This window comes from Oncorhynchus gorbuscha, linkage group LG08 (genome assembly GCF_021184085.1).
Source record: "Oncorhynchus gorbuscha isolate QuinsamMale2020 ecotype Even-year linkage group LG08, OgorEven_v1.0, whole genome shotgun sequence".
Classification (NCBI taxonomy): domain Eukaryota; kingdom Metazoa; phylum Chordata; class Actinopteri; order Salmoniformes; family Salmonidae; genus Oncorhynchus; species Oncorhynchus gorbuscha.
The window spans coordinates 11,374,254-11,499,856 of record NC_060180.1 but is presented as its reverse complement, the minus strand read 5'-3'; the positions used below and the strand labels follow the sequence as shown (position 1 = coordinate 11,499,856).

The 125,603-nt window shown below is 41.3% G+C and overlaps 4 protein-coding genes across 4 annotated transcripts in view; 2 read left to right on the top strand and 2 right to left on the bottom strand.

The window, feature by feature from the left end:
* Window positions 1-1,540, bottom strand: part of tmem26a (transmembrane protein 26a) — a 4,960-nt gene extending 3,420 nt beyond the window's left edge. Inside the window, exons 1-3 of the mRNA XM_046357832.1 lie at window positions 1,299-1,540; window positions 481-577; window positions 290-379 (exon numbers count right to left, since the gene is read on the bottom strand). Coding sequence (XP_046213788.1) covers window positions 290-379; window positions 481-577; window positions 1,299-1,492 — 381 coding nt within the window. The 5' untranslated portion in view covers window positions 1,493-1,540. The remainder of the gene's footprint in view (window positions 1-289; window positions 380-480; window positions 578-1,298) is intronic.
* A 33,123-nt stretch (window positions 1,541-34,663) lies between these two features.
* On the top strand, window positions 34,664-99,338 carry LOC124041194 (AT-rich interactive domain-containing protein 5B-like). The gene is made up of 10 exons (XM_046358467.1): window positions 34,664-34,718; window positions 35,030-35,284; window positions 41,828-42,062; window positions 53,635-53,865; window positions 77,264-77,394; window positions 77,694-78,054; window positions 80,447-80,499; window positions 81,335-81,432; window positions 94,426-94,639; window positions 95,063-99,338. The coding sequence occupies exons 1-10, from the start codon at window positions 34,698-34,700 to the stop codon at window positions 96,998-97,000; spliced, it is 3,537 nt and encodes a 1,178-aa protein (XP_046214423.1). The 5' UTR covers window positions 34,664-34,697; the 3' UTR covers window positions 97,001-99,338.
* Window positions 99,339-101,077: 1,739 nt separating this feature from the next.
* On the bottom strand, window positions 101,078-108,391 carry rtkn2 (rhotekin 2). The gene is made up of 12 exons (XM_046358465.1): window positions 107,961-108,391; window positions 105,604-105,797; window positions 105,446-105,504; window positions 105,218-105,271; window positions 104,897-105,014; window positions 104,373-104,573; window positions 104,061-104,155; window positions 103,833-103,939; window positions 103,500-103,631; window positions 103,228-103,393; window positions 103,003-103,110; window positions 101,078-102,665 (listed from the first exon to the last, which is right to left on the bottom strand). Exons 1-12 carry the CDS (start codon window positions 108,093-108,095, stop codon window positions 102,097-102,099), a joined length of 1,938 nt encoding a protein of 645 aa, XP_046214421.1. The 5' UTR covers window positions 108,096-108,391; the 3' UTR covers window positions 101,078-102,096.
* A 136-nt stretch (window positions 108,392-108,527) lies between these two features.
* On the top strand, window positions 108,528-115,411 carry LOC124041193 (protein ZNF365-like). The gene is made up of 5 exons (XM_046358466.1): window positions 108,528-108,789; window positions 112,869-113,647; window positions 113,901-114,072; window positions 114,560-114,603; window positions 114,935-115,411. The coding sequence occupies exons 2-5, from the start codon at window positions 113,583-113,585 to the stop codon at window positions 115,089-115,091; spliced, it is 438 nt and encodes a 145-aa protein (XP_046214422.1). The 5' UTR covers window positions 108,528-108,789; window positions 112,869-113,582; the 3' UTR covers window positions 115,092-115,411.
* The last annotated feature ends 10,192 nt before the right edge of the window (window positions 115,412-125,603 follow it).

The window sequence follows — 125,603 nt, the reverse complement described above, 5'->3', positions numbered from 1 at the left end:
ATATATATATAAACTTTTTTTTTAAATGTATTGAACTAGGCAAGTCAGTTAAGAACAAATTCTTATTTTCAATGATGGCCTAGGAACAGTGGGTTAACTGCCTGTTCAGAGGCAGAACAACAGATTTGTACCTTGTCAGCTCAGGGGTTTGAATTTGCAACTTTCCGGTTACTAGTCCAATACTCTAACCACTAGGCTACCCTGCCGGCCCATGTTTGGTCATGTAGCGTATATACAAAAGGGTAAAAGGAAAAATAGTCAAGAAATTAAAACCAGTTCCAGTATTTACCTTTAGATAGGTTTGAACCGTTAAATTCCCCACCGTTTCATTCCGAGAAATCATGCTTCTCACATTTTCCCATGAGTCCAGTTTCTTGCACTGAAATTAGATAAATGAAGTTGTAAGTAAATGTTTGATAACTGTCATGCATACATTGAACATGGAGTTGTGGGATTTCTCTCCTTCTCTGTTTTCTGTACCTGGAAGTCACTAGAGTTGTGATGCTGATGATGTAGTTCCAGAATCCAGATGGATGGAATGATACTGACAAGGAACAACATAATGGCTGGCGAGAACCTCGGGTTGGAGGAGAAAGGGAACTTTATTTATGAACTCTTTATTCCATTCACATGCATTTTAGAGATTCACGCACCTATCCAAAGTGATCCACAAATCATGGTCAATATTCTGTGGATATATATTTTTTATATCTTATACCCACAGAATAGCATAAAAATGATAACGCAGTGAGAGAGAAAAATGCATGTAGAATTACAACAAAAAATGTGAAGTGCAAACAAAAAAACACAGTGGTAAAACAATGAACACCAAATAGAACCAACACATGCCAGAATGAAAATATTCCTAACCACTTTATCCTCTTTATGACTTTATCATAATGTTTGACAAAACAATCAAATATTATTTTGGGAGCACAGGAAGTGTTCTCTCAGAGGGAGATGTGGCAGACAGACATGTCATTCTTCAATCTAGGGGTACCACCCTATCCTAATTTGTCCCAGGACATTTTATTAGCACAATGGGATAAGCAGCTGGATAAGGACTCTCTAGGGAGGGGGAAGGGGGATGTAGTTAGTTGTACAGTAAAAAAAATAATGAATTGGATTCTTCCCCAGAAAAAAGTAATTTATCACTTTATCTTGTTAATTTGTCTGTTATGTCTTTAGGATTAAAATATCTGGATAGCCTGCACATGACAAATTACGCACAGTATGATGATGTGCAAAATAGTGTACGAAGCCTACTCAGAAGATTAAATAAATGAACAACATCTTACCATTTATAATCTTTTCCCTTTCTTCTTTTCAAAGTTACTATCATTTCGACAACGAGAGGTAGAAAGAGGAATGTCATAAACCAGTAGATATTGTCATCTTTAACCAATGTCACTCTCCAAACTCCGATGAGTGAAATAAGAATGAAAAGCAACCTAGTAACTACCGCACACGAAAATTTGACCACAAACGCCATAATACTTAAGAATAAAGATTCGACAGCTCGTGTCCCGTTATTCCTGAAACTCCCACACACAGCCACTTGTACTCCAGCAGCAGCACAAACATTGACGTCATTTTAGCATGGGAATATAAAAACTTCAAAATAAAAGCCTGCATACCAAAACATTGCAATGTGGATAACGCATTCAAATGATATTGAATTTTAATCAATGGCCACTTTAATTGTGCCAAGAAAATGCTATAGGTAATTTATGAAAGCAAATAAAAAAATATGGCTTTCAAATTAGACCAATAATGAAAAAATACAATGTTGACATGTTGAGGATATTGGTCTGTAGATTGAAAACTTTTCTACCTGTATCAGTTAAAGTGGGGTGTAAAATACTCAGGAGGGTCTCTACTAACCAATATGTGTCGTTTTGGAGAGGGATTGTGTTGCACGGCCTGCTGCTGGCTTTTCACTCTGCCCCCTCTGAAGCGCAAAAAGCCATACGTAAAGTGGAAGTGACAGCGTTTTAACTACACTGAACAAAAATATAAACGCAACAGGATAAGTGTTGGTCCCATATTTCATAAGTTGAAATAAAATATCCTAGACATTTTCCATATGCACAAAAAGCTTATTTCTCTCCAATTTTATGAACAACTTTGTTTACATCCCCATTAGTGAGCATTTTGTCATGTTTTGTCATTGGTTATCATGTCTTGTCTCTGTGCTTCCCTTCTATTCGTTTCCCTCTGCTGGTCTTATTAGGTTCTTTCCCTCTTTCTATCCCTCTCTCCCCCTCCCTCTCTCCCTCTCTCGCTCTCTCTCTCTATCGTTCCGTTCCTGCTCCCAGCTGTTCCTCATTCTCCTAACTACCTCATTTACTCTTTTCACACCTGTCCCCTATTTTGCCCTCTGATTAGAGTCCCTATTTCTCCCTCTGTTTTCCGCTTCTGTCCTTGTCGGATCCTTGCTTGATGTTCGCTGTTCTGTGTCCTTGTTCCGCCCTGTCGTGTTTTACCTTCTTCAGATGCTGCGTGTGAGCAGGTGTCAATGTCAGCTACGGCCGGTGCCTTCCCGAAGCGACCTGCAGTCTGTGGTCGCGTCTCCAGTCATTCCTCTCTACTGACGAGTGGATTTCAGTTTTTCTGTTTTTGCATTAGGATTATCGCTTTTGTTTAAGACGTGAATAAAGACTCTGTTTCCGTTTAGTCGCTTTTGGGTCCTCATTCACCAGCATAACACATTTATCCTTTGCCAAGACAATCCATCCACTTGACAGGTGTGGCATATCAAGAAGCTGATTAAACAGCATGATCATTACACAGGTGCACCATGTGTTGGGGACAATTAAAGGCCACTCTAAAATGCGCAGTTTTGGAACACAACACAATGTCACAGATGTCTCAAGTTTTGAGGGAGCGTTCAATGGGCCTGCTGACTGCAGGTATTTCCATCAGAGCTGTTGCCAGAGAATTGAATGTTAATTTCTCTACCATAAGCCACCTCCAACATTGTTTTAGAGAATTTGGCAGTACGTCCAACCGGCCTCACATCCACAGACCACGTGTAACCCAGCCAGCCCAGGACCTCCACATCCGGCTTCATCACCTGCGTGATCATCTATGACCAACCACCTGGACAACTGAAGAATTTCTGCACAGAAACCGTCTCAGGGAAGCTCATCTGAGTGCTCGTCGTCCTCACCAAGGTCTTGACCCGACTGCAGTTTTGCATCGTAACCGACTTCAGTGGGCAAATTCTTACTTTCAATGGCCACATGCTCTTCATGGATGAATCTGTACCGGGCAGATGGCATTGTGTGGGGGAGCGGTTTGCTGATGTCAACATTGTGAACAGAATGCCCCATGGTGGCAGTGGTGTTATGTATGGGCAGGCATAATGGCAATTTGAATGAACAGAGATACCGTCATGAGATCCTGAGGCCCATTGTCCTGCCATTCATCCGCTGCCATCACCTCATGTTTCAGCATGATAACACACGCCCCTATGTTGTAAGGATCTGTAGACAATTCCTGAAAGCTGAACACTTCCCAGTTCTTCCATGACCTGAATACACACCAGACATGTCACCCATTGAGCATGTTGGGATGCTCTGGGCCGAGTGGCGCAGTGGTCTAAGGCACTGCATCTCAGTGCTAGAGGTGTCACTACAGACCCTGGTTTGATTCCAGGCTGTATCACAACTGGCTGGGATTAGGAGTCCCGTAGGGTGGTACACAATTGGCCCATTCTTAACTGACTTGCCTAGTTAAATTTTTAAAAAGTCGACTTAAAAATAAAAATAAATGTACGACAGCGTGTTCCAGTTCCCGCCAATATCCAGCAACTTAACACAGCCATTGAGAAGAGTGGGGCAACATTCCACAGGCCACATTCAACACCCTGATCAACTCTATGCGAAGGAGATTAGGCAAATGGTGGTCACATCAGGCACTGACAGGTTTTCTGATCCACTCCCCTAACTATATTTTTAAGGTATCTGTGACCAACAGATTCATATCTATACGAGATGTGAAATCCATAGATTGGGGTCTAATGAATGTATTCAATTTGTTGATATTCTTATATGAACTGACTTTCAAATTGTTGCATGTTGCATTTATATTTGTTTTTCAGTGTACTTACATATATGAAACAGACAATCATAATATCAGTAAAAAAATATCAATATCACAGTTTATGCTACAAAACAAACTTTGCAAGAGGTTCTAAAAATAGGTTCTATTTTACTCAAAAGTCCATGATGTATAGTAAGGCATTGTTGCCAGAATAGATGGATGCAGTTCAATGCATGATTAATATAATTCACCAATACATTTCTTGGTAGTCTAACAAATATTGCTATCAGGTTGTAAATCACAGCTGGCATGGTAAGTTTTTTTGCGTCCTCCAGCCATTCAGTATGCACTTTCAGTTTCACTCAATATTATGGACAAAACTGATTAATGTAACTTTAGCTAACTAAGGCTGCGAATGTCAATACAAATCAAACTATTTATTTATGCAGCTATTTATTTAGCAAGCTAAAAACTGCCTAACATTAGCTGCTGGGACAGCCTGGTCTTATAGCAACCGTAAATCCGAGACAATCAAATTAGTATGATAATATTTTACGTTTGGGATGGTTACTTAAGACATTAAGACAGATAGTTACTTATAACTTCTTATGGCTGGGGGCAGTATTGAGGAGCTTGGATTAATAAGGTGCCCAGAGTAAACTCCCTGCTACTCAGGCCCAGTTGCTAATTATATACATATTACTGGAAGATTTGGATAGAAATGTAAATGTAAATGTAAAACACTCTGAAGTTTCTAAAACGGTTTGAATGAAGTCTGTGAGTATAACAGAACTCATATGGCAGGCAAAAGCCTGAGAAGAAATCCAACCAAGAGGTGGGAAATTTGAGGTTTGTAGTTTTTCCAACTCATTGCCTATCGGATATACAGTGTCTATGGGGTCATATTGCACTTCCTAAACCTTCCACTAGATGTCAACCGTCTTCAGAACCTTGTTTGATGCTTCTAGTATGAAGGAGGGGGGAATGGGAGCTCAATGAGTCAGAGGTCTGCCAGAGAGGCATGAGCTGATCACGCGCCTTCACGTGAGAGTTGCATTCCATTGCATTTCTGAAGACAAAGGAATTCTCCGGTTGGAACATTATTGAAGATTTATGTTAAAAACATCCTAAAGATTGATTCTATACATCGTTTGACATGTTTCTACGGCCTGTAATGGAAATTTTTGACTTATCGTCTGGACCTAGTGATCGTGCCTCATGAATTTGCATTACTGCGCTAAACGCGCGATCAAAAAGGAGGTATTTGGACATAAATTATGGACTTTATCGAACAAATCAAACTTTTATTGTTGAACTGGGAATCCTGGGAGTGCATTCTGATGAAGATCATCAAAGGTAAGTGAATATTTATAATGCTATTTCTGACTTTGTTTACTCCACAACATGGCGGATATCTGTATGGTTCGTTTTGTTGTCTGAGCGCTGTACTCAGATTATTGCATGGTGTGCTTTTTCGGTAAAGCTTTTTTTAAATCTGACATAGCGGTTGCATTAAGGAGAAGTTTATCTAAAGTTCCATGTGTAACTCTTGTATCTTTTATCAATGTTTATTATGAGTATTTCTGTAAATTGATGTGGCTCTCTGCAAAATCACCAGATGTTTTGGAAGCAAAACATTACTGAACGTAACACGCCAATGTAAACTGAGATTTTTATATATAAATATGAACTTTATCGAACCAAACATACATGTATTGTGTAACATGAAGTCATATGAGTGTCATCTGATGAAGAAGATCATCAAAGGTTAGTGATTCATTTTATCTCTATTTCTGCTTTTTGTGACTCCTCTCTTTGGCTGGAAAAATTGCTGTGTTTTTCTGTGACTAGGTGCAGACCTAACATAATCGTTTGGTGTGCTTTCGTCATAAAGCTTTTTTGAAATCGGACACTGTGGTGGGATTAACAACAAATGTATCTTTAAAATGGTGTAAAATACTTCTGTTTGAGGAATTTTAATTATGAGATTTCTGTTGTTTTGAATTTGGCGCCCTGCACTTTCACTGGCTCATATCGATCCAGTTAGCGGGATCTAAACCATAAGAAGTTTTTTAAGGCAAAAACGAATGTAGAGTGGGCAGTAGAGGTGAATGGGTTGAGTATTACGCAAATGTTGATCAACCTAAATTCGCGAGTTCGAATCTAATTACTTTCGCATTTTAGCAACTTTTCAACTAGTCACTACTTTTTAGCTACTTTGCAACGACTTAGCATGTTAGCTAACCCTTTTAGTGAACCCTTCCCCTAACCCTAACCTTAAACCCTTTAGCCTATCTGCTAAAGTTAACCCTAACCGGTAGTCTAGCTAACGTTAGCAAGCTAGCTAATGTTTGCCCCCTAACTAAAATTCATAACATATCATATGTTTAGCAAATTCATAACAAATTGTATGTTTAGCTTAACATATCGTAAGTTTAGCAAATTCCTAACATTTTGTATGTTTTGAGAATTCGTAAGCATTCGTACAAATTACAATTCTTAGCATATCATAAGGAATGATTGACATCCGCAAAGGAATACATAACATATGAAACGCAACTTACAGTGCATTCGGAAAGTATTCAGACCCATTGACTTTTTCCACATGTTGTTATGTTATAGCCTTATTCTAAAATAGATTTTTTTAAATCCTCATTAATCTACTGTCATGACTTCCGCTGAAGTCGGTCCCTCTCCTTGTTCGGGCGGTGTTCGGCGGTCGACGTCACCGACCTTCTAGCCATCACTGATCCATTTTTCATTTTCGATTGGTTTTGTCTTGTCTTCCTTTACACCTGGTTCCAATCCCATCAATTACATGTTGTGTATTTAACCCTCTGTTTCCCCTCATGTCCTTGTTGGAGATTGTTTGATTGAATGTTTGTGTAGTATGTGTGGGTTTTGTACCCACTTTTTATTATTTTTGTATTTAAGTTTTGGAGTTTTGTGAAACACTGATTAAACAACTCCGTTTATACCAAGTTCGATTCTTCTGCGCCTGACTTCCCTGCCACCAAAACGCACCCATTACATCTACACACAATACCCCATAATGACAAAGCAAAAACGTTTTTTTAGAAAGTTCAGCAAATTTATTAAAGTTTTAAAAAAGAAATACCTTTTTTATATAAGTATTTCAGACCATTTGCTGAGTTCAATTGATTGGACATGATTTGGAAAGGCACACACCTGTCTATATAAGGTCCCACAGTTGACAGTGCATGTCAGAGCAAAAACCAAGCCATATATTAGACCTCAGGATAAGACAGACCCAGATGCAGACAGTTCGAAATAACACATGTTTATAATGATACAGGGGGCAGGCAAATGACAAGTCAAGGGCATGCAGAGGTCAGTAATCCAGGGCAGAGTCCAGACCTCCTCTCCTTCCTACGTTCCCATAGCCGCCCATCGATCCGGATGATCGAGATCCGTTGGTAGTTCCCAGGATGCTAGCTCGTCCTTAACTTCCTCCGACAATCCGTGCAGGAACATGTCGAACAGAGATTCCGGGTTCCAGGCTTAGCAGCCAATGTGTGGAAATCCACAGCATATTCTGCCACACTGTGGGAGTCTTGCTGGAGTAACTCCCGGAAGTCACCGTGATGAGGTATGCTATCTTCAAGCAGTCCGAGGGGAAGGAGGAGGGCTGCAGCTCGAAGATGAGGGAACACTGAGTGAGAAACGCCCGACAGGTTCCCGACTCTCCAACGAAGTGTTCCGGAGGAGGTAAGCCGGGTTGCCAGGGTGGCCAGGAGAGACGTGCTGATGACAGCTGGGTTACTGAGATCAATGGCAGGTAAAGGTTAGTAATCCATGGCAGAGTGAAGAGGTACTGAACGGCAGGCAGGCTCATGGTCAGGGCAGGCAGAATGGTCAAAAACCGTGACAACTAGAGAACAGAAACTAACAAGAAACAGGAGTACGGGGGAAAAATGCGGGTCGGCTTGACGAGACAAGATGAACTGGCAATACATTTACATTTACATTTAAGTCATTTAGCAGACGCTCTTATCCAGAGCGACTTACAAATTGGTGCATTCACCTTATGACATCCAATGGAACAGTCACTTTACAATAGTGCTCTAAATCTTAAAGGGGGGGGGGGGGGGGGGTGAGAGGGATTACTTATTCTATCCTAGGTATTCCTTAAAGAGGTGGGGTTTCAGGTGTCTCCGGAAGGTGGTGATTGACTCCGCTGTCCTGGCGTCGTGAGGGAGTTTGTTCCACCATTGGGGGGGCCAGCGCAACGAACAGTTTTGACTGGGCTGAGCGGGAGCTGTACTTCCTCAGTGGTAGGGAGGCGAGCAGGCCAGAGGTGGATGAACGCAGTGCCCTTGTTTGGGTGTAGGGCCTGATCAGAGCCTGGAGGTACTGAGGTGCCGTTCCCCTCACAGCTCCGTAGGCAAGCACCATGGTCTTGTAGTGGATGCGAGCTTCAACTGGAAGCCAGTGGAGAGAACGGAGGAGCGGGGTGACGTGAGAGAACTTGGGAAGGTTGAACACCAGACGGGCTGCGGCGTTCTGGATGAGTTGAAGGGGTTTAATGGCACAGGCAGGGAGCCCAGCCAACAGCGAGTTGCAGTAATCCAGACGGGAGATGACAAGTGCCTGGATTAGGACCTGCGCCGCTTCCTGTGTGAGGCAGGGTCGTACTCTGCGGATGTTGTAGAGCATGAACCTACAGGAACGGGCCACCGCCTTGATGTTGGTTGAGAACGACAGGGTGTTGTCCAGGATCACGCCAAGGTTCTTGGCGCTCTGGGAGGAGGACACAATGGAGTTGTCAACCGTGATGGCGAGATCATGGAACGGGCAGTCCTTCCCCGGGAGGAAGAGCAGCTCCGTCTTGCCGAGGTTCAGCTTGAGGTGGTGATCCGTCATCCACACTGATATGTCTGCCAGACATGCAGAGATGCGATTCGCCACCTGGTCGTCAGAAGGGGGAAAGGAGAAGATTAATTGTGTGTCGTCTGCATAGCAATGATAGGAGAGACCATGTGAGGTTATGACAGAGCCAAGTGACTTGGTGTATAGCGAGAATAGGAGAGGGCCAAGAACAGAGCCCTGGGGGACACCAGTGGTGAGAGCGCGTGGTGAGGAGACAGATTCTCGCCACGCCACCTGGTAGGAGCGGCCTGTCAGGTAGGACGCAATCCAAGCGTGGGCCGCGCCGGAGATGCCCAACTCGGAGAGGGTGGAGAGGAGGATCTGATGGTTCACAGTATCGAAGGCAGCCGATAGATCTAGAAGGATGAGAGCAGAGGAGAGAGAGTTAGCTTTAGCAGTGCGGAGCGCCTCCGTGATACAGAGGAGAGCAGTCTCAGTTGAATGACTAGTCTTGAAACCTGACTGATTTGGATCAAGAAGGTCATTCAGAGAGAGATAGCGGGAGAGCTGGCCAAGGACGGCACGTTCAAGAGTTTTGGAGAGAAAAGAAAGAAGGGATACTGGTCTGTAATTGTTGACATCGGAGGGATCGAGTGTAGGTTTTTTCAGAAGGGGTGCGACTCTCGCTCTCTTGAAGACGGAAGGGACGTAGCCAGCGGTCAGGGATGAGTTGATGAGCGAGGTGAGGTAAGGGAGAAGGTCTCCGGAAATGGTCTGGAGAAGAGAGGAGGGGATAGGGTCAAGCGGGCAGGTTGTTAGGCGGCCGGCCGTCACAAGACGCGAGATTTCATCTGGAGAGAGAGGGGAGAAAGAGGTCAGAGCACAGGGTAGGGCAGTGTGAGCAGAACCAGCGGTGTCGTTTGACTTAGCAAACGAGGATCGGATGTCGTCGACCTTCTTTTCAAAATGGTTGACGAAGTCATCTGCAGAGAGGGAGGAGGGGGGGAGGAGGATTCAGGAGGGAGGAGAAGGTGGCAAAGAGCTTCCTAGGGTTAGAGGCAGATGCTTGGAATTTAGCGTGGTAGAAAGTGGCTTTAGCAGCAGAGACAGAGGAGGAAAATGTAGAGAGGAGGGAGTGAAAGGATGCCAGGTCCGCAGGGAGGCGAGTTTTCCTCAATTTCCGCTCGGCTGCCCGGAGCCCTGTTCTGTGAGCTCGCAATGAGTCATCGAGCCACGGAGCGGGAGGGGAGGACCGAGCTGGCCTGGAGGATAGGGGACATAGAGAGTCAAAGGATGCAGAGAGGGAGGAGAGGAGGGTTGAGGAGGCAGAATCAGGATCAGGATCAGAATCAGGTTTGAGCGGAGGGAAGAGATGATAGGATGGAAGAGGAGAGAGTAGCAGGGGAGAGAGAGCGAAGGTTGGGACGGCGCGATACCATCCGAGTAGGGGCAGTGTGGGAGGTGTTGGATGAGAGCGAGAGGGAAAAGGATACAAGGTAGTGGTCGGAGACTTGGAGGGGAGTTGCAATGAGGTTAGTGGAAGAACAGCATCTAGTAAAGATGAGGTCGAGCGTATTGCCTGCCTTGTGAGTAGGGGGGGAAGGTGAGAGGGTGAGGTCAAAAGAGGAGAGGAGTGGAAAGAAGGAGGCAGAGAGGAAAGAGTCAAAGGTAGACGTGGGGAGGTTAAAGTCGCCCAGAACTGTGAGAGGTGAAAGGAAGCTTATCAAGGCATCAAGCTCATTGATGAACTCTCCGAGGGAACCTGGAGGGCGATAAATGATAAGGATGTTAAGCTTGAAAGGGCTGGTAACTGTGACAGCATGGAATTCAAAGGAGGCGATAGACAGATGGGTAAGGGGAGAAAGAGAGAATGACCACTTGGGAGAGATGAGGATCCCGGTGCCACCACCCTGCTGACCAGAAGCTCTCGGGGTGTGCGAGAACACGTGGGCGGACGAAGAGAGAGCAGTAGGAGTAGCAGTGTTGTCTGTGGTGATCCATGTTTCCGTCAGTGCCAAGAAGTCGAGGGACTGGAGGGAGGCATAGGCTGAGATGAACTCTGCCTTGTTGACCGCAGATTGGCAGTTCCAGAGGCTACCGGAGACCTGGAACTCCACGTGGGTCGTGCGCGCTGGGACCACCAGAGTAGGGTGGCCGCGGCCACGCGGTGTGGAGCGTTTGTATGGTCTGTGCAGAGAGGAGAGAACAGGGATAAACAGACACATAGTTGACAGGCTACAGAAGAGGCTACGCTAATGCAAAGGAGATTGGAATGACAAGTGGACTACACGTCTCGAATGTTCAGAAAGTTAAGCTACGTAGCAAGAATCTTATTGACTAAAATGATTAAAATGATACAGTACTGCTGAAGTAGGCTAGCTGGCAGTGGGTGCGTTGTTGACACTACACTAATCAAGTCGTTCCGTTGAGTGTAATAGTTTCTGCAGTGTTGCTATTCGGGGGCTAGCTGGCTAGCTAGCAGTGTTGTTTACGTTACGTTGCGTTAAAAGAACGACAATAGCTGGCTAGCTAACCTAGAAAATCGCAAGGCAAACAGACAACACAGGTATAAATGCACCAGGGTTAATGGGGAAGATGGGCAACACCTGGGTGGAGACAAGCACAAAGACGGGTGAAACAGATCAGGGTGTGACACCATGAGGTCGAAGGTACTGTCCTTAGAGCTCTGAGACAGGATTGTGTCGAGGCACAGATCTGAAGGAGGGTACCAAAAACTTTATGCAACATTGAAGGTCTCCAAGAACATAGTGGCCTCCATAATTCTTAAATGGAAGAAGTTTGGAAACACCAAGACTCTTCCTAGAGCTGGCCATCCAGTCAAACTGAGCGATCGGGGGAGAAGGGCCTTGGTCAGGGAGGTGACCAAGAACCCGATGGTCACTCTGACAGATCTCCAGAGTTATGTGGAGATGGGAGAACTCTGGAGAGATGGCATGGGCTCTGTGGAGAGATGGGCTCTGTGGAGATGGGAGAACCTTCCAGAAGGACTACCATCTCTGCAGCACTCCACCAATCATGCCTTTATGGTAGAGTGGCCAGATGGAAGCATTTTGATATGTTTTATTGTACAGTGAGTGCTATGGATGTATTGTTACAGGGAAACTGTGTTATTTTGTTAGCTGGACGGTGGATAGTTCAAAGAGGAGCAATACAGGGGTACGCACCTAACATTTAAATTTAGTTGATTAGATTAGTATCTGGGTGTGTTTTCCTGTCTTTAGTTTCTATTAGCAAAGTGCAAAGAAATGCTAATTCAGGTTGGGGGTGAGTTTCTGCTTGAATTTTGTTAAATGGGCAGTGAATTTGCTCATATTTTAAGAACTTGCTTCAAAACTCCTGCATCTTAGATAACATGAGTATTTTTATCTTCCTATGACACTCCCACAATCTAATCCATTCTTTGTGCTGCAAAACTGAGCAGTAAACACACTCCTCAAGCCTCGTGAATATTTGATGAGGGGCTGTGTACTTACAGTTATGAACAAAACAAAACACAAAAATCCAAAAATGTAATAGATTTTGTTGCTGTTTATTACATGTCCAATTTTGACACAATAAATGAGAAAAAAGGTTGATTTCAGATTTTCATTGTTAAAATTCAGAAAAGTCGCATTTTGAATCAAATTGGCAGTAGTCCCACTAAGTGCAAACTAGATGGGATGGCGTATCGCTGCAGAATGCTATGGTAGCCTTGCTGGTTAAGTGTGCCTTGAATTCTAAATAATAAATAAGTCACCAGCAAAGAATCCCCACATCATCATACCGCCTCCTCCATGCTTCACGGTGGGAACCACACATGCAGCGATCATCCATTCACCTACTCTGCGTCTCACAAAGACACAGTGGTTGGTTACAAAAAAATCAAACCAAAGGACAGATTACCACCGGTCTAATGTCCATTGCTCATTTTTCTTGGCCCAAGCAAGTCTCTTCTTATTATTGATGTCCTTTAGTAGTGGTTACTTTGCAGCAATTCGACCATGAAGGTCTGATTTACGCAATCTCAACTGAACAGTTGATGTTGAGATTTGTCTGTTGTTATTTGAACTCTGTGAAGCATTTATTGGGCTGCAATTTCTGAGGCTGGTTACTCTAATGAACTTATCTTCTGCAGCAGAAGTAACTCGGGGTCTTCCTTTCCTGTGGCGGTCCTCAATAGAGACAGTTTCATCATAGAGCTGGATGGTTCTTGCGACTGCACTTGAAGAAACTTTCAAAGTCCTTGAAATGTTCCATATTGACTGACCTTCATGTCTTAAAGTAATGATGGACTGGCGTTTCTCTTTGCTTATTTGAGCAGTTCTTGACATTATGGAATTCGTCTTTCACCAAACAGGGCTATCTTCTGTATACAACCCCTAACTTGTCACAACACAACCGATGGGCTCAAACTCATTAAGAAATTCCACAAATTAACTTTTTACAAGGCATACCTGTTAATTGAAATGCATTCCAGGTGACTACCTCATGAAGCTGGTTGAGAGAATACCAAGAGTTTGCAAAGCTGTCATCAAGGCAAAAGGTGGCTACTTTGAAGAATCTCAAATATAAAACATATTTTGATTTGTTTAACACTTTTTTGGTTGCTACATGGTTCCATGTGTTATTTCACAGTTTTAACATCTTCACTACTATTCTACAATGTAGAAAATAGTAAAAAGAAAGAAAAACCCTTGAATGAGTAGTTGTGTCCAAACTTTTGACTGGTACTGTATGTAAATAAGGTATTTCTGTCTTGCATTTTTTATACATTTGCAAACATTTCTAAAAACCTGTTTCTGCTTTGTCATCATGGGGTATTGTGTGTAGATTGATGAGGAACTTTTTTTATTTAATCAATTTTAGAATGAGGCCATAACGTAATAAAATGTGGAAAAAGTCAACGGGTCTGAATACTTTCCGAATGCATGACATAAATATCTTAATCTGACTCACGGGACTGTACTTGCTCACTGATTTCAGAGGTTCTGTGAAAGCCATCATTACATTATTCATAAAAACTCCTGCTGTGTCCTCAATGTTTGTAGATTCTATAGAGATTTGATAGTCATTAGCCTTTGATATGTACTACACAGTCCTGTTCCAAAACTAACAATATTTGGTTAGTAGAGATCCTTCTGAGTATTTCCCACCCCACTTTAAGTGAGACAGGTATTTTTACTATTTTCTACAAGTTCCTAATGTTTGGTATACTCTGTGTATTAAAGTGTATTGCATTGGGGTCTGTATGGAGGGGTTGGAGAACAAAGTGCTGCTGTGGATGTGCAACACAGCCCCATTAAAAAAATGAACCATATTTGGTTAGTAGAGACCCTACTGAGTATGTCATACCCCGCTTTAGTTGCGACCTGTAGAAAAGGTCTCTCTATACAAGCCAATAAGCATTGACAGGTGTGGGTGGAAGTAAGGAGTCACCAGAGACTCATTTAAGTTTTGCAGACTCTATTGAGTAATTCTAATAACATATATTTTTATTTTATTAGAAGTGTATTTCTTTAAATATAGCCTACACAATAGCTTTCAACTTACAAAAGAAATGCTGATACAATATATACAAATAATTGGGTCAAATTATCCATTCATTTTTTTAAAGACAGTTGCAGTGCTCTGAAAAACTAGAGTGCAAAAAATATCGATATTTCCTACGTTTACCATGGCTTTGCTGTGGGTCTCTTATTTTGAGAAAAAAAATCCACGATCGTGCTGCCAGCATAATATCCTGCTGCTAGGAGTACGGTAATCACACAGCGACCAAAGTTTACACTCCTCCCCAAAATGGGGTCTCGTTTTTGATTTACGTGTTGCATGACAATAGTGACATCCAATGCAGCCAAACACAATTAGGCTACATGTTGTGTACACAACCAAAAGGCTATTTATTTATTTGATCGAATTGTCAGGGATTTAAATGTGCAACTTTGTACTGAAGAGGGCAGCATTGCAGGGCTTAAAATGTAAAATGCCTACTGTTATATATCTTTTTTATATTAGGCAATAAATTATTTGATTATGATAGATGTATTTCAATTAGGCTATACACAAGCTCAAAGGAAAATACGATAACACAGAAGATATTCACTGGAATGGCTTATCAAATGATTTTGAACATTAACATGCAATTAAAAGTAAATAAATAAACATCTATAGTGACTTGTATACCACTTTACAGACACACTACTGAACGTAAATTAAACTTTGGCATCTACGAGTTTAATTAAAGATGGCCATGATCTCTGCTCCTGTGAGATAGCCTAGGCCCCCTCAAGGTGACCATGTCTGTGTATTTTGAAATATATCTATGGACAGAGGGAAGAGAGGACATTGAGAAAGACCTAACATAATAACCAAATGTACGTTTTTATCTGATTACATCTGCAGTATGGCGTTCTTAAGAAATTATTAGGCCTATATTCCATATCTTAGTCACTGATACATCCAACTATGAAATAGAGATGTGCTCATTTCCTGTGACTTAGAATGTTATATACAGGAAAAAGCATAGGACTATATTAAAGGACAAGCTGTTCTGTGAGACATATTGCAATAATTTGAGGCCTGAATATTTCAGGACCTTTGGGAGATTGAGGCAGACACATGCTATATACTGCACAGACAATTCAACCCACAAGTAATTGATTCTAGCAGTGAACGTTGGAAGTATTTGGATATGACCATATAAACATATATTATTGTGCTTTAATAAAAATCGAATCAAATCTAATTTTATTAGTCACATGTGCTGAATATAACAGTGAAATGCTTACCTACGAACCCCTAACCAACAGCGCAGTTTAAAAAAAATATGGATAAGAATAAAAACTAAAAGTAACAAGTAATTAAAGAGCAGCAGTAAAATAACAATAGCGAGACTATATACAGGGGGTACCAGTACAGAGTCAATGTGCGGGGCCACCGGTTAGTTGAGGTATAGTCTGAGTAGCCATTTGGTTAGGTGTTCAGGATTTCGAAGTTGGTTAGACGCCTCTTGGACCTAGACTTGGCGCTGCAGTACTGCTTGCCGTGCGGTAGCAGAGAGAACAGTCTATGACTAGGGTGGCTGGAGCCTTTGACCATTTTTAGGGGCTTCCTCTGCCACCGTCTGGTATAGAGGTCCTGGATAGCAGGAAGCTTGGCCCCGGTGATGTACTGGGCCGTTCGCCTCTGTAGTGCCTTGCGGTCGGAGGCCGAGCATTTGCCATACCAGGAACAGGTCAGGATGCTCTCGATGGTGCAGCTGTAGAACCTTTTGAAGATCTGAGGACCCATGCTAATTATTTTCAGTCTCCTGAGAGGGAATAGGCCATGTTAGTTTGTTGGTGATGAAGACACCAAGGAACTTGAAGCTCTCAACCTGCTCCACTGCATCCCCGTCGATGAGAATGGGGGGTGTTCGGTCCTCCTTTTCCTATAGTCCACAATCATCTCCTTTGTCTTGATCACGTTGAGGGAGAGGTTGTAGTCCTGGCCTCTGACCTCTTCCCTATAGGCTGTCTCGTCGTTGTCGGTGATCAGGCCTACAAATGTTGTGTCATCGGCAAACTTAATGATGGTGTTGGAGTCGTGCCTGGCCATGCAGTCATGAGTGAACAGGGAGTACAGGAGGGGACTAAGCACGCACCCCTGAGAGGCCCCTATGTTGAGGATCAGCGTGGCGGATGTGTTGTTACCTATCCTTACCACCTAGGGGGCGGCCCGTCAGGAAGTCCAGGATCCAGTTGCAGAGGGAGGTGTTTAGTCCCAGGGTCCTTAGTTTATTGATGAGTTTTGAGGGCATTATGGTGTTGAACTCTAAGCTGTAGTCAATGAATAGCATTGTCACATAGGTGTTCCTTTTGTCCAGGTAGGAAAGGGAAGTGTGTTGGGGTGATATGCAAATTGGAGTGGGTCTAGGGTTTCTGGGGTTTCTGGGATAATGGTGTGAGCCATGCCTTTCGAAGCACTTCATGGCAACAGACTTGAGTGCTACGGTTCAGTCGTCGTTTAGGCAGGTTACGTTAGTGTTCTTGGGCACAGGAACTATGGTGGTCTACTTAAAACATGTTGGTATTACAGACTTATTAAAATAATCTAATGAAGATGTTTGCACAGTATGCCTTTTTAGTGTGTGTGATTAAGCTTGCCTTTTCCAGTCAATGCCTTTATAAATGAAGAAAATAACTGGCCTATTTACTGTTCAATTATGAAATGAACGACTTAAACAACTGGATCTCGTTGTGACCATCGGGCTGTATTTGCTATCTGAGCATACTATGTGAAAATAGGGCCCTAAGCGACTGCTGATGTTGCTTACACCTGCAGCCGGCCCAGCTCATGATGTGCATGCCACGTCCTGACCTTTGTTCCTTTTTATTATGACTCTATTTTAGTTTGGTCAGGGCGTGAGTTGGGGTGGGCATTCTATGTTTTGTGTTTCTGCACCTAACAGGACTGTTTCGTTTTCGTTCATTCTCTTTGTTATTTTGTTTTGTGTTCAGTTTAAATAAAAATAACATGAACACTTACCACGCTGCGCTTTGGTCCACACCTTCTTCATACGACGACCGTTACAGTGCAAGAATATCCAGCCTTGAGGGCCTGAAATACAATCATTCATCAAAATACAACATGCAAGACTGAGACATCCATAAATATATGCAGCAGACACAGACTTTTGATTCAAATCAACAGCTTGCAATCATTATTTTAAAGTGATGAAGTCCCTTTGGTCCATTGCATTAATTCGATTTTTTTATGCATGAACATTCTGTATACGTCCTACATATTTAAACCACTTATAACACAACAAATATACCCTTGGTTAGATGGGTTTTCCTCCAATAACAAAATATGTCTCTATCTGAACCTTTAATATTTGAAGCCAAATTTGAATAATATATACAAATGGATATTTCTGACTGTGATTACAATTTTATATATTCAAACACAAATTCAATATCGGTAGAGCTCCCAAGGAAATTATTCACCACTTTCAATTCAGCGAGGGATGGTAAGACACACAGGATGCAATGTTCTCTTTGCCTATTTGGCTGCAGAGCTGATTCTAATTCAAATCAATTCCCTGCCAGTGAAAGAGGAAACAGTAGGAAGGGTAGTGACCTTGGAAACGGGACAGACTTTTCCTGTCTTTGTTCCAAATTGTCTGTCTACTTGAACTTCCATAATATGACATTACAATGATAATTGCAACACCACAAGGATGGGAGCATTCAAACTACCCATCTGCTAATATTCACAACAGGCTTGAGAATAAATGTAAAATGCTTTGTAAATGAAAATAAATATTAAAGCTCCAATTTGTTTTGCATAGAGGATCTCAGCAAGATTATTTTTGGATTGTGAAATGTACTGTATGTTACAGTTTAGTGAACAAAATGCCCATCTAGCTTTAGTCTAAAGTGATATCCCATTCCCTGTCTGGTAGCTACTTAGCACTGGTATGTACTTTCCATTGGAATGGTCCAGATAATTCCTTGGGAGAGATCGTGAGCGGAGCAAAGAAACAAAACCACTGATATGTAAACAGAGATAGGTTTCCCAGCTGCCACATTCCCGCCTGCAATAACAAGGCTTCTGTGCTTCATTTAGTAATAATAATGACACTAATGAAGATTGTCATTTGCTGTGTCAGGGAAAAAACTGAATGATCTTGCATAAAGGAGCATAGGGCATCCACCTAACTTGTTTTGTGTGCAAGGGCTTCTGCCTCAAGGAAAAAATACTAGGAGATTCCACCTTATTGAGGTCTTGTGGGATACTGTGTGGTTTTAGAACTCTGGGGAATTGGCCAGGGTAGTTCAGAAAAATATACTTGTTGAGGTTTGAATTACAGTAGAATGTATCAATCTGCACAGATGTTTTTGTATTGATGTTATAACTGTGTAACTGTTAAATGATTATATTTTGGTGTATTACAGGGAGAGTTCTGATGACAAATTATCAATAGCATATCCGATTATGATTGGAGAATGTAACTACATAATTATTAATAGAAAAAATGCATACAATTCTCTTCACTTTTATTTTATGTACTCTTTTTCTCTCCAATTGGTAGTTATAGTCTTGTCCCATCGCTGCAACTCCCCTACGGACTCAGGTGAGGCGAAGGTCGAGAGCCATGAGTCCTCCAAAACATGGCCTTGCCAAGCCGCACTGCTTCTTGACACACTGCTCTCTTAACCCGGAAGCCAGCCGCACCAGTGTGTCAGAGGAAACACCATACAACTGGCGACTGAAGTTAGCGAGCATGCGCCCGGCCCACCACAGGAGTCGCTAGTGCGCGATGGGACAAGGAAATCCCGTCTGGCCAAACCCTACCCTAAAGCGGACAACATTGGGCCAATTGTACACCGCCTTATGGGTCTCCCGGTCAGCTGGGATCAAACCCAGGTCTGTAGTGACGCCTCAAGCGCTGCGATGCAGTGCCTTAGACTGCTGCGCCACTTGGTAGGCATACAATTCTGTTCTGTGATCAAACAGCTGGCAGTGATTTCCTTGACTTTTAGGAAAGGGGCCTGCAAGGTCAAATCAAGAAACATTTTATGCTTACTTACGGGCCCTTCCCAACAATGTTATGCTGGTGAATGAGGACCCAAAAGCGACTTAACGAAAACAGAGTCTTTATTCCAGTATATGACAAAAGTAATAATCCTGGAAAATCAAGAAGAAAACAAAACAGGAAAAAAATTAAATCCACTCGTAGTAACGAGGACAGACTGGAGACTCGACCATTGACTGCAGGTTGCTTCGGGAAGGCACCGACCGTAGCAGACTAAGACACCTGCTCACACGCAGCATCTGAAGGAGACAAAACACGACAGGGCGAGACAAGGACACAGAACTGCGAACATCGTACAAGGATCCGACAAGGACAGAAGCGGAAAACAAGGGGAGAAATAGGGACTCTAATCAGAGGGCAAAATAGGGGACAGGTGTGAAAAGAGCAAATGAGTGAGTTAGGAGAATGAGGAACAGCTGGGAGCAGGAACGGAACGACAGAGAGAAGAGAGAGAGGGAGGGGGAGAGAGAGGGACAGAAAAAGGGAACGAACCCAACAAGACCAGCAGGGGGAAACGAACAGAAGGGAAAGCACAAGGACAAGACAATATATGACAAAACATGACAAACAATGCAGAGAGACAGAAAATAGAGATGTACAGAGGTAATTGAGGTAGATATGTACAACACTAGTCAAAAGTTTGGATACACTCATTCAAGGAGTTTTCTTTATTTTTACTATTTTCTACATTGTAGAATAATAGTGAAGACAGCAAAACTATGAAATAACACACATGGAATCATATAGTAACCAAAAAAGTGTTAAACAAATCTAAATATATTTAATATTTGAGATTCTTTAAAGTAGCCACCCTTTGCCTTGATGAAAACTTTGCACACTCTTGGCATTCTCTCAACCAGCTTCATGAGGTCACCTGTAATGCATTAGCAGGTGTGCCTTGTTAAAAGTTCATTTGTGGAATTTCTTTCCTTCTTAATGCGTTTGAGCCCACCAGTTGTGTTGTGACAAGGTATACAGAAGGTAGGGGTGGAAAACATTTCAGGTGACGCTGGTTGAGAGAATGCCAAGAGTGTCCAAATCTGTCATCAAGGCAAAAGGTATTATTTGATAGTTTTGATGTCTTCACTATTATTCCACAATATCGAAAATATTAAAAATAAAAAATAAAAAACCTTGAATGAGTAGGTGTTCCCAAACTTTTGACTGGTACTGTTCATATAACTAGGAATAAAGTGACTTGGCAACAGGATCGATCAAAAACAGTAGCAGCTGCGTATGTGATGAGTTAAGACGTTTTTACAAAAACAGAAAGTCTGGGTAGCTATTTTATTAACTATTTAACAGACTATTTAACAGTCTTATGACTTGAGGGTAGAAGTTGTTAAGGGTTCTGTTGGTTCCAGACTTGGTGCATCAATACTGCTTGCCATGCTGTTGAAGAGCGAACAGTCTATGACTTGGGTGCTGGAGTCTTTGATAATTTTTAGAGAAATCCTCTGACATGTCCTGGTATAGAGGTCCTAGATGGCAGGGAGCTCGGCCCCAGTGATGTACTGGGCTGTACTCACTACCCTCTGTAGCGCTTTGCGGTCAGATGCCAAACAGTTGCCATACCAAGTGGTGATGCAGCCAGTCAAGATGCTCTCAATGGTGCAGCTGTGGAACTTTTCAAAGATCATGCCAAATCTTTTTAGCCTCCTGAAGGGGAAGAGGCATGGTGGTGCCTTCTTCACGACTGTGTTGATGAGGGTGGATCATGATAGATCCTTATTGATGTGGACACCGAGAAACTTGATGCTCTTGACACATTCTACTACCGCTCCTTCGATGTGAATGGGCCGTCCTCGGCCTTCCATTTCCTGTAATCCACGATCAGCTCCTTGGTCTTGCTGACGTTGAGGGAGAGGTTGTTGTCCTGGCACCACGCTGGTGGATGTGTTATTGCCTACCCTCACCACCTGGGGGCGCCCCCTTAGGAAGTCCAGTATCCAATTGCAGAGGGAGGTGTTCAGTCCCAGGGACCTTAGCTTAGTGATGAGCTTGGTGGGTTCTATGGTGTTGACCGCTGAGCTGTAGTCAATGAACAGTATTCTCACATAGGTGTTCCTCTTGTCCAGGTGATAAAGGGCAGTGTGGAGTGCAATAGTGATTGCGTCATTGTGGATCTGTTGGGACGGTATGCAAATTGGAATGGGTCAAGGGTGTCTGAGATGATGTTGTTGATGTGAGCCATGACCAGCCTTTCAAAGCATTTCATGGCTACAGATGTGAGTGCTACAGGGTGAGAGTCATTTAGGCAGTTTACCTTGGTGTTCTTGGGCACAGGGACTATGACGGTCTGTCTGCTTTAAACATGTAGATATTGCGTGGTTGTTAAATGGGAGGTATTTCATTTAAATTCTATTGATTGTCATGTAATAGTCAGCAAAGCACTCCACAACACATTTGCCAGTTGGTTTGATGCGAATTTGTTGTGCCAGCAATAAGCTCTCTGAGGACATATTTATGAACAACATCTGTTTCTCAGGGAAGGACATCTAGATTAGAGCACACGTTTGAAAATTATAACAACACATAATAATAATAATAAATGCCATTTAGCAGACACTTTTATCCAAAGCAAATTATAGTCATGCATACATACATTTTATGTATGGGTGGTCCTGGAAATTGAACCCCACTACCCTGGCATTACAAATGCCATGCTCTACCAACTGAGCTACAAAGGATCACATGACCCTGTCATAATGATGATCCCTACAGTGAACCATCTATCCGTTTGTCTAGCTCTATATGAACTAGGTTCATGATAGATGTCCCGAAATGAACATCGTAAAGATAATAGGCTGCTTCTATATTACCTTTCTTTAAACAGCAGGTTCAAGGGTGAGCAGGTGGCATTAATGGTTTGATTGCACTGGCCTTGATCTTCTGCCTAGTCACAGGGCTCTGTTTAAACTGTATAAAGTAACACATGTCAAGCATTTGCATGGGAGAAGTTGGACATAAATGGTTAACACATGACTCATTCGTCGAGCCCTACAGCTGCATTGGCTCCAGAGTTATTGGACAAATATAATTTGCCTCAAAGCTATTCCTCAAAGCTTTTCAAATGTGGGATCTGAAATAAAGAGACAGAGAGGGGATTTGCTGTAAAGAATAGTGTTCCATGTATTTTGTTCCATGTACATTTTTCCTTTACTCCTTGTTGAATCATTATGAATTTGACAACTCTTATACTGTCAGCATTAGAAATCAAAACAAGGCTCAGGGTTGCTACTTGGCTCATGTTCCCTCACAGTAAACAGCTCACAGATGTTTAACATTGATATTAACGATCTAAATTTGCCCTCTGTTGAAAAACCGAAGCTTAGCAGGGATTATGTTCTTCTCAACCAATTAGACAGCAGTACTACCATCTAATTTAGCTTGAGTGAAGTTTACAGTGAATGGTTTTTGCATAGGTCATTAGCTGTCTCAAAATACCCTGTCACCATAGCAACTTCAAGTGAGTTCTAAATTGCCATATAAAATGGATAAATTATTAATGCTGAGTGGTTTGCTTATGTGCTTTGTTCTGAACACTGTTTTCACATTTCCTCTGCATTTGGACTATAGCTATAATTCATAATTTGTTTCCTCATCACTGTCACTCCCTATGAAATGTACCACCTTGATTAAACATATTACAAAAACCTTAATTGATTCTGCATAAAGACTTTCTACAGAGGTGTGACATGACTATTGAAGTTGAGGAGGCCACTCATTTTTATCACTTGTACTTTATTGAATATACTGTATAAGTCGCTCTGGATAAGAGCGTCTGCTAAATGACTTAAATGTAAATGTAATAATATACACTGAGTGTACAAAACATTAAGAACACCCTCCTAATATTTTTGTCCATAGAACAGCATTAATTTGTCAGGGCATGGACTCCTCTACAAGGCCCATGTTGACTCCAATGCTACCCACAGTATAGCTTCCGTCCCTCTCCTCACCCCAACCTGGGCAAGAACCAGGGACCCTCTGCACACATCAACCACAGTCACTCACAAAGCATCGTTACCCATCGCGCCACAAAAGCCACGGCCCTTGCAGAGCAAGGGGAACAACTACTTCTAGGTCTCAGAGCGAGTGATGTCACCGACTGAAACACTATTAGCGCGCACCACCGCTAACTAAATGTAACTAGCTAGCCATTTCACATCACCCACATATAGTTTGCTGGTTGTCCTTTGGTTGTTGGACCATTCTTGATACACATGGGAAATTGTTAAGCCTGAAAAACCCAACAGCATTGCAGTTCTTGACACAAACCAGTGTGCCTGGCACCTACTACCATACCCCATTCAAAGGCACTCAAATATTTTGTCTTGCACATTCACCCTCTGAATGGCACATATACACAATCCATGTCTCAATTGTCTCAAGGATTAAAAAATCCTCCTTTAACATGTCTCCTCCCCTTCATCTACACTGATTGAAGTGAATTTAACAAGTGACATCAATAAGGGATCATATAGTTCACCTAGATTCACCTGGCCAGTCTATGTCATGGAAAGAGCATGTGTTCTTAATGTTTTGTACACTCAGTGTAGAAATGAAAATACATTGAATCTCGCCACCAGTGTCCCCATTTAAAGTCCAATTCAAATCCCACAACCTCCCAGTTCACCAGGACTTTGGTCCTACTACTACTGACGATCTATACACAGTATACTGTATTATATTAGCTGCCAGAGAGTAATAAAAATGCTAAATATATACAACTAAGGCAGCATTCAGAAGTCAACTTTGATGGTTCCTTTTAATTATGTTTTCACAGTAGAAGTCTTTGAGTCATCAGGGTCTTGTAAATTATCAATTTACCAGCAGCTGTAAATCAAGGCAACAACCTTCTTCAATCATTCTCCTCTTCTAGAGTTAAACACCAGATATTTGCATAATACATTATTCATTATTCCGCTAATCCCAATTTCAGATGGAGAGATAGTGTGTATGGTTGGGTAGTATTCTGTAGGTAGTTAGCAAATTCAGATTTACGCAGTGCTTTCATTCCTGATGTAATTTGCATATTATATCGCTGCAATACATCTGCAGTGATGTTAACACTTATATTCACTAGAATATGTGTTTTGTGATGCATGATTACATTCCTGTGACGCTTAATAAAATGACTCACTTGACATTATCAAACAATTCAGCTGTAATAAGGGCTGTGAATATTAAATTGCATTTTGCAATCAATTAATTCATTATAATGGCAGCCATTCAGACCACATTTGAGAATAATCATTTATGTTATAAATGATGATAAGTAAGATGCATTTAGACATACAACATTGACTACGGATCCTAATGGGGATGCAATGACCTGTTTGAGATGTTAGGACTATAAGGTTCTATCTGATATTTGTGTCGAAAGAGTTAGTCACATATAATAGATATTCGTATGTCTGTGAAGTTAGATTTTTTTTTAAGGTACATTTTAAGTTAAAAAAATGAAAAAAAGTTATATCTGCAATCCAATTACAATCCTGAACAAATACAGACCAATCAGAACACATGTCTTTGCCATCTGTCACGTTCTGACCTTAGTTCTTTTGTTATATCTTTGTTTTAGTATGGTCAGGGCGTGAGTTGGGTGGGTTGTCTATTTCTGTGTTTGGCCTGGTATGGTTCTCAATCAGAGGCAGCTGTCAATCGTTGTCCCTGATTGAGAACCATACTTAGGTAGCCTGGTTTCACTTTTGAGTTGTGGGTGATTATTTTCCGTGTCAGTGTTTGTTTCCACACGGGACTGTTTCATTTGTTTCGGTTATTCACATTGTTATTTTGTAGTTTAGTGTTCATGTAAATAAAGTATCGTTATGGACACTTACCACGCTGAACATTGGTCCGATCTCTCTGTCAGAAGAAGAGGACGAGCGTTACACCATCTCCCTCTTACATATGGTCTAGGCTAACCTAGCCAGCAATAATGACATGCAAGCAAAAAACAACACCGGCAGAAATCTTAAAGTAAATGATGTTGTCACATCGTTGTTCAGTGATGACAGTAATTCATCTGATGATCATTATACATAGAACCTTTTGGTTGAACCCAGATAGAACCTTATGGCTCTGAAATGTCAATCTGCTACTGCACCCTCTAAAAAAACGGATTTACAAATGTCTCAGGATTTGGATACTCTGTACTTTAGGTACCATTAAAAAGTGAGTACCTTAATAGGTTATGAAAAAAATAATTCACTACAAAACAGTTCTGAGATGTGAGAACTTGGATTCTCAATATCTCAGGACTATGCTTTGCACAGATAGAACATTATAGACCCAAGGTCACATGTTGGTGAAAATGTGGCTGGAGCGTGTCCATGTTGACTTCCAAGGGTGGATTTAACAGAGAAATATAGTGAGATGGATTTATATGATTAAGAAAAGGAAATGCAAGCAGAAGTAATGTATAATCGTATTATTTAGGGTAGGAAATGGTAGATTAAGTTGTTTGAATCTGTGTACTGATGTAATGTCAACCAAGGTTAAACACCTGTACAAGGAGCACAACCTAAACACAATCTAAAATGGCAAAACATAATTCAACTTGTTTGTGAGTGGGTTTGTGTTTGTATGTTGAAGGACTTGGTAAAAATGGATAACACACAGATGTAGCAATGTACTTTGGTGGTGGATGAGACCATAGAAATATAACTAATTCTATTTCTATAGATGAGACCACCCCCCTTACCCCAATGCAAAACATGTTTAGCACTTGGAAAATGCTAGCTATATCAATCCAATTCATCATGCTGCCCCCAAAGCAAAGGATGGGGAATGTGAGACTGTATGCACAGTTCTTATATGATCAAGTAAGAAATGCTAGACCACCTCATAATGAAGCTCTTATGTGCTAAACTTAGCCTGCAACGCTATTCAGGTCTCCTGTTACCTGTGCTGAATGCATCTTACTGACCCATGCCATTGTCATTTAATTATGCAAGCACAAAGCCAAGTCTATGGTTACAGCTGGAACGTGTGTGGAGGAACAAATTTGCCTGATGGATTTTTAATGATAGTCCTAAACTAAAACAGGCGCCCATTGTAAAGGGATATCTAATCAGCAGTGCATTTATAAATGAGGCTGTGTGGAGAGGGAGATACTTATAAACCAAACTCCAATATAAACCTATTCTCACAGAGGAGACCTGTCAAATGCTATAATTTGACATTCATCACAATGCATGTAAACACAGTACTATCACTATCGAGATTGATGTAAATGTACTGTATGTGATTTATGTGATGCTTATTATTGGTATAATAACAGCTACTAGCTGTCAATGACAAACAATTTAGTGTCATGGGCATGGCCCTAAACTACCTCGCACATTCATAATTCATGAATGCAAATGTCAGCTTATTCCAACACCCAGCACAGATACAGATGCAGTAGCAGTAGCATATTCGCCGTTATTGACATAAGTGATTTAAAGTTATGTTCCGATTCTGTAGGGTCCTTGAATGAAAGAGTTGTTGAATCTAAAATACATAGGCACTACAAAGACCATACAATAACTTCCCAAATGTGTTATAAAGTAGGCTATCAAATCATGCGTCTTTATAAACCACTCTGTAAACCATGTATGTACGGTGCCATCTTATTGTAGTGAAACATGCTGAAGAAGGTACTGTGAGGTTCGGTAGCTCCCATACTCTATTCTAGAAAATACAGTGCATTCAGAAAGTATTCAGACCCCTTGACTTTTTCCACATTTTGTTACTTTACAGCCATATTCTAAAATTCATTTAAAAAATCCTAATCAATCTACACACAATACCCCATAATGACAAAGCAAAAACAGAGTTTTAGAAATGTTGCACAAAAAAATGGAAATATCACATTTACATAAGTATTCAGACCCTTTACTCAGTACTGTGGATGCGATTACAGCTTCGAAGCCTTCTTGGGTATGACGCTAAAAGCATGGAAATACAATGGAGGCCACTGTGTTATTGGGGACCTTCAATGCTACAGTTTGTTTTTGGTACCCTTTCCCAAATCTGTGCCTCGACACAATCCTGTCTCTACGGACAATTCTTTCGACCTCATGACTTGGATTTTGCTCTGACATTCACTGTCAACTGTGGGACCTTATATAGACAGGTGTGTGCCTTTCCAGATCATCTCCAATCAATTGAATTTACCACAGGTGGACTTCAATAAAGTTGTAGAAACATCTCAAGGATGATCAATTGAAACAGGATGCACCTGAGCTCAATTTCGAGTCTCATAGCAAAGGGTCTGAATACTCATGTTTAGCATTTAATACATTTGCAAAAATGTCTAAGAACCTGTTTTCGCTTTGTCATTATGGGGTATTGTGTGTTGATTGATGAGGATTTTTTTTTTTAAATCCATTTTAAAATAAGGCTGTATTGTAACAAAATGTGGAAAAGGTCAAGGGACCTGAATACTTTCTGAATGCACTGTGTATACAGTATGATTGCTATCATATGTTCTGCCAGCATGGTAGAAATGTCCAAAAGTCAATGTCTCTAATGGTGATTCCACAATTCAATTAGTCTCTATAACCATTAGTGTTATGTTACAATTTAAAAAAACATTTACATTATAGTCATTTAGCAGATGTTCTTATCCAGGGCGACTTACAGGAGCAATTAGGGTTATGTGCCTTGCTCAAGGGCACATCGAAAGATTTTACACCTAGTCGGCTCGGGGATTGTCTTAAACGCTATGCCACCCCTGGGCAGTGTGAATACAATAGGATTGGAATGTATCCTATTTGTCATGTTTTGTCTTATATCATCTTGTCATTTTGCTTTTCCTTCTGTTCGTTTCCCCCTGCTGGTCTTATTAGGTTCGTTCCCTTTTTCTATCCCTCTCTCTCCCCCTCCCTCTCTCTCCTCTCTCTATCGTTCCGTTCCTGCTCCCAGCTGTTCCTATTCCCCTAATCATCATTTAGTCTTCCCACACCTGTTCCCGATCCTTTCCCCTGATTAGAGTCCCTATTTATTCCTTTGTGTTCCGTTCCTGTCCCGTCGGTTCCTTGTTTAGGATTCACCATGCTGTGATTGCGTTTCGCCCTGTCCTGTCGTGTTTTTGCTGTGATTGTGTATCGCCCTGTCCTGTCGTGTTTTTTGCCTTCATCAGATGCTGCGTGTGAGCAGGTGTCTCTGTCTACTACGGCCTGCGCCTACCCGAAGCGACCTGCAGTCTGTGGCCGCTTCTCCAGTTATTCCCCTCTACAGACTAGAGGATTTCTGTTATTCCCTGTTTGGACTTAAATAAACTCTGTTTCTGTTAAGTCGCTTTTGGGTCCTCTTTCACCTGCATGACAGAAGGAACCGACCAAGTAATGGACCCAGCGACTTCAGACGCTCGTTACACTGCCGTCGAGATCCAAGGAGCCATGCTCGGCAGACACGAGCAGGAATTGTCTGCTGCTCGCCATGCCGTGGAGAACCTGGCCGCTCAGGTGGCCGACCTCTCTGGACAGTTCCAGAGTCTACGTCTCGTGCCACCTGTTACTTCCTGGCCTGCCGAGCCTCCAGAACCTAGGGTTAATAACCCACCTTGCTACTCCGGGCAGCCCACTGAGTGCCGCTCCTTTCTCACGCAGTGTGAGATTGTGTTCTCTCTCCAACCCAACACATACTCTAGAGAGAGAGCTCGGGTTGCTTACGTCATTTCACTCCTTACTGGCCGGGCTCGAGAATGGGGCACAGCTATCTGGGAGGCAAGGGCTGATTGCTCTAACAAGTTCCAGAACTTTAAAGAGGAGATGATTCGGGTTTTTGACCGTTCAGTTTTTGGTAGGGAGGCTTCTAGGGCCCTGGCTTCCTTATGCCAAGGTGAACGGTCCATAACGGATTATTCTATTGAGTTTCGCACTCTTGCTGCCTCTAGTGAGTGGAACGAGCCGGCGCTGCTCGCTCGTTTTCTGGAGGGACTCCACGCAGTGGTTAAGGATGAGATTCTCTCCCGGGAGGTTCCTTCAGATGTGGACTCTTTGATTGCTCTCGCCATCCGCATAGAACGACGGGTAGATCTTCGTCACCGGGCTCGTGGAAGAGAGCTCGCATCAACGGTGTTTCCCTGCTCCGCATCGCAACCATCTCCCTCCTCTGGCTTTGAGACTGAGCCCATGCAGCTGGGAGGGATTCGCATCTCGACTAAGGAGAGGGAACGGAGGATCACCAACCGCCTGTGCCTCTATTGCGGAGTTGCTGGACATTTTGTTAATTCATGTCCAGTAAGAGGCCAGAGCCCATCAGTAAGCGGAGGGCTACTGGTGAGCGCTACTACTCTGGTCTCTTCATCTAGATCTTGTACTACTATGTCGGTCCATCTACGCTGGACCGGTTCGGGTGCTACATGCAGTGCCTTGATTGACTCTGGGGCTGAGGGTTGTTTCATGGACGAAGCATGGGTTCGGAAACATAACATTCCTTTCAGACCGTTAGACAAGCCTACGCCCATGTTTGCCTTAGATGGTAGTCATCTTCCCAGTATCAGATTTGAGACACTACCTTTAACCCTCACAGTATCTGGTAACCACAGTGAGACTATTTCTTTTTTGATTTTCCGTTCACCGTTTACACCTGTTGTTTTGGGTCATCCCTGGCTAGTATGTCATAATCCTTCTATTAATTGGTCTAGTAATTCTATCCTATCCTGGAACGTTTCTTGTCATGTGAAGTGTTTAACGTCTGCCATCCCTCCCGTTTCTTCTGTCCCTACTTCCCAGGAGGAACCTGGCGATTTGACAGGAGTGCCGGAGGAATATCATGATCTGCGCACGGTCTTCAGTCGGTCCCGAGCCAACTCCCTTCCTCCTCACCGGTCGTATGATTGTAGTATTGATCTCCTTCCGGGGACCACTCCTCCTCGAGGTAGACTATACTCTCTGTCGGCTCCCGAACGTAAGGCTCTCGAGGATTATTTGTCTGTGTCTCTTGACGCCGGTACCATAGTGCCTTCTTCTTCTCCGGCCGGGGCGGGGTTCTTTTTGTTAAGAAGAAGGACGGTACTCTGCGCCCCTGCGTGGATTATCGAGGGCTGAATGACATAACGGTTAAGAATCGTTATCCGCTTCCCCTTATGTCATCAGCCTTCGAGATTCTGCAGGGAGCCAGGTGCTTTACTAAGTTGGACCTTCGTAACGCTTACCATCTCGTGCGCATCAGAGAGGGGGACGAGTGGAAAACGGCGTTTAACACTCCGTTAGGGCATTTTGAGTACCGGGTTCTGCCGTTCGGTCTCGCCAATGCGCCAGCTGTTTTTCAGGCATTAGTTAATGATGTTCTGAGAGACATGCTGAACATTTTTGTTTTTGTCTATCTTGACGATATCCTGATTTTTTCTCCGTCACTCGAGATTCATGTTCAGCACGTTCGACGTGTTCTACAGCGCCTTTTAGAGAATTGTCTCTACGTAAAGGCTGAGAAGTGCTCTTTTCATGTCTCCTCCGTTACTTTTCTCGGTTCCGTTATTTCCGCTGATGGATTCCGCTAAGGTCCAAGCTGTCAGTGATTGGCCCGTTCCAAGGTCACGTGTCGAGTTGCAGCGCTTTTTAGGTTTCGCTAATTTCTATCGGCGTTTCATTCGTAATTTCGGTCAAGTTGCTGCCCCTCTCACAGCTCTTACTTCTGTCAAGACGTGTTTTAAGTGGTCCGGTTCCGCCCAGGGAGCTTTTGATCTTCTAAAAGAACGTTTTACGTCCGCTCCTATCCTCGTTACTCCTGACGTCACTAGACAATTCATTGTCGAGGTTGACGCTTCAGAGGTAGGCGTGGGAGCCATTCTATCCCAGCGCTTCCAGTCTGACGATAAGGTTCATCCTTGCGCTTATTTTTCTCATCGCCTGTCGCCATCTGAGCGCAACTATGATGTGGGTAACCGTGAACTGCTCGCCATCCGCTTAGCCCTAGGCGAATGGCGACAGTGGTTGGAGGGGGCGACCGTTCCTTTTGTCGTTTGGACAGACCATAAGAACCTTGAGTACATCCGTTCTGCCAAACGACTTAATGCCCGTCAAGCTCGTTGGGCGTTGTTTTTCGCTCGTTTCGAGTTTGTGATTTCTTACCGTCCGGGTAGCAAGAACACCAAGCCTGATGCCTTATCCCGTCTGTTTAGTTCTTCTGTGGCTTCTACTGATCTCGAGGGGATTCTTCCTTATGGGCGTGTTGTCGGGTTGACAGTCTGGGGAATTGAAAGACAGGTTAAGCAAGCACTCACGCACACTGCGTCGCCGCGCGCTTGTCCTAGTAACCTCCTTTTCGTTCCTGTTTCCACTCGTCTGGCTGTTCTTCAGTGGGCTCACTCTGCCAAGTTAGCTGGTCATCCCGGTGTTCGAGGCACTCTTGCGTCTATTCGCCAGCGCTTTTGGTGGCCGACTCAGGAGCGTGACACGCGCCGTTTCGTGGCTGCGTGTTCAGACTGCGCGCAGAAGAAGTCTGGTAATTTTTTTCTGCTTCTGCTCCTGGTCTTGCTGGGTCTCAGTCTGTTCCCTGCCATCGCATCTCTCCTGTTCTTGTTCCTGCCCTTGCTGTGTCTCAGTCTGTCCCTAGTTCTCATTTTTTTTTTTAGAGTAGTACCCTAGTTTCCCTTTTTATCGTTTTTCGTTACGGTCCTGAGGAGAGGAGTTGGGTTCTTTCTCGGGACGTGCTGGACCGTTTGATCTATGATTTCCTCCGTTGCCGCCAGTGTTCCTCCTCGAGAGCGCCAGGAGGCGCTCGGTGAGTGGGGGGGTACTGTCATGTTTTGTCTTATATCATCTTGTCATTTTGCTTTTCCTTCTGTTCGTTTCCCCCTGCTGGTCTTATTAGGTTCGTTCCCTTTTTCTATCCCTCTCTCTCCCCCTCCCTCTCTCTCCTCTCTCTATCGTTCCGTTCCTGCTCCCAGCTGTTCCTATTCCCCTAATCATCATTTAGTCTTCCCACACCTGTTCCCGATCCTTTCCCCTGATTAGAGTCCCTATTTATTCCTTTGTGTTCCGTTCCTGTCCCGTCGGTTCCTTGTTTAGGATTCACCATGCTGTGATTGCGTTTCGCCCTGTCCTGTCGTGTTTTTGCTGTGATTGTGTATCGCCCTGTCCTGTCGTGTTTTTTGCCTTCATCAGATGCTGCGTGTGAGCAGGTGTCTCTGTCTACTACGGCCTGCGCCTACCCGAAGCGACCTGCAGTCTGTGGCCGCTTCTCCAGTTATTCCCCTCTACAGACTAGAGGATTTCTGTTATTCCCTGTTTGGACTTAAATAAACTCTGTTTCTGTTAAGTCGCTTTTGGGTCCTCTTTCACCTGCATGACACTATTAGTAAAAGTGTTATAAGGCAGCATTGTACCCTTCAATGTATCTTGCCTCTCAAGTCATTATTCATAACTACTGTGATTAAAGATTTACATTTATGACTAATTTCATTACAAAGCAAATCAAACTGGGAATTTGTCTTACACTGTGGTGATCACTGTTGAGTCATCTCTATTGACAACAGGCACATTCAATTACTAGATAAGGGGCAAAGTAGTCTCATTGATTGACCAGGAACTTCATTATGTCCTCTGTCGTTAATAAAGGTCCATTGATTTTGTCATTTAAATGGTTTGGAGATTCAGGAAAGATAATAGTGAATAGTGAGACTGAGGGCATGATTCAATCTAAACCTACACTGTAGTAAAAACATACTGCAAGAAACTCACATTATGTCTTCCCAGAGAAGTTGCAAACTTTCATTGAAATCAAAAGTAGTCATAAACACGTTTATTATTGTCTAATTAACAGCAACACTTTAAAAAAATGAATTTTGTGTCACGGGAACAATGTAATTGTGAGTCAACAACAGTACAAGTAGGACTGCATACTGTATAATGTCAGTCATTTTATCTGTTGGTGTCTTTTTTATCCACTCACTGACTAAAAGCTTTATGTCACTTTCCCCAAATCAGTCCATTTCTGAGAAGGACAAAAGTAATGCTGATAACTGGAATGGGATCAATACGCCCTGCCTCCATAATTTCAAAGAATTTACTGCATAAAACTGCGCTTAAAAATAGCCGTTGTCATATGTCGCTGTTGCTCTGATCTTATTCCCGGCGAGGGGGGAGGGGGGGGGCGCGGCAAGGGTGGATAACGAATGAAAAAACAGTTGGCAGCTGGAGTCGATGAATGAATGACCCATTCAATCAGCAATAACCACTTCTCATGATCTTAAGTCAAATCACCATTGACAATCGTGTTAATTAACAAACGGTTCTAGTATGAGTGCCTTTAGCTACATTTGTTTGAAACTTGCACAAATCGTAGGAAATATCTACCTCAGTGTAAGACATGAATCCCAAAATTGTTACCCCCGGTCTCTCCCCTACACAGTTCTCGGTTTAAAGGTTCAACTGATTTTAAAACCGTAGAAAAATATCAGGCATGTTTTACAAGTCTCACATTTCAAATAATAATAGTCCTCCTAATCGATTGCATATCGGTCCTCAGCACAATTGAGATTAGCCTATAGTCTATGCACAACCTGTAACCTAATAAGAGAGGCTATGCTTGTTATTTCAGTATAATGGCATGCTTCATAAATGTCCGTAGGCACTCGTGACGCTAGGATTTACCAACTCGGCCAAATTTGTCTTTGAACACTTGTCACTTATTATTTATAGGCTACTTCGTTCGAGAGCACAACCGAACGACTTTGTTCCCACATTAGACTACCTTAGAGAAAACGTTTGATAGCTTTTTTAACTAGTTCAGAGTGTTTCTTTGAGGAATCCAGAGCGAGCGCCCTTGTATCATTACTGTGAGAAATGTTCTTTCATACAAACGATCTTTACACAGGTCCTGGAAGAGATAGACATTCAAATAGATTTCTTAAAAATTATAAGGTAACACAATCTTTTTCCATTGCACATAACTTAAATACACTATTGAGAAATTATCAGACTGATGCAGTGTTAATATCGTAGTTATTTTTGTCGAATTCAAATGATATTAATGGACATAGGTGGTTTTCCTGATTGAAAAGGGACGATTTATGGGCACAATAATATCTAATGTTGATTCTTATTAGCTTAATGTATGCACAGCAACAAAAGCCATGCATTTGGTAATTGCGGAGCAACTAAATATTTTTGTAAGTGTTTTAATATTATCCACAAAGAGCTTTTAAACTTAAAATAAATACAGGGTTCTTACAGGACCTTCGGCAATCCATTCAAGCCAACAAGTTTGGAGAGCGTGTTGAGTTTAATCAATTCAGAACGTCGAGATGGAGCCTAACTCACTCAAGGTAACATTATAATCATACACCAACATATTCTATTTTCGCATGATATTATCAATTTGAGGACAAACCTTTGTGTTTGCAGCTCATTTACAATTCTTTGGTGTTTTTGCTGTTTTTACATCATATTAGAATAAGTAAATATATAGTTACATGGTTCTAAATCAGTCCTAAAATCAGATGCAGGTGGTATTTTGTGCGTAATTTAATGATTTGTCAAGCCATAGTCATTGCGCATGTCGTCCCATTCAATGTTTCCACATTTTTGAATATGAATAACTCATTCATTAAGTTGCTTATTGCTATTTTCTCCACAGTGGGTAGGCTCGTCTTGCGGTTTACACGGACCATATATATTCTACAAGGCTTTTAAATTTCACCGGGACGGTAAACCAAGGATTCTGTCCCTCGGAGACTTTTTCTTCGTAAGATGTAAACCCGGGGATCCAATTTGCATAGCGGAGCTACAGCTGTTGTGGGAGGAAAGAACTACTAAGCAACTTTTATCAAGCTCAAAACTTTATTTCTTACCCGAAGATACTCTCTTGGGAAGGACAGTTAGTCATGGAGAGGTAATAACCTTCAAACATTCTGTTGATACATCGATGTGGCATTTTCTGCATTCTTTGGTCATTCGTTGTATAACGTGCATGCATTATGTGATACCCACATTGATCCATCGCAAACTGCATAATGTGTCTGTCTATTACAGTGTTATTGACTGCTTAGCCTATTTGTTCCTCATTGTGGTAACTGCTGAATGTGCAGTTCAATCGTATCCAGCTGTGCGTAATAACGCTCGTGTGCTGTATAACGTTAATTGTATTAGGGGAAGAAAAATCTCCTACAAGTCCAGCGCCTAGGCTGTGTCATTTTATTTCTTCATGATGCGTGTCAAACGGTGATATTGACTGAAATTGCGAAATGGTAAAGCATATGAGATCAAAACGCCTCGATTCAACAACACCATAAATATAATCTTTCATCATATCATATGAATGGCTGCTGAATAAGCGCACACAACCTATTGACAACGAGTGCTAGCACGTCTGACTTGTTCTCAATTTGCATAATTTCCATGAAATCATTCGCATTCCTAACAATATGATATTGTTGTCAGCTCAAACGTTCTGCCATTTTATCCAGAGATTAGGACAGGTCGAAATGACAAAGCGTTATAAAACAACATTTACTGTAGTCTGATATGTTGCCATTGGCAATATGATTAACTGAAGTATTTTGTTAAGTGGCTAAATATGACGCCTGTATCACATTTCATAACCGCATAGAGCGACACATCTTGGTTTTGTACATTCATTTATTGTGGGGTATATAAAACAATCAAACATTTGCTATATGCTACTGTAGCCTACCCAAATAGGCAATTCTACCGAAACACATTTCACGATGCTCTTACTTGATTTTGAGGTCATATGAAATATGCCAGCGGTTGCATTTGTCATTTAGGAAGGACAAAGCCTAGTTTGTATTTGATTAGCAATGCAAACATAGAAACGGACTTTTCCCCTGCTGATGGTCCTGTTGTGTAATACAGTAGCTATCATATTTCCTTATAGTGGACACTGCTAGGAATACATGTAATTGAAACCTTTTATTTTCTTCACTCAACTAGAATCATCCAAATCCTTACTTTGCATTAGCCTTTAACACAATGTAATGACTTTGTAAATACTTTGAGTGCATGCACAGTCCATCATTAAGAAACACACTTGTGCAATAAGGGACAAGTCAGCCCCACCCCTTGAGAAGCCTGATTTGCATTGCAAAGTGGTAACATCACACACGATTGGATATCTGGACAATATTATTTGACTCCTTCCAAGATCAAAGGACAGAGTGACTCTAGAGTGTTGGCAGTTGGAAATGGATAGTTATAGCAATAGCCTAGAGCAGAGCTGAAGTAGAGTATGACACAACATACGATGACATCTAAAAGTGTGATGTTGATGCCAATGAGCCCCTTAAATGTGATTTTAAACTTGATGTTCTCAGCAAATTGCCCTATAAAGATTACATTGGAATTTCACTCAAACAAGTAACTGTCTACAGTTATTACCAGTCAGTTAATGATCTTTATTTTATGACTGCCCTAATATGCAAATCTGCTTAGCCCGAGGCAGCTTTCAGTTTGTAAGATATACGTGGTAGTTATAGCCTCTGACTAATGGGTACGTGTAAGACTACTTATCTACTGCACAAATGTGTTCATGTCATGAATACAATAACAAGTCATTTTCTCAGTGGGATAAAAGGAGGTTATAAATCTCTCTGGATATCCCTTCTTGAGTTCAATGCTCACCATATTATGTCATTTCCCCTCAGGCCTGGGTATTTGTATGCTCTTTGCCCCTCCCAGTGTAGGCAGGGACAAGAGAAACCCATGTCCTACTGTGCTCATTTTGCTTTCGCTGACAACCCTTCTACTCCACCATAAAGACTGACCGCATGCTATGTATAAAGGCATTGTGTTATGTGGCGCACCCATTATGATACAACCTCTATTTGCGTCTCTGCATTCTGTGGTCTGAGAACCGCTTCTTGCAAAGCAGTGACACAGTATTAAGTCTTACCCTCAACGCCCCCCTCCGGTACATGTTGGCTCAATACGCTGTCTTTTTTTGGCTCATGTTTCAAGAGAGCTTTTTTAGATAACACTTACTGCTACAACCATTTCAATGCTGCTACAGCTAATTGCTTGGGCCTGATTGGTGTCCTGCTTAAGATACCCATCGTGGCAATAGACAATTGGCAAGTAGTCTGGTATTTTCTGTTCATACACTAATAATTTGTTATTATCTGTGATGTCACTTCTTGTTTGCCACTCTATTCCTGTAAATGACAAAGCAGTGAGGTATGAGAGCAGTGACTGCAGCAGTTGTATTGATTTCAGTAGAAATAAATGGTGGCATCTGTCCAGAATCAGCTTTGGTTTATGGCAAAAATCCATGCTTGTGGTGTTTGAGTGCTGGGGACCTGTAAATAGGGAAATCAGATTATATGTTGTTTATTTTCTACTCTGATTTTCCTGGAGGGTGTATGTTTGCAAAAGTAATTCTAGCCATAGGAATGTTTTTGTTCAGTTATGTTATCTGGTAGACCATATATACAACCAATAGCTCAATAGTCAGTGAGCACGATACCAAATCACCCTATTCACCCAACAATGTCAGTAATTTAGGCTTGGGTGGGTGAAAACTATACCCCCCCACTGCAGAACAAGCCATTAAGTCAGAAACGTTGCCCTCAAGTGAATTCCTTTTGCGTTTTGAAAATACATGTAAATTATTGTCAAGTTTTTAGGGCAATACTGGGGATAATTTAAAATGTAATTTAAACTGAATGTCATGCCCTTCAAAGTAAAATAAACACATAATTTTGGTTTATGTTATTTCCATACACATAAATGTGTTCTTATATGCCGCTATTCTGTGATATATGTAATGATATACAGTGTTTTTTCCCTCAACACATGAAGAATTGGTGCTCTTTGGGTTGGTTTACACCTTGTCATTGACAAACCACTTTAACATCAAACATATTTCCCATAATGCATGACTCTAAAGCCCCAAGCTATAGTGGATCATTATAACCTTAGAGGACTGAAACCACAGATGAGCTGTTTCCAGAGAATGTACTTAGCATATTTTTATTCTTTAGTGAATGCTCATAGCACTGCTTCAGCCTAATATGATTTAGTCTGTGGTTATACACCCCACAGTCAAAATAAGTCAAATAGTATTCAGTTCTGTGTGTGTTTAAAGTATTTTTGAAATTGCACACTGTACAAAACAACATAGTAGCTGCTTATAGTTTATGGCAGAAATCAGAACGCCAATATCTTGCAGGCATATATATTGTGACAACATATAACAACTATTTAACCAAGTTCTATTTTAAAATAGTTTCAGTAGAATACATCAGACCCTAGCCTCTCCTGTGCTCATTTTTACGTGGTTGAGTTTCGTTTTTGTCACTGTATCAAGGTCAGTGTTGAGGAGAAAAGATAATGAACTCATATTGCGTTTCACTCTCTCAGCCTAGTGCACCAAAGAGCATTGTTCATGTCACCATGTCCATTACTCAATTACTAATCTCCTTTTGGCCCAAGGAATTCCTGGGTTGACCCCCTGAGCCACCAGACTGAAACCTTCGCAGCATGACAGGGGCTGACTGTGAGACTCTGACTCTTAACTGAAAGGCCTGTCCAACAAATGCACCGCTTTGCCCTACAATGGTGACATTTAGGAATGTCCCTTACTGTTCAAGTACTGTGGTGCTCTTTTCACAGAATGATATGGAATAATATGGATTTTATGGACATTTAGAGATCATGAAATCATAGCACAATTGTTGAATCTTAAGTCATAAAAGCACACCTTTCTATCAATTACACAGTTGACATTCCATACATGTTATATAAGCCCTCATGCATTATTTGTTGTAAAAGTAAAAAAGGGGTCATATCTGCTGTACTATTTGCTGTACTATCATGAACCTGTAATAAATCACATTGTAATATTATTGCTCCATAAACCACTGAGATTGTTGTAAGCCAAGTCACAATATCAACCTTTATTTGCAGTCTGCAAAAATGATATAGCAACAATCTCTCTTGTGAATTGTTTTATTTGAAGTGTCACATCTTCCCATTGGTAGCCTACAGAGACCTCTGACCTATATGCAGCTTGGTGGTTTTATCTTCCACTTCCTTCCACTATCAGTACCTTAACTCTTTATGGTAACTCAGTGTGGGTGTTTCACTGCATTTAAATGGGTGTTGTGTTTTTGAACTCATAATATAATGTCATGACAGCTGTTGAATGACAATCACCTGTTGCATTCAAGTAAAACACATCACAAAACAGGATAGTTTGACACCCACACGTCACATACAATTGAATGATGTTTGGGAAACATGCAGTTTAAATGTTTCTTTCTGTGGGGAAACTATACAGCAGGGTTTCCTAAACTAGGGGTCGTCTGATTTGAAAGTGGGGTTTCGAGATACATTTTGCGCTTGGTTCATAGAACGGTAGCTGCTAGATGTGGTTGTAATAAACAGAGCGGTTTCTGTTTTCTTCCTACAAATGTGGCTCTATCTTTTGAGTTTATTAAACTACAAAATATTATGACCCCTTCACTGAAAGATAAGACTCTCACGTATGAACATACTTTTCCCCTCTAGTATGCCCACAAGCCGTTAGAACCGAGTGGACGAGACCAGGCACTAAATCAGACCATCAGACTTCTACACAGATCATACATTTTTGCCTGATGATCTTCTGAACTTCCCGATACCTTTCTGATCTATTTCAGTCACTTCAAACCATATCGTCTTCATGTTGAAATCCTGTCAAAAATACTGTCAGACTGATTTGTAATAGACTGTCATGGCCCAATTAAATATTGGCCGTTGATTACATAACTTATTTTTACATGGTTGGGTTGCAGACTTTTTAAAATATCAAAATGGGGTCGCGGGCCAGAAAGGTTTGGGAACCGTTGCTATACGGTATGTTATGAAGACACTCATTCAAGACCTAAGATGTTAACTTTCGAAAATCCATTGTGAAATCTTCTGAGTAACGTAGTATTAAATATAATGTATACTCCTATGAGTTACCAGTTTAGTATGTTTACTTAGTCAACTGTATCAAAGCACAAGAAGAATTCCAGAGGATGTTTTTGGCTGCAGGCATCACTGCTTAACAATTTCTACTGTCTGCTGTTGATTGGTACTTAAATGGAGTTCAATGTTATTTAAATGTCTTCCTTTTAATAAGAAGACAGTCATGATGCCAGCAAACAGTTTCAACCACCACTTGACAGCACATTATAGGACTTTATATAACCATGTTTATGTTTGCGTTTACTAAGAAGACACAGATATAAGAAGCTAACCATCGCAGATTTTCTTATTTACAGCTTTGGTTTTGATTAACTCAGTTTTGCTAGCGGTGTGGAACTGGCATTGTGCAAATTTACTCTGTATGAAACGTAATAAAGTCACTGTATGTGTGTGTGTGCGTGTGAATGCTTAAAGGGATAGTTCGGGATTTTGGCAATGAGGCCCTTTATCTGAGTCAGATTAACTTGTGGATACCATTGTTATGTCTCTGCGTGTAGTTTGAATGAAGTTGCTAACTAGCGTTAGCGCAATTGCTAACAATCATTAGTGCAATGGCAGAAAATCTTTGGGAAATACAGTAGACTTCCAGTCATTATGCTACCGCTAGTTATGATTGGCTCGCGAAACTGCTTCTAACTTCCTTCATACTGGACGCAGATACATAAAAATGGTATCCAAAAGATCATCTGACTCTGGATAAGTTGACAAAGGGCTTCCTTGCCAAAATCCTGAACTATCCCTTTAAAGGTTGCTTCAGGGGAGAGGTGTACAGACTGTTGCAAGGTAAACGTTAAAAAGCGTGTTTCTCCAGATGGACACATCTGTCCTCCAGATTCTGCAGCTTAATAACAATCTCCTACCACTCCGGCCGGATAACAAGCCCATTACTCCTAAAAATGGAACCACATTTCAACATTTCTATGCCACAATTTTTCCATTGGAGTTGCAATTCCTCAAAAGGGATAGATCAAAAAAAGTTATTTTAGTTTTCCTCAAAGGGTTGAAAGAACCAGGAACACAACTTGTTCAAGGGTTGTAGACTCTCTAGAGTATTACATTTGAACAAAAGGTTGCTTAGAAAAGTTCACCCTGGTTACCATGGCAAGCTGCAGATGTGGGATCTTAATTTGATCACAGGCGATGTACAACTTGTAGTGTATTAGAGGTTTCAAAAAGGCTTTGTAATTTCCACTTTTAAATTTCAGACTTGATTTTCCCTATTTAAAAATGTATCAACACCTACAAATAAGTCAATTATAATATAATGATAATTCACATTCCTGTTGCTGCAAGATTATCTTCCTGGCTCCTGGTTCCTGGCTCAAATTAAGATCCTGTATGACCCCATCTCTAATAGTAACTCGTATAATAGTCTTAAGATGGTGTTATGAATTGACATATCCCTGTAATTGGTTTCCCCCCTGACCTCACACTCCCTGCCCTCCTTCTCTTCTCTGTCTTATAGCACGAGGTCATTGCTGTGTCAGAGAAGGTGATCGTTCGGTTGGAAGACCTGGTGAAGTGGACAGTCCCAGAGTTTTCGGGATGGTCCCACGGACTGCGGGCAGCGCCTCTGAAGCCCTCTGTCCTGAGGGAGCTGGGTGCCAATGGGCGCAGAGATGCCCTCCACAGATACAGGGAGAGCACCTTCACCAGCGGCCTCAACTTCAGAGACATCCAAAGGGAGAGGGCTCAATTGGGTGAGGGCAACTGCTTTCCTGTCTCTCAAGCTATTTTGTTTGTCTGTCTATGAGTAGTCAGAATAAGTACTAGAATTCTGACCATAACGTTTCAGTTATACATGGAATTTTAACTATTTGTTAATACTTATAAGCTTCTTATAGATGAACGCTTTGTATAAAATAGTTACCAGTTTGGATTACACATCACTGTTAGAAGCACATGAATGCACTAACACATTTATGACCAATCAAACATTTTTCATTATGCATTTATTTTTGCTCATGTTACTGTTATAATTGCATGTACATTCCTGTATAATTGCCTCAAACCTCTGGCATCCTTAATTTGTACCATTAATGTCGTTGAGGTATTTGATAGCTGCATTGTGGTATTTCACTGCTGCAGTGAAAATAACACGAATCACAAGATATGAAGGAAGCTGATGAGTCATGCTAAGCCTTGCTGATATAAAAAAAAGGGTTTATTTAACAAAAGAAATGTGAAGGACTTAATATTCCCTTTGAATAACTATGTTCCCCCCCCTTCAGATGATAGTGAAGCAGCAACATTGTCATAGAATGTTAATGACACATACAGCCTTCTCTAACTCCAATTTCATATTTTTCTATTTGGGTTTCTCTTTTTATTCGTAGTTAACAGAATACTGACTACAGATAACTTCAACTTTTTTTGCAAAAATCTCCCATTGACATCAATACAAGATATAAGGTATAGTCACACATAGTTGTATCAATTTGGGATTGGGCCCAACATCATCACCATATTCTTGGCACTTTCTAGAGATACTGCTGTAATGTTTTGCAATAAATAATTTTTCCATTACCAAAAAAACATTTGACTAGAGAATGACTGAAACAAGCAACAAAATAGAGAAAAGGCCCCTTCAGAATGTGTTATTGATAGTTGTTATTGTTTGGGGGTTGTGGATGATTCATAAATCCTTTAGTAGCTGCAGAGCTTGCTTGGTTTTGCCTTTGAGTGTTATATTGCCCTTGAATACACTCTATATTGTTAGATTCTAAAGAGAAAGTGGATTGGAGAATCAATAATGGCCGCTTTGTCGTTCTACGACATGAGGAATCAATAGTGTGTGTGCGCAAGTGTGTGTCAGTGTGTGCGTGTGTATGCATGTGTGTCAGTGCTTCTCTATGTATATGTGTGTGTGTGTGTGTGTAGTGATTGTGTATTAGTCATAACAGGAAATAACGGAGGGATAAAAACAGCTGTATAGATTTATTTGATGTCAGTCAGTCTCGTCACCTTCTAATATTCTCTGTGGCTGTATGATGCTAATGAGTGATGTGGCCGTTAATGACTCCATCAGGCTGTGTGTAAATGCACTTGTCCCTCCAGTGGAGTATCTCCCTGGCTGCCTGCTGAATGTGCCTTGTCAGCAGAACTCCCCTGGCAGGGCACCAGCAGCCCTAGCCCTGTGGCATGTGTTCCCACCCCTGCCAGCTTGCCGTTGTCTCTCTAACGATAAGAGAGGGATCATTCAACAAGGACACGCTATTCCAATGAGCTTTGGTTTGGATAGCAATATAGCTGTGATGAACTGATGATTGAAATTAAATATGAATTAAAGAGATTTTGCAAGTGTTCATTGAGTGTCCTGCCGCTTTCCTTGTAGGTTTTGTTAGAGCTTCTGAATCATTATTCACATTTTTTGGGAAACGATCATTTATAACCCAATGAGTTTCTTATTGTCGGGAAGAGCTTTCCTGCCTTCTCAGTTCTACTCATAACATTAATGATCTGTTAGCTAATTGTTGTTATAAACACGAGGATGTCCTCTCTGGATCTTGGATATCTGAGCCATTTATTCATTAAAAAAACAGGATACTGCCAGAGGTTACATATAAATCAATTGTGCATTAAAGGGTAGTACAGTGTGCTATTGTTATTAAGGGAGGCATTTTTTTACGTGAGTGTTTCCTAATGTTTCCTGGCAGACAGCCAATGAGAAGTACAGTGCATGGAAAGCATAAAAAATGCTCTCTACAAATGTGTCATGAATAGCAGGATCACAGTGCTATTGTTCTTTATGTGAATTATATGATGTGATATTATAGTAACTAAGCTACATGCTCTGTTCACAGAGGATAGGGAAACAGAGGTCTCCACTGTCATTAATTAGAGAAAGAGTGCCCTTGCCTTGCCTGCTAGCTATAGCGCCGCATCGACCAGTGATTTTTAACAGTGTGAAGCGAGTTGAGATTGCTGTTATAATTCAAGTGCCATCTTGAGGAAGAATGAACTGTTTTCAAGGCTCTCCACATTCTAGAGTGCTGAGCAATATTACACTTATCTGGACCTGCAGCTGTAAATAAACCAATTCCACCATGCCACTTTAGCAGGGAAAGTTTACATTCATTTCATCCGTCCCTAATAGAACTGTCCCAATTTTTGGCCGGTCAAAATGTGTTGTTCTATTCCAGTGGACTGGACAGGAAACGGAGAGATGTTGTGTAATACAGTGAGGAATACAGAGATTGTAAGAATATAATCTGATGTTGAACGGACCACCTGTGTTCTATCTGATCAAGACCTATTTTCTATGGAAGATAGACATAGGAGCAACCTCATTGTGTTGTTACAAGAATAATGTGATATGGGCTCTCTACCGTAAAGGACATCTGGCAAAAGACATATGGCTTTAGATGTTGTCTTTTTACATTAGAGCTTTTTTACTTAGAGTATATAACTGTGACATCAATATCTGCATCAAGCCATCTATTGTATGTTCCTACCATTTCCTGGTTGAAAAAAATTTGAATAGTTCGCCTAATTTCAGTTTCTGTGACAAATAAAGCAAGTAAAGTGTAGGTGTAGAGCATCATAGTACCATCTCAACTGCTGTGAAATATATTTTCCATAAACAAAAATATAGCATTTTCAGCTGTTTGAAGCTGGTGTACAAAACTGAAAGTAAAAGACGCAAAAGCAAAACTTAAGAACGGGAAGCATAGAAATATAGCACATAGAACATCTCTACTGCTTTTTAGACTTGCTTTCGAGAGAGAGAGATAGAGAGCAAGAAGAAAGAGAGAACATGTGTGGATCATTAGTCATGATTCATCATTCACAACTGCCGCTCCTTTCCCCAGCAAGATTTGTGCTGTGACATGATGACAGGGATTGTGCAAGGTCACATTTTTGACTCTCTCTACCCCCCTCTCTTACTTCTCACCTAGCTGGAGGTCGATGATGAAATGATTTACAGGAAGCAAATTAAACCATGCTGCTTTCTAGTTAACAACACTGTGCCAACATATACATTCCTACTAGAATGAATATGGTATGTTTCACAGGTGCCCCATAGAAATATAATGAATCCAGTGCATAACGCAGTATACATTATTTATGTCTGTCCAGATGCAGCCACTGGCAATCTTCAGAAAATGTTTCAGTGGAATATTTTAAATTGACGCAGTCGATGGATTATAACCTTCGCAGCATCTTTCAGAGTTCACCAAATTATTTATGCTGACACAGACCCACAGAATGATAAAGAGAATAGAAAACAGATTTCTTTCACTGGGTTGAGTTATCCTGGCAATATACATATGATTGTAGTTGATGTTGCTTTTCTATTATACTATGGTCGAAAACCGACCATGAAAAATATTTTGTGATCCGATAGACAAAGGCATGGATTTGAAATGAAAGAATGTCTTGTTGTAAAGCATATTCTTCATTCAACTGTGTATTAATCCGATAGCTGCTGTACGCTCCCTTTGTCATATGCAATTTCCTCAAACTAATTCTTGGAACTATCCAAAGCTTTTGAAGTAATTCAATGGAGTGTTCTATTGATTGTGTGACTCTGATAGCAATGGGTTTTGGTTTATGGGCATGTTCTCTTCATTATTTTCAGACCTGTTGGAGAGAGAATCACAAGCTGTTTTTCCCTCACTGATCTGCTCATATCATTAATTCCCTTGACTGAAGTTTGGCCGGAAGCCAAAAAATTCTAAACGTGTAAGCAGTAAATTGTGTGGCGGGGTGGAAAAATCTATTAGATGTGGGGAGCGTTTGAGCATGCCTGGAATTTGAATGGGCCAGAAAAACACGTCCTAGCAGGCATGTGCTTTGTAATCAAATTTGGATTCCGATGGCAAAAACGGTTTAGTAATTTAGTCCTTTCAAAATGTCAGATAATATTTGTGTAATTTCCAGCTGTTTTTTTGCCTGTGTGCTCCAGGGGGTGAGAGGCTTTGCTGGTGGATTGTTAAACAATGAGTTTGGATCCCAGGGGTGACCTCACAGAGGAAGTGAAGGGTTTTGTCTGTCCATTAACTGGCTCTGAAACAACAGACTTGTTATTGATGTGACCTCTCCTAGAACATAAAAGGCATCCCAAACAGCTAGTATAACACTCACACGCTATGCTAGTGACATAGAGGGAGCATTATTCCATTAAAATATTCCCTAATCTGGTTGCCTTGATTGGATTAGTTTTGTTAAAGTTGAACAGAAAAAAAACTATAAAAATAGACATCAACATGGACGCACAGACAGACCCAAATACTCAGACACCCACCCACACACATACCCTTCTCTTAAAGCCATCATAGTGACATTATTAATTTCAACCTGGGGGCATTCATTTTGCTTGCGAATAAACAATGTGGCTTTTATTAGATAGGTTGCCAAGGCTTGTTGAGTCAGTATGCCTTACCCTTTAGTTTTTATTGCCAGCCAATCATCCCACCATAATGTCCTTGAATATTTCATGAGAACATATATTAGTCCATCTGTGTTATGAATGCATTTCAAGCTGCTCCAGTTGCAGTCTTTTTGTGCACATTACAGCTACAGCCTGGAATTCAATCAGATCTGCACTGCGGGCAACCCATACTGCAAAAACAGCTTTACCATTCATATTCACTGCATAGGAACAATGTAATTGTTGTCAGTGGGGGGTTATTAGGGCTGTCAAACTCAGGTTAAATGATTGCCTTTCCACTGACATTGTTTAAAAAAAAGTTTCAACATAAATCACAAGTTGCAGTATTCGCACATCGTCTTGAATAATGTGCATATTTTAAATTGCACGGTTAGTTTTCGCATACAAGACTTACATTGCATGAGGAAAATATCACCCAATTCGGGAAGTACTTTTGGACAGTTTGAGAATTTTTTTTTGGTTTCTTAAAAAGTATGATACTTCTCCCCGTAAGAACAAAGAAAGGCACAGGGCTAGTTCATAGACTGTTTTCCGTCCTGTTGTCCTGGCAGTTATTTCATTTCCGTCCTTTGTGTGTTGGCCACTTGGTAAATCCGTATTATTCAGCAGCTCTGTTACTCTCCACCATTTCCCCCAGTCATGTTTGTGAAAACTCATTAAAAAGTTAACAGTTTCTTTGAGGCAGAGATAGTGGATCTTTTGAGGAAGTTTGTCAGTTTTATTTGTGCGTTGTGTTACACATCAATTTGAACAGACGGGCTAATAGGATATTTTAAAATGTAACGCTTCAAGGTTTTTGGGGTACACAAAAACCTGTTTCGTCAATATGGCGCTAATGTCATTATTCCATTAGTAGAAATAAATGTTCCAGTAGTTGTTCTTACATTAATCCATGTAAATTGTTCATTGTACTGGATGTAATTATTTAAATAGGTCCAGTTGGCTTAGCCTATTTACTGTTTATTTTAAGCTTCCCTGTACAGATCTGCTGACATGAGAGGTTCTTACATAATGACAGGAATTCACAATGGGCTCTGTTGAGTGACAGCCCCACCCAGTCCTCTCTCATTATAGTCCTTAGAATGGGAAACATGCATGTCCTGAATAGCCTGTTGTTTTCTCCCCTTTCCTTTCTGTCCTTAACTGAAACATATTAAATCATGTTCCTTTCTATGTCTGTATCCCCTCAGTGGTCTGCCATGATTTACAATGGGGGGCTTTGAGGAAATATACACAGCAAGTTTCGTCAGGAATGACATGTAATTCCCTCTGACCCAATTCCCAATCTTCAGATGAATAGTTTTCTACCCTTCCCATGTAAACCTTGACTAAAGTGGGAACTCTGTGTCCCATTAAAGGTACATTTAAAGGAAACATCACATCCATTTTATTCCAGAATGCACAGAGAATGTACAGGCCAGGAACTCAGTCATAATCTTTATGATCCAAGATCACAGCTGCTCAATTGAGTTTGTGTCGAACAACGCCGCGTGACAAATGGAAAGGTCGGTCCATCAGAAGAGATTGTATATTATCTTATGGGAGAAAAGGCCTTTAGATTTAGACATAGAAATAGTGGAATTAAATGCCTCAGATTTCCCCTGACCTTCTTTTCATCCTCAGAACTAGTCATTTACACTGAAAATCTCCTTTGGGCAAGGTTTTCTATGTAACAGCCTGGCCACTGTTAATAATTTGTGAATGAGGAGTAGCGCAACAGTGCAGTATCTAGATTGGGAAAGGCAAACAGAGCCATTAATCTCTCTGGATGAATAAAACAAAGAACAAGGTGCAATGTTGAGGCCTGTTTACCACAGACAATAGCTATTGACTGTCAGTTCTGTAAAATCTCTGTTTCTGCTTGTCTAAGTCGACTTTCTTGTTCCTACCAGTAATACCTCGCTGGTATATACAATTATGGGTCTCATGTTTGGAGTATGATTGTGGTGATGCAGGGTTGAAGCTATAATTTGGTTCAGGCTTAAAAGACCTCTGGAACATTGGGATGCTGCCTTGTTTGTAACCGCCATAGTCTTTGATAGTCAAAGGAACCAATTTGGCACAAGGAGCTCTGAATAATTTTATCATGTATTACAGAGCCTATTAAATGCAAACTTTTCAATCTAGCAATCAATAACACAGACAGCTTACACTGGCCCCATGCCAATGACATTAGAGCTGCTAGCGCTTGTTGCTAGGGAGCAGAGCCCGCTTAGGGGAAGGAATGTTTAATGTAATAGAATCACATAAATCAACTCAGGGAAAGTGCTCTTGTTTTTTTCTAAACCATTTGAAATGGGGGTATGTTTTTGAAAATGTCGTTTATTGCAATGTTTCAGTGCAAACTGTGAGAACATCTGGAACCAAATTAAGAAGTGTTCAGAGCAATTGTGCTGCGTTTTTTTTCTGTACGCATATAGCTGGCCTAAATTCTTGCGCAGCACACTTGAATAAATTGAGGTGAAAATTATATAAACGTTTCTTTTTTGTTTCAGGACACCCTCCCCTCCCTCCCCTCCCCCCAATCCCCCCAAAAAATAGAACAGAAAGAGGCACTTTAGTGCCATTAGATAATTAAGAACAGGAACCAACTTGCAGAGAGAGCAGCCCTCTGCTGTCCTTCCTTCATACAGTTTTAATAGAACATTTCCTCTGGGCGTTTGTGCCCTTTTGTGAGAATACCATTCCCTTTGAAGGCTTTACAGATATGCCTTGTGAATATAACGGCGACTAATAGTTATCTTAAGGCTGATCTAAACCAGGAAATGTTTTGATGCAACTGATATTATGGGTTGTTGTGAAGAGGCGAGTCAATACTTGATTGGAGCCCATTGAATCATGGTGGCTACATTATGCGTCATGAATATGAAGGGATAAAAGAAAATCTCCCTAGGGAGGAGAAGCTAGTCGTTACTGAAATATGATTGTCTTTTTGCATTCCGTCCAATATTTATTACTGGCAGATGCCATGCTTTTTTGGTTCAATAAAGACAAACAGCTTGAGAGCCAGCCTGCATATAGCTCTCTGTGTCACGTCCTTTATATGAAAACCGTAGATGCTGCAGGAAAGAGAGGCGGATGAATCAGAGAGGTGTTATACATTATGAAAGGAGTCTTGGGTAAATGGAAACAGGGCAACCTCTGAAATCAATACAGAGCTGAACAGCAAAAAAAGGCAGTGGATGGGGAGAGAATACAAAATAGTCTCCTTGTCCAGTTTCCCTAGTTTATTCCCTGTACTTTGATAAGCTTTACATTTTGTTTTGATATCCGTGCGGTACCTACTGTAAGAACAGATATCAATGTGTCGCTATTGGCACATAAGACTAGGCTCCAGTAAATTCCTTGTCTGGTTAGATGATGTGGAAATGTTGACAACAGCAAATTTCAGCCGAGTGAGTGATTTAGGACTTAGTGACTGAAAGATAGTATGAGAATAATGTTTTTCAGCATTTTTGCCTCAGTGAACAGAACTTCACTCACGGTGTTTGAAATAGTTTTTCCCCCTGGTGTAAAGATTTTAAGCTTGTTTGAAATGTAAGCCATACAACACCAATTTCGTTAATACATTGGGCTGTTACCTAGAATAAAACATTTTCTTGGAGTCTGTGTTGGAAAATAGATGTTCCTTTATTCTTCATCATGTAATCTCTGTTGAAGGAAACCCAGAAGTAGGTTTGAAAGGGTTGCTAGCATTGACCGGAGAAGTGGAAAGCAAAAAAGCTCTCATTGCCTATGGTTGTTCAGAGTAATGGTGATGCAGGAAGCAGCAGTATTATAAATAGTAGGCCTATATCCCAGAATCACCGACCTTGACCTTGAGTTGTCTTGGAATTGGAGTTCTGTACTTGCTTATGCAGGCACTATAATCCATCTGCTGTATAATTACGGTTGAATAGCATATTTTGTAATACACTCTTATATGTCCTCGGTTATGAATAGTAATGAACCGTCTTGAATGGTTATGATGACATCCTGTCACATTGTGTTTATGCTGATGATACAGACCCTGTTGTGTATGTTAGCTTTGAGATTACTTGACGATGCATAAATAAATAAACAAATATATATATATATACATACATACATACATACATACATACATACATACATACATACATACATACATATATACACACACACGTTACATGGTAGTTTAATCATCACAGAAGGGCCTCTAGGTCCTACACTAAAGGCTGCTTGTCAAAACCAGCTGCTTTAGTAAAGAGAGAGAAAGAGAAACTGGCATAATGTTCTTTCTCTCCGTCTTTCAACTCTCTAGTGACAGAGCTAAGGCCCCAGCCAATTCAAATTTGTATGTAAAGATCCTTTATTTAAAAAGATCAGATTTGATGAACAAAGGGACATTAAGTGTGTACATACCATTCCATTCCATTATATACCATTCCATTATTTACCATTACATTATATACCATTATATTACATTATATACCATTACATTGCATTACACACACACTCTCTTGCACACACCACACGTTTTCTTCTTCTATCTTCGTCGGTACCTAAAATGAATTTCCTTTCAAAATCCTATTTTCCCCTAAACATAACCATTACCCTAACCTTAACCCAAACCATAAACATAACTCCTAACCCTAACCCTAAACCTAACCCCTAAGCTTACAATAGCCTCTGTCCTGGTGGGGACATGGGAAATGTCCCCACGAGGGAGAATTTCTCTTGTTTTACTATCTTTGTGGGGACTTTTGGGAATTTTAGGTCCCCACAATGTTAGAAGAACCAACACACACACACACTTAGTCCTACTATACAGTAAATCCCCCATGGCTTCTTCCCCAAATTGAATATAATCAAAAGAATGCTGGGAGGGCCCTCAGGAGATTGCCAGGTTCCATAGTTGGCTAGTTCAAATAGAATCCTTGACATTTGGAAACAAACCATGTGCCACCAAGCAGTAATTGCATACGACCACAGAAACACACATCTGTGCTGTGTGTGTTTGAGGATAGGGGCTTTCATTGCCTGCCTTTTGAAGTATTATTAATGTGTAGTTATCTGGCTCTGTTGTCTGTGAAAGGTACCTGTATTGGACTATGGTATCTAATAGGGCTGGGCTGTGGACACCAAATTGGAGCAAGGTGTGCCACCAATCCTTGTTCAATAGAAATGCAAATTTTATATTCAGATCATATTTCATATAAATGATTATCATCAACAGTCAATAATATTGATAACTATGATGAATTATTCTCCATATCGCCCAGAACCTAGTTCAGGTACTTCATTTTAAAAGTCTCATTATTATATTGTGGAATGTTTGAGTAGGTGCTACTATAGAATGCCTACATTCAAAACCTCATTATGGATTACACCTCTGGCTGGATATGTTCGAAGAAATGCCATCCAGGGATTATTCAACATATTCAGTCTATACTTATACTGTATGCAGAGTGAAAGAGAGGAGTAGGGAGAGAGAGGATGGTCAATTAGTGTTTAATTTCTATGTGTGTAAGGTTTCCATTGTACTGGTCTACCAATTTGACCAACTCAACCTTACTCTTCTGTACGAAGGTTGCATACATGGTGGATTTTTATGCTTAGATGGACAAAGGGGTATATATTTTTCTTTCAAGGCTAACAGTACTTGTTTGGGCTCAATACTAGTATATTTCACCACTATAAAATATATTGTTTTTCCTGTCACACAATTGCATGATATGCTTATAGATTGGGATGGCAGGTAGCCTAGCGGTTAGAGCATTGGACCTGTAACTTAAACGTTGCACGATCAAATCCCCGAGCTGACAAGGTAAAAATCTGTCATTCTGCCCCTGAACAAGGCAGTTAACCCACTGTTCCTAGGCCGTCATTGAAAATAAGAATTTGTTCTTAACTGACTTGCCTATTTAAATAAAGGTAAAATAAATATGAGGCTATAGGATCTGTGTACTGCAGTGTAGTGTAGTGACGAAAGCATATAAGAAGCTATTATCTGATGATAGCACCAGAAGTAAACAAAGGGGTTAGCTTATTTCTACCCTGCAGGCGCTACACAAAACGCTGAAATAAAATATAAAACATGCATTACCTTTGACGAGCTTCTTAAACATCACAATTGGTCCTTTTGTTCGATTAATTTTGTCCATATATATCCAAAATGTCCATTTATAAAGCATGTTTGTCCCAGAAAAAAAACAGCTTACAAAAAACGCAACGTCACTACAGAATATTTCAAAAGTTGCCTATAAACTTTGCCAAAATATTTCAAACTACATTTGTAATACAACTTAGGGTATTTTTAAACGTTAATAATCGATCAAATTGTAGACGGGGCAATCTGTGTTCAATACAGGAATGAAAACAAACCAGCGCCACTTTTCACATCTTGCGCAACTCACAAAAATGTACCCAGTTTCTAGTTGGCCTACTTCTTCATTGCACAAATGAATAACCTCAAACAAATTCCAAAGACTGGTGACATCCAGTGGAAGCGGTAGGAACTGAAAACAGGTTCCTAAGAAATATCCCTGGGCAAGGACATGTCAGGGAACAGAGAGAGGGAAGAAAATGAAATTAGGCATGCTATTTATCCAAAAGTGAAAATTCTGCCCCCTAGCCCCAAGAGGTGTTAAGGGGCATTTCTTACATGCTTGTTTTCCTAAAGTGAGAAATCCTGGGAAAACTACTGCTTGAATTTACTTATAAGTTGCTTATTAACACCTGTATATCTAGATGTGAAGATATTTTAGTTGTCTTGACATTTGCCTCTGCTATTATCAAGTCGTACTCATTCCCATATTCAAGTGAAATGTGTCATTATCAGGGGGTGGGGGTGGGTTTAAACTATATTTGTTTGGAACTAGGGCTGAATGTTTGTTTGAAATATTGTTTTGCTCCAGGCCAGGAAGATGACGGCAGGAAGGTTCTGGTGCTGAGCTATCCCCAGTACTGCCGTTACCGCTCTGTCCTGGCCCGGCTCAGAGAGCAGCCGTCGGCCCTGCTGACGAACCACACCGTGCTGGCTCTGGGCGGCATCGCCTCCCTACACAGCACAACACGCATCCTCTACTGCAGGGACACCTTCGAACACCCCACCCTGCTGCAGAACGAGAGTGTCTGCGACGAGTTCGGTAAGTCCCAAAATGCTAGGGTGCAGGAAGCACCTGTTCCGCTTTAAAAGGTTTTCTCCAATTTTGCGCCGACTGAACACCGCACAGGGTTGAGGTCACTTCCACTTTGATTCAAGTCACTTCGAGGGATGGATTGAATTCAAAGTCTCTATGTGACCTTGAATTGAAATTCCCTATGTGGACCTGAGATGATTCAGTTCACTTCCAAAACGGACTGAATTGAAATGGAACTGACCCCAACACTGCAAAACACACCATACTGATGAGTATCATCTGTCCTTAAGATAGTCTTTGTTTAAAGGCCCAGCGCAGCCCAGTGATTTTCCTATGTTATATATATATTTCCACAGTATGAGATTGGAATAAGCCTGTGAAATTGTGAAAATTATAATAATTACCTTTTAGTGTGAGAGCGGTTTGAAAAGACCTACTGAAATTTCAGCCTGTTTTTGTGGGATGGAGTTTTGGCCTCCCTAGTGACATCATCAGGCGGTAAATGATTTATAGGTCGTTATCAATAACACGTCACAATATGGCGCATAGCGTTTGATTTGCCTGCAAGGAGAACCCCAGTTTCACTAAAACCACTGACAACTGCGTGCCATTTTTAAGGATATAAAAAAGTGAACTATTTGGTTGTAATATCATCAGCTCTTGAAGAGAATAGTCGGAACTACACAGTTCTGATTATTCTAGGAAAAACAATTGCGCACATTTAGCTCTATCATCTCTCAATATTGGCCACCATTAATTTGATATTTGTGTAATATAAATTCAAAGTGAACTATACCTGTCAAGTGTGAGTGATTTAGGTTAATTTCCTATCCTTTGTGGGTTCTGCCTGTCAAGCAGCATAAGGGCGCATTTTCCGATGTACTGTTAGCTGGTAATGTTTACTTTGCAAGCTATGGGTAGAAACTTTGCACAGTTAGCTAAACATAGTGGTATGTCAGGGCCTCCCGGGTGGCGCAGTGGTCTAACGCACTGCATCGCAGTGCTAGCTGTGCCACCAGAGACTCTGGGTTCGAGCCTAGGCTCTGTCGCAGCCGGCCGTGACCGGGAGGTCCATGGGGTGACGCACAAGTGGCCTAGCGTCGTCCGGGTTAGGGAGGGTTTGGCTGGAAGGGATATCCTTGTCTCGTTGCACACTAGCGACTCCTGTGGTGGGCCGGGCACAGTGTGCGCTGTGCTTGAGAAATTGATCTTTGCTAAAAAGCTGCTTTTGTTTCTTTTTCACCATTTTGATTCAAAACAATCACAGTAAGGTACATAATTGATTTGATATTGAGATAAAAACGGCTTGCTTTAACCCATTTTTTTATAGCTTAACTCTTTGGACCTTTTGAATCATAACTTAACTCACCGTAATTGTGGAACAGGTAAAAAAATTTGGAGAGATTGTCTGTGTGGTAATTTAATTTTAAAAGAAAAATGAGGTGAGGGGAAACTGTTTTATGCGTAGGAAAATCTGGTATGAATGAATAGCAAGCTCACATTCTCCTGCTGCTCATACTGTTGGCTCATTGTGCCAGCACATGTAAGTGTCACACCGCATTCAGGCACAAGTCTTTTTCACTCTCTGACTGAAGTGTCATTACGTAAACACCACTTCTTTCAGTACGCCACATTAATATGTGTTTCATTCGTGTTAGGAAACATTAAATTCACCCATGTTTAATCCAGATTTGTATTAGGTCAAGTGCCAGGGGCAGTGAATAATGGGCCGTTGTTAAAGCTAGAAGTGACTGGAAACGATTGTATTTATGCTTTTCCAATGCTAATCCTGACCTTTAACATCGGCCAAGTCTTTTTCTAGCATTGCCCATTTAACAGACGTTCTTTTTTTATTCAAGTGAATTGACAGCCACCTCACGGTGTGTGGACAGAATGTCATTTGTGTCACTGCAGAACTACTGGAACACTGCTAATAATTTAAATGCTGCTATCTAGAGAGGACCAAGGAGTGCCACTGTCATTTAGAGAACGTTAAGGGTTTATTTTGGTTTGGTTACTCAAGGCCCGTGTAATAGCAGGGCAGCTTGACATGATGTCACTTAGTATCATGTACTTACTTCCTATTTCCATATTCATGTAGCCTCATTTCTACCAAACTGTGGAGAGGATGATGACAATGTGACTATTGCATATTATTATCATATTTTCTGTGAACATACTCTTCTGTACAACCACACAGATATGACAGAAGAAAAATGAGTCATTACATAACATAGCCTACAAAGAAAGGTTTGAAGAAATGTTTGCGTTCCAAGACATTTCCTCTGGGAGATAGTTAGAGGCAGTAAGATTAACTTTGCTCTGTGGTAATCATACTAAAATTGTAATTCTGTGGTTGGAATATGCTGTGAGAGAACATGTTGTCTTGAACATTGGTATAATTACATGCCTGGCAACAGTGGAACCATGCTTTGAGAATATTGTGAGACAAGTTCTTCTTATTTTCCTGCGACAAAGTAATAATGTTGCTTACCCTCCCCGCCCCCACCTCTGAGAAACATAATACCCATTGCTTAAATAAACAGTGTTTTGAAAGCTGATGAGGTACTTATGTTTGAGGTGAAACTACAGGCTCATTCGTTCGTTTACTCTTTTATTCAAACTGCTATGTCTGGAAAGGAGATAAAATCTATATGTTTTTGTGCAAAAACTGTTATTGTTTGCCTGTTTGAAATGTTTCCGCTCAGATTTTGGGGTTTTATGTTTATTAAAGTGGAACATTTTCTGGAATCCATCTGAATCCTTTTAGTAATCCTCGGGGGGGAAAGATTTATTGCTGGATATTAATGCTACCCAGATGCATAGATCCTAAAGAGATTCTATTTTTATCGTATTGTGAATTGAAGGGCACTCGCTCTGGAGTGTAAACTTTGTAAATGTTCCTGTAAAAGCACTGTAGCATGGCCAGGATGAGAGCAGAATATAAACACACTGATAAAGGAGTGATTTCCTTTGTGTGCCTGTGTCACTCCCCTCCACTGAATCCCAGTAGAGCTGGAGATTGCCTAAGACAGGCCCATTTTTATCCTGCTAAACTGTTAACATGTGCTCCCCTATAGATTGGAAGAATTCCTGCTCTGAAACCTTTCTTCCAAAGCTAAAATCAGGCTATATAGCTGCCACTGTTTTAATGTATTTGGGTAATCATAGAGATGTAATTTTCTTATCTTTCTGAACCTCCCATCAATTCGGAACTGTGTTAACCATGGTCATGCATTTTTTATCATCCATATGCCATATCATGAAACATTAAGGATTAAGGATTTAAGCATGTGAAAAAAATGTTTTCATGTTAAGAAGAACCTCACATTGGTACTGAATTAAAAGCATTTTCAGTCCACTGATAGCATGACTGTGTGACGAAGCATAATGTCCCTTGTTTTGTATCCTAATCAGAAACAAGCTGCCCAGATGCACATTACTACAGGCCTTTTGTCTGTACATTATTACAGGCCTTTTGTCTGTACATTATTACAGGACTTTTGTCTGTACATTAAACAGCCTGGAGAGGTATGATTTATCTGGACAAGGACTTTCACAGGCTCTTGAAGTCGCTTAATTCCTACACAACTCATCGTATAGAGGTTGTGGAGAAGTATGCTGGGGCCTGGAGTCAATGAGTCACGAGGGATGATATTACACACCCTTGAAGTTTGTATTTTAAATGGGAAGTTTGAGTGAAAATAAGGCCACATGCAAAAATGGATGAACTTCCCCTTTAAGTGCGTTGTGTGGGCAGTCTTTTGCTCCTATCATATTTTCAGGTAGAGGAATGTTGGTATTTTTGAACATCGTTTATGAGTATCGTAAATAGCATCACTCTTACTAACACTACTTCCTCATCACGGTACAATGAAGAAGGAAGGCATCTGTGTTATTCAGCGAGGGAAACATCTCACTATCTCTCAGAGGAATAAATTACCCTACAAACAGACAATAGGTAGTGGAAAAGCATGCCCTGACCTATTTGAAATGAGTATACATTTATTATTTATCACCACCACAGTTTAATGCTCAAAGATTTTACATGACAAAGTCGTCACAATAGCTCTTTGGTTAACTCAATCCCATCAAATGTAACTGGAGCGTAATCTATTGGAATGCATTATGGTTTATTGATGTATGGGTGTGTTTATTCATGCATTCATTTATTTATAGGTCGCTGTGATTTCTCCTTTCCCGGTAATGAATAGCATAAGTCTTGAGCTCCTCCACTGCTGGGTAGTTATATATGAAACAGATTCTTTGATTTTTAAAAGCCCCAGCCAGACCCATTTCGTTTTTGTTTCACTCTGTCAATATCAATAATCTGGAAACGTTTGAAGGTTAGCCCGTTTTTAGCAAATCCCACATTACGTCATTTTGTCTGTTTTACATTCGCTCTCACAGAAAGACATGCCGTATTTGGGACAGCCCCTCTGTGTGTTGTTAGGCTTGACTTTCATCCTTAAAAGGGATTTTCTTCTCTCTAAACAATAGCCATTTAGTGACACTGCCAACTCATAGGCACAAGGCGAATCTGAACTCCACTGTATGTAAACTGCTCAGATATATATTTTTAGAACATGACACTATTAATGTATTTGTTTGATATTTTCCTCCTTTTTGACAACAGAGCAACACTTGTATCTTTCTTAATGGGACAGAGGAGATGGTATGGTGGGATGGGGACAGAGCATTTGGTGTGTTCAAATCACACACTGTGACTGGATCTAAATGGAGCTCGGGGATGTTGTCAGGTTTTTTCAAGGTCAGAGTTCAGATCATTCTTTACTCTGCTTGTCAGCTTGGTTGTGGTTTAAAGCTGGCAGAGTTTGGAGAATGATGTCTGTTAATGAGTCCCAATGGCACGCTGCAAAGATCATGAGTGTATCACATGAGGAGGAAAGTGGACAGCGAGAATGAAAGGCAGAGGGAAAAATTGTGTGTTTAAGTAAAATTGTGATTTATATATGCGTAATTTTAAAAGAGCAGGATTAAAGAATGCTTGTTGAACTGTACGTTTAAGTTAAATGTATGGTATTGTACATGTGAGAATGGTATAGGGGCAATTTAATGCTTGAGTGTACTTTGAGTGTATTAGTGTACACTCAAGCACTGCTACTTTATGAGTTTGCTCAGCACAATCACACACATTCACACCCTCTAACACACTCCACCCAATGAAAATGATTTCATAATCCTCACCATAATAAACGTCTTTGAACAGTTTAATTGGCTCTTCCTGGAATCACTCCGTTTCACTTCATTTGATCTGATGAAAGAGTAATGTTCCCTTCCCAAGGGGTGCATACACAACACTGCACAAATAAAGCTGCAGTGGCAAATGACAGCAATAATAAACAAGGCAAATTCATACGCACTTCTGATAATTTTAGCTCAAATTGCTTTTGTTTATTAGCTAATCATGTTAATTAGCGGATCTTGTTTAAAGTGAATTTCATATTTATTCCAGGAGGATGAAAGACCATGGTTATTCGGTAAAAGTGAGGTATCAGAGGGTTGTTGGGTAAGATGTGACACAAATATTCTTTGCACACAACATTTTAAAATGACATACAGTAGACACTGCCATCTAAGAAGGTATTTTGAGCCTTTGTGACTTGGAAAGTGGGTCTACACGAAGACATGTAGTATATATAAAGCTGAAACAGAGGGACAGAGACATGGACAACAAAAAAGAGTATTGGTCTTTGCAGGGGAACATAATAAACCTTAGGGCCATTATTTAACAACATCCAGATATTGCAGACGTGTCTTCAGCTGTATCAGGAGCTTCGAGGGCTGTTAACTTTAACTCTGTGGTTAAATAAAATAAAGATGTTTTATTGTCACACACTGGATAGGTGCAGTGAAATGTGTGGTTTTACAGGGTATCCCAACCAGATGGAATAGTAGTGGACATAAAGGAAGTGTGTATGCCCTCTTAAAAGGAAAGGTTCACCCATTTTGAATGGTATATAATTTGTGGGCATCTCCGAGTGATGTTCTACACTCTTAGAAAAAAGGGTGCTATCTAGAACCTAAATTGGTTCTTCGGCTGTCCCCCTAGGAGAACTCTTTGAAAAACAATTTTTGGTTCAAGGTAGAACCCTTTTGGGTTCCGTGAAGATCCCTTTCTACAAAGGGTTCTACATGGAACCAAAAGGATTCTACCTGAAACCAAAAAAAGGTTCTACCTGGAACCAAAAAAGGGTCCTCCTATGGGGACAGCCAAAGTAACCCTTTTGGAGCTCTTTTTTCTAAGAGTGTATCGAGCTCTTGCTGAGCTCTTGCTGTTCATGCAGGCAGAAATACAGTCGGTACACTGGAAGTTAATAGGAAGATTACTTTTAGATCGCAAAAATATATATCATACAGGTCAAATTTCAATACTGTCTGATGTCATCATGCGGGAGGTCTTCTCTCGAATGAGCCATTGATCATATAGATATATATATATATATTTTAGATATTCCTACTTCGAGATATGTGTAATTTAACAGAGGGTGAACCAGATGTGTCCTCTTCGATCCAGGGTGCATTGCATGGTGCTGTTGCAAACGTCAGACTCCAATGCGAAGCACACAATCTGCAGGTTGAACATGGTGAGATTGTAAACTCCTAAATTGATAGTGCAGTTTGTTTAGGTGATTTTACAGCTAACTAGCTACTTCACATGCTGATATTGACTTTCGTATTATTGTGTGTAGCTACGTTTGCTAGCTAGCCAGCCAACTTCACACTCCCAGTCGGTATTAGATAGAAAGTCACGGCTCAGGCCGCCTGTGGGGAAAACAACCTGTAAACCTAGGTTTCCCTCAGTGGCTCACAGCAAAAACGTAACCTTTTTCAAACGCAATTTTCTTGTTATCTGCTTTTAGTCAATTGCAAAACTACATTGAAGAAAAGTACAACATGTCTAAAGATGACTTTAGACATGCCAAGATAAGGCAAAGCAGTGCGACACAAACAACAACACAGAGTTACACATGTATTAAACAAGCGTACAGTTAATAACACAAAAGAAAGTCTATATACAGTGTGTGCAAATGGCGTGAGGAGGTAAGGCAATAAATAGGCCATAGTAGCGAAGTAATTACAATTTAGCAAATTAACACTGGAGTGATAGATGAGCAGATGGTGATGTGCAAGTACAAATACTGGTGTGCAAAGGAGCAGAAAAGTAAATAAAAACAATATGGGGATGAGGAAGGTAGATTGGGTGGGCTATTTACAGATGGGCTATGTACAGCTGCAGCGATCGGTTAGCTGCACAGATAGCTGATGTTTAAAGTTAGTGAGGGAACTCACTAACTTTGAAGCTGGAGACTTATACAGTAGTTAGTGAGGGAACTCACTAACTACTGTATAAGTCTAAAGCTTCAACGATTTTTGCAATTCGATCCAGGCATTGGCAGCAGAGAACTGGAAGGAAAGGGGGCCAAAGGAGGTGTTGGCTTTGGGGATGACCAGTGAAATATACCTGCTGGATATACCACCATTGCGACCTGCATGCTATGGGTGGGTGTTGCTATGGTGACCAGTGAGCTGAGATAAGGCAGAGCTTTACCGAGCAAAGACTTATAGATGACCTGGAGCCAGTGGGTTTGGCGATAAATATGTAGCGAGGACCAGCCAACAAGAGCATACAGGTTGCAATGGTGGGTAGTATATGGGGCTTTGGTGACAAAATGGATGGCACTGTGATAGACTGCATCCAATTTGCTGAGTAGAGTTTTTGAGGCTATTTTGTAAATGACATCGTCGAAGTCAAGGATCGGCATGTTAGTCCGTTTTGCGAGGGTATGTTTGGCAGCATGAGTGAAGGAGGCTTTGTTGCGAAATAGGAAGCCGATTCTAGATTTGATTTTGGATTGGAGATGCTTAATATGAGTCTGGAAGGAGAGTTTACATTCTAGCCAGACACCTAGGTATTTGTAGTTGTCCACATATTCTAAGTCAGAACCTTCCAGAGTAGTGATGCTGGTTGGGCAGCGAACGGTTGGAGTTGGAGGCCACGGAAGGAGTGTTGTATGGCATTGAAGGTCATTTGGAGGTTAGTTAACACAGTGTCCAAAGAAGGGCCAGATGTATACAGAATGGTGTCGTCTGCGTAGAGGTGGATCGGGGAATCACCCGCAGCAAGAGCAACATCATTGATATATACAAAGAAAAGAGCCGAGAATAGAACCCTGTGGCACCCCCATAGAGAATGCCAGCGGTCCGGACAACAAGCCCTCTGATTTGACACACTGAACTCTGTCTGAGAACCAAGGCTGTTGAGTCTGCCGATAAGAACACAGTGATTGACAGAGTCGAAGCCTTGGCCAGGTCGATGAAGATGGCTGCACAGTACTATTTTTTATCAATGAAGGTTTTGATATCTTTTTGTACCTTGAGCGTGGCTGAGGTGCACCCGTGACCAGCTCGGAAACCGGATTGCACAGCGGAGAAGGTATGGTATGGGATTCGATATGGTCAGTGATCTGTTTATTAACTTGGCTTTCGAAGACTTTAGAAAGGCAGGGCAGGATGGATATGGGTCTATAACAGTTTGGGTCTAGAGTGCCACCCCCTTTGAAGAGGGGGATGACTGCATTCACATTCCAGTCTTTAGGGATCTCGGACAATACGAAAGAGAGGTTGAACAGACTGGTAATAGGAGTTGCAACAATGGCGGCGGATAATTTTAGAAAGAGAGGGTCCAGATTGTCTAGCCCAACTGATTTGTACGGGTCCAGGTTTTGCAGCTCTTTCAGAACATCTGCTATCTGGATTTGGGTGAAGGAGAAGCTGGGGAGGCTTGGGGAAGTAGCTGCGGCAGTGCGGAGCTGTTGGCCGGGGTTGGGGTAGCCAGGAGGAAAGCATAGCCAGACGTAGAGAAATGCTTATTGAAATTCTCGATTATCATGGATTTATCGGTGGTGACCGTGTTTTCTAGCCTCAGTGCAGTGGGCAGCTGGGAGGAGGTGCTCTTATTCTCCATGGACTTTACAGTGTCCCAAAACTTTTTGGAGTTAGAGCTACAGGATGAACATTTCTGTTTTAAAAAGCTAGCCTCTGCTTTCCTGACTGACTGCGTGTATTTGTTCCTGACTTCCCTGAAAAATTGCATATCGCGGGGACTATTCGATGCTAATGCAGTCCGCTACAGGATGTTTTTGTGCTGGTTGAGGGCAGTCAGGTCTGGAGTCAACCAAGGGCTATATCTGTTCTTAGTTCCACATTTTTTGATAGGGGCATGCTTATTTAAGATGGTGAGGAGATTCCTTTTAAAGAACGACCAGGCATCCTCGACTTACGGGATGAGGTCAATATCCTTCCAGGATACCCGGGCCAGGTCGATTAGAAAGGCCTGCTCGCTGAAGTGTTTTAGGGAGCGTTTGACAGTGATGAGGGGTGGTCGTTTGACCGCGGACCCTTAGTGGATGTAGGCAATGAGGAAGTGTTCGCTGAGATCCTGATTGAAAACAGCAGAGGTGTATTTGGAGGGCAAGTTGGTCAGGACAGCCGGGGTGTTAAGCATATCCCAGTTTCGGTCATCTAACAAAACGAACTCTGAAGATAGATGGGGGGCAATCAATTCACATATGGTGTCCAGGGCACAGCTGGGAGCTGAGGGGTGTCTATAACAGGCGGCAACAGTGAGATACTTATTTCTGGAGGGATTAATTTTTAAAATTAGAAGCTCAAACTGTTTGGGCATCGACCTGGATAGTATGACAGAACTTTGCAGGCTATCTCTGGAGTAGATTACAACTCCTCCCCCTTTGGCAGTTATATCTTGATGGAAAATGTTGTAATTGGGTATGGAAATCTCAGAATTTTTGGTGGCCTTCCTAAGCCAGGATTCAGACACGGCAAGGACATCAGGGTTTGCGGAGTGTGCTAAAGCAGTGAGTAAAACAAACTTAGGGAGGAGGCTTCTGATGTTAAATTCTCTAGGGTAGGGGGCAGCATTTGGAATTTTGGATGAAAAGCGTGCCAAAATTGCCTTCTAGTTAGGCCCAGAAGATAGGATACGCATATAATTAGTAGATTTGGATAGAAAACACCCTAAACTTTCCAAAACGGTCAGAATAATGTCTGTGAGTATAACAGAACTGTTTTGGCAGGCGAAAACCTGAGAAAAATCCATTCAGGAAGTAGGATGTTTTTTGTTGTTGTAGTTTCCTATTCAATGCCATTACAGTATCCATTGACTTAGGACTCAAATTGCAGTTCCTATGCCTTCCACGAGATGTCAACAGTCTTTAGAAATGGTTTCAGGCATGTATTCTGAAAAATTAGGGAGTAAGAGCAGTCTGAATGAGTGGACCCTTCTGTGTCACAGAGCTTTTTCATACGCGTGACCGAGAGAGTGCTTTTCTTGTTTACCTTTTATATTGACAATGTTATTGTCCGGCTGAAATATTATCAATTATTTAGGCTAAAAACAACCTGAGGATTGAATATAAACATTGTTTGGCATCTTTCTATGAACTTTACGGATACAATTTTGATTTGATTTTGTCTGCCTGTTGTGACTGCGTTTGAGCCTGTGGATTACTGAAGAAAATGCGAACAAAACTGAGGTTTTCGGATATAAAGAGAGATTTTATTGAACAAAAGGAACATTTATTGAATAAATTACTGTCTTCTGAGTGCAAACATATGAAGACATCAAAGGTAAGTGATTAATTGTATCTATATTTCTGACTTGTGTATCTCTTTAACTTGGCTGGTTACTGTTTGTAATGATTTGTATGCTGGGCTATGTTCTAAAATAATTGTAAGGTGTGCTTTTCCCGTAAAGCATTTTTGAATCTGACACTGTGGTTGGATTCACAAGAAGTTCATCTTTAAACCTATGTAAAATAGTTGTATCTTTTCTGAATTTTTATAATGAGTATTTCTGTATTTGAATTTGGCGCTCTGCAATCTCACTGGATGTTGGCCAGGTGGGACGCTAGCTTCCCACATACCCTAGAGAGGTTAACAAGCATGAAACCAAGGCTTTTTCGGTTACAGAAGTCAAGAAATGAGAGTGCCTGGGGACACGCAGTGCCTGAGTTAACCTCCACATCACCCGAGGACAGAGGAGGAGTAGGATGAGGGTACGGCTAAAGGCTATCAAAACTGGTCGTCTAGTGCATTGGGGACAGAAAATAAAAGGAGCAGAATTCTGGGCGTGGTAAAATAGATTCAGGGCATAATGTACAGACAGGTGTATGGTAGGGTGCGGGTACAGTGGAGGTAAACCCAGGAACCGAGTGAAGATAAGAGAGGTTGCATCTCTGGACGGGCTAGTTATGCTGGGTGAGATCACCACATGTGTGGGAGGTGGGACAAAGGATGTATCTGAGGCATGTTGAGTGGGACTAGGGGCTCCGCAGTAAACTAAAACAATGATAACTCTCCTAAACAACAGTGTACAAGACATATTGACATTTGTGAGAGACATAAAGCGAGGCATAAAGCAATCACAGGTGTTGATTGGGAGAGCTAGCTAAGACAACACCTAATCAGCTAAGACAACAACAACAGGTAAAATAGTGATGAATGGGCAGTGAGGGTCGGTTAACTACACACAGGGCCTGAGTTTGAGGCTGGGGCCGACAGATAAACAAAAAATAAACAAAATGGAGTACCGTGATTAATGAACAGTCCAGCAGGTGATCATAGGGTCCAGTGAACAGCAATAGATGGAACAGGGAAGCAGTAGGGTAGTCCTTACCAAGCTAGCACGCGGGAGACACAGCATTTAAGGTTAGCAGGCCGGGGTAAGTAGAAGCGTCTGGTCCGATGTCCGGCAAAGCCCGGTTGAGGGCACAGGATGGGGTTACGTCGGCGGACCAGTTGTGGTGGTACGGCAGGGCGCCGTGTCGACAAAGGGTCAGGGCCAGATAGCGAAATAATTATTGGAGTTTGCTAGCCGGGAGATGCGCCTGGCTCGCGGCTAACTGGTGCTAGCTTCGGGGCAGGGGCGTTAGCCACTATAACCACTCGGTAGCAGCTAGCTAGCAGCGATGATCCGATGCAAAGATCCAGAGCTTTACAGCAAGGATCCGGTGGAGTAGTGGATTCTAGCCATGTTGTGGTAGAGTCCGGGAGGCATCGGCTGAATAGCCGAATGATCACAGAGTAGGCCGGGAGGTGGGCCTGGCTCAGTGTTAGCTTTGGGGCTGGGTCACTCGGTGGCAGCTAGCTAGCTGTGATGATCAGGAATAATGGTCCAGGGTTTACGGCAGGAATCCAGCGTTGTAATGGAGAAAACTGTACGATACTGGCAGGCTGGCAAGTATTATCCAGGCTAAAACAAACGGCTGGTGTCTGTGCAGAAGGTAAAGGCCGCTAGCAGTGGCTAACAATGACTAAATAGCTAGTAGCTTCTGATGGAGGTTCTGGCTATAAGGTTTAAGAAATATAGTATCTGTGTCACATTGAGTAAGGCGGGTTACCGGAAGGTATATTTAATTTAGAAATGGAAAAGAGATTGAAAATAAAATGAAATATATACAAAAAATACAAAAAGTAAACAAGAGGAAAGTTTTCCAAGAAATGTATTAACTTTTATTTATTCAGGATAGCCCAATTGAGACCAGGGTTTCATTCCTAATGGCGCCCTGAGTACAAAATAAGGCTTCCATTTCCCCCCATTATGGAACTTTGAGGGTTTATGACAGGGTTTCCTAACTGGCGGTCTTTAATCGGTTTTATTTGTCTCCCCCCAAGTTTTCTGTGTAAAACAAAAATGTAAGGAAGGTTGGAAATTATTATGTTTTAGTAAAATATTTGGTCTGTTTGGGATTATTGGCGTCAACTTGCAGACTACAAATGATTTGCAATTATGTTTTCCGGCCCCCCAACCACCCGCTCAAGAAAAAAAATGACCCGCGGCTGAATCTAGTTGATGATCCTTGGTTTATGACATAGCTCCTCTAGTAATTTAATATGTCGTTATCAATAAAACATCACTATATGATGCATAGTGTTCCATTTGGCTGCTGGGAGGCAAGGAGACACCCAGCTCCACCAAAACCATTGGCAAGGGATTGTTAAATAAATGTTATAACTATATTTGGTTTTAATATCATCACCTCAGAACAACACAGTTCGGTTTATTCCACATTTAAAAGCTCCATCATCAGAGTTAAACAGAAAGTAACTGCATGCTTTTCATGATCAGTAAACATCAATTAAATCACGTCATTTCAGATACTTGAGGGTAGCGTATCCATTTGGCATGTACAGTGCCTTGCGAAAGTATTCGGCCCCCTTGAACTTTGCGACCTTTTGCCACATTTCAGGCTATAAACATAAAGATATAAAACTGTAATTTTTGTGAAGAATCAACAACAAGTGGGACACAATCATGAAGTGGAACGACATTTATTGAATATTTCAAACTTTTTTAACAAATAAAAAACTGAAAAATTGGGCGTGCAAAATTATTCAGCCACCTTAAGTTAATACTTTGTAGCGCCACCTTTTGCTGCAATTACAGCTGTAAGTCGCTTGGGGTATGTCTCTATCAGTTTTGCACATCGAGAGACTGACATTTTTTCCCATTCCTCCTTGCAAAACAGCTCGAGCTCAGTGAGGTTGGATGGAGAGCATTTGTGAACAGCAGTTTTCAGTTCTTTCCACAGATTCTCGATTGGATTCAGGTCTGGACTTTGACTTGGCCATTCTAACACCTGGATATGTTTATTTTTTAACCATTCCATTGTAGATTTTGCTTTATGTTTTGGATCATTCTCTTGTTGGAAAACAAATCTCCGTCCCAGTCTCAGGTCTTTTGCAGACTCCATCAGGTTTTCTTCCAGAATGGTCCTGTATTTGGCTCCATCCATCTTTCCATCAATTTTAACCATCTTCCCTGTCCCTGCTGAAGAAAAGCAGGCCCAAACCATGATGCTGCCACCACCACGTTTGACAGTGGGGATGGTGTGTTCAGGGTGATGAGCTGTGTTGCTTTTACGCCAAACATAACATTTTGCATTGTTGCCAAAAAGTTCAATTTTGGTTTCATCTGACCAGAGCACCTTCTTCCACATGTTTGGTGTGTCTTCCAGGTGGCTTGTGGCAAACTTTAAACGACACTTTTTATGGATATCTTTAAGAAATGGCTTTCTTCTTGCCACTCTTCCATAAAGGCCAGATTTGTGCAATATACGACTGATTGTTGTCCTATGGACAGAGTGTCCCACCTCAGCTGTAGATCTCTGCAGTTCATCCAGAGTGATCATGGGCCTCTTGGCTGCATCTCTGATCAGTCTTCTCCTTGTATGAGCTGAAAGTTTAGAGGGACGGCCAGGTCTTGGTAGATTTGCAGTGGTCTGATACTCCTTCCATTTCAATATTATCGCTTGCACAGTGCTCCTTGGGATGTTTAAAGCTTGGGAAATCTTTTTGTATCCAAATCCGGCTTTAAACTTCTTCACAACAATATCTCGGACCTGCCTGGTGTGTTCCTTGTTCTTCGTGATGCTCTCTGCGCTTTTAACGGACCTCTGAGACTATCACAGTGCAGGTGCATTTATACGGAGACTTGATTACACACAGGTGGATTGTATTTATCATCATTAGTCATTTAGGTCAACATTGGATCATTCAGAGATCCTCACTGAACTTCTGGAGAGAGTTTGCTGCACTGAAAGTAAAGGGGCTGAATAATTTTGCACGCCCAATTTTTCAGTTTTTGATTTGTTAAAAAAGTTTGAAATATCCAATAAATGTTGTTTCACTTCATGATTGTGTCCCACTTGTTGTTGATTCTTCACAAAAAAATACAGTTTTATATCTTTATGTTTGAAGCCTGAAATGTGGCAAAAGGTCGCAAAGTTCAAGGGGGCCGAATACTTTCGCAAGGCACTGTAGCTAGCTAGACAGCAATATGTGTTATTTAGCTTGCTTTATCAGAGATTATGCTTTTGGAAAGAGCCTGACATTGTCAAAGTTGTCAGTCAGACTTCTGTCATCACCACTATAAATGGCAAGCAAATCTAACAATATAGCCATCTGGTTTATGCCCTGAAAGTTAGCTTGTTATCTAGCCATATTATCGTGATCTGTTATTAGCTAGCTAGCCAATGTGATGTGGTCCATCATTCAATGTATCGTCTGAGATTCCTAAAGATTGGAAAGCGACCGCGATTATCCCCCTCTTCAAAGGCGGAGACACTCTAGACCCAAACTGTTACAGACTTATATCCATCCTGCCCTGCCCTTCTAAAGTCTTCGAAAGCCAAGTGAACAAACAGATCATCGACCATCTCAAATTCCACCGTACCTTCTCCGCTATGCAATCTGGTTTATGAGCTGGTCACGGGTGCACCTCAGCCATGCTCAAGGTCCTAAACAATATCATAACTACCGTCAATAAAAAACAGTACTGTGCAGCCGTCTTCATCAACCTGGAAAGGGCTTTCGACTCTGTCAATCACTGTATTCTTATCGGCAGACTCAACAGCCTTGGTTTCTCTAATGACTGCCTCGCCTGGTTCACTAGCTACTTCTTAGATAGAGTTCAGTGTGTCAAATCGGAGGGTCTGTTGTCCGAACCTCTGGCAGTCTCTATGGGGATGCCACAGGGTTCAATTCTCGGGCTAACTCTTTTTCTCTGTATATATCAATGATGTCGCTCTTGCTGCTGGTGATTCTTTGATCCACCTCTACGCAGACGACACCATTCTGTATACATCTGGCCCTTCTTTGGACACTGTGTTAACAAACCTCCAAACAAGCTTCAATGCCATACAACACTCCTTCCGTGGCCTTCAACTGCTCTTAAATGCTAGTAAAAGTAATTGCATGCTCTTCAACCAATCGCTGCCCGCACCCACCCGCCTGCCTAGCATCACTACTCTGGACAACGGTTCTGACTTAGAATATGGGGACAACTATACATACCTAGGTGTCTGGCTAGACTGTAAACTCTCCTTCCAGACTCACGTTAAGCATCTCCAATCTGAAGTTAAATCTAGAATCGGCTTCCTATTTCGCAACAAAGCCACCTTCACTCATACTGCCAAACATACCCTCGTAAAACGGATTATCCTGCCGATCCTTGACTTCGGCGATGTTATTTACAAATTAGCCTCAAACACTCTGCACAGCAAATTGGATGCAGTCTATCACAGTACCATCCATTTTGTCACCCAAGCCCCATATACTACCCACCATTGCGACCTGTATGCTCTCATTGGCTGGTCCTCGCTACATATTTATCGCCAAATCCACTGGCTCCAGGTCATCTATAAGTCTTTGCTAGGTAAAGCTCCGCCTTATCTCAGCTCACTGGTCACCATAGCAATACTCACCCGTAGCATGTGCTCCAGCAGGTATATTTCACTGGTCATCCCCAAAGCCAACACCTCCTTTGGCCGCCTTTCCTTCCACTTCTCTGTTGCCAATGACTGGAACGAATTGCAACAATCACTGACGTTGGAGACTTATATCTCCCTCACTAACTTCAAACATTGGCTGTCAGAGCAGCTAACCGATCGCTGCAGCTGTACACAGCCCATCTGTAAATAGCCCATCCAACCAACTACCTACCTCATCCCCATATTTGTTTTTGTTTTTTTCTGCTCTTTTGCACACCAGTATTTATACTTGCACATCCTCATCTGCACATCTATCACTCCAGTGTTAATTTGCGAAATTGTAATTACTCGTCTTTATTTATTGCCTTACTTCATTTGCACACACTGTATACAGATTTTCAATTATGTTATTGATTGTAACTTTGTTTATCCCATGTGTAACTCTGTGTTGTTGTTTTTGTCGTACTGCTTTGCTTTATCTTGGCCAGGTTGCAGTTGTAAATGAGAACTTGTTCTCAACTGACCTACCTGGTTAAATAAAGGTGATTTTTTTTTAGCCTATCATGTCTGTCAGCAGCAATTAACCTAAACCACTCATACCTTAATAGTTCACTTTTATTTTCTATCACTCAAATATCCAATTAATGGTGGCCAATATTTAGATATATCGTGAATCAACACTCACATATCTGAAATTACATGAACAATTGATGTTTAATGATCATGTTGACTTTGGTGCATGCAGTTACTTGCTGTTTAACTCTGATGATAGAGCTTAATGTACGCAAATGTTTTGCATGGAATAATCAGAGATGTGTAGTTCTGACTGCTCTTCAAGATCGAGGTGATGATATGACAACCAAATAGTTACCATTACAACCAAATAGTTACCATTACAACCAAATAGTTACCATTCCAACCAAATAGTTACCATTTATTTGCCAATCCCTTGAGAACGGCACCTAGTTGTCAATGGATTTAGCATAGCTGGGGGTCTCCTTGTCCCCCCAGCAGGCAAATCAAACACTCTACACCTTATTGTGACATTTTATTGAACCTATAGGATCTCAATGGCCAGAGCATAGAGATAGCATTGCATTGTGGGTTGTGTAGTCAACTTGAGCTGCAACATATTTCCACAAAGATTTTCACATTGCTACCAACCGTACAATGCCAAAATTAAACATTTGTTCACAAAAAATATTGTTCTCACATGTTAGTGTTATTTAACACTGTTCATAATAGGAATTACTGATTTTGGGTGGATTTTTCCTTTAAGGACAATGTAGTTAAATGCTGGCAGTTAAATGCATTCACCTGTGAGGTAGGGAAGAAAGAGGCTGAACTGAAAAGGGACTATTTCATTTCCTGTAAACATACATGCTGCGATGTGGGCCTGTTGCCATGGGGACTGGGGTCCAGGCAACCTGCTGTTTTGACTGGATTTTGATGATGATTGATAATTACTACCTGGCATTTGGTCCCCATCTTCATAAACATATGGCTAGATTTGCCCTCCACGTTATATCTGGCAAATTGTTCCCTTTGATAATAGGTTTTTAATGTTCCACAGTTGACGTTTGTTGGGCATAGCAATAATTTTCTCATGTAATTATATTTGCGGTTTATACAAGTCCCAGAAATAGAATCGATTTCATATTGAACCTATCCAGGATGGTGGCAGAATTTAATTTACAAATTCTTGTGACAAACAAAAGGATAGAGGGTGTTGTCAGTTGTCGCATATTGAAATTTGAGCATTTGAAAATGGCTATTGTTGCATTGTATCATTAATTTCCTTGGTAAGTGCATTATGATACTCGTTGGTTTACATAAAGAGGCAATTGGAAGCCATGTCAGTATACAGTATTAAGCTCTGAAGGGATAACAAGCTGTCACGTTGTTTAACTACCTAAATGACCCACTGTGCACTTACTAACATACTTCTGTACTTGTCACACTATATTTCACATCTCTGAGCTCCTGCAGTATAAGTAAACCACAGAGATGAAAGGAAATCCAAAGGCAAAGCTTTATATGAGTTACAAAGACTATAGGAATGCAAAAAAGCCCGGGTTCTGTTAGAGAGATAATGATCACTCATCCTCCCCTGTCAGTCAGCGTACTGAAGGAATCGTCTTTGAGGAAAATGGAAAGGACCACATAATACACAATTTGTTGGAAATTAGGAGGTTGGCTGGGGAATAACATGTTAAACATAATGCCAGAGGATGAGAGAAGATCAAATAAAGATCAAATACATTTTTATAAAATCACAGTGCTGCCCCCATCTCCCTTACTCCTCGCCTCTCTGTGTTACCCTCACTGTGTGACATTTCTAAATGAGGATCAAAGGCAACCTGCATACACTGAATGTACAAAACATTAAGAACATCTTCCTAATACTAATAATACCCCCAATTTGTCGGGGTATGGACTCTACAAGGTTCTGGCCCATGTTCACCACAATGCTTCCCACAGTTGTGTCAAGTTGGCTGGATGTCCATTGGGTGGTGGACCATTCTTGATACACACAGGAAACTGTTTAGTCTGAAAACCGCAGCAGAGTTGTAGTTCTTGACACAGTCAAACCTATGTGCCTGGCACCTACTACCATACCTCATTCAAAGGTACTTACATATTTTGTCTTGCCCATTCACCCTCTGAAAGGCACACATAAAATTGTCTGGTGAATTGGCTTCAAAATTCTTCTTTAACATGTCTCCTCCTGTTCATCTACACTGATTGAAGTGGATTTAACAGGTGACATCAATAAGGGATCATAGCTTTCATCTAGATTCACCTGGTCAATCGTTGTCATGGAAAGAACAGGTGTCCTTAATGCTTTGTACACTCAGTGTATATGGAAGAGAGATATATACTTGTGTAAACATTAGGTTAAGACCTTAAGGCTGGGTGGGTCCCACCTTAGGCTGTTGTTCACTGGGGGATTTAGCTCATTTCTAGAAGTCTGTTTAATCCTAGAGTACCTGTAATACTGTGTCCTGACCTGTGTCAGGAGTAGTGAGCTGCCCTCTGTTAGAGCCCCCTTTCAAACACATCAGACTCAGTGACTGTGAAAATGTCACATCAATGGAGCTACCCAGCAGGAAAAACATACACAATCAGAAAGTTTGCTTCCAGTAGGGATTTTATGTGTTGTTATTTAAAAAAAGAAAGGTTGTTTGCTGTAGAGTTGTACATGTGCTTGAATAATGGGTGAATCAGGAATAATGGGTGTTCACTAAAAGTGGAAATAATGGAAATGAAAAAGGAAAAAATATGTATGTAAATCCTGTCTCTTTCAACCAGCTCTCGCTTCCTCCATCCTAATCTCTTTCTGTCTCTCTCTCTCTCTGTTTAGTGAACAGGTAGAACAGTAATCACTAACGAGTGATTGCATGCTTGGCATTATGTGTTGTGTTTCAACGTCCCCAGTGTTCACTGAGAATAAGCAAACCACATTCTTCATTAAATTTAGAATAGCTCTCAGCATCTAAATTATGTATTCTGCTGTGGTTGCATTTATATTCTACATGGCCTCTTCACTAACAAATACTTTTTTCTGGGAACCTTACAAATATTCGAGTGTACACGACTATCATGCAACATCTACGAATAGGGTGCAATACATTTTTAAAAACCTTAAATTCCTATAAGATTATAATAAATAAACCCTGTATACTGTTTATTTTGAAAACGGTGTCATCTGTAACAATTTATATTATTTTGTAAATAGAACGTATTTATGCATCTGATGTTCTGACCATTTTCTCGAAATGACTAGGCATGGAAATAAGCCTGAGGCTACACGAGGGGCGTAGATCACCTGTCAAATGCCAGAGTGAGAATTATTAGCATGTCAGACAAGTCAGACGCTGACTGGTGTTCATAACTTAATAACACAGATCAAATTTGTTAGCTCACCACATACCAATGTCCTCTCTGAAATATAAATCGACTTTATGTGGACATTAGCCTTGTTTTGTTGTTCAAATAATACCCTGCACTTTAAACAACACTGGTGCTCAGGGGGGATTTTCAACCTGAAGGAAAAACATGAAGTTGTTCTGCAACTAACAGGCTTTCTTACTGTGTCTCCATCCTCTGTGTATGATCTTTGGCCTCATTTGGGCCACAGGGTTGTAGTGAAACGATCTCTCCCTTTTGTTGGGAAGATGTCGGACTTTCAAAAGCATATTTGTACGTCAATGAAATATAGGCCCTCCCCTGATTTAGTTTCATAGTCTTGTGGGAATAAAAAAAGAGAAGTTGCTATTTTGGACCAAGAAAGTCAAAGTGGCACTTGCGTCAGCATTGCTTCAGTAAAGAGGGCAACTCATTTGTATGTGGTTGTGGATTTATTTCACTGAGTGCAGCAGCATTTCACAAGATGTTGTTGCAGCAGCACTATTTTAGCGAGGAAGCATTTGAGTGTTATATTGCACCATCGCTCTACCATTGCCAGCTCAGATTTAAATAGTGTAGTTCAAAACAGGAGCGTACAGTATGTGTATGAAGTCTGTCATTTCAAGCTATCAAGACATAATCATGGTAGTATTTAGATGGAATGTTATTCAACACTTTTCTACAGTGTTCTTTTTATTCATTGCTTGCATAATCTCAGGAAATCTGTCAGATGAATGTCCACTGTTGACGAGTCCTTCACATCCTGTGGCAGCGCTGTCTATGTGGAACTTCAGAAACCATTCGGAGGTGTCTAAGTGCTTTTGCAAACGTGCCGTCCACAGAATGATAATGAAGTTCTAGCCCTTAATTGAATTGGAGAAATTAGACAAGGTACTGTCAGATGTTAAGAGGAGCGTTGGACTGCATCAAAAGATCAAGTTGTCAGCTTGCATCGCTGTTGAATTCCTTGTGACTTTCATGCCTCGGGGGTGCTGTTCATTGACAGAAATGATGGATTTGCCCCAAGGGGTTATTTTATGTCTGCCAATGCCAAGAGAGCAAGCTATTATCCAAGGTAACTTATGTATTCGACCTGCACTCTAAATCTCTGCCACTTTTTACAGCTGGCCATTTAAACAGCTGTGTATTCCTCAAGGGGTTTAAACCAGCAACCTTCATATTCAACCTTAAGTCAGGTCAGTGACCCAAAAAAGGCCAGAGCAGACCTAATGCATGTGTGTTATTGTGAGGAGGGTTCCTTATTTAACTGCCATCAAGGAACATGATCAGTGGCATCCAGGCCCAGAATAATAAAAGGATTCCGCACATTTCTCCACTTGACCTTGAGGCTCATTTGAAGTCGATATCCTGAAAGTCTGAGGGGAGCTTTTTGATGTTTTCTTTTTTTTTAACTAGCACAGATGTCCGCAGATCCATGTCAAACCCATGGCTTCAGCTCAAAGACAAATATCTGATGTAGTCAGAGGAGTTAACACACACAATTAGTTCTGCCCCAGAAAAATATTTTGCACTATAACCAAATTACATGTTATAAATTGTGAGTGAATTGCATTATCAGTTTCTAAATCAAGTGTCAACCCCCTCAATCATGGACACACTGCTGTGTAAATCAAACACACTTCTAAAAGCACTATCTGGAAATCTGTGAATCTCAACCATAGTCATCATAATGGGCATGTAACCTTTGACTCCCAGTCTTCACGTCTGCAGCATTTGACCTGTGAAATGTGCACCGCACATAAAGTGTTTTACGCGATACGCTCTGAGTTACATGCTCAATGTCATGAGTTTACGGATTGGGTTTCTAAAAAAGGCCCACATCAAGAGGATTATTTAGTCACATCCCACTGTGCAAAAACTGGTTGATTCAATATTGTTTCCACGTCATTTCAACCCCCCAAATGTATGTGATGACATCGAATCAACATGCAAAAAGTAGTCAATGTAAAGGCATTTCCTATTTTTTTTCATCCAACTTTTAACCCAAATCTAATGACATGGTGATATTATTTGTTGATTTCACATTGAATTCACAATAGTTGACAACTCAACCAAATGTAAATCAAAACTGGAGGTTAAACTGATGTCTGTGCCCAGTGGGTTATTCCTACATAGGCCTATTCTAGATATGAAATCTCTTGTTTAAACTGATGATACATGGTGAAAAACAAATCTAAGTGAGGTAGAGCTCAGGTCAGCTCGTTTGTATTACCATTCATGAGTCATCCATTATGCAGACTATTGGATTTCATGTTATTATAAGACTTCAACTTTATAGAGAGAGAAAGAAAGAGAGAGAAAAATACAGTACAGCAAAGCCAAGTAGCCTGAAAACTTGCAGTTACCAAGCTGATTACAGATCTTGGTGTAATTTTCCTTGCCTTTTTCCCTGGATGTTTTGGAAAGAGCGTGAAGTAAAAGGTCATTGAGTCACAATAGCTTTCACCTCTTGTGATTACTTCCTCCTCGATTTCATTGGGCTTTGTTTTGCTTAATTTTTTTTCCATCAAACCTTGATGAGAATTTGATCTGGCAAAAAATTATTCCCCTTGGCTGCCTCTAACCTTGGACATGATTTAATTGTAATTGCACACGAAATGCCTCTTTGAACTACTTGACTGAACCTGGCTCGAATCGAGTGCCTCCTCTCTCCTTTGAATTTATCATTGTTTTTGTTACCAGGGAAGGCAGTCTGCCAAGGTGTTACAATACAGTTGTTGCTCAATGTAAAATGTGGGCGTTCAAATACTTTGGAGGTTTTAAATACTTTATGGTGTAATTAATGTGTACTGTGGAATTATCTGCCTTACAAAGAAGTCCAATCAAACATGTTTATGTGTCGTTAGCAATGTTGAAGGTCTCAAATCAGCAAGTTACAAGGAAACTAATAATGGGAATAATGATTAGATCAGTGCATGTGTTGTGCAACAACATGAGTGTTCTCATAGAATTGTTATTCAGTTGTTTATATAGTTTTAAGGCTACACTTCTGTGACATAGAAAGGAAATGTTTATTTACGAAGTGCTTATTACACAAATGATTCAGAAGAATCAGCTTGCTTGTCCTCCTTCCCTAGGCTCTGTGTGTGGTTGCCTTCCTTTCACCAGAAACATTGCCTCTAGGATACTAACCAGCATGTGTTTTGTCCCCATCTTCTCAGCCCCTAACCTGAAGGGTCGGCCACGGAAGAAGAAGCTGTCAGTGTCCCAGCGAAGGGACTCCCAGGGCCACAGTCAGGGGCCTCAGGGGCCCCAAGAACCCAGCACCCTAGAGAACAAGTCTCCCACCAAGGTATACCACTCACCTAACATTTGATTCAATTGCAGCCATGCATAAAGATGGCGGCCACCATGTACTTACCACAAATATCTGAATTCCTCCATCTTTATGCACCTTTGCCATTCACTTCAGTTTACTTCATACTTATTGAATTACATTTTTAAAGGTCGTGATTTGTATGAATGACATAATTTTATTTCAGCGGGTGATATAATTATTTTGACAGAATCATTAAATAGTGTCCCCCCCTACACACACACACTTCACGTTGACTGTAAGCCCTTCAACTTCCACTATTTTATTTCCTACAGGTAAAACCTAACTGCAAGATAACAGTTCCTACCAGCAAGGGCACAACGACCAAACCCAGGATCTGTAAAAAGGCATCTGTGGAGGAGAAGGTGGAGAGGGAGGAGAAGATGGAGAAGGTGGAGAGAGAGGAGAAGCTGGAGAGGGAGGAGAAGGTAGAGAGGGAGGAGAAGGTGGAGAAGGTGGAGAGGGAGGAGAAGGTGGAGAGGGAGGAGAAGGTGGAGGAGGAGAAAGAAGAACCAGAAGAGAACCAATCAGAAGAGAGTGGTGCAGATGAGCAGGCCTTCCTAGTAGCCCTTTACAAGTACATGAAAGAGAGGGACACACCTATTGAGAGGATCCCCTTCCTGGGATTTAAGCAGAGTGAGTGAAATATATTTATTTTATGTTCATATGAGCTTTGAATATAGGATATATGATCTTCACGCACCTGTCAAAAGCATTATATGTGCATTCATAAGAGTTCTTCACACGGTCAGAACATGCAAGACATCTCGCTCAGATGTTTCAACAATGAGGTTTCACATGCTAGGGAAGATGATATCTTATATATAGAACCATACAAGAATGGTCATTCAATATTATTTTCTTGGCACAGCCATGCGTCATTGTGGTGCATTCACTCTATATGAAAAGACGTGATTTGTATTGTACTTTACTATCTCTATACAAGTTTTACATAAATGTAAGTTCCGGTTCACAAATAACCCCATGTATATATATTTAGAAAGAGATGTCATCTTCACACCAAAGATGCAGTTCTTAAGTAGGTCATTGTGGTTGAGATGATATGAGAGTGGCTCAGTATGCATGCATACGGTAGTTACTGAGTCTGCAGCATAGCATCATTTGTATCGAGGCATAATGCCAACTGTTTTACATACAGTACATGTTCTGAATTACAAACCAAGCAACATCATAATGCTTTTCTCATTAAAGCCCCCAATAATGCAGTTTAAACTCGTCCTTGGCAACATGACTGTTTAAAAAAAACATAACTAATTCAAAATATGCTCAGACGCAATCAGCTTTCATTATTCCTTTCAGCCACTGCAATAGCCTCATTTATCAAAGCAAAACTTTCCTATTATGGAAATTGTGTTTCTGGTATTTTCTTTCATGAGTGGTTTATAATTAAGATAAGGACTGTTTAAAAGCACTGGATTGTTGAACGGAATACACATGTATTCCTGTCCTCTTTTGATGTGCCTCCTACACGTTTTGTGTGATTGTTAACAGAAGCCATTCAATTACATCTTCCTTTCTAAGCCACTGGCTCTGAAATGCACACAGAGCAACCAATTCCACTTCGTCTAATGCACAATGTAGGGCAGACAGCGCAGCGTAGATAGAGGCAAAATACTGTAAATGAATCTTTCAATCTATCCCCTTTTATTTGAACGGCATATTCTACACAGTGCAAGGCTATAGCTCTGGCTCAAAGTTTCTTATCTGTTCCACCAGAAAGGAGGCTTATTTTCTTTTATTTAGCTTTAGCAGTTTGCCTGGATGCTGCACAGGACGTAAGATAAATGGACTTCAGAAGAAGAAAAGGTCACATGACAAAAAGAGGTTTCATTATCTTCCATTCAGTTGGGTAAACAGCTATTCCCAGCGTTGGTACCACATTCTGAATGTGCGATGGAAGTGAGTGTGAGGAAAACATGGGACAGGGAGGGGGCTGGGAGTGTGTGTCAAGGTTGGTACAGTTTGACATCACATTGCACACTTTGAATGGCCTTGGTCACAAATTGGAGAGTGGGGAGTTAGGGAATTGGTATGCGTGTTGTTGGGTGGGGCGGCGGGGGAGGTGATGCGCATTATTTCAGGCTGCCTTTAGAGAGGTTCTTTATGTCTTGTTTCTAATTTGCCTGTTTGAATGTCTGTTTTAGTGTACATTGTGTTTTGTCATCCTTATCGTTGTGATAATGCCCCGTTGAATAGAGTGAATTAGAGAAAAAAACAGGGAGCAAGTCATCTAAGAAAGAACTATTCTCCCATTTTCTTTGCCTTTTCTGTCCTTCCTAATTCTGCTCGCTGTTGTGGTAATTACAGCCGAGGCATAACAGCCCCATTAATAAGCCATAGCTGCTATCCAGTTGCAAAACACAATGCTACTCTCTGCAGTTCAAATAGAACCCACCAGGTTCCTTTGTAATTCTCCCTGTGTATTGACAACAGACACGGAAGAGCAGGGAGGAAAAATCAATGCTGTCAAATGCGGAGATAGGAAAATGCCATTTTGACAAATGCAAGCCTTTGTGTACGCAGAGATTGAATTTTGATGGATTTCTCCCTAGGCGAGCCTTCCTTATTTATAGGTCTTCATATAAAAATGTTAAACAATGATGTTACAGAAAGCAGATACCAATGTCATTGTTTGGAAAATCTTACAATAACCTGGGTTAATTGTTTGCAGGGAAATATACTGTCTTTGTATTTTGATTATAATCACTATTTTGTACAATACCTATAATCAATTTGATATCGTCTGTTATTGGATCTTTGCATGTAAAATTCTATGCAAAATTGCATTTGCATTTGTGCCAACATTGTTAATGAGTGCTAAAATGTTAAGTATTACCAGATGCTCATAATGGTCTTTATTCAAATCCCCTTCAGCTGAATTGTTACATGAGCTAGCTAGGTGTCAGGCTGTATCTACCTGTAGTTTATGTAGCTATGTGACAGTATCTTTGTATGTGATGATCTAGCTGAATACCATTGATCTCCCTGTTTGTTGTCCCTCTAACAGTAAACCTTTGGACTATGTTTCAAGCTGCTCAGAAACTCGGAGGATATGAGTTGGTAAGTGTTTACATATGTCCTGCTCCATACTTAACTTTTATTTTCTTTAGGCTGCCTCAGTCGTGTTTTTCTCCAAAAATCTTGGTCAGGCCCACATTTTGCAAAATGATGCCGGTGTTTTAAACCCCCTCTAAGTGGAAAACACATGTTACTCTCCCATGTCAAGGAAATTGGTGAAGTCTGTCATTTTTTCCCATGTTCAGGCTCTAAAATAAAGTGCACTATTATACACAGCGAGACAGCAGAGCAGGGACATTTCACTTGGCAGCCTACCCCACATTTGTTCGGTACTAATGTGGGAAGTGTTTCCAACATTTTTAAGTCTTTTGATGTGAAAAGTAAACGCATTGCGAATGCCGGTTAGTTCATTTGCCACATATAGTCATACAGAGAGACGAGCCGCAAACTATAAACAGGAAACTAGTCATGTAATCGGGATGTTTTTCCTTTTAAAGCCTTTTTATCTGCGGATGATTATCAGTCTTTCATGCCTGCTGCTGTCTTTGTGAGCAGGAAGTTGTGTGGTTGGTTTGAGTATATATTTAATGGTGTAACTCGTCACTCTGGCATCTTAATGCATATATTCAACTGTACTGTACTTTTCCCTCTTACCCTTGCTGTGGTACAGACGGTTGTTGCCAGCTACAGCTGGTAGCATGTTATGGAGATGGTTTTGCATTACAGAGTAGTGTTATAGTCTCTGTAGCAAACTGAATAACTTTGTTAGTGTTATCCACTCACGTCGGGGAAATGACTAGCATCTATAACGATGTTGTTACAGCATTTTATTATGTTATATGATACAGCGTTATAAAAATCTGTTTCTCTCTCTCAGATCACAGTTCGCCGACAGTGGAAAAATGTATATGATGAGCTGGGTGGTAACCCAGGAAGCACAAGTGCCGCCACATGCACACGAAGACACTACGAGAGGTGAGTTATTAACAAAGCACTGTCCCATTTTCCTAATGCAGTGGAGGAAGAGGAATGCTACTCTCAGCCTCAGTATCAGGTGCATGTCAACTTTGCTTAGGGAAGTAAGGCTTCCTTCCTATCTCGACATGATGTCCTAAGCCGTGCCCACAGACACTCTCTCACCCTGCTGCTCCATGCATACTAACACAGAGCACAACTATATTCACCAAACCAGTCACACATCTCTCTCTAACCAGCCTTTATTATTGAGAGGGTCCCTGAACCAAAGCAAACAGCAAACAGATATGATCCTGGGGGGAGACTGGAGGATATTATGCATGCACACACACATTCTCAAGGTTAAACAAACGCTGTGTGCTTAATACAAGATAACCTCTCTTTCATAAAGCTTTCCTCTTACGGCTAGTCATCTCTGAACCCCCCCCCCCCCCCCCCCCCCCCCCCCCCCCCCCAGGCTGATATTTTCATGCCTCCGCAATGCTACGGAACAGATTTACCTGTCAAAAGAGGGGCACGCAGAGCAATATCACGCATGCATATGGGTGAGTATGTGTATAGACCTAGGCAAATGACAAACAAAGTCAGGCTGAATTGCTCAGTCAATGTGTGTAGGTTTATCTATGCTCTATGTACGAGTGCATACAACATTTAATACAGTATTTGAATAATATCAAATAGCACTGCAGCTTTAAACCTCCTGCGCAGCCAGAAGGGACTGTATTTGCTCTGCCATTAAAAGCCCTTTCACAGCCCTGCATGGTTAGGAGGACTGGTATAGACAGTGTCAGCACAGCACACAGCACAGGGGGCTGGAGGGGACCAGTGAGGTGTTACTGCTGGCCTTTCTCAATAGAGCCACAGAAAGCTGGGAAATTGTGCTGAATCAATACAAACCAATAATATCTCCACTGCAGTGAATATCACCCTGTCAGAAAGAGAGCGGGAAATCTCAGCTGAACCCTAACAGGCCAGGGGATGAGAATTTTAGCTGAGGCTCACTATTCCAGTAGCTAGGAGGGCAATTAACTTCATTGTATTAGCTCAGCAAACAAAGCTATTCTCTCTCCCTTGGAAGTGTATGATAAATGACCCCATTTGTGGGTTTGGTGAAGTATATGTTTGGTCCCTGGTGGCATCTTTTATTTCTCTTAATGATTACTCAGCGTTGAAAACACAATGAGCGATTTAAACTAGAGCATGCAGCATTTCTCCCAACGTCTTTTGATTTGGTATTGGAACATTTCGGTTGTAATTGCACTAGATTAACTGAACGCGCTCATCTTGGTCTTTTGTTTGGGACTTTGAATGTCCCCAAGCCCTGACTCTAATTTGAAATGATCCACATTATCCATTTTCCTCTTCAATGGAAGTCATCTGAAACGGTTGCCTTGGAGACATTATTTTGAATGATAAAGATGGAAATAATGATTGTATTTATGGTGTTGAGCAGCGGGCAGTAGAGAACATAAAACGAACAGAACACAAGATAACCGGAGGTACTTGTCATTTGGAAAGTTGCTCATTGCAGCCATTCTACTGTTCATTAGCTTAAAGGGAAAAATCAATATTTAACATCCAACCCAAGGTCTAAAGCTCCAGCTGGGAAAGCTTTAATGATATTTATTTAAACCGTTTCCGAAGATTAGCTGTCAGAGCTCAGCTCCCTGAATTAAAAATGAGGTCATGAAAAGATGGCATCAATAACCTTGAAATAGACTGCTGCATTCTCTCCCTGCATGTCACTTCATGCTAATTCTTTGATTATACAGGTCAATGCCTTTTAGCTGCCGTTAGTTATCTAAGCTCTCACTTTCTATGTGAGCTGCTGCTGCTGCTACAGAAACAGTACATTTATACCGTACATGTTGTTACTCTAATAGCTCCTGTGTTAATGCAGAATTAATGCCTGCCGTGCATAGGCATTTTTATGTAATTGCAGGGGGGAAATATCCATGGCAACAGTGGAGGCAATTGAGAATCATTTTCTCAGAGGTTGTACTGAGTATAACAAAGAACAAGGAATTCCACTCATTCTTTTTTAATATAGCAGCTAATTTCAGTTATTAACTGATGAATACCAGATGTGCACACTAGATTGTAAATATTTATTTGGTTGGATGCAGGGTTTGTTTCTTTTGGATACATTGCAGACGATATTATTGATTCTTGTATGAATTCCTCGTGGTATTGGTGTGCCTCTGCACTCACTCAAGCTGCACCTCAGATTGAAAATATATCCCTTAGTGTATAGGCTCATAACAAATTGGAAAAACTTGGCCAGTCGCCACCCCGTGGATCATGTTAGAGTAGACTCAATCCTAAATACAGCCCTTGCTCAGCGTTGCATCTAGTTCCTCTATGCAACACACTGGTCTCTTTGGCTATGCCCTGGTGTTCATATGATTTAGTTACGAATCTTACCACAAGAGTTTAAGAAAGACACATTGCTGTAACAGCCTGATTACATTTCTAGCTATAGGAAAAACCTACGGGACAGATTACAGCTGTGATAGCACTCAGATGAATGATGTTTGATTGCTCTCCCTCATCCACCTGCCATAATAAAGAAATAACTTACCCACATGAAACATTCTAGGCTTTTAATCCTAGTGCTTTTTGCAATTAGGGGCGTGCAAATGGTGCCATACAGGCACCATTCAGAAATACTGATAACAAGTCAGAGGATTTGTTGTTGTTGCATTCTTGCCTTTGGCTTAGGAACAGTTAATTAGATATTTCTTGATATAGGACTTAATGATGAACAGACTTTTCACCATATTATAAATCTGGTCCTAATGTTGAGATTGGATCAAAGAACATAATATTCTCCATAGTGAACTGCAGACATGATACAGTATCTAGCAGTTAATCCAAACACTTACCAGTCCATTGCTCAGCACCTGTCATGATTAAGGTTTGCTGTGTACAGTTGAATGCGGTTTAGCCTTAGGTGAATGGTAAAGGTCACTTTTAGATCTGGTATTTCAAGACCGGACAAAAGGCCCTAGTTTAGTATTCCTTCACTGCCCTGTTTAACGGCGTGAATCAGGATCACTTGAAGTGACAAAAGAGAGGCTTTGGATCCAAATCTTTCCCGAGCTGAGGGAACAATGACCGTTTATCCCTCTCTGATTTGGCTCTGAAGATCGATATTTGCATTTGTACAGACAGGAGTTATTGTTTTGCCAGTTCTTTGAAGCAGCCTAATCATAACACATGGTGATGATGAATATGGATTAGATTAGATTAGATTAGATTAGATTTTGCTTCTCCTTCTCTTCCTGAGGTTGTAATACAAATCATTATTTCCTATAAATTGTTTGGCAGCCTATGGGCCTGTCCATCAGCTCTCAAGAAATGATTCCTTTAACGAATTGAAGGTCAAATGCAGGCGGTTTTTAAAAAATCTCAAAATCATGTATTGGTAACAATTAAGTACCTTACTTACTGTGATCATTTTTTAATTAATATTTTCAAAAAGAAACAAAAATAGTGTCTTAGAAAAGAGCAATTTCTCAAAAAACTATTTAGCTAGGATTGTCTGGGAGTGAGTGGGGAGGGGGAAACTGAAAACTTGCTGTTGTCAGAGAGGTTTGAAACTCTCTTTCTTATTGATCTATTAACTAATTTACCGCCTGGTGATGTCACAAGGCAGGCCAAAACTCCGTCTGACCAAAACAGGTTGAACAGTCAGGCGGTCTTTTCAAATAGCTCTTTCACTAAAAGGGCATTATCATATTTTTCACAATTTGTTTGGGTATTGTTCTAACCTACAGTACCAGTCAAAAGTTTGGACACACTTACTCATTCCAGGTTTTATTTTATTTTAATTTTTTACATTTTTCTACATTGTAGAATTATATTGAAGACATCAAAACTATGAAACAACACATATGGAATCATGTAGTAACCAAAAAAAGTGTTTTATATTTGAGATTCTTCAAAGTAGCCACCCTTTGCCTCAATGACAGCTTTGCACACTCTTGGCATTCTCTCAACCAGCTTCATGAGGTAGTCACCTGAAATGCATTTAAAATAACAGGTGTTCCTTGTTAAAAGTTCATTTGTGGAATTTCTTTCCTTTTTAATGCGTTTGAGCCAATCAGTTGTGTCAAGGCCAATCAGTTGTGACAAGGTAGGGGGGTATATAGAAGATATCCCTATTTGGTAAAAGACCAAGAACATATAATGGCAAGAACAGTTCAAATAAGCAAAGAGAAATGACAGTCCATCATTACTTTAAGACATGAAGGTAAGTCAATCAGGAAAATTTCAATAACTTTTCTTCAAGTACAGTCTCAAAAACCATCAAGCGCTATGATGAAACTGGGTCTCATGAGGACTGCCACAGGAAAGGAATACCCAGAATTACCTCTGCTGCATTCATTAGAGTTACCAGCATCAGAAATTGCAGCCCAAATAAATGCTTCACAGAGTTCAAGTAACAGACATCTAACATCAACTGTTCAGAGGAGACATGGTGAATCAGGCCTTCATGGTCTATTTTGCTGCAACAACAAAAATCACTACTAAAGGATACCAATAAGAAGAAGAGACTTGCTTGGGCCAAGAAACATTGCTTGCTTGGACATTAGACTGGTGGAAATCTGTCCTTTGGTCTGAGGGGTCCAAATTTGAGATTTTTGGTCCCAACCGCTGTGTCTTTGTGAGACGCAGAGTAAGTGAACGAATGATCTCCGCATGGGTAGTTCCCACAGTGAAGCATGGAGGGGGAGGTGTGATGGTGTGGGGGTGCTTTGCTGGTGACACTGTCTGTGATTTATTTAGAATACAAGGTAGACTTAACCAGCAGTGCTACTATAGCATTCTGCACTGATACTCCATCCCATTTGGTTTACGCTTAGTGGATCTATAATTTGTTTTCAACAGGACAATGACCCAACACACCTCCAGGCTGTGTAAGGGCTATTTGACCAAGAAGGAGAGTGATGGAGTGCTGCATCAGATGACCTAGCCTCCACAATCACCAAACCTCAACCCAATTGAGATGGTTTGGGATGAGTTGGACCGCAGAGTGATGGAAAAGCAGTTAACATGTCCTCAGTATATGTGGGAACTCCTTCAAGATTGTTGGAAAAGCATTCCATTGAAGCATTGAAGTATGTGAACACTTCTTCAAATTAGTGGATTCGGCTATTTCAGCCACACCTGTTGCTGATCGGTGTATAAAATTGACCACACCGTCATGCAATCGCCATAGGAAAACATTGGCAGTAGAATGAAGAGCTCAGTGACTATCAACGTGCCACCTTTCCAACAAGTCAGTTCGTCAAATGTCTTCCCTGCTAGAGCTGCCCCAGTCAACTGTAAGTACTGTTTTTGTGAAGTGGAAACGTCTACGAAAACAACAGCTCAGCGGCAAAGTGGTAGGCCACATAAGCTCACAGAACAGGACCACCGAGTTCTGAAGCACAGAGCCCTGACCTCAACCCCATCGAACACCTTTGGGATGAATTGGAACGCCGACTGCGAGCCAGACCTAATCGCCCATCCCCTCAATAATGCTCTTGTGACTGAATGGTAGCAAGTCCCTGCAGCAATGTTCCAACATCTAGTTGAAAGCCTTCCCAGAAGAGTGGAGGCTGTTGTGACAGCGAAGGGGGGACCAACTCCATATTAATGCCCATGATTTTGGAATGAGATGTTCGACGAGCAGGTGTTCACATACTTTTGACTATGTAGTGTAGCTACAGTAGTTGTCGTGGTATCCAAACAAACAGACTAGTTTAGCTAACCAAACTGTTATGAAAATCAAATTCAGCAAACGCAATACTGTTTTCAATTCGACTTTTGCTTTCAAAAGCAGCGCAAACAAAACTTGTAAAAATGAACTATAGCCATTTAAATCTATTGTGCATTATATTGAAATAATGCACACTCTAGAATGCCCTTCAAGCCAATCAGAAAGGAGTATTCAATAATGCCATGGTATAATTAAGCAATAAGGCACGAGGTGGTGTGGTATATGGCCAATATACTACGGCTAAAGGCTATTCTACTGCACAACACAACACGGAATGCCTGGATACAGCCCTTAGCCGTGGTATATTTGCCACATACCACAAACCCCCGAGGTGCCATATTGCTATTATAAACTGGTTACCAATGTAATTAGAGCAGTAACCAGAAATGTTTTGTCATACCCTTGTTATATGTTTGATATACCACGGCTATCAGCCCATCAGCATTCAGGGCTCGAACCACCCAGTTTATTTCACAGTTTTGTCAAGTTGACTTGATGTTTTTTGGATGGTGGACCATTATTGATACACACGGGAAAATGTTGATAATGAGAAACTCAGCAACGTTGCAGTTCTTGACATCAACCGGTGCGCCTGGCACTTACTACCATACCCTGTTCAAAGGCACTTAAATATTTTGTCTTGCCCATTCACCCTCTGAATGTCACACATACACAATCCATGTCTCAATTGGCTCAAGGCTTAAAGATCCTTCTTTAACCTGTCTTCTCCCGTTCATCTACACTGACTGAAGTGGATTTAACAAGTGACATCAATAAGGGATCATAGCTTTCACCTGGTTAGACTATGTCATGGAAAGAGTGTTCTTAATGTTTTGAATTCTCACAAGTTTGGGGTCACTTAGAAATGTCCTTGTTTTTGAAAGAAAATACATTTTTTGTCCATTAAAATGACATCAAATTGATCAGAAATACAGTGTAGACATTGTTAATGTTGTAAATGACCTTTTAAAAGGCTGATTGATCATTAGAAGACCCTTTTCAATTATGTTAGCACAGCTGAAACTGTTGTTCTGATTAAAGAAGCAATAAAACTGGCCTTCTTTAGACTAGTTGAGTATCTGGAACATCAGCATTTATGGGTTCGATTTGATTTGATTACAGACTCAAAATGGCCAGTCCTCAACTGGCAGCTTCATTAAATAGTACCTGCAAAACACCCGTCTCAACGTCAACAGTGAAGAGGCGACTCCAGGATGCTGGCCTTCTAGGAAGAGTTCCAAAGAAAAAGACATATCTCAGACTGGCCAATAAAAAGAAAAGATTAAGATGGGCAAAATATCACAGACACTGGACAGAGGAACTCTGCCTAGAAGACCAGCTTCCCGGAGTCGCCTCTTAACTGTTGATGTTGAGACTGGTGTTTTGCGGGTACTATTTAATGAAGCTGCCAGTTGAGGACTTGTGAGGCGTCTGTTTCTCAAACTAGATACTCTAATGTACTTGTCCTCTTGCGCAGTTGTGCACTGGGGCCTCCCACTCCTCTTTCTATTCTGGTTAGAGGCAGTTTGCACTGTTCTGTGAAGGGAGTAGTACACAGCGTTTTATGAGATCTTCAGTTTTTTGGCAATATCTGGCATGGAATAGCCTTCATTGCTCAGAACAAGAGTAGACTGATGAGTTTCAGAAGAAAGTAGTTTGTTTCTGGCCATTTTGAGCCTGTAATCGAACCCAAAAATGCTGATGCTCCAGATACTCAACTAGTCTAAAGAAGGCCAGTTTTATTGCTTCTTTAATCAGGACAACCGTTTCAGCTTTGCTAACATAATTGCAAAAGGGTTTTCTAATGATCAATTAGCCCTTTAAAATTATAAACTTGGATTAGCTAACACAACGTGATGTGATGGTTGCTGATAATGGGCCTCTGTATGCCTATGTAGATATTCCATTAAAGATCAGCCGTTTCCAATAGTCATTTACAACATTAACAATGCCTACACTGTATTTCTGATCAATGTTATGTTAATTTAGTAGACAATTCTTATTGCTTTTCTTTCAAAAACATGGACATGTTAAGAGACCCCAAACTATGCTTGGACACAAGAATAGAATAATAGTAAAGACATCAAAACTATGAAATAACACATATGGAATCATGTAGTAACCAAAACAGTGCAAAACCAATTAAAATATAGTTTCGATTTTAGATTCTTCAAAGTAGCCACCTTTGCCTTGACGACAGCTTTGCACACTCTTGGCATTCTCTCAACCAGCTTCACCTGGAATGCTTTTCCAACCATCTTGAAGGAGTTCCCACAATGCTGAACCCTTGTTGGCTGCTTTTCCATCACTCTTCGGTCCAACTCATCCCAAACCATTTCAATTGTGTTGATGTCGGGTGATTGTGGAGGCCAGGTCATCTGATACAGCACTCCATCACTCACCTTCTTGGTCAAATAGCCCTTACACAGCCTGGAGGTGTGTTGGGTCATTGTCCTGTTGTAAAACAAATGATAGTCCCACTATGTGCAAACCAAATGGGATGGCGTATCACTGCAGAATGCTGTAGTAGCCATGCTGGTTAAGTGTACCTTGAATTCTAAATACATCACAGACAGTGTCACCAGCAAAGCACCCACACAACAATACACCTCCTCCTCCATGCTTCACAGTAGGAACTACACATGCAAAGATCATCCGTTCACCTACTCTGCATCTTACCAAAACTCCGTGGTTGGAACCAAAAATCTCAAATTGGGACTCATCAGACCAAAGGACAGATTTCCACTAGTCTAATGTTCATTGCTTGTGTTTCTTGGCCCAAGTAAGTGTCTTCTTCTTATTGGTGTCCTTTAGTAGTGTTTTTTGTTGTTGCAGCAATTCAACCATGATGGCCTGATTCACGCAGTCTCCTCTGAACAGTTGATGTTGAGATGTGTATGTTACTTGAACTCTATTTGGGCTGCAATTTCTGAAAAACACTGGTTCCAACTTGCGCAACGTGTCTACAAAATATCTCAAATGTTACCTGTAAACTTTGCCAAAACATTTCAAACTACTTTTGTAATACAACTTTATGTATTTTTTAACGTAAATAATAGATAAAATTGAAGACGGGATGATCTGTGTTCAATACAGGAAGAAAACAAACTGTAGCTAGCTTTCTGGTCACGTGCCTCTAACAGTACACTTCAAGTGACCCTCGTTCAAGATGGCCGTACTTCTTCATTACACAAAGGAATAACCACAACCAATTTCAAAAGACTGTTGACATCCAGTGGAAGCGATAGGAACTGCAAGAAGGTTCCTTAAAAATCTGGATTCCCAATGAAAAATCCTTGAAAAGAGAGTGACCTCAACAACAACAAAAAATCTGAATGGTTTGTCCTCGGGGTTTCGCCTGCTAAATAAGTTCTGTTATACTCACAGACAGGATTCAAACAGTTTAAGAAACTTCAGAGTGTTTTCTATCCAAATATACTAATTGTATGCACATCTTATCTTCTGGGGATTAGTAGCAGGCAGTTGAATTTGGGCATGCATTTCATCCTGACGTGAAAATACTGCCCCCTGTCACCAAGAAGTTAACGCTTTTTTGGTGACTACTTGATTCTGTGTGTGTTATTTCATAGTTTTGATGACTTCACTGTTATTCTACATTGTAGAAAATAGTAAAAAAATAACGAAAAACCCTTGAATGAGTAGGTGTGTCCAAACTTTTGACTGTTCTGTATATGTAAAACACATATATAAAATCATGTTTTTGGCTGCTCTGGGCCTTTAAGAAAGCCTCTGAAATAAACAGAGCGCCAGCTCAAATTAATTTCATCACCAGGAAAAGTACTTAATGGAATAGTCTGCAGGGGTTTTCCACCACTTTGGTGACTTGGCCTTTCCTGGATTCCACAAACCAATCCCCCTTTAACTCAGATGAAAGACCAGCTTGTTGTTAGTAAAAACATAATGTCATTGCTCAGTTGCTTGTTTGGCATGTAAATCCATTATTATAATGGGACGCACATGCTTAATTGAATTTGTCACTGAATTGCAATTGTATTGATTTCCAAAGAATCTTACAATAATAGGCCTACATTATATTAAGAAATGTAGTTGTAGCCTAATTACATTCCAATATGAAAGAGAAAGACCTGTCTGCCTCTTTTGCCTATTTAACTTTTGTATTTTTTATTACTGGTTAGGTTGCATACTGGAATGTACTATGAACATCATGGAAAATGGCTGCTCATGTAAAGAAAGGCTCAATAGCCACAACCGGAAGTTAAGTATTTATTGACCTCGCCAAAATGTAAGCTCTTGTTCCCTCATTGAGTTATTCCCTCATTGACTTTTCCATGTCTGTCATGTTGTGCTCTTTCTGCCCTCTAGTGTGCAAGAAGATACCTTGCATTTGAATTTGATATTGTGTGTCATATTCATTACTAGAAGTGTTCCTCGGAGACGCATTTTTTGTTTTGAACTCCACCAAGGATTTATATAAGAGAAATCCCTATATTTACATAAATGTAACCTATTACTGTCCAAAGAGCCTTCATAGCGGACTGAATTCCTTTCATGGCCTCTCGATTGTAGACTGTCCCAGGCACCATGCTTTCAGGAAATTACATAAGTCATATTGTATTACCATTACTGTATTGCGTGATCAGGAGAATATTATATGCTCTCCCTGTACTTATTCTCTCATTGAGTCTTTTACAGAGCAGGTGCTATTTATAGTGTGACTCTTCATAGTTAACTGTTCAGCAACAGAGAAGCAGAAAAGAATCAAGCATCCTGTCGTGCCAAAAGAACATTGTTATTTTTAGTTAATTTCCAAATAAAATTTAAATGACAAGATACTGTGTCTGGAATATTAAGTTTAACACTTTGTGTGATGTAACATGGATTTTAGGAGAATGTTCAACCGAGGTGTGATAACCACTCCAGTATGGACGGTACCTTCACCTTTCAATGGCATTCTTGAGAAGTGATATAGGGAAAAGCAGTCATGTTCTTACCCAGATATAAGACAATGGGTCTTCATCTCCCAACACAAAAATGCCGGATTATGTAATTCTCATCCATGTCTGCCGATAGATACTGATTTATAATTGGTATTGCTAGGTGCCAAACTTAGCATGGCATGGTATTCAATCTTACAGCAGATGGTATCCTCACAGATTGGAAACGTGAGAGCAGCTCGACAGTGTGTATATGAAATTACTCACTATTTTCCTCACCCTATTTATATAGTTAGTCACGTCGAGTTCACCACATTATTTCTCAACGGTGCAGTGGTTTATGGTGAATAATTGTTTCACTACATTAACATCTGTCTTTCTTCTCTCCTCCCTCTCCCTCTTTCAAATAAGTCACATTTAATTGTATATTTCCTTTCTTGGCCTGGGGCCTGGTGCCAGCTGTATGAAATGTAGTTTTACTGCCTCTGCTGCCAGCAGTTTGGTTTGTAGAAAAAATAACAAAATTCCCACTGAGCCACTTCAACTCTTATAGGCATTTCTCTTTGTGAAGAAGAAGCAAACCACTCATGCATGATTCCTGGTTTGTTCTACCACAATGTCCCTTAAAGAGGAAATTGAGCAACAACTTTATGTGCACACATGAGAATAATTCTATGCCTTGAGAAGGTTTGAGAAGTTATTTCCAAATAGCATTTGGATTGTTATTATAATAGCTGGCCTTAAAGTTATGGGCGAGGCTTTCCAAATAATATTGAACATTCCATCACTGGTTGCTACTACCTCTTTTCAATATTTGATACTCTGTTTTGTGGTGTTCCACCTGTACAGTATTATTCAACATGTTTTTCTCAGTATTTATGTTGGTCCATATTTTGTTTCACACATTTGATAAGATCTTGGTAATAATAGCCCCCTTCATGTCACAATCCACCCTGTAATTAGTCTCATCAACAGCACAGCTCAGTCAGAATGGATGGTTCTTTAGTTACTCTAGTCTAGCAGCTGTAGTGTGTTAACCGTTTCCACGGTAATGTGATGTAAAGATTAACAAGCCCTGACTGGGGGCCTCTGCCTTGCCTCATCTGCTGGCTCAGTGCCAGGTGTTAGTTGGCTCCCCAGCTCTCTCAGCACATACCAGCTCTGTGTTGCAGCATGCTCTCTAGTCTATGCTAACTGACTCACATCCACCACCACTGTGTACTCTGGTCAGTCAAGTGTCAAAATGAAGGTTGAAGTTAAAGTTGTGTCTTTGTCTACGCCACAGTTGTAGGCCTAGCATCTCTGGTAGGTAAAGGGATACTTCGGGTTTTTGTCAATGAGGCCCTTTATCTATTTCTCCAGTCAGATGAACTCATGGATAGCATTTTTATGTCTCTGTGTCCAGTATTAATTTTGAGGTAGTTTCGCAAGCCAATGCTAACTAGCGTTAGTGCAATAACTGGAAGTAATAACTGTTAGCATTATGCTAACACTAGTTAGCAACTCCCTTCATACTGGACACAGAGACATAAAAATGGTATCCATGAGTTCATCTGACTCTGGGGAAGTAGATAAAGGGCCTCATTGACAAAATCCCGAAGTATCCATTTAATCTTAATATAACTTCCTAGAGCGAATGTCCTCTTCCAATATACGTTGGAGCTTTTCATTACTGTGTGGGGGAGTTATCTTATAAATTGATTTATTTTCTTATTCCCAGACCCATGGTGGTTTGCATTTAAACATTCATCTTTAGCCTCTAAGGCACTGCAACGCAGTGTTGTGGCGTCACTACAGCCTGGGAGTCGTTACTGGCTGTGGCCGGGAGTTCCATAGGCGCACAATTGGTCCAGTGTTGTTAGGGGAGGGTTTGGCCCGGGGGGCTTTACTTGGCTCATTGCGCTTTAGCGACTCCTTCTGGTGGGCTGGGCGCCTGCAGGCTGACTTCGGTGGTCAGTTGAACGGCGTTTCCTCCAACACATTGGTGCGGCTGGCTTCCTGGTTAAGCGAGCGGGTGTTAAGAAGCGCGGTTTGGCGGGTCATGTTTCGGAGCACACATGACTCGACCTTTGCCTCTCCCGAGCCCGTTGGGGAGTTGCATCGATGAGACAAGATCATAATCACAAAATTGGGGAGTAAAAGGGGGTAAAAATAAATTATATATAATAAAAGAACATGAATCTTTAAAGACTTGTTGATTTTTAGACATGTTACGTTGCAGCTACATGGGCAGGGTAAGAGGTGACAAATCCATATTAACTTTGTGTCAAATTTAGGTTAACTCAGTCTCTTCCACTCTGACCTTTCCAGGCTCCTCCTACCTTACGAGAGGCACACCAAAGGAGAGGAAGACAAACCCCTCCCCTCAGCAAAACCCAAAAAACAGGAGCATGGAGCCCAAGAGGGGGGTGCCAAACACAAAGGGGTCACAGCGAAACGACCTAAAGGTGGACTACACCAGAGGCAGGGGGCCAGGAAGAAGAGGGAGAGAGGGGACACTGCAAAAAGCCAGGAGCTCTCACAGGTCAGTCTCACTAGTTTTCTGTCCGTCTGTCTCAGGCTCTCACAAACACAGGTTTACACACACTCTTTCTTAGAAAAGATAACATATGCTAACATCACACACGCATCATGTCTATGTATCGAACAACAGTATGGAGGCCTCCCGAGTTGCGCAGTTGTCTAAGGCACTGCATTGCAATTCTTGAGTTATCACTACAGCCCCGGTATCGATCCCAGGCTGTGACACACGGGTTAAGCGAGCAGTGTGTCAAAATCGTGTTTCAGAGTAAGCATGGCTCTCGACATTCGCCTCTCCCTAGTCCGTATGGGAGTTGCAGCGATGGGACAAGGCTGTACCAATTGGATATCACGAAATTCAGGGGAAAAAGGAGTAAAAAGTACACACAAAAAATAATAACAGTATGGCATGTGTTTTCCCACTAAGGTATCTGAGAAGAAAGGGGACAACCAGGAGCCAGCATCCATGAAGCAGGATCCTCTGCCCAGAGAAGAGCCTGAAGAGGAGGAGTTACAACTCACCCTGAAGAAAGAGGAGACAGTGAGCGAGGAGGAACCTTCGCGACTGAATCCCCCCAACACAGACTGCCACAGAGCTACACCTGTCCTGCACAGTGAACTGTCTCCACTGTCCGAGTGGAGACATCCCCAACAGCCACAGTCAGACAAACTCAACCCTGAGCAAAGGGACCAAGCTGATGGAACCCTGTCTAAGACCCCATATCCATACCACTGGGACAACAACAGTAAGCCTGGGTATAGCAGTCTACCTGACCCAAGCAATCCTGACATTCCGGTAACTAAAGACACAGACAGTCTCAGTTATGGACATGGTGGGAGGGTGGGGAAGGTCCTGCCCATGTGTAAGCAGAGCCCACCCCCACTGCAGCAGTACTCCACAGAGCTAATCACAGACAAACAGGACTCCCCCAGTAAAAACAAAGAGATTAATCAGTGTCACATGCCCATGCCAACAGCGTACTCAAAGGACAACCTGGGGGTCATGTCCCCACTAGCCAAGAAGAAGCTCCTCTCCCAAGTCTGTGAGACAAATCATTACTCATTCAGTTCCCCTCCTCTTCCTCTTCCTCCTCCCACTCCGTCAGCCAGCGTGGGTGATGTGAGCGACAGTTGTGTTGAAGAGGTGGTGAAACTGAGGCAGGACTTCCTGCCGGATAGCCCAGAGATGGCTCCTGTCTTCAGGCCTTCTGTCATCCAGCACGCCCAGAGCATCAAACCCCATCAAGAGAGGAGTCCTCTGGGGGATTTGTCTGAGCCCTTCACTTGCAGAGTGAGCCACTTCCAGCCCCAGCTCCACCCCCCCTGGCACCCCTACCTCCACAGGACTGAGACCCAGGATGGAGAGGAGAACGCAGGAGAGACACGGATGCAGCAGCAGCCCAGTCAGGCACCACCAGGCTACGCAGGTGACTGCTACTCCTCCCCTCACTTACACAACCTCTACCGGCAGACAGAGAACTGTCTGAGTCAAGAGCGAATGGACAGTTATCCCAACAGAGACAAACATGGACATTTTATCAGGGAACGCCAGAGCAGCGAGGTATTCACCTCAAACAATTCTGACAGAGAATATTTGACTTACAGAGCTCCCCACTTCTCTGAGAGGACACAAACACATGGGGATAGGCCAATGGAAGAGGAACCTCGAGATTTCAGTATTTCCAAGCCTGTCTCTCAAAGGATGTCTTTCACAAAGCCCTCTTTCTGTGGCCTCCCATATCCCATGATGCACCAGAGTTTAGACTGTCACCCCAAAGCGTGCAGAGTCCCTCCGATGACTATATCTAGCACCAAACACCTGGAACCCCTTCAGCCCTTCTTCAACCCTAAAAGCCACACTGACGCTGTTGGTGCCTCTAGACCCAGTAAGAGAAGCCTGGGGGAACTAGAGAATGAGGGGGTGCCAGACCGCAAGGTGCGAGTGGTGACCCCCATGCACCCCGCCGGCTCTGTCCGCCGAGGTGACCCACAGGGAGAGGAGCTCAAACCAGCCGAACCGGCGCACGCCGTCCACTTCCACCTCCACAGCCACATTCCCGAGGGCCACACCTACCCTCCCCACGCGCCCTTCTACCCAGGGATGTACCCCGGGATGCAGGACGCCCTCCATCACAACCTCCAGTACCTGAAGAGCCAGACAGCCGTGTCCCCTCTGGTCCCTCCGCTAGCCTTCCACTCCATGATGCTACAGAGGCAGTTGATGGCCTCCCAGCCCAGCCCCCACCACTTCTACAGGCATCCTGGGGGGACGGCCCTGTACGGGGACCTCCTGCACCACCTGTACCCCCTGTCCACCCTCACCCACCCACAGCTGTCCTCCATGCACCCCAGCACCAGACTCTAACAGACGGACCCACGTGGAGCTTAACCGTCTCACCCTGGTACAGTGGATCTAGTGTTCTATTCTTCAGTAAGCATGACAACACTGATTAACTGTAGATGGTGGATTAACTCTTTAGTCAGGCACACAGCTCCATTTTTGTGTATTTTTGTGTTTTTTTTTGCACTGTATCACCACTTAGTTACTTTGGATAAATTTGCACTCTATGTAGTGTTTGTGTTCACCAACCAGGTTGTTTCTCTCACTCAACAGTCAGGTTCTTATTATCTTTGAGTGTGGAGGGAGACAGAGAAAAGCCATTGGCATGCATGTCAGGGGGATAATCATATTTGCTGGGACTCCAAAGGATTGGATTCCAAATCACTGCAATGCGACAACTTCATCCTCCAAATGTGTTCTGGGGATTTTTATCAGGTTGAAACACTTAAAAACATGAGGGGACTATCTAAAATAAACTATTTTCACAAGATTTACCATCGGAAAAGTTCATGCAACTGTTAAGCATTCGGCTACTCCACCTTCAATCAATGTTCTGGATCTGTTTACAGCTCTCTAGTGTGGTGCTGTGGCCTGTTTGTGTTCATGTATTAGACCACTACACGTCTTAGAAATGACTGTGTTAAAACAAGGTGCTGTACAAAACCACAAGGTGCTGAGGTATTGTATGTAGATAACAGCTCATTTTCATCAGAACACCCAAGCTGTGAAGAAACCACATTTGACGTTTATCATCAGTTGTTTTTAAGGCAAGTCGTATCGTTTGTCAGGAACATTCTCTCAAAATGTTTTGTTGACCCTTGAGAGGTGGGAAAGTGACCCAGATACATTAATATATTGAACAGAAGGTATTTATACTGCGCTTAATATGAGTCACTGATGCTGCCTACTGTGACATCTGACAGCTCTTATCTTGACATAGCTCTGAAACATCACTGGTCTAAGGCTGTTTACTGCACCTCCTTCATTCAACAGCATAATGCATGATAAATACGAATGTGTCTTGTAGATTATTGCTTTGTGAATATCTGTGCCTTTCTTAATCTTCGATTAGGGGTTGCAGCACTAGTTTTCTATCATGACTGACTTTCATGAGACTGTTGTAGGCTTGGCCTACAGTCTGTGCAGCCCACCGGAGTTGGATGTGGCCTGGACGCGCCAGCCTCAGTTGAAGACCATTGTCCAGCCCAAGAACTGCATGTACTTTAGTTTTTTGTTTTTAAGCGTATTTGAGATTATCTGTATAATGGAAAGCGCTATATAAAATAAATCTATTATTATTACAGTTATAAGGTTCCATTCTATCATCACATTGCAGTGCAAACTCATTGGACTGTAATTGTATAGTACCATAGTTACCGTTTAGCACAGGGATAGTTAAGCACTGGTGTAGAGAATGGCTACTATAATAGATTTATGTGCCACTGCCAGACATAGTGATCAAAAGGCAGCGTGTAGCGCCCGAGGAATAATAGCACCTGGTCTGGGTTAACAACCATCATAACTGCTTTTAATGGGTATTTGGAACATGTGAAATATAGGTAACACATTTGCTGTTTAAATTTGTTTTAAAGCCAATCGACTGAGATTGAGCAGACACTTATAGGAAAACTCCACCCAAAAACTATATTTTGGTATTTGTTTCATTAGTCCATTGTTGATATAGTCCCAAAATGTTTTGCATTTCAGCAATCAATTTTTCAAGATATACAACTTTCAAGATACAGTAATACAGCCGTTACGATCTATTTCGCATCATATGATGCTGCGTATTTCTGTATTTTTAATGTTATACATCTTGAAAATTTGATTGCTGAAATGCAAAACATTTTGGGACTATATCAACAATGGACTAATGAAACAAATAGCAAAATATAGTTTTTGGGTGGAATTTTTTCCCTTTAAGATAAACATTCATTCACAATTACATGCTCTTAATGTCATGTTTGCCTCAACAGCGTCAGTAACTGACGTTTAAGTTCCTTAACGTTCAAATCCATTCTCTGGCATCTTTCTATGTCTGACTTTTTAATAATGTAAATACTTTTGACTGTCTGTTATCATGTGTAATATGTTATAATCTGTAAATAGTATAAATGCATACAGCTGGTTACACAATCTAGATGTCACAGGTCACCTTACATTTAGATCTGAACACTAAAGTTAGGACATTTTTTATTTGCTTGTTTTGTGTTCATGTTTTCCACATTGTTTCCATGTTGTTTTTCTTTAGTGTTTTTGATACTATGTGCCATCTGTTTACCGATGATTCAGCTGGCAAACAAGAAAAACATTTTGTATTATATGATCCTCTGTATATTTAATTAAAATATTTTACTATCTACGAATGTCTTTCTCCCCTTAATTGTGGTGGTACTATACCACAGATGGGTGGGATTGGGAAATGGAACTTATTTCCTAAGAAGATTCATTGTGAAATACTGAAATGTCATGTAGACCCAACTACAAATCTATTCCAAGGCATTTTACCAGTGTTGGGTCATACTCATAACATCTTAATGCAATTTGCTGACAGTATGTCTGGAACAGAAGGTTCCTAAAAATTCAAAGAAAGGTTTGTGTTTCCATTAATAGTGGCTGTATGCAGACTGCTAATACGTTTTCAGTTGAGAGATATTTTAGATATTTATAAAAGTACAGACCGTACCTAGGTCTGATTAGGGAGTGATGAAGTATCCTTATATTAGAATGGTATTAGTTGATATTGGGTGTTATCTTCAAATGCTGTTATCTAGGACAAGCAGTATTATTCACATTAAAAAGGACAGCAGTGGTCATTTATAGCAGATAGTTATATGCAATGTTACGTCAGTGAGTCTGCCCTTTCTAAAAGTGATTTGAGTCACGTTACCCACAACTGATTATACAGCATTTGCTGCAGTATGTGGATGTGCATAGCCTGCTTAAGGTATTACCGCCATCTCCTGGTACAACTGCACTATGATGGAGGATATTTTGGTTACTAGTTTTTACTAGAGGTCAACCGATTAATCGGAATGGCCGATTAATTAGGGCCGATTTCAAGTTTTCATAACAATCGGAAATCGGTATTTTTGGGCGCCGATTTTTAAAATAACTTTATTATTAAGAACACAATCTTTTTTTCAATGAAGGCCTAGGAACGGTGGGTTAACTGCCTTGTTCAGGGGCAGAACGACAGATTTTCACCTTATCAGCTCGGGGATCCAATCTTGCAACCTTACAATTAACTAGTCCAACGCTCTAACCACCTGCCTCTCATTGCACTCTATGAGGAGCCTGCTTGTTCCACGAATGCAGTAGAAGCCAAGGTAAGTTGCTAGCTAGAATTAAACCTATCTTATAAAAAACAATCAATCAATCATAATCACTAGTTATAACTACAGATGGTTGATGATATTACTTGTTTATCTAGCGTGTCCTGCGTTGCATATAATCGATGCAACCTGGGGGATGATTTAACAAAAGCGCATTTGCGAAAAAAAGCACAAACGTTGGACGACTGTACCTAACCATAAACACCAAGCATTCATTCATTCAAACAGCCCTTTTGTGCATTCTCTTCGCAAGCACAGCGCTGTTTATGACTTCAAGCCCATCAGCCTAATGGCTGGTGTAACCGCTGTGAAATGGCTAGCTAGTTAGCGGGGTGTGCGTTAATAGCATTTCAAACGTCACTGGAGTAGTTGTTCTCCTTGCTCTGCAAGGGCCGCGGCTTTTGTGGAGCGATGGGTAATGCTGCTTCGAGTGTGGCTGTTGTCGATGTGTTCCTGGTTCGAGCCCAGGTAGGGGCGAGAAGAGGGACGGAAGCTATACAGTTACACTGGCAATACTATAGTGCCTATAAGAACATCCAATAGTCAGAGGTATATGAAATACAAATGGTAGAGAGAAATAGTCCTATAAATACTATATTAACTACAACCTAAAACCTCTTACCTTGGAATATTGAAGTCTCATATTAAAGTTGGTGGTTCCTTTTAACATGTTCTCATAGTCTGAGCAAGGAACTCAAACGTTAGCTTTTTTACATGGAGAAGTAAACGTGGGATATGTGCCAACAATTTGTTTTTGCATTATTTAAACATGCTAAATTTATTTTTATTGATGTTTTTTAAAATGTGTTTTTTTTTAAGTAGTAGAAATGAGTTTTAATCCACAACATCAAAGACCGTTAGATATCTTACAGTATACGAGAGGGAAACAAGATAATCGAATATGTTAGGGCTACACAGACCATCCACAATACGCATTTAAAAATAACAAATCAGAAATTAACTTCATTAACTTCAGACATTTCACCGAATATTGTTAACGAATATGCATTAAAAGTGTTAAAAAATGACAAACGGCATGGTGCTTTGAAATCCTGTGTATTTTAGCAAATGCTAGCCTAACTACTAAACAAGTGCTAACGGCTAAATAAATGGCTAATTATTTGGAACAATAATGATGATACATCTACAATTCCAAAACAGTTCCTTAAAATCCATTGTCGCTATACATATTTTAAAAAACGTTTTTAAAAAGAATAGAAAACAAAGTGATAACTGGCTCAGGCCACAGTGTACTGTGCATTAGTTTGGTCCGCTAGAAAGTCAATTGTTCCATTTCAATCTTCAGGCCACTGCTTATATAGAGTGCAGCGCAAAACTGAAATTATTTTCTCCTCTACTGGCCTATAAGATCATTTCATGCAATGCTTACATTTGATCCACTATTCACTGTGTCGCTGATAAGTGTTCAATATATATCGATTCAGTGATATATTCTGGTTAGAAAGGCCAATGCATTAAGGACTATTATCATAGTATATCATCATAGTGGTTAGGTACACCATGCCAAAAGAACCAAGAGAACATTATTTATCCCAAAGGTCCCACATTCAGAAGTGTATTTGCAGTCTATACATGATAATATTCCTACAGTGAGTTATTGGACACACATTGGAATAAGACCATTTCATTAAAGGAAGGTTGCTTAGTCATTAAGAAATGTCCCTAAAAACACCCAAATAGGTCCTATTAGTAAAAGTTAAAAGGCATATTTGGGCCACTGGTGACCCTGGCTTCAGGCTTTAGTCCCAGGTGAGGTTCAGTCAGTCACCAGGCTTTAGGGTTCATCTTCTCCCTAAAGGACTTCCTCAGTTTGTTGCGTGGAGCAGGGACGGGGGTAGGCCTGGGGGGGACATCAGGAGTCTGGGGGTACTCCAAGTCCTGCTGGAGAGGCTCTATCTGGCCCAAGGGGGCGTTCTTTCTGGACAGGCCACCAGGGTTCCTCTGCAGCTGCTGGATGATGGCAGAGAACTTGGCGTCCAGCGAAGGTCGTCCCGTCTTGGTTCGCGCCCCAACATTCTCCTTTTCCTGATATGGAGGAGGGGGTCTGGCTGGTGGGAGGCTGAAAGGCTGCTTGTCAGCAGGTGGGGGCGGGGCACGCCTTTTCTTGTTGTCGTTGGAGACAGAGCTGGGAGTTGGGCTGGGACAGGGACTCTCTTTGCCCGGAGACAAAACACTCTTCTGCACCACTATGGGGATGGACCCGTCAAACAGAGCAGACCATTTAGGAGGCTCCCTTGCCTCCTCCTCACCAATGAGGAAGTGGCCCCCTGTTTCCTCAATTTTGCTGTGGATGATGTCGGTGATACTCTCAAACTTTCCAGGAGAATTTATACCTTTAGAACAAGATGGAAAATTTACTAAATTAATCATATAGTATATGAATAGTGTCTGACAGCGAAAAGGTCCCAACACTGGTTTCAGTAAGGCAGTTTTACAGAAACTTATAGTGACCTCTTCAGAGGAGTTCACATGATCTGACTGATTATTTGATTATGTGATGGATTGTATTAATTTGATTTCTTTATTATTTGATTGATTGCATTTTCTATTTAATTTGTGTGTATTGCAGGGTTCATTGAAAAATAAGTAAGTCGTATTTTTTCACCCAAAACTGCATATCAGAAAAATCTAAGACAATATGTAGTCAAAGGTTTAGGGCACTGGACTTACTCAGGTCATTGTAGACAGAGTCAGCCTGTTTGGTGAGGAAGAGTGGGGGTTTCTTTGGTGACGTAACCTCAATCTTCATCAGCTCACTACAGCAGTGCTGCCACTGACCTGGGAGAGAGAAGATATATCAGATCAGAGCGTTGGGTGGCGAAATACAATTTGGATTAAATCTGTGAAAGAAAGAGCACGAGATTAAGGTTTTTGCTAACTCTTCTAAACACTCACTCTGGTCATAGAAGTGCTGCCAGAATGCTTCCATCCAGTCCTCCAGCTCCTCCCTGCTGTCAGTTGTGAAGATGTTGGTCAAAGCCCCCCCCACCACTGGGTTGGTGATGGTCAGACTGTTGGACCTCTTCTGAGGGCCCTTATCCACCACACGGATCCTAGTGTCCTGGACAGAGAAACAGCAGGAAAGCCCAGGGATGAAAAACTGAAAACTAACAGTTATGTGCTGTTCTATCACAATGATTTTGGTCGGTTACCATGGCAATGTCTACCTTGTTGGTGGGTATGATGAGGCTGGGATCCACCTTGGCAGTAATCTCCTCAGGGGTGTAGTAGCAGAACAGCCTCCCAGCCCTGAGCACACAGTACAGGCTGCAGTACCGGGGCAGCCCCTCCACACTTTGCTGGAATAGAAGACAATTATTATGGATAATATGTAGGGAGATACGGTAAGACATTGGTTTACTTTTCTACACCATAGAAGGGTATGTTATATGACTAAAGAAGGTTTTAGCTCTACTTATCAGGGCTTGACTGGCAGGGCCACATATGGTACTCTATAGTTTGTCTGGGAGCAGTCAGAGAGTTAATAACAGTTAGCTCACCTGCTGAATCAGATAGCCATTCATCATGTCCTGGGTCATACAGACGGGCTGGGCAACTAGACGACAGCAGAGGTTCCCATAGAGGGGCAGCCAGGAGGACGACTCAGCTAAAGAGAAGAGTTCAAACAAGGAATATTGTGACCATTTCTGAAACCAAAAACATGCAATGAAATGTATCTTTAACGCAATGCGGTATATAAGAATGTCCAATGAAGTGTTGCTCTTTACCATCCTGGAGGACAATGAGAGAATGGGACTGGAAGGCCCCATCGGCCCAGGCCAAGCCCAGAGAGGTGTACGCCAGCAGGCTGTACCTTGCCCCCCTAGGAAGGACAGACAGAAAGAGACCCAAAGTGATTTAACATACAAGACTAACCAGATGACTTACTAGGCAAAAGGCAACAACTGCCAAACCAAAAGGCGTGACTACAGTGCAGTAAATCTGGGCCCTACCCATTACATATAATCAGCACCCAACGTTGTTCCTGCACATGAGACCTGACCAGGGAAAACTCTATGCCTTAACTACATCTCACATACAGCGGTATTGGGTTGGACTGCAGGAAAGCGTCAGGGTCTCCAGCTTCAAGCAGGGGGCAGAGTTTCCTCCCAGATGCCCTGCCAAAAGAGCTGCGTAACTTCTTAGCCAGTTTCTTTGGGGTGTTGACCAGGATGGTCTCCTCCTCTATGGCACAGCTATACAGCTCCACTTTCAGCTCGAAGGCAGGCCCAACACCGTTACTGTCAATCAGGAGGGAAATGTCAGATTCAGAACATTTAAAGATGCATTCTCAAACTTTTGTATAATTTCAGCCAGTAGTTTTGAAAGTGGTGCTCACACGCCAAAAGTGGTCCCTGTTTTTTATGTAGTACGTCATCCATTTTGTATGATATCATACAAGCTTTGTAATTAGTTTGATATGTTACGAATCCAATATGTTACAAATTTGGATCCCGGAATGCATCTTTAACAAGAAACTGGAGAGAAGATGATAGGGTCCTGCAGACAGAACCAAGGTATCCCATTTCAACAATATGAGTTTGTATTTGTGGTGAATACTTACAAAACTGTTACACCCTCAAAACAAACATCAGTCATCGATCTGTCCACAACCACCATCTCAGTGTCAAAAACTTCAGATCCAATTCTCATCAGGCAGAAGATGGCAACCCGCCGCGTACCTAAAACCAGGATTCACAACCATAACTACATCCACACTCAGAATACATATTTTGAATATTGGCAAGGACATGGCTTGAATATGATAATTGCTTTAGTGATTAGGTTCAGTCTAAATGAAATTAAGTGAATTTCCAGAGAATCGGTTTCTTCTATGTTGCTTTCCTTTCCCTTCACTGAAAACAATAAATGACAATCTACTCACTCCCTTTGTTATTAAAGTGGTCAGAGTCTTTCCACATCAACGGTATGCGCAGCCCTACAGTGGAGGACAAAGACAAACCTGTCAGTAAATGGAAGAATCCCAGTATACTTTACAACAACGGTGCTAAGACAAGTGGCTCGGCTCAAATATCTAATGATCTTCACGAATATCAAAAATGATACAGGACAGTCATTGTTCCCTTCTGACAAATAAAGAGAAGGATCTTACCAGACAAGGCCACTCTTCCTCTGCAGGCCACACGATCATCTGAAACTCGATCTGATAGTCTATGGCACACAAAACACATTAGAAATTCAACTTCACTTACGGAGCATGACTCCACAAACAAAACACACATAACCAGACAATAGGAGGCCTATCTTTACCTCTGAGATGCGACTCTCATACCATGGTTCTCATTGTGCATTTCTGTCATGTAGGCTTTGATCCGAGTGTTGCAGGTCAGGAGGTTCTTGGAGGCATTCAGGATCTGCTCTCTATTGGTGCTGGCCACCAGGAGCTTGTAGGTCCCGTCCCGCATGCGGATCTCAAAGTCTATCTTCTCCTGCATGTTAGAGTCCTGTAGGAGGGGGATAACACCATAATAATATAAAGAGTCAATTACAATAGTGTGGATTCACAGGAGACAGGTAACTAAGGAGTTTGGTGATATCCTCTAGCTAAAGGATGTGACATGTCACAGACAGGAGACATTGATGGGTTCTGGGTGAGGACACAGATCTTGATGAACGAGGGATACTGGAAGGCAAGTCAATAGATCAAAGACTAAATGTGAAGAATGTTAAATGGTTCGAAAACACTCATTTAATCCCTCTGAAATAAAGAAACTCAAAACATGACACAAATGTATGGTTGGGCCGACAAAAGATTGACAGGGTTTGATGTGCATGACATGTTGGGTGGTCTTTGCTAGAACACAAGAGGAAAGCCAACAAATAAACCATTAACATAGGGATTACTTTTATTAAAAAACGAAATCATTTATTTACACCACAGACATCTGATGGTGTAAGAGGCTAAAGAAAGTAAAGGCTACAAATAGTACAGTTCTGATTATTTAGCCTGGATCTCTTTCTCCTCTATTTTGTCACCTGTTAGTTTCTTAGAAATCCGTTTTATGTACAACAAATGCATGTCCTCTTTAATTTCATGAGTGTCATTCAGATGTAGACATTTTCAAGCATTTTGCCTGCAAGAACATTCGTTTGTTAATAGAGCAAACAAATTAACGTTTCGATAAACATACAAAGCAGGAGTGTTCTTTGTGACCACTGAAAAGTTGTTATGTAGGAGAGAAACGGGTCCAATTTACGCAGCTAGCATATTTTAACGGGCTAATGTGACGCTCCATTAGCCGTCACAGGACAGGTGCTATTTGGCATAGCAGAGATTTTTCGACCAACCTTATCTGGGCAACGATGCCATATTCGTTCCCATTCGGCCAATACATGCACATTCTAAAATGTCCGTATCCAGTTGCAGGTGGTTCGTTTTACATTTTGAAAATGCTCAGTTATAAAATACATCTTTTTTTTGTTCCGTGAAGTTATCCAACAAAGTGTACATCTGTCTCAATCAATGAGAGGAGATTTGAAATAGAATCATCTTGTCTATGTGCTATGCCAAACAGTACCTATCCTGTAACCGCTAATGGAGTATCACATTACATAGGCCGATACAATCTGCTAGCCAGTTGTGGAAAAAGTACCCAATTGTCATTCTTGAGTAAAAGTACAGATACGTTAATAGAAATGAATCAAGTAAAAGTCTAAAAGTATTTGGTTTTAAATATACTTAAGTATCAAAAGTAAATGTAATTGATAAATGTACTTAAGTATCAAAAGTATAAATCATTTCAAATTCCTTATATTAAGCAAACCAGACAGCACCATTTCCTTTTTTAATTTACTGATGGACAGGGGCACACTTAGACATCATTTACAAATGAATGATGTGTTTAGTGAATCCACAAGATCAGAGGCAGTATTAATGACCAGGGATGTTCTCGATAAGTGTGAATTGGACAATTTCCCTGTCCTGCTAAGCATTCAAAATGTAATTTATACTTTTGCCAGTCAGGGAAATATATGGAGTAAAAAGTACATTATTTTCTTTAGGAATGTAGTTAAATAAAAGTAAAAGTTCTCAAAAATAAAAATAGTAAAGTACAGATATCAACAACAACAAAAAACACTTAAGTAGTAGTATTTTTACTTAAGTACTTTACACCACTGCTGCTAGCTAAATTCAGAAATCGCCACGATCAGAAGGAAATATACATCTCCATAAGTGTCAGTATAAGTGCCTAGACAGAGGCTATGTAGCCAAGTTAAACTCAACATATCGTGGAGAAGACGTTTACATAACTTGGCTACAGCGAGGCTGGCTGGGTTGTTTCTGGACAGGGCCAGAATGGATGTAGTAACGTATCACATAGATTGAATTGAGGCTAGTGTTTTACAAAAATCAGTGATCATAAAAGAAAGCGTTGGAACAGTTAGCAAACCATTAATATTTCTGCATTTACGATAGCTAGCTAGAGCGCAAATTATAACACTACTGTAACACTATGTAGAATAAATCGTAAACTCAGCTGGATACGTTAGTTGTTAGCTAACGTTAGCTAGCTGACGCGTTCGTTAGACAGGCATCAGTTACAGAAAAACTTCAGTTTGCTAGCCTAGTAGTTAGCTAATCGGTTGACAACAAACTGGCACATTACCTCTGATTGCAAGAATACAGTGCTCTCACTTATCTTCTTTCTTTTTATCTCCATTGCGAGAGAGGAACACGAGGACCGAACACTTGCATTTCTCCTGAAATTTTGAACGTCCCGCTGATAGTCCATATTCGCCATTCGTCCAGACAAGCCCCCAGTGCTTTTCCTATCAATTCAGTGATGACGCGTTCCGCTGCCAAACAAAACTGGATTCTACCATTTTCACATTTGAATTTCAAATTCGATTCGAGGATGTCTGATAACCACAGCAGTGGTGTGTGTTTGAAATTATCTGTATGTGTTTTATCTCCAAGTAATACGTTAAACATTACATTGATTCATGCATTTTACCAAGATATGGTCTGATTGTATACCCCGTCTGTCTCAGAGAGTGGTCACGCCGAATTGGCTGAGCTGCACATTATGGGATGCAAGCAACAATAATAATTCAATGGCCTGACAGTTAATAATTTACCATTTGTTATTTATTAATTTAGTTGGCAATTTGTACAGTTACATGACTATTTATTCCATTCAACAAAAACGTATTTTTGCGTGGTCATATATGCCATCATGTGCAACGCTGCTGTTCTGTTTCAGTAGCCATTAAACGCGACATTCCATTGATAATTTGTTGCTGATCGTCACTAGCTAGTATTCATTCCCTCCGCAGCCTCCCAGACTGCGTCTACTATAAAGGAGGTTGGGGAGGCTGTGCTCACTATTCTCACTGATTAACATTTTCCGAAGCGTTCGCAGGACATTTGTGTGCAGGGGGAATTGTAGCTTTTTTTCCTTATTTTTTTGTCATGACACTGTTATTCAAATACAGGTAAACTATATGCACGCGAGATTACATGTATACACAGTTTGAAATATATAATGTACATTTATTAAAAACCATATGGCGCGATGTATCGATAGCAGCCGCCTGGCTAGCTAGCTAGTCCTGGTGAGCCATGTATGGGGTAGGAAGAGATGCTAGCAGCGTTAGCTAATAACTAGCCTACATAAAACATTACCCGTTACATGTACGACATAATCTGTTGTACACAGTTAATATTGAATGCCGTTATGTATCATTGCTTAGCTAAATACTTGAATTGCATGTGCTTGAGTCTGTCAACCCAGCCTGATCTCATAAACTAGACGTAACATACTAAACGTACATCCAGGTAATTCAAATTAGTATGATAAGTTTGGTATATTAACATAAGACCAGGGGTGAAAGTAAGGTGGTCTGGTACATGTCCCTACAAATTAATAGTGGGGGCACACCTTACAAAGCGGAGATAAGCGGCCGAGACCGAGGTGCCCATGGGACAACAATCGCAGAATGTCATTAAAATACACATATACTGTACCAGTCAAAATGTTGGACACACCTACTCATTCAAGGTTAAAAAGTTATAATAATTATAGCAAACCAGATGCTGTGGTAGACATGCTGTGCCTTGAATTCTAATCAAATCACACCAGCAAAGTACCATCACAGCCCCTCCTCTGAGCTTCATGGTGGGAAAATCTAAAATAAGAAACCAAAGGATAGATTTCCACCGGTCTAATGTCCATTGCTTGTGTTTCTTGGGCCAGGCAAGTCTCTTCTTATTGGTGTCCTTTAGTGGTTTCTTTGCAACAATTTGATGATGAAGGCCTGATTCACACAGTCTTTGAACAGTTGATGTGTCTGTTACTTGAACTCTGAAACATTTATTTGGGCTGCAATTTCTGATGCCGCTAACTCTAATGAACTTATCCTCGGCACTTATCCTCATGAGAGCCAGTTTCGTCATAGTGCTTGATGAGACTGCACTTGAAGAAACGTTCAAAGTTCTTAATGTTCCATATTGACTGACCTTCATTGCTTAAAGTAATGATGGACTGTCATTTCTCTTTGCTTATTTAAGCTGTTCTTGCCATAGTATATACTTCGTCTTTAGCCAAATATGGCTCTCAAACGCATAAAGAAGGAAAGAAATTCCACAAATTAACTTAACAAGGCACACCTGTTAATTGAAATGCATTTCAGGTGACAACCTCATGAAACTGGTTGAGAGAATGCCAAGAGTATGCAAAGCTGTCAAGGCAAAGGGAGGCTACTTTGAAGAATCTCAAATATATTTTGATTTATTTAACACCTTTTTGGTTACATTATTCCGTATGTGTTACTTCATGGTTTGTCTTCACTATTATTCTGCAATGTAGAAAATAATAAAAATTAAAGTGCATTCTGAAAATATTCATACCTTCACTTTCCAAATTTTGTTACAGCCTTATTCTAACATTGATTCAATTGTTATTTTTTCCCCTAACCAATCTACACACAATACCCCATAATGACAAAGCAAAAACAGGTTTTACCATTTTTTTAATGGAAATATTACATTTACATAAGTATATAGACCCTTTACTCAGTATTTTGTTGAAGCACCTTTGGCAGCAACTAAAGCCTTGAGTCTTCTTGGGTATGACTTTACAAGATTGGCACACCTGTATCTGGGGAGTTTCTCCCATTCTTCTCTGCAACTCCTCTCCAGCTCAGTCAGGTTGGATGGGGAGCGTCGCTGCACAGCTATTTTCAGATCACACCAGAGACGTTATATTGGGTTCAAGTCCGGGCTCTGGCTGGGCCACTCAAGGACATTCATAGACTTTTCCCGAAGCCACTCCTGCGTTGTCCTGTTGGAAGGTGAACCTTCACCCCAGTCTGAGGTCCTGAGCGCTCTGGAGCAGGTTTTCATCAAGGATCGCTATACTTTGCTCCGTTCATCTTTCACTCAATCCTGACTAGTCTCCCAATCCCTTCCGCTAAAAAACCTCCCCACAGCATGATGCTACCACCTCGCTTCACCGTAGGGATGGTGCCAGGTTTCCCCCAGACGTGACGCTTGGCATTCAGGCCAAAGAGTTCGATCTTGGTTTAATCAGATCAGAGAATCTTGTTTCTCATGGTCTGAGTGTCCTCTAGGGGCCTTTGGCTGTCATGTGCCTTTTTACTGAGGTAGTGGCTTCTGTCTGGCCACTCTACCACAAATGCCTGATTGGTGGAGTGCTGCAGATAGTTGTCCTGGAGGGTTCTTCCATCTCCACAGAGGAACTCTGGAGCTCTCTCAGTGATGGCCAGGTTCTTGGTCACCTCCCTGACCAAGGCCCTTCTCCCCCAATTGCTCAGTTTGTCTGGGCGGCCAGCATTGGTGGTTTCAAACTCCGTCCATTTAAGACTGATGGAGGCCACTGTGTTCTTCACTACCTTCAATGCTGGAGAAAGTTTTGAAATGTTTTATGGAATATCTACATAGGCGTACAGTTGCCCATTATCAGCAACCATCACTCCTGTGTTCCAATGGCATATTGTGTTAGCTAATCCAAGTTTATCATTTTTAAGAGGCTAATTGATCATTAGAAAACCCTTTTGCAGTTATGTTAGCACAGTTGAAACTGTTATTCTGATTAAAGAAGCAATAAAACTGGCCTTCTCTAGACTAGTTGAGAATCTGGAGCATCAGCATTTGTGGGTTTGATTACAGGCTCAAAATGGCCAGAAACAACATGCTTTCTTCTGAAACTCGTCAGTCTACTCTTGTTCTGAGAATTGAAGGCTATTCCATGTGAGACATTGCCAAGAAACTGAAGATCTTGTACAATGCTGGGTACTACTCCCTTCATAGAACAGTGCAAACTGTCTCTAAGCTGAATAGAAAGAGTGGGAGGGCCCCGGTGCACAACTGAGCAAGAGGACAAGTACATTAGTGTGTCTAGTTTGAGAAACAGACGCCTCACAAGTCCTCAATTGGCAGCTTCATTAAATAGGACCCGCAAAACACCAGTCTCAACGTCAACAGTGAAGAGGCGACTCCGGGATGCTGGCCTTCTAGGCAGAGTTCCTCTGTCCAGTGTCTGTTCTTTTGCCCATTTTAATCTTTTCTTTTTATTGGCCAGTCTGAGATATGGCTTTTTTTTTGCAACTCTGCCTAGAAGGCCAGCATCCCGCAGTCGCTTCTTCACTGTTGACGTTGAGACTGATTCTGACACTCTTTCTATTCAGCAAAATTCTTAACTTAGGCTACTATTTGTTCAATTATTTTATTGGCACCAGCGGAGAACATCGGGCATGTTCCCGGTGAGTAAGACAAAAACAAAAGTAGGTTGGATTTGTGGGTGTATATATAGCTAACGTCTAGCAACTCAATGGTTGCGAGTTCAACTCTCATCAAGGACAACTTTAACATTTAAACTTTTCAACTACTTACTACTTTTTTATCTACTTTGCAATTATTTAGCATGTTAGCTAACCCTTCTCCTAACCCTAACCGTAACCCTTCCCTTAACCTTTTAACCTAACTCCTAATCTTAACCCCGATTTCGAACTCCTAGACTAGGTAAAGTTAGCCAGCTAGCTAACGTTAGCCAACTAGTCACCTAGCTAGAATTTGTAACATACCATACGTTTTGCAAATTCCTAACATAATACGAATTGTAATTTGTAACATATACGAAATTGGTGATGGACATCCACAAATTAATACATACAAATTGGAACATATACTAAATGGAGTGTCTCGGATTTACATACAGAATAACATGAAATGCTCAGACCAAGTAACAGCAAACCATATTACTGTCACTGTCATCTATTGTTGGCTGGTTATTGATGGGGATCTGCAGGCCTTTTTATTTTACGAAGGTATTTGCCTGTTAGGTGACATTGATTGGGACAAACATAGTCAATGGTTTTGATTCAAACAAATGTAGGATTGATTTGATGGCATAGCCTACTATAATATGAGTATTAATCCTTTGCAGTAATATAGCTGAGTGCTGTAAGCATCAGGTGTTCGCCTTATCATAAGTCTGCTGTATTTGGATGACTTATATCAAAGTCATATCAGCCATTATGTGTTTGGCTTCCAGGTCGTAGGTGAAATGCAGCAGAAGGTATGTGCCAGGAGGACCTCTCTCTTCACTGAGAATGGACAGGCTCATGGGGCATCTGCTGACCCCCAGCTCCCATTCAGGTGCCCTCGGTGTGGGGAGCATAAGAGGTTCCATAGTCTGGCCTCCTTGAGAGCCCACCTGGAATACAGCCACAGTTACTACCACACCATGCACGAGCTGAGCCTTCCGACCCGCAGGGTGCATTCCCACCCAGAGAGAGCCCTGCACCGACGCTCCCTGAGTGACACACGAGAGGTCACTATCTGCATAGAGAGGGGTCGTATGCCCCATGTGGGGACGCAGGCAGCTGAGGAGATAAAGACTGAGAATGAAGAGGAGGAAGAGGCCAGTAAAGATGGTCTCAAAATCCACAAGTCCAGCCCTGGGACAGATCATATCCCTTCCCCCTTTCCATTTGACGAACCTCCAGACCCAGGCAGCAAGCTTGAGGTAGTGTTTTCAGAGCGGAATGTCTGTACCGAGGAGATGTCGCTCCGGCGCAGGCTGGCCAAAGTCCTACGGGTGGTGGACAGCACCATGCAGAGGAGGCTGCACAGGGTTACAACGTAGCTTGCCAAGACGGACACAGAGCTGTTGTGTGAGTGTGCCCTCTCCCAGCACCTGGCGCAGGGGAGGCAGGAGGTACAGGAAAAGGAGCGGGCGCTGAGCCGGCAGGCGGACGTGGCAGTGATGGTGATTGCCACGCTAAAGGAGCAGCTGAAGGAGTCGGAGTACGAGCTGGAGATGCGAGAACAGTGAGTGAGCCAGTAACTCAATCTTAACCTAAACCTTTCCTTACTGTATTTTTAGTCACAATCTTAACCATGAGGTCAAATGGCGGACAACGGTTACCAATACACTAATCTGGTAACTCCTTATATTGATGCTGTTTCAAGTGGAGTAAGACTGTAATCATTGCAGTAGCAACATTCGTTAGTATGTTACTCGCTACTCTCCTCATTGCTCCCTTCATGTTTTCAATTTGTATCTGGGTTTTTTTTAATTTAGAGAAGTCATCACCATTCAGAATTTCCTTGAGGCTGCCACCCAGCATGAGATATGTGGTAAAGTTTGGATCCAATGCTTCATTGAGAACCTGCTCAAACGCATCACCCTGGCTGAGAGGCTACTGGAGTATTATCAGAGCTCCCCTAGTCCACCAAACTACACAGATTACATGGTACTGTACAATATCACGCCTTTTTCTTTACTACTGATGGCAATGTGTTTACAATGGCAGATATCTTTTCTGTGGTAGCTGTTATTACATTTTTGGTTTTACACTTGTCATGAATGGCCATGGAAAGACTGTCAGGGAGAGAGTAGAAGATATCATAATTGTTACACATTTGAACCCTTGTGAGAACTGTTGATCCTAATTGGCATCCCAGATTCCGTTTGGGAATTTAGAAGAATCAGAATCACATTTATTTGCCAAATACATTTGCCTATACAGGAATTTGAAATGGTGCTGACCACAATAAACATAATATACAGACAGCCTATTCAAATGTGTTTTCTTCCTCCCTCCCTACTGATCTAAAAAAAAAAGGAAAAAAAAGGGAAACATGATAATTTACAAAACATTTCAGAATGGGATAATATCAGCTTTTGAGCTTGAGTGTCAACAGTAGAAATACCTGACATCCTTTTCTTCTCCCTTGCAGCACCAGACAGATGAAAACAGACCTCATAGAATCTCCAAAAGCAGGCAAGTTTTGTGTACTAGATCTTTTTACTGTTGATATACATGATCTACACTTTCCATACCAGGCCCATGTGTTTTTGGCCATGGCTTAGTGTCTCACTTTAATTATAATCCTACATTTCCAGTTTCAAAGGTTAGTACATGGTTACATATAAATTATGCATTAGGGATCCCTTGTCGCCAATGAGATTTTGTCAGCCTCATTCATTAGTAATGATTCTACACGTGAGACGTTTTATCTTCTCCACTAATCCTGAGTCTGTCATCTTTGCCTGCTGTTTGTTGAAGCATTGGTTTCGTGTCTGACGTTTGTTGAGCTGTCCTCTGATTCTAGGTCAGCGGGTTGTCAACTGTCACAGTCCTGTCCCCAGGAAGGTAGAACGCACCCCTCCCTATTAGGGCGGAAAGTGGGTCACTCTAGCTACTTCAGACCTGATCACAGAGATGAAGTCTGGGCCCAGGGCAGCAGATCAGTTGGATTTGAGGACTAGGTAACCTGACCAGGGTAGATAAATGAATGTATATATGATATGTATTTACTCAATGTATAGCTAATACTGAGCAGGGTTGTATCAAAGTCTTTATGGCCATGTGTACGCTGGTTTTTGCTCCATTCTCAAATCTTATTTTGTCACATGCTTCGTAAACAACAGGTGTAGGCTAACAGTGCATTGCTTACTTATGGACCCTTACCAAAAATGTAGAGAGGGGGAAAAAATAGACAAATTAATAAATACACAATGAGTAACAATATCTTGGATATATACACAGGGTACCAGTACTGGGTCTATGTGCAGGGGTACTGTCATGCTGGTGAATGAGGACCCAAAAGCGACTTGGCGAAAACAGAGTATTTAATCCAGAATAAACTTTACAAAACAAAAAGCATAATACTACACGTAAAGACGAGAACAGACTGGAGACTTGATCGAGAACTGCAGGTTGCCTCGGGAAGGCACTTGAACCTAGCAGACTCAGACACCTGCTCACCACGCAGCATCTGAGGGAAACACGACACGACAGGGCAAAACATAGACACAGCACGGTGAATTATAAATGAGGATCCGACAGGGCAGGTACGGGAAACAAGGAGAGAAATAGGGACTCTAATCAGGGAAAAGGATCGGGAACAGGTGTGGGAAGACTAAATGATGATTAGGGGAATAGGAACAGCTGGGAGCAGGAACGGAACGATAGAGAGAAGAGAGAGCGAGAGAGTGAGAGAGGGAGGGGGAGAGAGAGGGCTAGAAAGAGGGAAAGAACCTAATAAGACCAGCAGAGGGAAACGAATAGAATGGGAAGCACAGGGACAAGACATGATAATAAATGACAAAACATGACAGGTACAATGTAATTGATGTAGATATGTACATATAGGTATGGATAAAGTGTCTATGCAACAGGATAGATGATAAACGGTAGAAGAGGCGTATGTAATGAGCGCAAATAGGATCAATGCAGATAATCAATAACTACCCGGACTAACTATTTAAATAACTATTTAGCTGTCTTGTGGTTTGGGTTAGAAGTTGTTCAGGGTCCTGTTGGTTCCAGGCCTGCCGTGTGTTAGCAGAGAAAACAATCTGACTAGGGTGGCTGGAGGCTATGACAATTTTTGGGATTTCCTCTGACATGTCCTGGTATAGAGATCCTAGATGGCAGGGAGCTCGGCCCCAGTGATGTACTGGGATGTAAGCACTACCCTCTGTATCGCTTTGTGGTCAGATGCCAAGCAGTTGCCATACCAAGTGGTGATGCATCCAGTCAAGATGCTGTCAATGGTGCAGCTGTAGAACTTTTTGAGGGTCTGAGGGCCCTTGCCGAATCTTTTCAGCCTCCTGAGGGGGAAGAGGAGTTGTCTTGCCTTCTTCACGACTGTGTTGGTGTGTATTGACCATGATAATTCATTAGTGATGTGGACACCGGGGAACTTGAAGCTCTTGGCCCGCTAGGTTGTCTCATCGTTGTCGGTGATCAGGTCAACCACTGTCGTGTCATCAGCAAACTTAATATTGGAGTTGGGCGCGGACACATTGTCGTGGGTGAACAGGGAGTACAGGAGGGGACTAAACATGCACCCCTGAGTGGCCACTGTATTGAGGGTCAGCATGGCAGATGTGTTGTTGCCTACCCTCACCACCTGGGGGCGGCCCGTCAGGAAGTCAATCCATTTGCAGAGGGAGGTGTTCAGTCCCAGGGACCTGAGCTTAGTGATGAGCTTGGAGGGTTCTATGGTGTTGACTACAAATCAGCGGTCAATGAAGTCTCTGTCCTAGAGGCTACTACTGTCCTAGTTGCAACTTTTGAAGTACTATAGTAACTTGATGGATAGGTATTTCTAGGTATCCTTATTATTTTTATTAGTATTACAGTATGTCATACTGTTGATTAGTGTCAATCTAAGAAAACAATGTTGTAAAAAATGTTTTTACTAGGTGGTGGAATTGTTAAAAACCAGCATACTATGGCCTCCAAGGGCACAGAACAGCTGATACAAAGTAGTATTTTATTCCAGCCCAGGTATACAGGTCTATATTGCGCTTCTGCACCTAACCGTATATATTAGTGTAATTCAATTATTCACAAATCATATGCTGTACAGTAGGCCTAGGTTTGTGAACTGAGGAACAGTAGTGAGTTCCAGTAGAAGTCTATGGAATTAAAACATCCCGGGGCCTGAGAATGCAGCTGTGTCTGACAAGCATAGAGCCTAAAGCTGTGGTCGTCAACAACAGGCTGATCATGCTTGCCATTTCATAACAGGCGTTAAGGTTCCATATCACGTTCCTCTTTTTTAATATACAGAGATGCATACTTTGAATTAAAGGCCTGAGATTTGTTTCATCAACCAAACACTTTGATCTGGTAGGTCAGAGGCATTTTTTTGTTTCAGGCCTAACAAGCACGCATATATATTTTTAAAACATTTAAATTGGGGTGTGAAGGGTCATCCTTTCTCTTGTAAAAAATAAATGGAAACTAGATGAATGAAGCAAAATATAAATTTGGTATCACTTTACTTGACACCCAGTGTCATGACACAGTCATAATGTCATAACAGCTGACATAACTTGTCATAATGTGGTCATTACACTGTCATGGCCCATATATTTACACCTGTTGTGACATATAGCGTTATTCAAATTAGTTTCAACCTGCCAAGAAGTTTCCTTTAGTTTGAAAGTTTGTTTCGTAATTCCTTTGTTGTTATAAATTCTTTACAGTCATGTTTTTTCATCAAATACACTTTGACAATTTCATGAAGCATTATGAGCATCCTGTGTCACTTTACTTGGACTAAGAAAACACACTTTATGACACTGTCAAAAAGCATTATGACCATCAGACTCCTATAAGCCAGATAGGCCAATCATGTACATGACCTTATATCAGTCATCAGTCAAAACGTGGGTGTCTTGTCCTGCTCCTGAAATCAGTTCCTGCATCCATCCCAGTCATCATCAACAGAGCATTGTTGTAGGTGCATGTCTGACATCAATGTGTGCGCAATTACAATGATAATTTTGATATGGTCAATTAAAAAACACACACACATATATACTGTTGACATGTATGCTAGGGTGTAATGGAATGTTTAGCCTTATGTGGTGGGTTTTGGCACTTATGTAGGTGTCATAACTAGCTATAAATAACGCAATATACAGTGTATTCAGAAACTATTCAGACCCCTTGACTTTTTCCACATTTTGTTACCTTACAGCCTTATTCTGGGGTATTGTGTGTTGATAGATGAGGAAAACATTTAATCAATTTTAGAATAAGGCTGTAACGTAAACTTTTTGGGGAAAAGTCGAGGGGTCTGAATACTTTCCGAATGCACTGTATGTTACAACAGGTCTAAATATGTCATGACAGTGTTATGACATGGTTATGATCGTGTTATGACATGGTTATGATCGTGTTATGACACTGGGTGTCAAGTAAAATGTTACGGTACATTTGAATGAAATCCTGTTTTATGAAATCATGCATCCTAATTGGCTGTGATGTAGTATCTATGTTTACAAGTCATTGTACTCCATCAAGCCATGAGAATATATTAGAAAGAAATCAAAATAAAACATCTCTTTGGTATTTGTTGTAACTGTATGTTTTGTTAATGGTGTTGATATTTTGTATACAGCTACTGGATGTCTCAAAGGGAAATGTAGTTTTATGGGGAAATGAAGGCAATGTAGCAAATGCATGAATATAGCCAGTCTTGTTATAGTTACTGTTATTTACATGGTGCTGCTGTATAGACCACGGTTGAGGTCTAAATTCAGAAAAAAAGTTTTATTTTCAAAATGGACCTCCTGAATTGACAGCTTTATAGTTACATTTACGTCATTTAGAGGCGAAAGAAACGCACACCTATTTAGGCGAGATGCTGGCTAGCAGAGTAGAACACTTGAAAGTTAAAGGACACTCTAGGAACTCGGATGCAATAATAACCTAATAACCAACGTTTGGACAAACAAGCTGTCTTCATCAGGGTATAATGACAAACACTGCTGGGTGACTAGTTTATATAGTGTCAAAGGACACACAGGTGTCTAATCATGGCCGGGTGTGGCCTGATATCAATGGTTAATTCTCAGATATAAAGATACCAAAAACATGAATGGATAGCATAGGATCATAAATACAATTTGGCTACATTTCCATCATTTAGCAGACGTTCTTTTTTGATAGTAATTTGCATTAGGCGCATAGCTATTGTCTATTGTGAGCGCATGCTCCTTATATTTTATCTTTATATATTTATGTTTATCTTTTGTAGCAGAACGATATGTATTTTAATGGCAACAGAGTTGCCCAATTGAGTAAAGAGCACTTTGGGGCTTATGGGTCTCCTAAGGAGATTGTTGCTAGCACTGGACAAGCAGAAAGAGAGAGGAGGATTCAGGTATTGAATATGACCAGAGATAAAGTTAGTTTAATTATGTGCTACTGTTATATTTCAAGTGTAGTCTCCCTGGTTTATGTTTGTAGGTAGGTGGGTTTATTTGCAAGAATATTATTTTGTTTTGTGCCTTCACTTGAAACACTGTAGTCTAACACTGCAAAATCCAATACTGTGAACAATTGTACTACTTTTGTTTAAACTTGATGGTTTGATGTGTGACATGAAGATTAAAGAACAAATTCCTCAAACTATTGTTTTCAGATGTGAAAATGATTGATTTCCTGTGTACACAAGGAGAACAATCATATGTTCTGTAGTTTTTGTAGTGTGGATTTATTTCTGTATTTTCAGTCATCTTTTGTGACATTTAGAGATTCAAGAGCAGTATTGATGGTGGGATATTAAGCTACTACTGTACTTGAAACACCATATTACTCTACATCAATAAAGCACTTAAGCATGATCATTCACAGAAGTGTATAGAGTGGAAATTGAAATCTTTCATCCGGCATGCAAATCTGTGAGTAGTTTAAAGGTTGCAGATGGAGAGAACAGGCTAGTCTTGTTGAGAATTAATAGGTCGCTCTCATTTCACATGCGCAGTGCGTCACAAAATACTGTTCATTTGACGTCAGCCCTTTGTCCAGTGCCCTTTCATATTCTGTGTGTAGTGGTTGGAGCTTTGGTCATCCATGCACACCAAGGTGTGTGTGTGTGTGTGTGTGTGTGTGTGTGTGTGTGTGTGTGTGTGTGTGTGTGTGTGTGTGTGTGTGTGTGTGTGTGTGTGTGTGTGTGTGTGTGTGTGTGTGTGTGTGTGTGTGTGTGTGTGTGTGTGTAATTAGCTGTCACATAAAATACAAAAATGAATGTATGAGCTGTTTTAATTGTTAAATGACCACAATAGTGTGCAATTAAATGTATTGGGAAGTCATGATTTTTAGAAGTTGATGTCAAGTTATCAGGACATATTATTTGGGAATATATAAAAACATATCCTATAACAGCATTTCCCAAACCTGGTCCTGGAGCCCCCCCTGGGTGTGTTTAGTTTTTTTTCCCTACACTACACAGCTGATTCAAACTCATCATTGAGATTTGATTATTTGAATCAGCTGTGTATAGGGCAAACAAATAGTTTGGGTGACCCAGGAACGAGTTTGGGAGACCCAGGACCGAGTTTGGGAGACCCAGGACCGAGTTTGGGAAGCCTTGGCTTGTAACACACACAAATGCCTGTTTTTGGAAGTGCCACATAAACATGCAATACTCACTGGTGCCCACTGAGTGTCTCCCCTGCTACAGTTATAATAATGTACCTGACTAGCGAAGATTGTTAGTAGGGTTTGGGTACGAGTATAACAAAGATTTTTGGTAGATTGTGAAAACTTGAAATGAAATATCCAAAATGTTACATAAAAATATATATATCCCCCTTCTTTGAGTGACAGAACTTAGAGTAAGAGAGTTTTGCCCATAAAATCATATAGTATGCTCTGTAGTTGCTACATTGTAATTGCAATACTGTCAACATTGCGATAACATAATAAGACAGGATTCATGGTAGGCAAGTCCTTTGTAGACTTTTTCTATTTGATTCATGTCTGTCTACTCTACACTGTTTCCAAACGAACCTTTGAATGCCCTATAATTGTTGATCCATTCACAAAACTGCATTTTGAATGAGATTCTTATGAGGGGCTGCTTTGTCCCTTTTGGGGGGGGGGGGGCAATTGGTGAGACAGTCCCTTCTCCTTTCTCTCAGTTCCCATGAAAAGGTTGACAAGTTCAAAATCTCATAATGAATGAAAGTGTTGTGGATGGATCATAGAAAAGAGAAAGAAAAAAACTTTGCAATTGTCCAGGCAGGAAGTTCACAGGTCAGGGTGAGATCTTTAAAATCTGTGGGGATGGCTGTAGGCCTGGTGCAGAATGAATGAATGATATGATCCTCCTAGACTTACACACTGTATCTCTCATCGAAAACTAGTGTTTGGAAAATGACAGCTCATAACTGGCTTGTTCTCAACACAATACACAACACTGATATGGTAGAGATGAGCAATACTTACATTTTGTGTTGTCATCTTTAAAACGATGTGGACATTTTGTTAATTGTTGCATCATGGATGCAGTGGATTCTTTGCTGATGTCAACCTCTATGAATCAGGTTGACCTTTCAAACTACACTGGACAAGTGTTGGTCCCATGTTTCATGAGCTGAAATAAAAGATCCACAAAATTATTCATACACACAAAAAGCTTATTTCTCTAAAATGTTATGCACAAATGTCTTTAAGTCCCTGTTAGTGATCATTTCTCCTTGCCAAGATAATCCATCCACCTGACAGGTGTGGCATATCAAGAAGCTGATTAAATAGCATGATCATTACACAGGTGCACCTTGTGCCAGGGACAATATAAGGCTCTAAAAGGTGCAGTTTTGTCACACTACACAATGCCACAGATGTCTTCAAGTTTTGAGGGAGTGTGAAATTGGCATGCTGACTGCAGGAATGTCCACCAGAGCTGTTCATTTAATGTTAACCTCTACCATAAGCTGCCTCCAATGTTGTTTTAGAGACTTTGGCAGTATGTCCAACTGGCCTCACAACCGCAGACCACTTGTATGGCGTCGTGTGGGCGAGCAGTTTGCTGATGTCAACATTGTGAACAGAGTGCCCCATGGTGGGGTTATGGTATGGGCAGGGATAAGCTACGGAAAACAAACACAATTCAATTTTATCGATGGCAATTTGAAAGCACAGAGATACTGTTAACGCCCATTTGTTTTTTAAGGTGTTTGTGACCAACAGATGCACATCTGTATTTGCAGTCATGTGAAATCCGTAGATTAGGGCCTAATAAATATTTGAAATTGTTGCATGTTGCTTTTATATTTTTGTTCAGTATAAATTGAACAGAAATGAAAGCCAATGCTTAGTGGATTGATTATTAGAAAATAGAACATGGTGGTACATGAAAATGGAATACCTGTCAGACAAATTACATAATTTGTTATTATGAGGAGTATTAGTGATACCGCTGCTGCTTTCCAATGTGAAAAAGGAACTGACCATGTTTAGCATTCTATCCAAGAGTCATGTGTGGCTCGGATGAGGTACATTTAGCTGATTACTCATCAAACACTTATTTTTAATCCTGTCTTCTCCCCTCACACACGCACAGATGACACACACAAATGATGTACCAACACATTGGCTAACTGTAACTAATAATACCATTCCTGATGACAAGTCATGTTGATTGACAGAAATGGGATGTAAATAGGTTATGTTTCTACACATTTCTTGGCAACGGTAAGTTGATTGTGTGGTGCTACCATTATTCACTGGACCTTTACCATATGCCAGCCGTTGACATTATCATCTCAACTCTGCTTCATACATTTAACAGGGACTTGAGTTGTGTGCACTGAAACTCATGTAGTCCATTTGGAAGTGACATTCTAAACATACATTATATACACAAAAGTATGTGGTCACCCCTTCAAATAAGTGGATTTGGCTATTTCAGCCACACCCGTTGCTGACAGGTGTATAAAATCAAGCACACAGCCATACAATCTCCATAGACAAACATTGGCAGTTGAATGGCCTTACTGAAGAGCTCAATGACTTTCAACATGTCACTGTCATAGGATGCCACCTTTCCAACAAGTCAGTTCGTCAAATTTCTGCCCTGCTAGAGCTGCCCTGGTCAACTGTAAGTGCTGTTATTGTGAAGTTGAAATGTCTAGGAGCAGCAACGGTTCAGCCGTGAAGTGGTAGGCCACACAAGCTCACAGAACTGAACCACCGAGTGCTGAAGCCCCTAGCGTGTAAAAATCGCCAGTCCTCGGTTGCAACACTCGCTACCGACTACCAAATTGCCTCTGGAAGCAACGTCAGTACAATAACTGTTTGTCGGGAGCTTCATGAATCGGGTTTACATGGCCAAGCCTAAGATCACACAAGCCTAAGATCACCATGTGCAATGCCAAACATCGGCTGGAGGATTCTGGAGCAGTGGAAACGCATTCTCTGGAGTGATGAATCACGCTTCACCATCTGGCAGTATGACGGTCAAATCTGGGTTTGGTGGATGCCAGGAGTATGCTGCCTGATGTATAGTGCCAACTGTAAATTTTGGTGGAGGAGGAATAATGGTCTGGGGCTGTTTATCATAGTACGGGCTAGGCCCCTTAGTTCCAGTGAAGGGAAATCTTAACGCTACAGCATACAATTACATTCTATTCCAACTTTGTGGCAACAGTTTGGGAAGGCCCTTTCCCGTTCCAGCATAAAAATGTCACTGTGCACAAAGTGAGGTCAATACATAAATAGTTTGTTGAGATCAGTGTGGAAGAACTTGACTGCCCTGCACAGATCCCTGACCTCAACCTCATTGAACACCTTTGGGATGAATTGGAACGCCTGCGAGCGAGGCCTAATAAATATGTGAAATTGTTGCATGTTGCTTTTATATTTTTGTTCAGTATAAATTGAACAGAGATGAAAGCCAATGCTTAGTGGATTGATTATTAGAAAATAGAACATGGTGGTACATGAAAATGGAATACCTGTCATAGTACGGGCTAGGCCCCTTAGTTCCAGTATTTGGGGAGTTAATCCAGAGGCCTAATCGCCCAACATCAGTACCCGACCTCAGTAATGATCTTGTGGCTGAATGGAAGCAAGTCCCCACAGCAATATTCCAACATCGAGTGGAAAGCCTTCCTAGAAGAGTGGAGGCTGTTATAACAGCACAGGGGACCAACTCCATATTAACTCCTATGATTTTGTAATGACATGGTATATGAGCAGGTGTCTACACACTTTTGGTAATATAGTGTATATCAGTATCTCGTTGGCTCTGTATTCATCATTTTATTTACATGTCACCTTGGATTCATAAAGCCACCTTGGTTAAGTCTAAATCTCTGCTTAATCATAACTTTTCACCCTGTAACACAAACTCAAACGGACAATATGAAATCGAGCATATGAAGTCAGTGGGCCTGGCCAGCGAGAATGTTTGATTATTCCTCTGCCAGAGATAATAAACCTCTCAAATGGGAAACAAGCCCCATTAGTAACAGACCCCAAGTCCTCGGAGTCCCTTGGTCACAGTGCAGGGACCCTATGTCGAGAGGAAACAAGCAGAGAGAATGAGCTGTTAGTGGATTGGAGCCAGGAGGCCCTGCACTTGCAAACCAAATCTTAAGCTCAATCTTCTCTCCGCCTCCCTCTCTCTATCCCTCTTCCTCCTTTTCTCCCTGAAAGGCCAGCTTGATTCTAAGGCTCAGGCCAGAACCTTTGTTTTCCTTGAAAGCTGTGTAAACACATTAAGGGGCTTTATGAAACCAGTTGGCTGGATTCTTAAGCATGAAACAATGTCAGAAAGACAATCAGTGATGACAAATATGACTTTTTTTTGCAGTCAATAGCGTTTTTCAAATGTTTCTCTGTTGACAGAATGTAGTGCATGCAAGATTTTGCCCTTCTTCACCCTAGAATACTTTGTCGTCAATGAGTTGTTGTTTTTATCTGATTTACAGTGCCTTCTGAAAGTATTCAGACACCTTGACTTTTTCCAGATTTTGTTACATTACAGCCGTATTCTAAAATGTATTAATTAAATCGGTTTTTCCCTCATCAATCTACAGTACACACAATACCCCATAATGACAAACAAAAACAGGTTTTTAGAAATGTTTTACTAATTTAGAAAAAAATTATAAAATTAAATATCACGTTTCCATAAGTATTCAGACCCTTTACTCAGTACTTTGTTGAAGCACCTTTGGCAGCGATTACAGTATAGTCTTTTTGGGTATGACTCTATAAACTTGGCACATCTGTATTTGGGGAGTTAATCCCATTCTTCTCTGCACAGCTATTTTAAGGTCTCTCCAGAGATGTTTGATCAGTTTCAAGTCTGGGCTCTAGCTGGGCCAGTCAAGGACATTCAAAGACTTGTCCCAAAGCCAATCCTGTGTTATCTTGACTGTGTGCTTAGGGTTGTTGTCCTTTTGGAAGGTGAACCTTCGCCCCAGTCTCAGGTCCTGAGCGCTCTGGAGCAGGTTTTCATCAAG

Coding starts and splice junctions, on each gene's coding strand:
- LOC124041194 (XM_046358467.1), top strand. CDS start 34,698: ATGGAGCCTAACTCACTCAAG. Junction 42,063..53,634: donor AAGGGAGAGGGCTCAATTGG/GTGAGGGCAACT, acceptor GTTTTGCTCCAG/GCCAGGAAGATGACGGCAGG. Junction 77,395..77,693: donor AGAACAAGTCTCCCACCAAG/GTATACCACTCA, acceptor TATTTCCTACAG/GTAAAACCTAACTGCAAGAT.
- LOC124041193 (XM_046358466.1), top strand. CDS start 113,583: ATGGTGATTGCCACGCTAAAGGAGCAGCTGAAGGAGTCGGAGTACGAG. Junction 113,648..113,900: donor GAGCTGGAGATGCGAGAACA/GTGAGTGAGCCA, acceptor TTTTTAATTTAG/AGAAGTCATCACCATTCAGA. Junction 114,073..114,559: donor CAAACTACACAGATTACATG/GTACTGTACAAT, acceptor TCTCCCTTGCAG/CACCAGACAGATGAAAACAG.
- rtkn2 (XM_046358465.1), bottom strand. CDS start 108,095: ATGGCGAATATGGACTATCAGCGGGACGTTCAAAATTTCAGGAGAAAT. Junction 105,798..107,960: donor CTGTATTCTTGCAATCAGAG/GTAATGTGCCAG, acceptor CCCCTCCTACAG/GACTCTAACATGCAGGAGAA. Junction 103,632..103,832: donor ATGGCTATCTGATTCAGCAG/GTGAGCTAACTG, acceptor CTTCTATTCCAG/CAAAGTGTGGAGGGGCTGCC.